The 144,179-nt window shown below is 33.1% G+C and overlaps 8 protein-coding genes across 16 annotated transcripts in view; 4 read left to right on the forward strand and 4 right to left on the reverse strand.

Annotated features, from left to right (window-relative positions):
* The first annotated feature begins 17,542 nt into the window (after positions 1-17,542).
* AP-1sigma (AP-1 complex subunit sigma-2) lies at positions 17,543-52,865 on the forward strand. 5 transcript variants are annotated; one of them, XM_072523169.1, is made up of 6 exons: positions 17,559-17,717; positions 17,768-17,946; positions 18,411-18,519; positions 25,374-25,511; positions 26,595-26,614; positions 48,934-52,865. In XM_072523169.1, the coding sequence occupies exons 1-5, from the start codon at positions 17,715-17,717 to the stop codon at positions 26,610-26,612; spliced, it is 447 nt and encodes a 148-aa protein (XP_072379270.1). In that variant the 5' UTR covers positions 17,559-17,714; the 3' UTR covers positions 26,613-26,614; positions 48,934-52,865. The 5 variants fall into 5 exon arrangements, with proteins under 5 accessions (XP_072379268.1, XP_072379270.1, XP_072379265.1 ...); XM_072523167.1 differs by lacking the exon at positions 26,595-26,614 and having other exon boundaries at positions 17,543-17,700; XM_072523164.1 differs by lacking the exon at positions 26,595-26,614.
* Positions 52,866-53,130: 265 nt separating this feature from the next.
* Positions 53,131-55,698, reverse strand: LOC140433752 (uncharacterized). Its single transcript, XM_072521729.1, has one exon. The coding sequence runs from the start codon at positions 55,696-55,698 to the stop codon at positions 53,131-53,133; it is 2,568 nt and encodes an 855-aa protein (XP_072377830.1).
* A 446-nt stretch (positions 55,699-56,144) lies between these two features.
* Positions 56,145-58,148, reverse strand: LOC140433753 (uncharacterized). Its single transcript, XM_072521730.1, has 2 exons — positions 57,414-58,148; positions 56,145-57,116 (listed from the first exon to the last, which is right to left on the reverse strand). Exons 1-2 carry the CDS (start codon positions 58,146-58,148, stop codon positions 56,145-56,147), a joined length of 1,707 nt encoding a protein of 568 aa, XP_072377831.1.
* A 1,866-nt stretch (positions 58,149-60,014) lies between these two features.
* On the reverse strand, positions 60,015-60,866 carry LOC140433754 (uncharacterized). The gene has a single exon (XM_072521731.1). It carries the CDS (start codon positions 60,864-60,866, stop codon positions 60,015-60,017), a length of 852 nt encoding a protein of 283 aa, XP_072377832.1.
* An 8,594-nt stretch (positions 60,867-69,460) lies between these two features.
* Positions 69,461-71,002, forward strand: LOC140433755 (uncharacterized). Its single transcript, XM_072521732.1, has 3 exons — positions 69,461-69,740; positions 69,823-70,347; positions 70,407-71,002. Exons 1-3 carry the CDS (start codon positions 69,461-69,463, stop codon positions 71,000-71,002), a joined length of 1,401 nt encoding a protein of 466 aa, XP_072377833.1.
* Positions 71,003-71,262: 260 nt separating this feature from the next.
* Positions 71,263-71,604, forward strand: LOC140433756 (uncharacterized). The gene has a single exon (XM_072521733.1). It carries the CDS (start codon positions 71,263-71,265, stop codon positions 71,602-71,604), a length of 342 nt encoding a protein of 113 aa, XP_072377834.1.
* Positions 71,605-90,862: 19,258 nt separating this feature from the next.
* LOC140433757 (uncharacterized) lies at positions 90,863-91,249 on the reverse strand. Its single transcript, XM_072521734.1, has one exon. The coding sequence runs from the start codon at positions 91,247-91,249 to the stop codon at positions 90,863-90,865; it is 387 nt and encodes a 128-aa protein (XP_072377835.1).
* Positions 91,250-127,288: 36,039 nt separating this feature from the next.
* LOC140434712 (diacylglycerol kinase theta) overlaps positions 127,289-144,179 on the forward strand; it is a 495,511-nt gene continuing 478,620 nt past the window's right edge. For 2 of the 5 annotated variants that reach the window (XM_072523173.1, XM_072523172.1), the window contains exon 1: positions 127,291-127,679. In XM_072523173.1, coding sequence (XP_072379274.1) covers positions 127,535-127,679 — 145 coding nt within the window. In that variant the 5' untranslated portion in view covers positions 127,291-127,534. Of the gene's footprint in view, positions 127,680-144,179 lie in introns of all 5 variants that reach the window. The other 3 variants (XM_072523170.1, XM_072523171.1, XM_072523174.1) reach the window with 3 other exon arrangements.

Consider the following 144,179-nt stretch of genomic DNA (forward strand, 5'->3'; position numbering starts at 1 on the left):
GGTGATCTAGGTTGCCATTTTATTGTTCCTCGTGTAGAAATTAATAGTCGAGGGAATGTTTGTTCCAAATAATTTGTAACTTCGATTGCATTATGTGTTGGGTAACCATCCTGTTAAAACCGGACATCATCAAAGTTGACCGCAAGGTTTCGAACTGCTGGAATAATCTGATTGCGCAATAAAGCTAGATACTTCTAAGTATAAGAAATACAATGGATGATTGATGTATTCGAGAAACAGCTGTAGTGATAATATATTATAACACTGGTAAACACATAGTTTGCTACCGGAAATTTTTTTACTGTTTTTAGGTAATTTGGATCTGCTGAATCCAAAATTGTCACCAGATTTGCTCCATCAGATCGTTTTCAGGAAATACAACAGATCACATTTCTAACATATAGGGTAATTTAACGCAGCACTAGCTACATATATGTAGTGCTGCTGCCAATTAAATAAACAAAACACTAATAAAAAGTAAGATATTTATTGTACAATAATGTACTTACAAAAATCATCACACATATCTGCCAAAAAAACTTAACTTTTCATCTAACCTAACCAGCATTGCAGCACAAATCTGCTATTCAGCGTCACCTAAAAACTTCCTTTTATATGATTTTTTTGCAAAGGCTTTAACAGGATGGTCCCTTTGAAGACTCCAGCAGTAATCCGCCATCATGTGAGTGTCCCATCTCCCTTAATACCTCTCTTCCATCGTTTTGATATCTTGGTTGAAGCGTTCCCCTTGTTCCTTACTAAGGTCATCAATATTTTCTGGGAAACGGTCTAAGTGGCTGTGGAGGTAATGCATTTTAATACTCATATGACAACCGTGTTTGTTAAAATTGTTGAGCATTTCTTCCACTATATCCCGGTAATTTTCCGATTTATTGTTTCCAAGAAAATTTTGCAAAACTTTCACAAAAGAGCACCATGCATTACATTCAATTTCAGCCATCAATTCTGTAAAATGCGAATCTTTTATAACTTGCCGTATCTGAGGCCCATCAAATATTCCGGCTTGCAAGTTTTCTTTACTAAGTGCAGGGAATTTGCAGGATAAGTATTTAAAACAAGGACGATTCTGGTCTAGGGTCTTTACAAATTGTTTCATCAGCCCTAGTTTAATATGTAACGGAGGTAATATTTTCTCTCGGTCGACCAATGCTTCATTAACTACATTAGTTTCTCCTTGAACTAAAGCATCTCTGGGATGTCATTTTCTTCTACTCCAGTGTTGAACCTTAGCCCTGCTATCCCAAAGACACAGGAAACAAGGATATTTTCTATAGCCACCTTGTTATCCCAGGAGAAAGTTCACCATCTCAAAATCAACACAGGTCGCCCACTGATGTTGGTCATACTTGATGTTTTTTAGCACCAGCGAAATTGTTTTATATTTTTTTTTTCATTTTTGTAGAATGCCCAATTGGTATACTTCCATATTTGTTGCCATTATGTAAAAGGACACACTTTAGACTTCGTTTGGAACTGTCGATAAAAAGATGCCAGTGATCTGGTGTATATTCCGATACACCCATTTTGTCTAACAGTCCTTTAATATTATTACAAAAAACCATTTCATTTTGCTGAGAAAAAAAGGCAAAAGATCGTTTTCTCTATTACGGTAGTATGTAATTTTGGTGTCTGGGTGAAAAAGATTCTTTTGCTTTAGTCTGGAGGCAAGCAACACGGAAGAATCCTTTGGAAGGTTCAAATCTCTGATAAGATCACTTAGCTCTTCCTGAGTAAAGAGTTCAGGACGTGTTGACTCCTCTTCAAAATTACTGTCGTCTTCCTTAAATCTACTAGTCTGTAGATTGTCAGATAACGTTTCGACATTATCTTCTGGTAACGTAGGTAGACAGCTAAATATTGGAATGGGTATCTGTTCAATCTGATGTGGAATTGGTCTTATTGCTGAATCCAGGTTAGGATATGTTCACGTATGTCGATTGTTACGATTAATGCCCTTTATATTCACAAGAGAGAATAGCAATCGTTAAAATGATTTTTTGGTTCCCTCCATACCATTGGTACACCAAACTTTAAACATTTTCGTTGTCCTTTAGTCCACTGTCGCAAGTTTTCCAGACAAGTTTTGCACACTACATGTGGAGCCCAGGATTTATCTTGATCTCCTAAATAAACACCAAAACAGGCTTGATATGCCCTTTTTATAAAATCACAAACTGGTTTTTTAACTTTCCTTTACAATGTACTCGTCACATATGTAGCAAAAAACGTCCGGGTTATTCACACAATTCCTGCTTGTAGAAACCATGGTTTTCAGTTGTCAAAAACAAACTCTTGCAACGAAACTCAAGTTCAAACTAAATTTTACAATGAAACGCAGTTGAGTTTATAGGAATTTATTAAGGCCGTTTCAGAGCAAATACTATTTACTTAATAAATAAGTACACTTTAATTAGAAGTCATCAGTACCTATGTATTTGTACTGGATTTTGTTAAGTTGATTTATAAACATATTGCAGTTATAGTTTTGGAATATACAGAAATATTTAAGTATTTGATGAGTATGTTATATCTCGAAAACTAGAGCTGATACAAAGAAAAGGTTTGTATTTTTGGAATAAGCACAGATAAATTAACCAAAATTAGTTGATTTTTTTTTCGGCAGCAAGACAAAATTTTAGTTGTTGGGCTGTGTAATTAATTTTGTATAATTAAAGTTTTGAAAACTAAGTTTTCAGTGTTTTATTGGTTAATACAATATACAGGGTGGTCCTTAAGTAATTGTACAAACGAAAACCGTAAATTCTACACTTTAAAATATTACGATTTAAGCCAACTTGCTTTAATAAAATGTTGATATTAAGAAAGATACAGGGTGTTAAAGTGGAAATTTAAAATTCTATTTTTCGCTATAACTTTTACGTTTGTAAATATTTTTGGACAAAAATTTATAATTGGATGCTTTAAAGTAGGATAAATTATAATTTTATACAAACTTTAATGTAACTAATAGAGGGCGCCACATATGCTACATGTGTGGCATAGATTTGCGCTTAACTTTTTTGTTCTTAAAGTTAGCTCTATTTGTGTTAAAAAATATTAAAGATAAATTATTTTTACAAGGAAAAGGTATACTTGTTGATAACCTCAAAATTTAACCGTTTTCGAGATATTCGCATTTTATAAGTCAGCTGCGTAATCATTCTTAGTTGTAATATTTGTGCGGTGAAGCACTGAATACCTGTAGATAAGCATAATTCACAGTTTATTCTTATTACAACAACTCAAAGATGATAATGTAACATTACAAAATTTTTGTTATGGCTGCTAAATGTCTTATGAAAATATTCTTGATCTTCTTCTTTAGGTGACGTGTCCGTATTCAGACGTTGGCCGTCATCATATTTACATTTTCCCTTTTATATCTCTTCTTAAGTTTCTATACCTACTGGAGTTGTATTACTTTTTCCCTATTGTAAAATACTAAAAACCCAAAATATGTGGTTTATGTAAGATGGTACACCACCACATTCTAGAGAGAAGGCAGTGAGAACATACTTAAATATAACTGTTCTGAACGTTGGATTTATCGTGGCAGTCATATTCCTTTGCAATGTGGTGAGATATTGATATAATTATTTATAATTATAACATAAAATTATTTAATTTATAAAAAATCCCAAAAAAATACTTATCATTTATTACGTAAATTATTTAACCATTTTTATTATGACAATTAGAAACTTAAGCCCAGGTATTGAATAACACATATGTGTCTTGTTTCATAATACTTTTGCTACCAATCTAACCTTAACGACTCAGCATTTTTACAAAAACATCATCGTTGGCCTAATAACCGATATTGTTATAAATATAATAAACACACAGGTAATTTAGTTCAGCATAATATTAGTTCGTTAGTTAATCATAATAGACCATTTGTTCGAGATGTAATTATAGTTACTCGTAAGCTGTAACGTAATCATATAAATAAGGAATGACATCTATAGGTTATTGTGTTTATATAAGTAACCAATGAATTAAATACATCACAGTTTAACCTCTGCCACAAATAAGATGTAGTTAAATAATATACCATAAGGTTTGGATATGTATTAAAAAGAATATATTCATCCATTATACATTATAGCCACCACGTAGCCCAGAATTTAATCCGCTTGATTTTGGTGTATGGGGCGTATTAAAACAACCTGTATATAAGAATCCCATAAACATTCACAACCAACTATGGGAAGAAATAAATACTGCAGCAGTTTCTTTAGAACCAATGATGCTATTTAACATGAGACGATCTTTAATGTAATATATTGACAAATGAATTAAAGAAAATGGTGGACATATCGAACACTTACGTTGACAAAAAGTTATGTTATTTAGTTTAACTATTTCTTAATTTGATTTGTAAACAAAATGTTTTGATTATGACTTTAATTTAACATAAAACGTAAAATGTTTGATGTAAAATCGCTATTATTCTGTTTTTGTCAAATCCTATTATTTATTATTAAATCCTTATTATCCTGCTGATATATTTATTTGATTTAATATTTCGTTAACTATTGACTTTAGGCAAAGGTATTTTATACCAAAATTTAGATTTATTAATGTTTTTGTCTATTTTTCCTTCGTTGCTTGGAGTAATTGCCTTAAATCAGAATTATGCAGCTGATTTGTAAAATGCGATTATTACGAAAACTGTTAAGTTTTGAAGTTATTAAGAAGTATACCTTTTTTTTGTTAAAATAATGTATCTTTAATATTTTTTATCAAAAATACAGGTAACTCAATAACAGATAACAAATTATAATTTCTCATATTTAAAAGTATCCAGTTGTAAATTTTTATGCATAAATCTTTACAAACATGAAAGTTATAGCGAAAAATAGAATTTTAAATTTGCACTTTAACACCCTGTATCTTTCTTAATATCAACATTTTATTAAAGCAATTTGGCTTAAATCGTAATATTTTAAAGTGTAGAATTTACGGTTTTCGTTTGTACAATTACTTAAGGACCACCCTGTATAAAATATAGATTATATACGCTATAATAACTAGACAACTTATATGATACGGACATAATAAGGAGAAAGTTTAATGAAACTATAAACTAAAGAATATTTGTTATGAGTATAAATGATGTGAATAAACAAAATGAGGAAAACCACGGTAAAAGGCAAAAATATTATTGATTAAAAAATGAGAGGGGTACTTTGTGGACAACATGTGTTTAATTAGGAACGAATGGAGACGAAGAATCAGAAGACGACAAAGAACGTTTTAAATTAATAAATCTATAGAATTTTTAACAATGTATATTTATAGGTCATTTTCAGAGCCAACGTGCTACACATTATCTCATATCTTATCATATCTCGAAATCTCTTTCAAAAGAATATTGACACCTACATATTATCTCATAATTATGGACGGTATATTGTACTTTTCATAAATATAATAAGTAAAAATATAATAAGCTTCATCTTCTTATTGTGCCGTCTTCTAATGAAGGTTGACGACTACTTCTTGAAACGCTTCGCTATCTTTTACAACGTGAAATATTTGTTCAACACTAAAGTTAGTCCAATCTCTTATATTTCTCAGCCAGATTTTTTTTTCTTCCCAAGACTTTTCTTCCCTCTACTCTTCCTTGCATGATGACGTATATAAGAGAGTATTTATCCTTTCGAAGTCTGTGGCCCAAGTACGATGTTTTTCTTATTTTATTTGTGTTCACAAGCTTTCTGTCATGTCCAATTCGTCTAAACGCTTCTTCGTTTGAGACTTTTGCAGTCCAAGGAATTTTAAGAATACACAAATATAGCCACATTTCGAATGCCTTCATTTTTTTAGGGATTTGGCTTTCAGAATCTAAGCTTCTAACCCATATAGCAGTTGCAACCATACATAAAATTCGACGATCTCAATCTGATAATCATACTCAATTTTTTATTTGTAAACATTGACTTTTTTATTTTATAAATCCATTTAGAGGTATTTTAACTCTGACCTTTATCTTCTCATCTTGATCTAACTTTAAGTTTATAATTGCTCCGAGGTATTTATACTTGTCGGCTCTCTAACGGTTTACCCTCCAATGTCAGATGTATGTTGTCAACAGGGGTTTTCAAGATCACCATGTATTTGGTAATATCTATATTCGTTGTTAGTCCTATCTTTTTGTTTTCTCTGTTAATGATTTCTATAAGAATTTGTAAATCGTCTATATTTCCTGCCATTCCTGCAAATATGTTATTATTGCTACTCCCTCCAATCCTTGCATCTTCAGTTTTTTTCCCATAGTGCCTCCTTAAATATTAGTTGGGAGTACAAATTAACTAATTGTGGCGACCAATCCCTGTCTGACTCCTCTTTGAATTTCTAGTTCACCCGTACGACCGCTGTTTGATTTTAGTATAGATTTTTTATTAAATTAATATCCTTGGTATCTAGGTGTATGTGTTTTAATGCATATATGAGTTTACCAGGTTGAACTCTGTTAAACGCTTTTGAAAATCTGTATTACGTATGAATACGTTTTTATTACAATCCCTACATTTGTGTTATAGTACCGTCATTGCGGACAATGCCTCTTTTGTTCCAATTCCACCTATAAATCGAAACTGTGTGTTGTAGAAAATTATTCTTCACATTTTTGATATAATTGCTGTTGAATAACTTTGATTAGTATTTTTAAAGTGTTCATCGCAAGATTTAGGATCATTTTTCTTGGGTAAGGATAGAAAGATATATTTGTACCATATCGGGAATTTGACCGCCGAGGTATATTTTATTAAATAATTGTTTAGACACTCTAACTTTTCGTCATTCAGGATTTTAAATATTTCTACTGGAATTTCCTAAGTACCTGGCGCTTTAGTACTTTTTGAGTTTTTAATTGGCTGTTTCACCTCTGATATTAAAATTTGAATATGTTCATTAGTTAATAATAATTAGCTAATAAGCTACTTATCTTTAATTTCAGTCTTTTAAATTTGCAGTACTCGTACCGTAAAAGATAAAAAACAGAAAAAGTGGAACAGTAGGCGGTACTGTAGACTAGCGCGTAGTTTCATACTGTTTTCTGTATTTTTAAAACTTAAATAGTATATATTAAATTAAATGTACTATTATAATAAAGCAATTTTATTATTTTTCTATATTTTAAACAAATTCAATAAATTATTATGTTTGCTCCTAATTCCACCTGTCCAATTCAGACCAAAATATTAATAATAAAATATAAATTAATATCATTTGAAAGTAAATTTAATTATCATATAAACTAAATAATATGTTTAAAAATAATAATTGTATTTTTATGAAATACAATTGACATATATTGACATATAATGTAGGGGAACGACGGGTAATTACGAACACTTAAGGAAAATAATTGTTTATTTGAAATATAAAAATGTTGAAAACTCGGAAACCACTACAGAGTGGCTAACAGTAATACAGCTATTAATTTTTGTTATTGGATAATCAAAAATAAAAATTGTAATAATAAAAAAACTCAATTAAAAATTTTCACGAAATGTTCGCTCTTACCCGAAATGTCGGGCAATAAACATGAGAAGGGTAATGGCGAACAGTATTACCTATTAACAAAAATCACATTTATAGTTGTCCGGTGTGTCCGAGCCGCTGCATAATTTATGCACCCATCCACCACATATAATGCAACGGAACCAAAGTTCGCTTTTCCCGAACTCACCACAAATTAAACAAGATTCTCCTTCATTACAATCGTCGGTATTAATATCGTCATTGTCATCAGATTCATCATCTTTATATGATGTCGAATCTTCCTCTTCGCTTGCCACTTTTCTCTTTGCAGTTTTATTTTTCTTTTTTAAAAATTTTTGTTTTTCAATTTCTTTTTCCATTTTTTGTTTCCTTCTAAGCTCCTTTTGTTCGAGTTCTAATTTCAAAGGCGGTGAGGTTAATTCGGATCTTTGTTTTTTTCTTCCACCCTTCTTCGGAACAGATATCTTTTTTTCTTTCGGTAAAGGCAAGATGTCTTTCGTGCTGAATGAAACATTTTCGGTATTTTCACACATCTGGTTTTCTTTGGAAGGGCCTGGTTGGGGTTCCAGTAAATCTTCTTGAATAGTTTGTGAAAGACCTTTTTGGCTATTATTTTGTTGAGTTTGATTATCGTTTGAACTGTAAAAGTCTTCTTCATTAAATGTATTTCGGTTGAATGGAAAAATTCCGGTCTTCTCAAAACCATTTGCAGCTTTATCTATGCTTGCAACTCTAGTATACGCCTTTGAGAATAAAGTGCTTATATGGCACATTTCAATTTTCTCATAGGGTTGAGATTTTAAAAACGAATCACATTCAACGTCATATGCTCGCTTCAATGATGAGAAAAAGCTAACATCTAGTGGTTGCAGACGATGCGAGGTATGTGGAGGTATTGACAGCATAACGATACCATTTTCTTTGCAAAAATTATAAATTGCAATAGAGCAATGACTGGAGTGATTGTCCAGCACCAGTAAAATGGGATCATCTCTTGTAGGTTTATTGGTTTTCGCAAAATGTTGAATCCAAAACAGGAACACTTCTTCGTTCATCCAACCGCTTTTTGAACAGGAGTACAAAGAACCTGGAGGCCCATCCTTTTCTAAAGCAGGATTTCTTCTCAGTCTTGGATAAATAAATAGTGGAGGTGTAAAAGATCTGCTGGCACTCATACAACAGCATACCGTCACGTTCTTGCCTCTTTCTCCACTTGTAACGGCTCCAACTTGTTTTTGGCCTCTAGGTCCAATGATCCAATTAGGCCTATTTACGTTTGTAATGCCAGTCTCATCGACATTAAATATTCGAGTAGGTGGAAACTTGTATTCATCGTACAGCTTACCCAAATTGTCATAAAACCTTGAGACTTGATCCTTATTGAAACCTTAAATGCGATTAAGACTTATTGCTTCAGGTTTACGGAAATTTAACTCAGGATGCCTTGACATGAATCCATATAACCAGTCTTTACCTGCTTCTTGTTTTTCTCTGTTGAAACTATGTTTTAAGTTTAATTTCTCTGCATAGGCGAAGGCCTCTTTTCGCAACTGAATTGGGGTTAATCCAGAAAATGTTTTAGATAACGTTAGTAAATGACGACTCATTTCTTCTTCCTGTTCATTTGAAAAGAGAGTGTTTGCACCCAGCCTGCCTTTGTAAAAGCCTCTAGAGACTCTGTTTAGTAATGTTGTAACAGGTATATTAAATTGGCGTGCAGCTTCCTTTGGCCATAACGTCTTTCTTCAATTGCCTTTAGAGCAGCTTTCATTTGATCATCAGTCCATGAATATTTGTTGGTACTTCGTTTCCGTTTAAAAGGCATCTGAAAAAGATACAAATTGTTAAATAAGCAAAAGAAAAGCAAAAATGTAAAGAATCTAAGCCAAATTATTAAAAGAGTAAACGCGAACACTTGGCGGGTAATCGCGAACATCTGTTCGTGATTACCCGATTTGGAAATGAATATGAAGAAACGAAACAATCATAATATAAATGCATTTAACTTCTCCGTGATAGAACAATTTTATAGGTTAAATAATAGTAAGTTAATTAACTCTAACAATTTAAATGAGACCATCAAGTGTTTAGGTACATACCTTATTTTCTGAATTGCTAAAATTGTAGTGCAAGCACCAAAAACAAATAAATCGCTGTAAAAAATTCCACAAATACGGGGTAACTGTGTATCTATACCACCACGTGGAGACTAGTAGGAAGCACGAAATGAAGTTTACAACGGAATGATACAGATGACGTACGCATGTATTCTGTGATGTTTGCAGTCACCCGCTGTTCGCTATTACCCGTCGTTCCCCTATATATTTTGTTAGTTATTTTTAGAATAAATATATGATGACTAGAAACGAATTCATCAAGAGTAGTGAATCGATGTCAAGAACCCCTATTCTATGAAGCTACCTCTCCTGAGCATTTTACTGCAGGGAAAAAAAGTAATATAATGCCAGTATAGAAGCTTCGCTTCAAAAATGTGTCATCGGCAAAGATATAAAAGTAAAAGATCTCAAAGGTTTACTCACAGATAATCCTTGTTTCGCAAACCATACGACACGTCTTCTTCTGACTCTACTACACTAAATTTATATTTAAAATATGTTTTCTAATTTCTTGTGATAGAATGTTTAGCAAGTGTAAAATGTAGCAAAAGTGACTAGCTGTTCTTTTGAAAAGATAAATTGTTTTTTTTTTATTTTTGTATTATTGTCTTTATATTATATTACATACTGTAATATTAACAAAAATTTTTATAATATATTTTTATATACGCTTTCTCTTGCTGCTAACGAAGAGAAGCTTTTATTAACTTTTCGTTAATATAATTATGTAGATTTTTAACTTTTTATTATGATAGTGCTAGAGCACAAAAGTAGTCATACTCTACTATATTTTTTCCATGGGGGTTCTATTTTTTAACTGTGTAATGGCTTCTCGTTTCAGTTCGTAAGATTTGCGTTAATTAATTTAATGATATTTCTGGAGTCACAAGTTTATACTCAATTTCTGTTGTTCCGCTTATTTATCTGAGATATGTTAATCATTCTTCTCTAGAGAATACTTAATCTCTATCAATTCTTTGATTTGGTTTTTGCCCATTTTCACATATGTTTCAAACCCTCCAGCCAACTTTTAGGTCTACATTTCATATAAGCATTTTGTTTTTCTTAGCATTCTTCTTTTACCTTTTTTAATAAAGTGTGTTTATTTTTCTTTCTCAAAGAGCCTCTTTTATTTTTATTTTTATATTGGTATTTTAATTTTTCAAATTAATTCGACATTGTTCCAACTTGATTCTTTTGTTTCCGTTGAAATAGGTTGAGGAGGGGAGAACTGTTTGTCTCAAGCTGGTCATTCAGAATTATATCTGTGTTTTTTAATTTGTTGATTTCCATAGATTCTAAGAAAGATAGCTTAAGGCCTTTATTTAAAATTTGAAGAATTTTAAATTCGTCATTAAAACAATGATTATGATCTAGAAGGTGAAGTGTATATGTAGAATCTGTTTTTCTATTATTGAAAGCCCTTTTATGTTCTGCTATACGTTTATTAAAATTTCTACCAGTTTGACTAATGTAACTTTTTGGGCAGTCGCCACATTTAAGTTTGTACACACCACTGTGTAAGTGTTTTTATGTTGGCTCTTGTTGTTTTTAATATATATATTTTAATAACCGTTTGAGATGTGGTGTTATAGACGGATACTGAGGATCTCCTGGGTGGACAGAATAACAAACATTGAGGTTCTACGTCGGATGGATAAAACATGTGATATTATATCCACAGTGAAGCAAGCTAGAATATCTTGGATATATAATGAGAAACGATCATAGATATAACCTGCTGCAACTTATATTACAGGGAAAGGTCTACGGAAAGAGAAGACCAGGAAGAAGAAGAATATCTTGGCTCCAGAACTTACGAAAATGGTTTTTCTTGACCCCTTCAGAAACTATAGATTCAGTTCTGCTGAGACGTCATGCGATACCTTTTTGTGCATATCCTTCCTTATACAAAATTACAATATGTGCTACTTGGGCTTCATCGCAGTGTCGAATTGGTGGCATACTTGTTTTAAACTTAGTTGAATAAAACAATATTTAATTAAACTTAATAAATGAAACTAAAAATAACCGAATTAGTATGATTTTTCCTTTACGTGAAGAAGGTCTTTTATGATAAAATGTACGAATGACACTAACCACTGAATAAACGTCAAAATAAACGTCAAAAAATTTCAAAACAGTTGATATATATATATATATATATATATATATATATATATATATATATATATATATAATATATACAGGGTGAGTCACGCTCAACGGGACGGAGCCTACCGGGGAAACGGCTAAAGATATTAAAAATTTCTTTTACAGGAATACGTAGGTTAGTACCGGCTACAAATTAAAATTTGTGAGATATATACAGGGTGTCCCAATTTGGCGTAATGATATAAACTTATACTTTTTTAAATGGAACAACATATATTTCACTTTAATTTTAAATTCTACTGAACAAAATAATGTTACTTTATTCAACATTCCCTATACCTATTTTTGACCGGTTTCGATTTATTTGGGTTTTTCTAAAAATATACTATTCGCGAAATTAATTAATTACACAATATCGCATGAATTTTAATTAACGCCTTTTTGTCAGTTAATTGTCAAGTGTCTATGCTTTACATCAGAATAATTACCATTTGAAACTAATCTACAGAGTGTTCGCAATCTGAAGTGTCAATGCTGTACCATATTTTGTATAATTACTTTCTTAACTTAAATGGGACACCCTGTATTTTACTTTAATTTTGAATTCTAATTAAAAAAATAATATTACTTTATTAAACAATCCCTATACATATCTTGTATTCTTGAAATTAATTAATTTTTATCACTTTATTACATAAAGTTCTACTCTAACTTAAACAAAAACCCTGTATTTGAATGTTGTAACAATTATTATAATCAAACTATTATAAAATTTTATATTAATATCTAGTATCTTCAAATCTATTTGCATTATGTTACCTGGAACATTAAATGTCATTAATTACATAGCACGTTATTATAAAGAATGCCATGAAAAAACAAAAGGTACCTAGCTGTCAAACTAATTGTCAAACTATTAACTGTATTGCTTTCAATTAAGTAGAAATGGCAGATTATTCAATTGAAGACCGAGTAAATATGATTTTAATACTGGGTGAATGTGATCAAAACAGTTTGTTAGCATCAAGAGTCTATGCTGAGAGATTTCTCTTAAAACGTCATCCTCGTAAAGAAGTATTTGACAGAGTCTTAACAAAGTTTCGTGAAACTGACAGTGTTGTTTATACTAAACGAAAATTAATAAATCCGATAACTGAAGATGAAAATACCGAATTAGAAGTTATTCAATCAGTTATTGAAAATCCAAATACAAGTACAAGGACGATGGCCAGGGAGATTGAAGTAAGCCAAACTAGTATATGCAGAATTCTTAAAAAATATCAATATCACCCATACCATATTCAAATGCATCAGCATTTGTATGGAACTGATTTTGAACGTAGGTTAGAATTTTGTTTATGGTTTCTAAACAAAACGGGAGCAGATCAACATTTTTTTGATAAAATTTTGTTCACTGATGAATCTACTTTCCATAATAATGGACTCGTGAACCGACATAACTTTCACTATTATAATACGGAAAATCAACATGAATATAGATGTACTGATCGACAAAACCGATGGTCCCTTAATGTATATGGTGGAATAATAGGAGAACATGTGATAGGACCGTATTTTTTTAATGGCCATTTAAATGGACAAAAGTTTTTGAGATTTCTACGAAGAGACTTTTGGATACTTTTGCAAAATATCCCTTTAAATTTTAGAAGAACAATGTTTCTGCAGCTAGACGGTGCTCCAGCACATTACACGCGTAACGTTAGAGAATATTTAGACAGAAAATTTCCCGGAAAGTGGATAGGTAGGGGTGGTGCTGTCAATTGGCCCCCTAGATCACCTGGGTTAACATCAATGGACTATTTTTTTTGGGGATATATTAAAAGTTTGGTTTATCAAACTCCACCTACAACCGCTGAAGACATGAAAACGCGTATTCGTAATGCGTTTGCAACAGTTACTCCAGAAATGCTAAGAAGAGTAAAACAAAATTTTGAACACAGAGTGAGGTTATGTATTGAAGAAAATGGACACCATTTTGAACATTTAATGTAAATTAATTTTTTTCTAGTGTGTTTTGTTTAACTTTATGTAATAAAGTGTAATTAATTAATTTCAAGAATAGTGCATTTTCAAAAAAACCCAAATTAATCGAAAATTATAAAGGATAGGTATAGGGATTGTTTAATAAAGAAATATTATTTTTTTGATTAGAATTCAAAATTAAAGTAAAATACAGGGTGTCCCATTTAAGTTAAGAAAGTAATTACACAAACTATTATACAGCATTGACACTTCGTATTGCGAACACTCTGTAGATTAATTTCAATTGGTAATTATTCTGATGTAAAGCATGGACACTTGAAAATTAATTGACAAAAAGGCGTTAATTATAATTGATGCGATATTGTGTAATTAATTAATTTCGCGAATAGTACATTTTCAGAAAAACCCAAATAAATCGATACCGGTCAAAAATAGGTATAGGGAATGTTGAATAAAGTAACATTATTTTGTTCAGTAGAATTCAAAATTAAAGTGAAATATAGGTTATTCCATTTAAAAAAGTATAAGTTTATATCATTACGCTAAATTGGGACACCCTGTATATATCTCACAAATTTTAATTTGTAGCCGGTACTGACCTACGTATTCCTACAAAAGGAATTTTTAATATCTTTAGCCATTTCCCCGGTAGGCTCCGTCCCGTTGAGCGTGACTCACCCTGTATATATATATATATATATATATATATATATATATATATATATATATATATATATATATATATATAATATAGTATATATTAATATTATTATTTATGTGATTATTAAATGTTCATAATTATTTTATTATTAGATTTCAAAATAATAATTACAATAAATCACTGTATGACCGAGAACTGTCAATTTTAAAATACGTTAGTGTCATGTCTAATTGGCAAATTTTTTACGTGTTTTGTTCATACGCTGGTATATGTAAGTTCTAATCCTAATATGAATTTCCTTTTTTATTTTTGAAATATTTAAAAACCCCATGTTAATCTTATGAAATATATGTAGTATACGCAAAAATGCTAAATTTTCAAATAAAATGAAAATTTACAACATAATCCGAGTTGTTGGTTTTTTATTTTATCTTTCACAATCATTTTTATGTATTATCATAGATTTGATAATCCACTTGATTTAATAATCCACTCCATTTGATACCACAATCATAGATTTGAAATCTGGGTGTATCGGAGAATCCTACGAATAAGTTGGGTGGATAGAGTTCGTAACGAAGTTGTTTTGCATCGGATGGGAAAAGTTACGGAAGTCGTCAAAACAGTTAAAAATCGCAAACCTAAATATTTTGGCCATGTTATGCGCGCGTTCGACGTGGGAAATTTGTACGGGAGTGAATCGGCAAAATCATTATATATGTAAGAGAGAGACAGAAGATATATTTTCTTTCTCTTTCTCTCTCGAGAATAAAAATATTCCTTTTGTAAATATATTTAATATTTATTAATATTACTAATACTTATGAATATTGCATTTTAATTTGTATTGTATTATTATGTTGAATTGTGTTGCAGTGTATTGTATTGTATTTTTATATTAATAACAAAATAAACAATGAATTTTACTGCAGAGTATGTGTAAAAAATTTTTTTTGCATTCAACTCCTTTTATACATACCTATATGAAAATAAAAATATATATTTTAAACATTTTAAAAAGTAAATGTAATAGTACCACTGTAGAAATTGTAATAGAAATAAATTAAATGTGTTAAAATATTTAACTGAATAATTAAATATTCATAGATTTATTCTTTATAGGTTATGTCCCTAAAAATAAAACAAAGATCTAGATTATAAAAGGGTCAAAAATCACGTAAGATAGCAATTCATATACAAGTAGGTACAATTAAAGTAATTATAGAAAACAACACAATTCTTGTAGAATGGAAAAAACATCATTATGGTCATACTAAAGAATTGCTTTAGTCATACTTTTGATTCACAACATATCAATTTAGAAAAAGGAGATAAAAAAATTTATTTCTGGTCGTTTTAGAATTCTAGAAACTAAAAAGACATATTGATTCACAAATCAGATTTTTTCCATAAAAAAGAAGAGATTTCAAGTAAACTCCAGTCTTATGAGACCTACTAAACAAGAACAGTGATATTAAAGAAAATTTATAACATTCCAATGAAGAATCATTTTTTATATTTAAATCTATATAGCCATCACGACATGAGTATATCAATATTAAATATATATACATTTTCTAAAATGCGGAATTTTTATTGTGTTGCAACTTGCAAATTAAAATTTCTTAAATAGAATTGTTATGTAGTTTTTATGTACGAATGTTGTAATTTAAAATACTAATTATATTTTGCAACAGTTGCTTTAAAATAATAAAAAAATGTACAATTAATTCTAGAGTCAAACAGAAACGTTAGGAAAATATTGACCTTTTCCTTATAATAACCAATAATAACATTGTAACCGTCAATATAAAAATTTACAAGTGAAGTTTTGTTTTAAATAAAGTATGTATTCCTTGCTATTAACGAATCAAATACTCAAAGTATTTATTTCTTTTAAAAAATAACTACAAAAATATTTCATTCTTTTATTAATAACATGGAAGACTTTATTCAAAACAAATCATTGTTTTGAATAAAGTCTTCATAAAAAATTTTCATTTTGATGGTTAAGATGTGTTTCCCGAAAGAGGATTACGCCTCCATTATTTAAAAATCGCGCTAAAATCTAGGTAAAGAAAATCTGGCAACGTCGGCATCGCTTGGGTTAATTAGCTTCTCGTTGGGCTGTGGCCTTTGATTTGATATACAGTCCATCTAATTTACTCATCGTTGCACGTCATTATCATTGACAGAGATCGAAGTTGACATAGTTGCCAAAGTATAAAAATTTCTGAATCTATTTTAAATGAAATGTCACATAATTGTTGCTCATAAATATCAAAGAAGCTACCATCTCTTTACAACGACTATTTAAATTCTTACGTGACATTTTTGAAATAAAACACACTAATTTTGTTCTAAAAAGAACAGATTTTAATAAATAGGTAAAAATATATAACAAGAGGTATTCACTTTAAAATTCAAAATATTAAAGTACAAATGATGTCAACACCGCAACTGTCAAATAAGTGTTACCAATTGATGCCAAAATATTACCTTCGTTCGATTATAGTTACAGTGTGTTCCGAACTGTTATAATTTAAGTTAGGCGAAGTCCTCCTTCTAGTTTAAAGAAATCAAGAAACAAGGAAATATGTACTTTAGGAAATATGCACCAATAAACGTCTGGCCATCAACAATTATACTTTATTCCTTCTTACATACATAACAATACAAAACTTGACTGACAGTAGTTTATGACCTATTTTTAACATTTCTCATTGTACTAATGTTACTTCATAAAGAACAACTATAGGACAACATCCACTTTTTATGTCGGATATTCTAACACGAACAAATTAATGTTCTTCATAAAAACGCTTTATAATGCATTTATGCAAATTAAATGAAACATATTATTGTGTATTTCTTTTTAAGTTAACATTAATAGAAATCTTTAAATATTATTTCTACGAGTATATAATAAAAAAATGTCTTGTGGCTGTAATGCCAGTGTACTCGGCAAAGTGATTCTAAAAAATAACACACCTACCGCCTAAATATTTCGTGTTGGTATCATGTGGACTCACGGTCTATGACGCGGATGACGTGCAACGGTAAGTAAATTAGATGAAGTATATGACAATATGACATGACTGAAGGCCAGCTGAAGACTGACCTGAGACTGACTGATATTTGACACCTATTGTCTAAGTTTGACACTGTTTTGCCACCATATTTGCTACTAAATGACTAAATGAGTGAACAATAATGTTTTAGATGTTAGATAAGTTGGATGAATGAAGTTATTACAAAAATAAATATACGGTATAGTTTTCACCATGGTAGGATATCCATTAAATTATTAACTGTAATTCTAATTGTTTTGTTTTAGATGCAATTCATGTTATTATTTAGTAGGCAAGGCAAACTTAGGTTACAAAAATGGTATGTGGCTCATCCAGACAAGCTCAAGAAAAAAATTACAAGAGAATTAATCACAACTATTTTAGCTAGAAAGCCTAAAATGTGTAGTTTTCTGGAGTGGAGAGACTTAAAAATTGTTTACAAAAGGTAGGTAGCATATTTGATATACTTACCTTAGATTCTAGGGAACATTATTATTGTTAAATATTAATAGCAATCAGGGTTTTAAGAATATCAAGAAGTCAAGTGGGATAGGCGCAGTTAAATACAAAAAATATCGGAAATAGGCAACATCGCAGGAAACTGTGATGTTGCCTATTTAACTTAACAAAATTTTTATATTTTCCAAATGATTTGAAACAAGTCTCCAGTGATATAAAAAGTAATGTGATCTATTTCCACCAAATATAAGTAAGACATATCATGAAGAGTTTGGATTATATAATGGCATTGAAATTAGAGAAGTTACATTTTTTTTATAAATAAATTAGTTAAGCATTGTAACCAATCTGGAAGCACTCTAAGTTTACTTCACTGCACATTAATCTGTATAGTAATTAATAATAAAACATTTGCCAAAAAGTACAGTTTTGTGATACAGTGTTTTTCAGATATGCAAGTTTGTATTTTTGCTGTGCAATTGAACAATGTGACAATGAACTCCTAACCCTGGAAATTATACACCGTTATGTAGAGCTCCTTGATAAATACTTTGGAAGTGTAAGTAATATTTTTTAAATGCCTATCAAACCATTAATAATTTTAGTTGGAATTCGTAGTAATTATTTAGTAAGCGGTATTCCTCAAAAATGCCCACTTTTTGTGATCTTAGCCGAAAAACTTTAATGTTTTTGTGATATTATTTTATTATTTTTATATGGTTGTAACGTTGGTGTTTTCGAAAAAGGTAAAAGTGGAGATATGTTATGACTTAAGAGTTTTTTATGGTCTTAGGTATATTTATTATTATTTAAATCAGATTTTAGCAATTTTACTTAGGTTCTGTGTATCTTTTTTGTCATTGATTGCATTGGTATTTCTTTTTATTTCTATTGATTCATACACAGAATACACCATCCCAACGAGAAGTGAAAGCTTTGTCGGAACCTTTGATGTTCAGAGGACAGAAATTTCGAAGTGACATTGACAGATAAACTACTTAGTACACGAAGAAAAGTAATGAGGAAGTCATTCAAAACTATAGTCAAATTAGAGTTACACTGAGAAACGAACTAATCATTTTTTAAAGAAGAATCTGTTTTGTATGAATTGTATTTTTTCTGTAAAATTTAATATAACTTATACATCAATTCTGTACTAATAATTAATTAAAAAGGTCCTAAGTCAAAAATATCGATTGTTTTTTTTTTAACAAACAAATTAACATAGATAACAAGTATTTTAGTAGGTAAGTACGTTAAAGAACAAGTTAAGTGATTGAATTTGAGAGTTAATTTCAAAATCTATATTTTTGAATCAAGACTTTTTTACTTATTAATACAAAATTATACTTTTGAAGTTTCTATTAACTATGTCTTAAGTTGCTGACTTTTTTTGTTTCCGTTTGAGGAATTTCTTTGATGAATATCTATTAACCTCCAACACCACGATATTTTCGCTGCACATAGAAACTCTGCAGCTGTGACTAGAAGAAACTCTGCTTCTTTCTGTGCATCTGGGGTCTCTGAAACTTCTGGTTGTACTGTATCAAATTCAATTCGCTAGGACATATCAAATTTATGGTAGGAAAGGGTAAAAAGTTGTAATAAAACAGAATAATAATAGAAATTTATTGTAATTAATATACACATATACCCTTTCAATTTCTCTTTCTGTGTATCTGGGGTCTCTGAAACTTCTGGTTGTACAGTACTACATTCAATTCGCCTGGATATATCACTTTTGTGGTAGGGAAGGGTAAAAAGTTGTAATAAAACACAATTATAATTAATACTAATTGTAATTAATACTAATAATGTTTATTTAGGAAGCTTACAGTACAATATAGATTTACAAGAAATAAGCATACTGAACACTAAATAAACATGAAAAATCACTGAAGTAGAACTACCATAAAAGTAGCACCCCTTGTGCATGAGACTTAAAAAATATATATATATATATATATATATATATATATATATATATATATATACAAACAAACAAATATTTAACAAATGTATAAATATAAACAGTTACTTATGCGCACTTACAACAATACATTCATTTTAATATAGCATGTGACAAATATGTCAATAAATTCAAGAAATGTTGTAGTTGGTAAACAAAGTCTATTTAGATATTTTTTATTTATTACTATTATCAATTAATCGGTTCTTCACAGAATTGTGTGTTTTTTTTTTGTTTCCAATCCATTGTTTAGTTTCATATTTATATCTATGTTTTTATAACTTAATTTGTTTTAAATTCTCTGGTAGACAATTGTATCATTTGGGCCCTATGTAGCCAACATATTTCTGGAGTATATTACATTTAGGTAAAATTGCATTATTCCTTGTATAACTAGTTTAATGCGCATGATTGCTAATGGTTAATATTATCCTTTTTTGTTTCATGTATGTATGTATAAGGGCTTTGTAACAGAACAATTTACGTACAGTTAAAAATTGATTCTCGTTGTATAACAGTTCGCGGTAATATCTTAAATTTTTTCCATAAATAATTCTATTTAACCACTTCTGAATGTTTATAAAATGCAAGTAAATATTCCTTATTCCACCCCATTCTAAAATACCATCATAGGCATGGATAAACATAACCTGGATGGGAATAGAATAGAAATAAATATGCTTTACTGTCATTGAAAATTTTACAATTTTATGGACAAAGCTTACAAAGACTCAGAGAAAAAAGACAATAACAAATTGCATAATCAACTGTAGGAACTAATAATTTTAAGCTACTTTGACCATGGAGCTGTACATAAAGATATTGTAATTTTTTAGTTATTAATTAAGAAACTCTTCCACTGAATAATATGGTCTTTCAGATAGATATGTCGTAAAGGGAGATGGTTGTATAGTTTTTTTGCAGAATATAATATAGATTTGTTTACTAACTCGGTGAACGGGATCAGTAAATAAACATGTAGGTGTTTACGAACTAAGCAAACAGTTTCTAAAATATAAAAAGAAGGAAGTGCTAAAATCCTGTGATCTTTGAAGTAGACTCTGCAATGTGTTGTTCGTCTGAGGCCAAACAGATACCTTATTACTTTTTTTTTATTGAAGAAATTACAACGGATTGGGCAGCTGTACCAGAACTCCTAAAAACAAGACCACATCGAAGATGAGACTCGAACAAAAAAAATATGCAATTTTGGAATATTCTAAATTGATTCATTTATCATTTTTCATATTTAATACATTTCATCAATACAAAATACTACAGTGCTTGTTCTGATCTAACATTGTGTTCACTTTTAACTTTAGGGCATCAAATATTTGGTCATTATTCAAACCAGGTTTACAGACCAAATTTTCAGTAATTTTTTGAAGACTTCATTTTGAGGGCAAATACAATATTCTTTCCATAAAAGCATAGGCTCTTGGGCCCAAAAAATATAGTGTTAATGCAAATTGTTTATATTCATCAGAATACCTTCTACTTTTTGGAGGTTTAGTTTTTAAAATTGCTTGAGCTTTCACTATTTGTGCTAGGCGCTTGTTTAATTTTTGCAGAAACCCTCCAGAAAACCCGATAATATGCATAGGTGACGATCGCATAAAACGCGTGAAAACTTTTAAATACCTTGGCACCACAATCAATGACCAATCGGATCCACAACAAGAGATAAAAACCCGAATACAAATGGCAAGCTTTTGTGAAATTCAGACTGCTCCTATGTAATCAAAACCTAAATTTCGAAATACGGTACAGAATGGTCAAGTGCTACATATGGTCCATCTTGCTTTATGGCATGGAAACGTGGACTTTGAAAAAAACATCTATCAACAAACTTGAAGCATTTGAAATGTGGTCATTAAGAAGAATGATGCGCATACCTTGGGTGGATAGAGTTCGAAACGATGACGTCCTTAAGAGAGCCGGCGTGGAAAGAGAACTCTTTACATTAATTAAAAAACGCAAGATTGGTTACCTTGGGCACATATTGAGAGGAGCAAAATATGAAATACCACAGGTAATCCTACAAGGGAAGATCGAAGGTAGGAGAGGAGCCGGCCGCAAACAATTATCCTGGTTAAGGAATATTAAAGAATGGACAGGAATACACAATACAGGCGAGCTGTGTCACGCCGCCAAGAACAGAATTCTAGTAATGAGATAGTCGCCTACGCACTTTGGTGTATGGCATGTTAAGAAGAAGAAGCTTGTTTAATAACTTGTCACACATTTGATAAAATGTATTTAAACAGTTTTTATCATCTTCCTTCCTTTTGATTGTGCATATGGGGTGAAACATTGTGGAGTATGGGGCCTGGTAGACACTTTCTGCCTATTAATATCAACATTTGAAATATAAAAATATATTTAATGACCAAATAACATATAAATATTTAAAGTAGATATGTTAATTCTTATTAGTGATTAGTTGAATGCATAATACAGTTGTAGAAGCAATAAATAAAATTACCTGTTACCAAAAACTCTTCCATCAAAGTATCAGGTATACTATGTTTATCATCAGTTGGATTTTTAATGGCAACTGGCTGCACATTATCTATTTCTGTTATACCTAAAACCATGATACTATGATTAAGAAGATAAGATATTGCGCATAAGTAATTGGAGAGTTGCACGTTCGTAATGTCAGTTTTTTGTATGTGTCAATAAATAATCTTTAATAAATAGTTTGGAGATATCCTTTTGTGTACGATTATTGTAATTATTAAACGTTTATTTAATATTATTATTTTGCTAATTGAATAATTTCATCACAGAATGCATAAAAATCCCATTTTACTTTAACAAGAATTCAAATTCTACTCTCCAATGACGGCATGCGCGAACAAGACCGATTTTGGGCTACGGGAAGATCCTATCTTGTTAGTCATAGTATCATGCCTAAAACCACAACATAAATATTACTCAGTATGTAACCATACGATATATGTTCTTAATAAGGCTGATAAAAGATCATTCAATTTCACAATTCCAGATCCTGTTTATATTATGAAAAACAACAAACATCTTATATAAGTAGATACTGATTTTTATATGACTTTCATAATGAGGCACTATAATTGTGAATAAATAAAAAGTATCTACCTTTACCTTCCAGCCTTATGACTTTCTTTAATGGTTTGTCTGTGTGTTGTGAATATTGGCTGTGCGAGAAAATCGTAGGATGTGCTTGTCCAAATAAGGTCTTTCTTTTGTTTCCTATGGACATGTATACCGGTTCAAAATGTTTCTCGCACATTTTATAATTATTATGTTTTTCAGCATGCTTGGAAAGCAGATCTTCCCTGTTTGCTGCTTTCAGCCATAATTCAGCTCTAAAAAAAGTGTATTTAACTAAAATATATACGTTCAGATAACATTTGTAATGCGTTTGAATTTCAAATTTAATTTGTTTACCTGCTACGATCACTTGGTATTGAAAAGACACTAATTTCCTCACCAGATTTAGATGGGCACCCACGAACAACACAATAAAATCCTCCCTTTGGTGCAGTCATCGCAATAAGTTTATTACATATATACATATGTATATATATATATATATATATATATATATATATATATATATATCTTTTTTTAACTATTAAAAAACAAACAACACTTCTCAATACGTAAACAAACTTCTTCAATTTTGAGGTTGACAACTAAACTAATTAGAACATGGCGGATTCGCACATACGCAAAGAAATTTGGATTGCGAAAAAGCCCTTCGTTTCGCTTCTTGTTGGGATGGTGTATTCTGTAATTCGTATATCTCCCTCTTCTTTTTGTTTTGTTTGGTTTTTAAAATTTTGAAGTTTTCAGAGTCAAATTTAGGCTTCTTCTCATTTTTATGTTTTGTGAGCGCAGTGACGTTGTTCTTGTCATATTTGTGAGAACTAACTCTGGATTGAAGCAGTTGACTGGTTTGCCCGATATAGACACCTTCACAGTTAATACATGGTATCTCGTAAACAACATGTGCTTTTTTGGAGTTTGTGTTTTTAGTTTAGTGAAATATTTATTTAAAAGGTTGTTGCCTTTGTGAGCCACTATTATGTTATGTTGGGCTAAAAGATTTTTTAGTTGTTCAGATTTTTTTTACTTTGTTGTTCAGATAAAACAAGATAAGAAGAAAACAATATATATATATATATATATATATATATATATATATATATATATATATATATATATATATATATTGTTTTCATCTTATCTTGTCTTCTTTTTTTCCAATTTTTTAGAAGCTATAAAGAAAAAATCGGTGGCGCCTTTCGGTAATAACATTATCATTTGTTTCGTTGTTCTGTTCATTTAATAATTTTGGTTTAGCATTAGTAGCTATCATCTTGTATTCTTTTCTTTCTCCCCAATTCTACTTTAGGTTGTGGAACAAAGAAAATATCCAAAGAACCTCGCCCATATCTCCTTTGATTCTGAACAACACTGCCTCGTTCATTTTGTGTGCCTCAAACTATCCAATGTTTGTAGTGCTACAATTCTAAACCGGCGTTTTATTTATTTATTTATTTATGCAATTATATATGTATTTCATAGAAAATAAAATGCCAAAACAACTCAATATTTTCAAAAATAGTGAGATAATGAAGGACCACTGATATGAATAACTGAAATTGTTATCTTGTATATTACAGAAGACTTAAACTTAAATATTTCTACTATTAGCACCACTTCAAAAACTAGTAAGGAGTTCGGGTCTGATAAAAAGTTTTAAACAGTACTTGTCCTCGGTCTTGATACATTTGTGTAAAATAGCGAATAGTGAAAGTAAACCAACAGTATTTAAGACTAATCTAAATATTCAAACCTAAAAATTTTATTCTGATCTGGATCTATTGATTTTTCATCTGGTTTCATGTATCATAAATAATCAAAAGTTTATCAACAATAACAATAATTATTGTGTTGTACAAGTATTCAGTTGTATATGTGACTGTTTAAAAATAATTAATTGGTATATAGTCCGATAATACTATACAGAATGTGTCTTAATGATACACTCACCGTAGATGGGTTTATGTAGAATTATGGTGCAAACATTATTCTCGCGACTGGCAACACAATGAAAAATATAGTATATCATAATGTTTTTCATTGAAAATAATTGACACAAGTGCAATCTATTTAGCTAATTGCTACTTTGTTGCCACGTGAATTAGCTCATTTTTAAATTTGTATTTTAAACTTAATTAATTTAATGTAGTATAAAAAAAGGTAATAAAACTCAGCTAATAATTTAACAAAACATTTATTAATTCTAACGGGTACGAAGTTCGTCAGGTCAGTTAGTATTTTAATAAGTTGAAATATTACATCTTATGTTGGGTCTGAATATATATCAAGTTCTATTTGGAACATTAAAAATACTATAATGAATGTTTATATATACTTTTTCCTATTTCTAGGTTTGTGAGTTGGATATAATCTTCAACTTTGAGAAAGCCTACTTTATATTGGATGAACTGATGCTGGGGGGTGAAGTTCAGGAAACAAGTAAAAAGAATGTTTTGAAAGCCATTGCTGCCCAGGATCTATTACAAGAGGTTAGTCATGGGAATATTGAATTATAATTTAACCATACTAAAACTAATATCATTAACAAACAGCTAATCTTGCAATTGGTATTACAAATAAAAAATTCCTTAATTTAATTATCAAAAATATATGTATTAACATGTATGCTGCCATATTGCAAATCCCTGACCTACACTAATTGTCACTCTCAGATACATGTGGACACCATATGGCTTACACTACAATGTTCGTAATAGTTTTTAGCTATTATGGACAGCATTTGATGCTGATTTGGCAGCGTAGGTTAATACTATCATTTTTTTCATGAGAAGAATAATTAGAAATACTCGAGAAAGTTGAAGCTTCTAAAGAATACATTTTTATAGTAATTAATTTAATGTTTTGGACAACTAAGTGTATACCAATATAAAATTATTTTTTAGCTTTTTTATTATTACCTCAGCATAGTTATATTGCCACACTGTAGTGCAGTACGGCAAAATAATTTAGGGCTCATTTGATAAACTGACCTTTAATAATACTACTATTGATACTATACACTAATTAATAATTACATTAAAAATTTATTTAAAGAACAGCATATTATCTCTGTCTAATACAACCAGATGTTAACAAAACCAAAATACAATAATTAAATTTTTAGATTAAGATTAAAAAATCACAATAAGTAAAAAAATCGTTACGTTTAAATATTTTTTAGACTCAACTGTGTAGAAAATATCACATTCAATATTTTTGTATTAGTGTTTCTAGAAAACAATATTTATGATCACTAACTTAGGATAAGTAAAACATTCGGTATGTATGAAAATATTTTACACAAATGGGAAAAAATGAATTGGATGTAAAATTATAATAAAATACGAAATTTATCATTGTAAATTATGTAATTTAAATTGAATATCCAATTCTACAAGATAAGAATATATATTTAGATAATTCACATATTTGCCTTTAATATATTTTTTGCTGGTATTAGCTGTTTGTGTTTTGATTTTATAATTGAAAAATGTTGCACATGTCAGTGTACTTCCTCATTCTATTGCTTCTTGAAATGTATGTTTTATCCTTTCCATTTTGTGCACACACAGGATCTAAACGACAGTTAAGAGTTCGTTTCTCTTATAGGTTATGTTAAGTACTACTTGCATAAATTATTCTATTAGTTACTGTAGGCAATGTTTCTTGCCATGTTTTTAAAGAGCTTGAGCTAATAATGTCACCTGCTAATAAAGAAATTTAAAACATATCAATCCAAAAAAATACAAAATTAATAGTATCAAAGAAATTAGATGAAATTTTTGTGTTATACTTTTTTTTATTAAAGTTTTCTCCTTACTTATTGGTGGTAAACCTTATGTGCTTATTGGTCGCATTTCATTCAAAAGCGCGATATAATATGATTTTACTTCGACGCACACAATCGCTCATATATCCAAATGGACATGCTCCAATGACTAGATTTTAACCGACAAGGTACGACTTCGCTTCTAACCTTAAACGAAAATGGTTAAGAATTCGGGACCTTACGTATCTGGCGGTACCGTCTCGCGTACAACAGGAATTTCATGGAAGGAATTCATTGAAGTGATTGAGCAGTGATAAATTGAGTAATCACATTTGGGTCTGCAAAATTAACCAAATCCTAAAGAACACCAATTTAAGGTAAGCGATTTTGTGCATAACTTGTAGAACCATATTATTTGAAATTCAGTCTTAAATTTACCAATTCGTCTTCATATTTCCTACAATTACTATTCACTTCATTTGTTTGATATTAAATCATTGGATTTGATACAATAAATAAATAAAATTATGGGCATTATTCAATGTTCCATTTTCTATAGCAGTGACATTATTTTCTGTTCGTTACTTGTTCTGAATGGTCGCGTTGTTATGTTTAATTTTGCAAGTAATATTTGTGAAAATTGGGAACCTGTATTTATAAAATTTGCATGTTATTTGATCTGCTTAAAATTGCTTGATATAGCATGAACATATGCATGAAGCATACTCATATAATAAAGTTTTACTTTAATGAGCTTAATATAAGAATGTTATATCTGAGATTGTTTAAATATTAAATTTATATTATTTTTTTTAATTCTTCAATGTTATAAATAGTTGTTATCTAAAAATATTCGTTGGTATACTCTCTTTTTTCGTTTTGTACTAAAATATGTCATTTACACTGTAACAATATTCTGGTGTTACAGTGTGGTGTTGTGTTAAATTCTGTAATCAGAGTTAATAAGTTAGCTGATTTCACAAATGGTATTGTTCAAACCTAAAAATAGTAGAACACCTCAAATAAGAAATACGGCTCAATACGGACGGATTCAATACAGTAGGGATACACATACAGATGTTTATCTGAAATAAATGTGCATAACTTAGATCATTTAAGGTTACGCTGTTAAAATATCGTATGCCACTAGATGAGTCTGTTTATTCTCCGCTTTTCACTGACACTTTTTCATAATACCTTAATGATCCTTTTTGACAGATAGATTGCTTTGTCACTAAAGCTACTGGGCATGTATTTGCTTCGCTCTTTACAAATGATACTGTATGTTATGCCTGACTTTCTCCTTTATGCTAAAATATACTAGATATATGTATAGGTATATTACACATTATTTTACTTTTTATGCTCCTTTTAGGAAATTAATCATTTAATAATAAAAATTTAATGAAACACGACATGCAATATAAGATTCTTTAAATAACATGCTCCACGGAATTAAATAGTTTAAAATAAAAGTAAACATCTTACTATACAAATTATTAATAATTACTCGCTCTTTATATCAACTTATATGTAAATATTAACACATATTCAAATAGTTAATTTGAGATATTTAATATACCGATACCGCTGCTGTCAGTTAGTATATCTGCCCCACCCCCCATATTCAATTTTTCCTACTCTTTCCCAAACATCTTGAATTGTACTTTTCATTGGACGGCGTATTTTAACTTCTTGAAATTTCTTCTGTTTTGTTCTGTTAAGAATAAGTTTTTGCATATTTTAATCATTAGTGACTATGTTTAGTTCGGTATTTCCCGTTCTCGTGTAGGAAAAATGGCTAGCGGAAATTTTTATTTAACTAGATTCTGTTACGGGCGTTAACTGTGAAAATAGTTCAGATGTTTTTATTTTTGCACCAGTTATTTAAGTACTAAGAGTATGCTGAATTCTAAAAGATCTATTAAATTTTATTTGCCTATTTTCTAGATTTGTATCAAGGATATTTTTTCATAGTAATATTTCCACAGTAACATACCAGCGCTATTCTTTTCTTGTTCTTGGTTTATATACTATAGAGTTATTAAAGATCGGCCTCTTTATGTCTCTAGCACATTAGTACTAGTCTCCACGCCTAGGTTCTTTTTTTCTCAGATCATATTCTAATAATGCATTGCATTGACAATTGGTTGGTTAATGTTTGTCGGGGTCTGTAGATATATTAGTTCTAGGTTTATTTTTTTTTATCTTACCTATTATAGACAATTCCTCTTCTTGCTTTGTTTCTTTATATAAGCCTACAAGTTGATTAAAAAAAAAGTATTTTCAAAGACTTCTTTCATTTTTTGGTCAAATTCTGATTCTATTTAAATTCGTTATATATTTTTTATTGGAACTCTTGGTCATACCAATTGCTTGTCATTGTACTGTATTGTATTTGTGTAATCTTATATTAGAAAAAGTTCTATATCTTTATATGTGCTATCACATACAATATTCTGTTTTAGGTATTGTTGAATTTGTACATAACCATATATTCCTCAAGTTAAAAATTTTTCTCACAAACAAAGGATATTTTTATAAAAAGTAAAATAGAGAAAAATATGAATTTAATAGTTATCGTACCAGTCTCAGATATATTGTTGAACCATTAACTTTTTATATTTAACTCGAATATAGTATTTTATATACAGTACGATGTATTAATGTAACCAATGCTTATTAATGTTGCTTTAATTTCTGCTCCGACACGAATTAATTTAGTCGTTAGTGATTGTACAGTATTTTCTGTATTTTGTTTTTATATTTTCATAATCTAGTCATTGTTACAAATGCCAAACTTGAAAAAAAATGGAGGACTAATATGAACCATTATTGAACATATGAACATATTTAATAATATTAATAGTATATTTATTTCTTTGCACATGTATTACTACGGTTATAATGGACTAATGATATTTAACACGTTTATTTCTTTAATTTATCTCTTCTGTTTTTGTTATCATGTGCAATGATTTATTTTGCTTTATATTTCCTACCTAGTCATACAATATTTTTATTTATTTGATCCTTAATTAATAAATGACGTTCCTGGTGTAAGTTATAAAGTAAGTAATATTTTAATTAAAGATATTCTTTTTCTATATACTCTGTATAGAACTAGTTATTTCTTGAATTTAGAAGTATGTGTCTAAGTGTAGATCTAAGTCGGTTTTACCCTATTCTAAGGTCTTCGCTATTACTCCATGATATTCAAAATCTATCGGAAATTTTTAGTCTTCTATGTATTGGCTTTACCTAAATTTAGTTATCGATATGATTACGAGTTGAACTACATAGGTCTGACATACCTAAACTAATTTATTCTATACACTGTGATAACCCACCACCATTCCTTCGTCCTGATATCGTTTCTGCTATAATGTTTATTCTCATATATTTTGAATGTGTATCCAAGAAATGTAAATATTTATTGAATTGTGTAGCGAAATATTTAGTATCATAATAGTCCTCCTGTATGAACTAAGCAAAATATGTATATAGTCCATTATAAAGACTGCATCATACAATTTTACCAAGAATTATTTATAGTTTTTCGTTACCGGTATTCTCTTGCAATATGCTTTAAATTATGGCATTATGTAGTTAACTAATCAATGGGTGATTTTTTTATAAAAGACCAATATCTAATTCTGATTCTTAAACTAAGGATTATGTCGCATATATACCAAATCGGAATATGATATTCATATTTTCTAATTTACCTTTTCATATAAATAAAAATTAAATATCTCATTGATTTGTATTGCAGATATCCTGACTAAGTTTTTGATACTTCCCTTCACAGATTTTTAATAACCTATATTTCCAACTTATAATCTGATTTCTTATCACAATTGAATACCTTTATATAATTTCTTGCTATTTCGAATTAGGAGTAAAATAATATTTTCAGTTGCAAGTTCAGAAGAGTCAATTGACTCCGTTGACATCCATAATTATCTTCTCTTCTTACCATAAAACATATAATCTAATATATTTGAGATATACTTTTAGTACTACAAATAGTACATAAACCCATATTATATTTTTTGGATTTGACTTGTAGTTGATGCTTATATTTTATTCTAGTCAAGATTAGAGTCGATTAATTTGATGATTGTCTTTCTGATCTTCTGTTGAATATTATTAATTTAAATATTATTTTGGTTATCTTTGCACTGACTGAATAAAAAATTATAGTCGTTAGTTCTGCCACCAGTCAATTAAACTAAAGCATCTTGCAAATGGAATGAATAAAGTTAAATTACTATTAAAATATATCATTTACTTATACAATTAGCAGATATATCTATTACCTAATCTAATTTAATAAATTATAACAAAGTTTAATATATTATCAGTATTTGCTTCCCTTAATAGAATGTACTAGTTATAGTTGTAATGTAAATTGAATATTAATAAATGCTGTTGTTTTTACACAATCTTTTACTTGAATAGCTACCTAACTGATTCTTAAATGTGTTTTATAATTATATAGTTGACGTAAAAATGACATAAAACTTTAAAATCACAAATACTAAATTAGCTATTAAAATTAACCACGAATAAATATTTCGGAAACAGAATACTGATGTTCATGTATACTTAATTTTTAAAATAAATTGTACGTGAAATTAGCTTTATATACATTATGTCGTTTAAAGTTCCTAGGATCGTCATAACATTGTCAACTTCATTTTTTAATTAAATTATACCCCAAAACCGCTTGTATATACATTATTTCCTTAAGAGAAATATCATTGATGGTATTGCATTGTCATCAATTATATTTCTACATCGCTACACTACGTCGAAACTGCTTAGAAATTCCCTAACAGTAATTTTAGAATTACTTTAACTTTATAAATTTTCAATAACATAAAATTTATAGACAAATTAGTACTCAAAAAACAATACTTTTCATTAATTACCATTGAATAAACAGTATGCCAATTCAACTTTAATTTATGGAGTGCAAATGACAAACTCTTGGTATTATTTCCAGAGTTATCTACTATTTATTAATATCACAAAGGTTTGTGTAATGCCAACAAACCTAAAATATTGTGAATAAGCAATAATATAATGTGTATTTCATAAAAAAAGTTTTTATATATAAAAAAATTACCTCTTGAAAGTGGAATTGAATAAGCTCTTTACTATAGCTTACTAATTTATTTTAAAATTTTTTAAATAAATAAATAAAATATATAAATATCACTATATAGACCGGGTCAGATCTGTGAAAAAACAACCATTTGAATGTGAGAAGGGGCATTCTGATTTTTGCAGAAAAAGTTGTGTGATAACTTCAGTAATAATAATTGATTTATTATCCGTCTCAAATAGATCAAGCATATTATTAAAAAATTACAATATTTAAAAATTACTAAAACATCGTTTTTTTTTCTACTTTCCTTGATTATAACTTCAAAACGATTCATTTTGGATCAAAGTAGTAATTAAATAAAATAGTGATAATGGAATTTTCTATACGATACGACTGGTTAAAAATGTTTTCATTTATTACCCTTTCTGCAAAATAACCATAAATACAAAAAAGGGAGGAAACAAGTCTTTTCTTATTCAATGTTTTTCAACCACCTAGATTGCACTTATGATCTTCGTAATTCGCCTAGAAAATCTTTATAATATAGTAAAACAGTTATATATAATTAAGGAAAATGGAAAAAAAAAGGTTTTTAAATATTTTAATTTTTTTAATAATATTCCCTACCTATTTGAGAGGTAGGAAAGTAAATAATTATTACTGAATTATTCACCTCAAAACAGATCCGCCCTGGTCTACTAGTATTTTGTGATACAGTACGTTAAGTTTTAAATTAGATATATACCCTATAAATGGCAACAAAGCGCGCCGTCGACTTTCCACGAACCTCCGTTGACCCGTCTTCAATAATTTGTCATTATACAGTGGTTGTTTAAAACAATAACAGCGTAGGTTTTTAATTTATTTTTGTAAACATGTCTGTTTTAACGCCCGCAGAAAAGGTTCAAATTTAATAATAAAATAGTTTTATGGTGGTAATTCTGGACTACAGTGTGTAGATTTATTTTCTGTGTGTTTTGAGGGGAGACCAATTCCTTGCGTACAGTCAATTCATAATATTGTTAAAAATTTTGAGAGTTGTTATTGCCTTAAAAATTACAGAAAATGCCACGCTCAAGAAGTGTTACCAGAAAAATTTGAGGAAAGAGAATACCGGGATACACAAATTTTTGCAACAATCGAGGTAGGTTCGACACGTTCAAGCAGAAGCGTTTCTAGAGGGTTAGATGTTAGCAATGTTACCGTAAAGAAAGTATGGAAAAAGCAAAAAGTTAAATATTCGACAAAGTAGCTGCTTTATTTACAGGACTACTTTCGAAGAATGGAGTTTTGTGAAACTAATAACGAAGGCTAATAATGAACCACGTTTTATTAAAAAATTTTATTCACTGATGAATCTTTTGTTTCGTTAGTAGGGAGACACAATCCTTCCATTACGAGGTATTGGGCGCGGGAGAACCAGCACAGAGGTGTTGTTACCGAATATCGTACTCAAAAAGTAACGTCTGGACTGACATTTTAGGAAACCGCATAATAGGACAATTTTTTATTGAGGGCAACTTGAAGTGTAGAGTATACCTCGATTTGTTACGGAATCATGTTCTTCCCGCTATTCTCAATATTCCTGAAGTAAATCTCCTGAAGTAAATCTGGAGAATGTTTGGTTTCATCAAGACGGCTGTTCAGTTCACAACACTCGAATAATTAGAGAGTACTTAAACAATACTTTCTCGAATCGAGTTATCAGTGAAACAGGCGATATTAAGTGGCCTGAGCGATCTCCAGATCTTACGCTTATGGTCTTCTGTTTTTGGAGGTATTTATAAAGCATCATCTACGATCATCCTGAGGCTAGAGCCCAAAATTTTGATGAATAAATAAAACCGAATAAGAGAAGTCTCTAATTCTGTTACAGCAGAAATTCTTTCATGTGTCCGCAGAAGTTTTTATGGCAGATTGGGATACTGTTCAGCCGTAGAAGGTCAAATATTTGAATCATTTCTGTGAGGCATAGAGAATTATTTCTTATCGTATTAGGAATTTGTTTTATCTTTTTAAAGAAATGCGCTTTTATTTTTTATTCAACCACAAAAAATTGTTCACATTATTAAAAACCGATACAAATGTACCACCTTATTAAAGGTCAGTATTTTTATCGAGTTAATGTTATAAGAAATGAACCGGGTATACGCAATGAAAACAAAAATCGACGGACGGAGTGTGTATCCCATGCGTTGTTATGTTTTACTAAATGGTTTTCTCGTTTTCTGTCTAGGTGTCGGAAGGGATCGAAGAATTCCAATTCCCTCGTACGAGGCAATGTTGCCGATTTTAGCGCTTTATGTTGTGTGCAATATCTAGTTTAAAACTTAACGTACTTTCTAGTGAAACAGTAAATATTATGAATATTGTATTTAAATTTAATCTAATATGTGCGAAAATTTTAACGTCAAACTTGACGTTATTTGTATTTGACTTGAATTAACTTTAAAGGAAATAATGTAGGTATACGATTTTTCTTATTGCTTCTTTTTCACATCATCGACCATCATTGTTGTTTACGTTGTCAAATCTGCGTTTTAATATAATAATATCTACAAAATATCTTGTAAAGAAGTATTCTGTGCACATGTCCTTTTTTTATGAAGGAAAAGTATGTTAAAAATTTAAGTTTGTAAAATATTTAATTCCTAGCTGAGCGCTTTTTTTATTACAAAGCCATCTTCAGAGCTCCGCTACAAATACATTAGAATAACTTAATATAAGTCACTAATTTAAGTGTTCTAACTTTTAACTTAAGTCAAAATTTAAAAGTACCACTACTAAAGAGAGATCCCCTTGATGAAAAAATACAAAATTTTTATTCAAAAGTTAAAACAACTATTCAAAAAGACATCACATTAAGAGAATCCACAAAAAAAAACAATAAAGTTTTTTTGTTTATTGTATGGATGCCAGCAGCCAACCATCTGGATTTGAAATAGAATAAGTTGAATCTAAAGATGGCTTTTTAAAATGTGTCACCAATAGGAAATTAAGATTATTTAAATTTTAAAAAATTTTTGAATTGAAATTTAAAATAAAATGAGAAATGTATCAAAGGCTGTCTAATATTAAATTACATAAATCTTGGAAGCATACATGTTGAAATTGACTGAAGGTCCAGAAAAGGTTCAATTGACAAGTTTTCCCCCAAAACAAGAATTCAAATCATTTATAAGTATATAAAGAAGAAACTTGATTTCGTGTTTTTTGAATGGAATTTAAATAAATGAAAAATTTATTTTGATTGTTCTTCCTCTAAAGTCTCCCAGAATAATTCAAAAGGAGGTTTATAGTTGCAATTAAGAACTTGTGTGTTTAAGCAACAATCAGCTACATCAGAATAATTCAAAAAGAGGTTTATAGTTCCAATTGAGAACTTATGTGTAAGCAACAATCAGGGTTCAAAATTTTACTATTTTTTGAATGAGAAAATGAATGAATATTAAAATTTATTTGATGTCCAAAGTTTGATTTATCTGTGTTATTAAGATGTTCTTTGATTCTCTGTGAAAGGGTTCTTATTGTTCAAGTCATGTTATAATCCTCACAAGACAGTTTGTAAATACCACTTTTATTTAATTTGTCAATTTTGGCTGTGTTTTTGCTAAAGATGGACTTAATGTGCTTGGTTTTGAAAGTGATGTTTAAGTTACTGACCTTATTACAAAGTACTCTTGATATTTTTTCTAAAATTGGTCCTGAGTAAGATAAATATCTATAAATGGATGTAGTGTTGGGAATTTTTTGTAAGTTAAGGGCTTGCTTTAGTCTCCTTTAGAGTATTGACCTTTTAATGGCTTTATCTATAGTAGAACGTGGAAAACTATTGTTGATTGCTATTTGTTTAATAATTGAAATTTCTTTATTATAATTGTCTTGGGACATAGAGATGTTAAGAAGTCTGTGGATTTAATATTAACCTCTTTAGTTGAGGTACTTTTAAAAATTTTGACATAAGTTAAACATTGTAACACTTAAATTAGTTACTTATGTTAAGTTATTCCATTGTAGCATAGCTCTGAAGATGGCTTTGTAAGCCGAAAGCGCAGCTAGCAATTAACTATTGTTTACACTTTTAAAGTATGTTTAACTGTAGAATTTTAATAAATCTAAAAACGATTGCGAAATGATACAAACCAACAAATCAAACACAACAGCCTTAGCCGAGAATTTTTTGGAAAATAACCATTTGTTAATTTGGAAAATGTAAAGATTTTGGAAAAAGAACAAACTACAACAAAAGATACGTTTTGGAGATGATTCACATAAAAAAGATCTAAATTCTATCAATAATAAGAATGACATCAAAAATTTTTCCAATATGTATCACAATTTAATGAGTTGACAGGATGGGCAGCATTCGGAAGACTCTCATACGTACTTAAAAATAAAAATGTACCTCAAAGACTGCGAACCAAAGTGTTTAATTCCTGTATCCTACCTGTACTTACATATGGAGCTCAAACCTGGAAATTCACTAAAATAAACATGGAGAAGATCAGAAAAACTCAGAGAGCTATGGAACGATAGATGTTGGGTATCTCACTCAAAGACAATAAAACCAATGAAGAATCGTTCGTAATAGAACAAAAGTAAAAGATGCTGTCGAAGAGGCAGCTAAACTGAAATGGAAATGGGCTGGACATAACGAACGTCTTAAGGATGGCCGATGGAATAAAGAAATCGGGAATTGGCGGCCATATGAAGCCAAAAGACCACGAGGAAGACCGCAAATGCGCTGGAGCGACTATATTAAAAGAACTGCAGGACCAATGTGGAAACGTCTTACAAACAACAGAGATGAATGGTGAGAATTAGGAGAGGCCTATATTCGGCATTCCGAATAGAGAGAAGGACTTCTCTCTAGAAGGAAGAAAAAAATTATATGTATATATATATATATATATATATATATACATATATATATATATATATATATATATATATATATATATATATATATATATATATATATATATTTCAAATTATTTTCGACCGTACTGTTTTAAATATTGATTTATAGTATCAGCAATCGGTCTGTAAGAAATAAAACTCTATTTGTTCTATGTGTCAATATTTCGTCACGATTTTGTGACGTCTTCAGGAGAAAACTGTAAATTTATTAGAATAATTATTATATGTAAACAAAGTGAATATTTCAATACTTACAACTATACGAGTAAAAATTTAAATTTTGTTAACATATCTAGATAAATGACATTTTTGTTTGATTTTAATTTATTTAGGAGTTATGGTAACCGCAATATTTTATAGAGTGAATTCCCATTGTACAATTTTTAGTGAATAAGTTAAAATAAACAATTGTTATGACAGTATTATCCATATTATAAAGTGGAAAGATAGAATTAATAGTAGAGAATTATAAAGTGTAATTGATGGTACGTAGTCAGTTATTGTAATACTGTTATTATTTTCTCCTGAAGAAGTCACAAAATCTTGACGAAATATTAAGACAGAACAAATAGTTTTATTTCCTACAGATACCGATTGCTGATACTATAAATCAATATATATATATATATATATATATATATATATATATATATATATATATACATACATATTTCAAGTGGAAGCATGTAATTACATAATAAAACATAATTATACAAATATTCGGTACTTTATTCTTGAACGAAATTCATCTTTTTTGACATACCTCGTATAATATTAATAAAATTGGATATCTCATTGCATCTTAGATTTTAGACTGTGCAGAGGTTGTTGCGTGGAATAAGTTTTTTTAGTAAAATTAATAAGGAGTTATCAATTTTGTAATAAATAAAAATTATGTTTGGTATCAGTAATTTGAGAAATATTTAAAAAAAAAAAATTTTAGTTAGGATTTAATTGCATATTAAAACATAGTTTTTTAATATAAAGGTACTTACTTTACTCGAGCGAATTTCATAATTTTTGACATACCTCGTATAAGATTGACAAAATTTGATATCTGATAGATCATGCAAAATTTTTTATAAAGAATAACTTTTTTTCATAAAATTAATAATAAAAAAGTTTGCCGTATGATGCCGACCTAATTGCACAATCTGTCTATATATATATATATATATATATATATATATATATATATATATATATATATATATATATATATACGTTGGTCGTGTTGCTCCTGTAGGGATACTTTCTTAAGTTAATATGCTTCTTATCTAACTTGGCTGCATGGTACTGATGAAGACCAAATAGTCAGAAATACGTATTTACGGATTTACGGTGGCCTTCCGTCGATATAACTATTTTGTTATATATATATATATATATATATATATATATATATATATATATATATATATATATATATCTGATGATAATGTCATGATAATGTATAATGTACAGAATACTTCGACTTTGGAAACTGTATACGAGGCGTGTTGTTTAAGTAAATACCATTTTGCAATTGCGGTAGCGACTTAGTACGACGTGTTTCTGTCGTGTATACTGTGTTGCAATGAGTATATCAAATTAGGCGGTAAATTTCTATGATGATGTAAACAATAGCTTCTCGTGCAATATTATCAGGCCCCATAATTGTAATTGTTTTTAGATATTAAAACGGCAATTACCTAAAAAACAGGCATCGTATATAAGTTTCTATTCGCCAAGTTCAGAGTCGAGTAGTTTTTTTTGTATATATTTTAATCATTTTGAAGCATATTACCTTGTTTATTATTTAGCGTAGTTTTTAACGTACTTTTATAATTTTGTTAAGGACGAAGCCGTAGAAGGCGCTTTAAGGGATATCGGTTTGCTGTAGAAAATTTTTTTCCGCACAACTTGCCATTTGTGATTATTGGACCAGTGATTCCTTAAAAATATTTTGATTCGTTTTTTAAATGTTATTCCTCTCTATATATTTTATACAGTAGATGATAAATGTAGTTACTTACTCTTAGTTGGTTTAAATTTGATATAATTACATTTACTCTGATGTCTAGTTTGGCCATTATATTAAAAAATTTTATGTGTTAGTTTAGTAGCAATAATACTTTATATTTAATACATATAATATTGACTCATGGTGCACTATATAGTTAATAGAGCATAGAAAATATAGTTTTGTTACCAGATAGTAACATCTTGTATTTCTTTATTTTTGGAAAGACAAATGTTACTGCTGATGCTCCTAAACATATTATCTACATCACACTTATAATTACAACTTTACATTTTTCTAATGGAAGATTGATAATTATTATCATCTAAATCTTGTCTTTCTATCGACGGTAATTTATTTTATAACAAAGTATATTTTAACTGTTTATGTCTGTGGGATCTCTTTTTCTATTGTTCGTATTAAGATATTTAAACTGGCTATCTTAACTCATTATTCTATTATCAATTTTCAATTAAATACTGTTTGTTAATTGACTGTTAATACTGTTTGCAAATTCAAAGATGTTACTGGTAGTGTAAACTTTCGATGCAAAGACTATTTGGATCGTCAAAGAATAGGAGTATTTATGATAAGGAGGGCATTTGACTAAATCGTGCGGTTTAGAAAGTAGTTGCAGTAGTAGTGGCAATAAATTTAGGTCACAGTTAAATTTTGTGTTTTGAGTTAGTAATTTGTTTACAGTTGTATTGACTTCTTCAGTTACGCATTATCATCGTATTTATGTGCATCCACTCCAGTGGCAAGTCTTTTTCAGTTGCGTTTCTTTAATTGTCCAGGTTTTAACTCCGCATAAAAGGGCAGGTAATACGTAACATATTTACTTGATAAGATAAGATAGATAATTTATTCAGATATGTACATTTCCTGATTGAAGAACCCTCATATTAGCATCAGACAATACTATGTTCTAACTTAGGAGACACGCTATTCAAATATTAATTAACAAAAATAACTTGTTCTTATAAAAGAGACATAAACAAAGAACTTGTAGAAAGTGCTTTTCCAGTGAGGATAGGGTTTCCTAACTAGATTAGTGCAATGGTAGTTGTAAATATTGTTTTGGTCATCAGAATAATTGTGGGTCAATAATTGTTAATTAAACTATTTAAAAAAAAAAAGCGTATTTATGTGGTGTAGAGTTCGTTTATAAATAAAAATCGTAAATAAATATTGACTTTTATTATATTATTGTTTGATGTTATAAATATTGATGTTTCATTAAAAATATTAAGATTTTTGTTTGCATCTACCTCTTATTCAAAATACTATATCATAAAAATTTATAATATAATACAAAGAAAATTATATTTTAATATTTGAATCGTTGTATGATTGTAATATTATATATTTTAGTGGTTATATGGTTGTGTATTTTGGACAATTTGTACTCTGATTGTATTTGTGATTATATCAATTAGCCAATCTGCCAATTATTATTATAAAATGAAATCTACATTGTAGTTTAGATTAAATGTAAAAACGTAATCCTGTCTTTCTGTAGTTAATGTTTAAACCATAACCTGTTAAGTTTAAAAATCTTCCGTTATATTACTAAAGATTAATAAATAAGGTCTTTAATGTAAAATCAAGAAATAATTTTACTAAAACAACAAAATATTAACATATTTTGAAATCTACTGGAAAAATATTTTTATACTTAACAGAGGCAGCAGGATCAGGTCTACATAGGTAGAATGAATATTTTTTGTTGGATGGGTTTTTACGTGAACTACTCAAAACAATTTTTTTGTCCAGATATACAAATTTTTAATTTAGTTAGTAATGCTACTAATAATTTTTGCCTCTACTGTATTTTCTTCGTTGTAGCACATCTCGATAATATATATATATATATATATATATATATATATATATATATATATATATATATATATATATTTATATATTGTATGATTCCGTTCGAGTTCTGGGTCTCAATCTGCCTACTTCCCTCACTCGTCACGTATCAGTGTCTTGTTCTGTAGAAATACAATAACCTTCAAACCAGGCTTAAGTCTTAATCTACCTACTATTCAATGTTGAGTCACTTGATAAACGAGACACTAAATCCTGATGAAGAAATTAAACTCGTATAAAAATTGCAAGAGGAGCATTTATGAGATCTGTACTGTGCAATTCTCAGCTGAACTTACAACTAAGAATCAAGTTCCTAAAATGTGTGTGTCCTGTATTACTATATAAATGTGAAGCCTGGATTATGAAGGATAATATGTTGAGCAAATTGGAAGCCTTCGAATTGTGGTCATATCGTAGAATGCTCAAATATCATCGGTTCAACGCATCTTAAACATAGAAGCCTTAAACAGAATAGGTCAAGGCAAAGGTAACTTGACGAAGATGATAAAAAAGAGAAAGAATTGGTAGGAAGAAATATTCATGGCTCTGAAACCTTCATCAATGGACTGGCTTATCAGCAGATGAATTGTTAAATGCCGCGCAATATCGGCAAATAGTCATGGAAGCTACCCACGCCTAATTTGTGCATAGTACTCAAAGAAGAACATGTATATATATATATATATATATATATATATATATATATATATATATATATATATATATATATATATATATGCCCCTTATTCCTAGAAATCAACAGAAAAATGAAGTTGGCTCAGACATCTATTGGTAAAAATGCTGTTATATTCAAAACCAGAATGCCACTCCACCTGAACAAAAGACCATTCGATCAATCCTGACATATGGCTGCGAAACTTTAGCACTAAAGAAAGATATAATAACGAAACTCAAAATCACTCAAAGGTCTTAAGAGGGATGCATGTTAGGCATAACAAAGAAAGATCGCAGAACAATAAAATGGATCAGACAGAAAACCTAGATCACTGATCCACAGAATCAAATATTTAAAATGGCAGTGGGCGGGACATTTAGCGAGAAGAACTGACAATAGATGGTCCACTAGAATGTGTGAGGTTAAGTCGGCCATTATCATGCATAAATGTTGCGTCGTTTCCAAGAATAATTATGAGCCGTAAAACATGGTCCTCTAAAACCTATGTCAGGTACCCATGCGCAGAAAACGTCCAATGCTCGTTACAACACTAACTCCATATAAGCATGAAAAATATGTCTCCTCATACTGTAACTGATTGTCTACCAAATGAAAGTCGCTCGGCAATACACGTGTGAAGATTTCTCTCGTCTGGTCCTCGTCAAACTCATACACGTTTATAGGAACACGTAAGACATAATCGTGTTTCATCGGAAAACAATGCAGGACTCCAGTTTTCATTCCAATATTCACGGGAAAGTGGCGATATAGTAGCTCTGGTTTGAGAATATTTCTAGAACGATTCTCTGTTCGTAACCCTATCAGTCCATAATATTCTCAATGTATGCCGTTAACATCACTTTTTAATACCTTGAGCCTGCAGAGTTCGGTCTATTTTAAAGCAGGCTTCTGCAGCAAAAAGTTCAATATCTTACATCATAGATTAATATCTTTGTTTTTATAGTTTTGCCTTATTAATACATTTGAAACTTTAAACTTCTGTAGATTCTTCTTATTTTGAAAGTGTCCTCTTCTCAGTGGAGGTTGGCTACTACAATTGCAAATTATTCTCTGTCTGCAACTGTTCTTATTCAAAATTTAGCCTTGTCAATTGTCGGATGTTTTTTAGCCACGATAGTCTTTTCCTTTCTAGCCCTTTCTTTACCTCGATCTTACTTTTCACTATTAGTTGAGCGTATTGGTACTAATTATTTCTCAGTATGTGGCCTAGATATGATGTTTTTCTAACTTTCACTGTGTTGAAAAGTTTTCCTTGCCTGTTGTATTTATCACTTTTTCGTTTGAGGTATGTGATGTGCATTAAATCTTGAGAATTCTTCGGAAGCTCCACATTTCAAAGACCTCCAATTTATTTACGGTTGGTGTTTTAAGTGTCCACGTTTCAACTGCATAGAGAAGAATTGACCAGACGTAGCATTTCTTCTATTTGCAAATAACAATAATTTGTAGGCCCCTTTTATTAGTTGCTTATGGTTGTTATTTGCATAAAGTCTTCAGATCCATGTGCTACTGATATTTATCACTGTGGTTTTATATTGTATCAGCTAATATTTATTTACATTCACATTTTACAATTTTCATACACTTGGAGCTGGACTTACACGTATATGTTCTAATAAATATTATTAAAGTTTGTAACATCTCGATTTCTGTTTTGAGTTTAAAATTATTTGGACATGTTATACTCCAGTCGTCAGAGATGAAAATAGCACCGAACCTCTAAAAATCATACGAACAAGCTGAATTTTGCTGATAATGTCAATTTTGGTACCCTAAAAATGATGCAAAAAAAGTTGACCACTTTAACACAACGTTTTTCTCCTAAAACGCCGCATTGTAGGGGAGAGTACCCCGTACCCTAAATACGTAGAAAAACGCCCCGTAGAAAGACCGTTCTCTCAGAAACAACGGGTGTAGCGACCTGTGATTTTGAATGTCAGTTACGGTAATCAATTTTAAATTAAATTTGTATCAACTCAACGGTGAAAATTCGATATCATTTGATCATCAAACAAAAACAACACTTTTTCATTACTTATTTACTTTGAAATGTTTTGTTACAACTAAATTTTCAAATGCTTTTTTTCTTCAGATTTATTTAAATTTCGGTTTTCTGATCATTAGTGATTAGATAGAGATCGATTATTTGATTTCGTTTCTATCCATCGTTTTTATCCTTTACAACGACTATTTAAATTCTTACGTGACATTTTTGAAATAAAACACATTAATTTTGTTATAAAAAGAACAGATTTTATTAAATAGGTAAAAATATAAAATAAGAGGTATTCACGTATTCAAATATTATCGTAAATACTTACGAATATTATAATGTAAAACAATATTAATAAAGATTTGCTAATTGAGAATAATACTAAAATCAGTATTCAATAAATAAAACAAAACATACATGAAATTAAATCAAATATTTATATTGTAAATAAAAGTGAAGAGTGAAGATAGCCGTCTTTTTTCTTTCTACACGTATTTTGACAAGTTGCGTCAAAATAAGGGATCTTTAAATAAAAGTTCTCTGGTCTGTACTTTGTTTAAATACAGGCAGCGTTTATTTTATTAAAGCACAGTAACAAAGGAGGCACAACTGTTTATGCATATGTATTCTTCAATAATAATAACTCTTTATTTATTTTGTTAATCAGAGCTTCCTTTGTTAGTCGTAGTATGGCGCCATCTATTAGTTATCTTGCGATTTAAAATTACAGAAAAACTGTGTTTCCGTGTAATTTTTTGGAAATTATCTTTCATATAATCATTCTCCTGATAATACAGAACACAACAAAAAATTATCTAATTTGGTGCAGTCGTTCGGAATTGATGCCCGTACAAACATTTCGGTGATTCATTTTTATTAATAGAGATGGATTTCGCGCGCGTGGCACATTTAAAATTACCGGTCACTTCAAGCGTTGTTTTTGAGAGAAAGGTTTATTCTACACAAAAAGTGCTAATACACATTTTTGTTCAGACTTATCTTAACTACATTTTTTATTTGAAACATTTTTTTCTCCGGCGTAAGTACAGGTTTCTGATAAATTGATTTTTTCCGTTTTCCCCATACGAGGAAGCGTTTTAGGGGGAAGCCGGGGGGTAAAAGTGGTAAACTTTTTTGCGTCTTTTTTGGGGTACCTAAATGGACATTTATAACAAAATTCAGTATAGCATGATTTTTAGACGACTGGACTCTTAGTTCCCAAACAGTTGCGGCGAAAACAATAGAATTTTCTATTTTAATAATACAAAATTGGCACTTTTATTGTATTATTTTGAATATAGCGTCGACGTAATTAGCAACGATTTTCCTAAAAATAATTCTGGGCCTTCTGTTTAACAAGCAGAAACGTATGTAGTTTAACACTATTTGTTATTTTTTTGGTATTTACATTTTTATATTTACATCTACATTAATATTATCTTTAGCCAGTCGGCTTATGACTTTACCATTTAGTTCGCAGCAAAACTCACGCATTTAACACATTTTTAGAACTTATTCTGTTGCACTGCATTTGCAATTAATTGTTGTTTATTTTCTAAATTTTGTATTAGTATGTACAAAACATGTAGTTGTGTTTTCTTAGTTTATGGTTTAATAGATATGCAACTTCTCAATTTTTATCTTTTATTAACACTTATTCCTGCAGCAGTTGTGGAAGTATGTTTAGACTAGAAAAAAGTTTGTAGTAAAACTTGTATAGTTAGAGATATAAATACTTAAAGAGATATTTGCAGAAAATAAAATTTAAACCTTCTAAATTAAAACTACGATTGGTAGATATTTAAAAAATATATATCAGTATTTATTTACATATTAAAATAAGTATTACATATAGGAAGTAAACACCATTAAAACCAGTCAATTCTTGGTGTGCATAAAAAATAAAACGCCGCATAAAAATACAACTAAAAAAATAGTTTGCCGATAAGATTTTATATTACAGTGTATAAAGTGTATATATATATATATATATATATATATATATATATATATATATACAGGGGTAGGCATAAGTCATCTAGCAAATTTGCAAAGAAAAGTAGGTATTTACAATAAGTGATAAAAATGTTCACAATTCATCTCAGTGCACATCAAATAACGTTTTCGAACAAATTGATAATGCGAGCAAACATCGCGAGATCTTCATTGATAATATGTAAGTCGATTGTTATCCAATTGAAAAATTTATAGGAGTAATGTCTAGCGACCTTGGAGGCCACGGTTCGTTTCCACTTCTACCGAGCCATCCAGGAAAATGCTGGTCTAACATATTCTAGCTTATTCGTCGATTTCACTCGAAACACAACGACTAAACGCACGAAAAAACCGGTATTCGTTCGTTTCAAGGTCGACTATCATACTGACTTATACCCACCCCTATATATATATATATATATATATATATATATATATATATATATATATATATATATATATATATATATATATATATATGTACATGTGGTTGATTCTTCAAATAAATATTTAAATAAATTAATGAATATAATAAATAATTAAACATTAAATACTCGTATAAATAATATTTATCCTACAGGATAAATTTCCTCGATTTCATAAATTGCTAAATTCTAGTAGGAATTGTACTTTAGAAAAGTACATTTTGTTTATATTATGTTATGAATTCTGCAATTTTTGATTTATATAAAACAACAATGAGTAAATATTTGTTTCTTTGTAGATTAATTGCAGTTACTTAATAGAAATTTTTTTAGCAATTACCCTTTGATAGATTAGAGGATAGATTTGGCAATCGTCAAATCAGCAGTTGCCAGATTACAACAGATGTTTACAATTAATCTCGAAAGAGACAAATATTTACTCGTTATTGCTTATATAAATTAAAAATTGCAGAATTCATAAAATAGTATAATCAAAATGTACTTTTTAAAAGCTTTATCTCTTTATATTTGAAGCATACAACATATGCATTATAAAAACATGCCAACACTGCCAAACCGAAATATTTTTGACATTTGCGGCTATATTCAGCTTGTACTTTCGGTAAACTCAACCAAATATTTGAATAAATGAATCTCAGAGACCTCAAAGACTTGTATTAGTATTTATTTTTTTGTCGTTAATAACTGAATAAAAAATATACAAATATAAAAAAATTGTAAGCATCTTTAGACATCACATTATATTTTTAAAATAAAATTTTAATCAAATTATCTATTTGCAAATGTTGCCCTCAAATTATTCACACAGTCCTGTTAAATCGCTGTTAAAATTAGTGTCTTAAAAATGGTGTCAAATTAAACTTAAACAATAATAATTGTTTTATCATAAAAACATTCTCAACGATGGCTACAACAGTCCCCCCTTGTCATGAGTTTGCATAAAATTGTCCATAACATAAAAACAAAGAAGAAAATATGTTGGTTTCTTTAAGATATATATTTAATTTACTGTTGCTCTTCATTTTATAAACAAACATTCCCAACATTTAATATGCTTAGGACAGTTTTGTATAGTAAATATTCAAATAGCAGAGAGACAACCATATAATAAATGTTTGCTAACTCGAATTGATAAAAACCCATGCCTAATCTTTCCAAAATTTCGGAGTAAACCATAAAAATCTTTTTTCAAAATTTATATGGAGGGTCGAATAGTACGAGAGTTTTTGTAAATAAGATTTTGATTGTTTAATTGCTTACTTTTTAAAAGTAATTACTTAAGTTTATCAATAATATAAATATAAATATATACAAGTGAATAAAAATTTAACATTCAATTTTACTTACCATCGAAAAACAAAAATGTATCTACTAGTTAGTGATATTGCGGCTACAATTTAGAAGTTAAGTAATTAATAAATTAAATAAAGTATGACTAACCTAAATTTTACAGTATAAAAATATCGGAAAATTTATTTCATTGAAAAAACAATTACGTGGCATGTATTCTACTTGTACTGACGTCTATAATTGCTTAGGCAAATTGTCCCATACTTTAATCGAAACAGCTCTCACGTTTTCAGTGTTTAACACAACGGGATTATTGATTTTTTAAGATTCTTGGCATTCCTAGAAGTTCTAGATCATGGATGTATGTCCATATAATCTGCAGACCAACTACTTAATGTTCAATATTTCCAGTTGTTTTAAACGTAAGTTGCAGAACGTTTAACTGTGTGAAAACGAAATTTACTACAGTAAGTTGGCCAACATTATCCTATAACAAATACGATTGGATTTAAAGCTCAATCAGCAAAAATCCTAGTTCTTTGCTTGATTTGTTTTCTTTAAATATATAATGACATTCCATTTATAATTAATCTCTTACGAAATTGAGTGACATTAAATTTGACTGCACATCTAGATACTCTCTCTTTTCTTACCGTCAGTTGGTTTACCGTCAATTACGATAATAAACAAGGAAAAATAAAAAATATAATTTCCAAAAGATCATATACTAACAGGCCATTTTTATTACCCTAACAATGGTTTCCAGGTACTGCTCATAATAATTATTAGTGAAAGTATATTAGTGGGTAGGTAATCATTTTCATAGAGTCTGAACTTTTCAGATCTTTATTTATATTTTGCAATATTTTCAACTAACCAATTACGCATAGCATATGCATATCATATAATTTATAGATACATATCTCAAATTGCATTAATTTAGATATTAGATATCAACCATTTACAGAACGTGAATAATCAATACCATTTTTTGATTGAAATTTTTGTTCGTTTTTTTTTTCGGCAACAGGGTGATTATAATCCTACTGTTGTATTGTTTTTAAATAGTTTTTTTTTATTTGAATATTTTTAAAAAATATTCTTGACAAATATTGTCAAAAAAATTAATGAAATAATTTCTAAAATTCAGATCTCTAAAAATTACAATTTTCTTTATGTATGAGTTATATCTATTTTTTTATTATCACATGAAATCATGGTTCGTCAACGTTATAAACTTAAAAATTAGGTATATTTTTACAAACTTAATACTTACACACAATTACTTGAGAAATGATATATCTCTCTACAAATATTACTCGTACATTTCTATTATATTGCTGTTAGCACTGATAATTTTCTACAAGTTATTATTAATGGAGAGTTTTTTATTCAAAGATGTTAATAGGCATATTGATAGTATTTCTTTAGATTCAAAAAATAGTTCCATTGAGAATATCCAAAAAACAATTTTAATATATTTTTTAAATCCCAATATCTATGTTTCTAGCTTACATGTTTTACGAAAAACGTCTTTATTAATTGACCACGTCTACAATTGCTGCGAATTTACACCTTTTAATTTTTGAATAACTAACGTTAATATTTGAAAATATATATAAATTATTAAATAATTAGGTTTAAAGTTCTGGTGGATGTGGAATTAAATTAATTCTCAATATGAAAGTGGATAAACCTGTGATATCAAAGGAGGAGCAAATATTAGGTATGTGAAACATTTTATCCACGTTCATATTGACATTACACGAATAACTTAAGATTAATTCCTATGTTCATTGTTCTAGGAGGAAACTCCGCAGGGATTTTTCGACGACCATGGTCTTGGTTAGCGAATTTAAAGATGAAAATATGGTTGTAACGGATTTAGCATGTTATGTTTTTAGGACTAGCAGATATTTTTATTAGCTTAAATATAATCTTACGCAATAAATACAGAATTGGTATCCATTGCACTTTAATATTCTTTAATTTATATCTGTGCAATAAATGGTAGTTTTTGTCCGGTCAATTGTTTCTCAGTATTATTAGACGATTTAGTGTTAAAATCATGTAAGCGCATTATGGTAGAAAGACTACAGTTTAACTTAAACCTTAGTTTACATGTCTAATTTTGGATCAAACAGCAGGCAAATGAGACAATGTTTAAGGTATTGTTTAAAGCCAGAAAATGATTATCTACAGATATTAATTTAAGGGATTGGAAAGTAATGAGATAACCTAAAGAGCCATTATTATAGTGGATGGTTAAAAAAATAATACATTTAACCCGAAGTTTGCCACCATATGAGCATTTTACTCACATTTTAAAGGATATGATTACAAAATGGTCACATGTCGTTCACTCATGACTTCTGTCTCGCTGTATGTGTGTTTTTGAATATTCGTAGTCAAGCCTTTCTGTTCAATTTATTATTCTAGTTAAAACGCCAATTTATAAACGTTATTATCCTAGTAATGTTATTCATGTAAAATGTTTCCACATCAGTCGGCAAACAACGTTGCAATGTCAACATTTTGCTTGTACTAGATTATAAGTATAAGACATTGAGAAGTTTGTTTTATTTTTAATTATCAAACAGATATATCTAACGATGAGAAAACGTTATATGCAGTTAGTATTACAGCATAGACGATATTGAAGAACTGGTGTCACTATAGACAGCTTCTGGTAGAGGGTCACTAACATTATTATTTTATTTTATGAATAGTGTAGGTATAAATTCACATATCATAAATTCTGCAAATACTAATAATAAATTAGAGAAGCGAATTTACATAAAGGAAATGCTTATGTACAACAAATCACGTTACTTCTTAGATATCTACAACTGTCGGGTTAAACCAGATGAGCAATATCAAATATTTTTTGTCTTTTATAAAAAAAAACAAAATAATCTTATATACACTATTTTTTTATTTTTGATAGATAACTTTAAATGAGAGTATTAAAATTTAAAGCATAAAAACAACAGGTCAATAACTGATAGATGTCCAATCAATTAGAAAACAATTTATACCATTTGGTATTCCAGTTGCACGATAATTTAAATACATACATGGTTCTGAAACTATCTTCTTTTGGCATTTCCATGTTACCTAATACGTTTAATGAGTATCAAAATCAGTTATTGTGAGAACTATTTCTGAAGTGGAAATCGAAACGTGACATTTGCAACACAATTTTATTTCTAATTTTAATACTAGTATTAAAAACAATAAACACACAAGTTATCCCTTTTAAATACATTGCTTTTTCCACCATAATTGCGGTAGAAATAGTAACAGGTAACTTCTATTAGTAATAAAGCTAGATTGCTGTAGTTTTCAGTTAGCTATTTAAAAAATTTAGATCCATTTGAATGAAATTACCAATTATTGACATTTGATGTTTTAAAGCTGATATATAAATATTCTCATTTAAAATATTCTAAATTGCAAATAAATGTTCGCCTAATCATATTGAATATTTTATTCCTACAACACTACCTTTCTATTTGATAGATCCATGCCGTATTTACTAGTTTTTTAAATAAATATTAATTTGCAACATCATGCAATCCGAATGATACAATTGATTATTCGTGTGAAAATAGGATCCAAAGAAGATGGTCATGTGATTCTTAAGTACCATATTTGAAAGTATTCAGTTTAATTAAACCGTGTGATAATATATGTCAGAACCTATTAATATAATGGGGCATAGCAGTACAAGTAATGGTATGTTAAACAGCAAATGGGATCGTATAAAACCATGATGTTTGGCAGTAACACGAAAAATTCAGATAGAAATGAGAATACGTAAAAGGTTGAATAAAATAACTTAAGTCTGTAAAGAACACAGAGCATAAATTAGAACATGTAGTATTTTAAAATTGTCTTTTACACAAATCTGCTAGATAATTGAACTAGAATATGAACAAAGTATTTGAAAATACGTTATATGGTACATTATTACTTGCCATATCCTAATGGACAAAAGCTGTTAGAATTTCTTATATCTATTAAGGATATGCTCAATAGTATGAACTTATATACGTTTTCCCTACTTTTAAAAAAGATTTTTGTAAATTTCATTTAATTTTAACAGTTCTTATTTTCTAGAGCATGATACTCTAGCCAAAAAAAAACAGTAATATTACAAACATACTACGTAATCATTAAGACAATTTTCACCATTTATTCGTTTAAAAGGACATCTAAAAGAGAATATATTAAAAGAAATCTTTCATCCAGGATAAAATAAATTCAGATAAATAAATATAACATTTTTAGGATAATTACTTTGGCTTTTTAGAAATCGAATTAAAAGCAATCGTTATTAGAAAGGTTTGTGTGATGAAGTAAAATGTTCAAGTTAATTGTACTTAATTGTTTCAGTATTTTTATTAGTATTCCAGTAAAGTGCAATAATATATGTAATTTTTTTTGTAAAGGATGTTTATGAATATGTATCCTGCAGCTGGATATAACCATTGAGTATTTTAATTTCTAATTGTAATTATTACTTTATATATTTAAGGTATCTCTCAGTTTATATTATATTCTCTCTATGATATACATCATCAATGGTGTTAAGCCATGGACGGCATTGGCAAAAGAAGAAAGTCTATGCATTAAAATTTAAGTAATAAGAAAACTAATTATAAATAATAATGCTGTCATTGGACATTGTCAAAAGTTGAAATTCCCATAAAAAAATCACCAGCCTTTATGAAATTGCTTTCTTTGATTAATGTATTGTTGATTAATCTATTATTGTAAGACTACTGTTGGAACTTTGATTGATCTCCAACAATTGTTCGGGAGAAAGCTTATTAAATTCCTTTCCCCGTGCGTGTACAGTACCAAATATTTTAGGACCATGGACTGTACAAGAGTTTCCTTCGATATAGATAAGCAGACTTCACGGCGATGGTTCAGTATGTGTTTGGTTTTATAGGGGTTTGTACTTAGAGAAAAATTAAGCGTAATTAATCGATACTACACATTTAATAACGAGAAAATATTTACAAAGGCACTATTACTAAATAAAGAGTTCGCTTTAATAAATTGTTCATTTTTATACCGGCGTTTTAGGGGCGCGCGACTATAGAGAAAACTAAATGCACTTTTTCACCGCACTTTTTACAGTCTGTCAAATACAGTCTGTCACATAAGATAAAATTCAACATTTGTGGAAACGAAAAATAAACTGAAATTAATATAAAATGTTGTTTTTACAACAACTACCTACTACACTAGTGTGTATTGAACGTTAGTATTTAGTTTGAATAGGGACTTTACAAAGAGGGAATATTATTAATATTTGGCAAACAATAAGTTTCTGGAAACTTGACTTTAAACTGAAGGAAAGGTCAAGCCTTAAATATCTTACAAATGTAAATTTTAGAATTTCCAGGATTTGCTTGTATTGAAGTCGCAAATGCTAACGAAAGTAGTTGTAGTTTTATTTTTTTTTTGTTTTCAGTATTTGCCTCCCTACAGTTTTATAGATTAAAAGAATGGAACGTAAAAATAAAAAAAAAAATTATATTCATAACACATATTTCATATTAACAAATTCATAGACATCCGGATAGGAGTGTACGAGTTAGAAGTTTCACCGCAGCCGTTTGTATTTTTAATTCTTTTTAGTATTGATAAGTTTATATACAATCAGTTTTTATTTTATTATCTTTAATTGTATGTATATTATTAGTAAATATTAAAATGTAAAGCTTTACGTTTTATTTTCCTTGAAATGAAGAAAAATGTAATTAGTATATACATAAATAGATATATATATATATATATTTGGGGACCAGGGATGCGCCAATCCCCACGCAAACTCTGATTCCATGTACAACCTCTTGCAGCTCTACTACAGAAAGCCAGAATTGGGAGAACTTTCTACTAGCAATAGTAACACCTTCTCCGAAGTGAAACCTATATAGAACACCTACAATTATTAAAAACTAAGACAAAACCTTCGAAGAATACATTTAAGAAACAATCCAAGTTAAGTAGTGACGATGAAAATTCCGAAGAAGTTGTTTGGACAAATGTTGCCATAAATTCAATCTGTTTTCAGGAATGTGGATCACATCTTTTTCAGGAAAGGACGTAAGAGATTGTCCAATCAAGAAGTGTCCAGGAGTAAGATACGTAAAATCGGAGGGGTCATTTGAAAGGGAGCAAAGAGGCCGGGAGTTGAGCACAGCTTCAATTTGACCGAGAACTGTAGTGAATTCTTCGAACGTAAGCTTAACATTGCCAAGGAGCCTACGCATATGATGCTTTGCGCTCTTTATAGCACTTTCCCAAATACCACCATGGTGAGGGGCTCGAGGAACTATAGTTTTCCAGCGAATATGAGATGAGGCCAAAAATTCCTTAATAGAACGAGAGCTTTCCTTTTCCTTGAAAAACTTATAGAGTTCAAACAGCTGGTTGCGAGCACCAAGAAAGTTCGTGGCGTTGTCACTGAATATTGTTTGAGGGAGGCCTCTACGGCTAATAAAGCGTTTTAGAGCGAGAAGAAACGTCTCCGTAGAGAGGCCGGAAACGACTTCAATATGAACAGCTCGAGTCGACAAGCAAACGAAAAGAGCAATATACGATTTTAATAAAGGAGCCTTACGAAGGTTGGAAGACTTTATCTGAAAGGGGCCGCCAAAATCTAATCCGACGTGAGCGAACACTCGAGAGGAGTTTAAACGTTCTTTTGGTAGATCTGCCATGATCTGGGTAGCGGGTTTGGCACGAAACTTAAAACAAACCATACATTGGTGAGTGACCTTCTTGACTTCTCGTAGTCCATTTAAAGGCCAATATTTGAGACGAATTTGTGACAAAGTATTTTGAGGACCTGAGTGACAGAGTCTGACATGTTCTCTGTGGAGGATGAGACGAACTACACGATTTTTTGAGGGGAGGAGAAGAGGGTATCTTTGATCAAAGGTAACGTCTGAGTTTCTGAGGCGACCTCCGACCCGGAGCATTTCATTCTCATCCAAAAAGAGATTTAGGGGTAAAAGACACTTATTAGATAGAGTTTTACCTTTCTTAAGCTCAGAAATCTCACTCGAGAAGTTGGAATACTGAAGCATCTTAATAATCTTAAGTTCAGCGTTTTGAAGTTCGCTGACTTCAAGGGTATTAGTTAACTTGCGAGAAAGCGGTTTAGCATTATTAGCAAATCTAAACATATAGGCTAAAGTTCTTACAAACTTTGAAAAATTGGAGAACCTATCAGAAAGTGAGGTGAAGAAATCTATTTGATCATTTCGAGCGTGGAGAATGATTTTCCTTTCTTCAGGCAACTTGGAAGTATACCCCTTTGGGTTGTATTTCAATAAATCCAACCGAAGTTGATTTAAAAATGGAGGACCATGAAACCATAAGGACGAATTTATTAGTTCAGAGGGTAGCATTCCTCGGGAGAGTATGTCGGCAGGATTCTCTTTGGATCGTACGTGCCTCCAGTGAGCATTAGGAGAATTATCTAAAATTTGTGCAACCCTATTTGCTACAAATTGGGTCCAACGAGAAGGATGTGAACGAAGCCAAGCGAGAACAATTTCTGAATCCGACCACATATTTATAGAGTCTAATTGAGATAACTTTTCTTTAACAATATTAGCAATCTTTGCTGTGAGTTTACTACACAATAGAGCACCCATGAGTTCCAATCTTGGAAGGGTCAAGGGTTTTAACGGAGCAACGCGACTCTTAGATGCTAGAAGGGAACAAGACACCTGTTCTGATTTATAGGTCACACGTAAGTAGATACAAGCTCCATAAGCCTTTAAACTTGCATCTGAGAATGAGTGAATCTCAACACCAGTGATTTCTTGACTTAAAAAGAGAAATCTAGGTATACTTAAGTCCTTAAAATGAGAGAGACTGCTAATAAAACTTAGCCATTCATGTAACGTATCTGCGTCAATGGTATCGTTCCAACTGATTTTGGAAATCCAAATCTTTTGCATTATAAGCTTAGCGACAACTGTAACGGGATTAATAAGACCTTGAGGATCAAATATTTGGGCAATCATTGACAGTACTTCTCTCTTAGTGTATGAGTTCTTTAGGGTGAAATTTGGAAGAGAGATTGAAAACGTGTCAAGAACAGGATTCCAGCATAAACCTAAAACCTTATTAGAGCAATTATCTGGAGCTATGACATAAGAAGAGTTTGAAGAGAGAGAAGAAATGTTTTTTAGAAACGAGTCCGAGTTAGAACACCATTTATGTAGAGAAATACATGCTGTTCCAAGTAAACTAGTTAATTCCTTGTGAGCTTTGAGGAGAGTTTGCTCATCATTAGCACCGTAGAGAATGTCATCAATATAACAATTATTTTGAAGAGCGTCACTGGCCAGGGGATATTCAGTTTGATGAGTATTTGCCAGTTCCATTAAACAGCGAGTACTCTGAAAACTGGCGCTTTTAGTTCCATATGTAACTGTTTGCAATTCCAGGCACTCAATATCTTTTTCCGGGGAGTCACGCCAAAGTATGTTTAACAGAAAGGTTTGATCAGGATTGATTTTAACCTGTCTGTACATCTTTTGTATATCAGTTGTGAAAACAAAGGAATATAATCGAAAGCGTAGCAAAATATCAAAAAGTTCCGGTTGAAGAGTGGGACCTTTGAGTAGGATATCATTTAACGAGTAACTACTAGAGCTTTTCATCGAACCATCGAAAACAACCCTAAGTTTTGTTGTTAAGGATTCTTCCTTTACTACACAGTGATGCGGGAGAAAATATTTATTTTCTAAATTTTCATTAGTAAGAGAGAGAGGGACTATTCTAGCATGTTCGAGAAAAAGATATTCACTAATGAACGACTTATATTGAGCGTATGTATTTTCATTTTTTAAGAGCCTATTTTCTAAATTAATAAATCTCTTTAAAGCTACTTTAAAAGATTCACCTAATTTTTTATGCGCATTTTCGCAGACAAGTGGTAGGTTTACTTGAAAACGACCCGAAGGTAAAATACGAGTGGTTATTTATCTAAATTATTCTCTTCGGATTCGGACTGAACAAAGAGAGAAACATTTGACTGAGAAATAGCCAAGTTTGAACTCCGATGAAAGACATGAGGGGGAATAGTACCAAAAATAACATAACCTAAGTGGGTATTCTGAAGAATGGGAAGATTCTTTCCTAAACGAATGAATCCATCAGTCAATAATTCGCTATAGATGTCGCCAGCTAGAAGCAAATCAATTTTACCGGGAACAGAGTACGAGGGATCTGCGAGAGTGAGATTAGGTGGAACATTTATTTTGCTTCTATCTAGGGTAGCTTTAGGAAGCCTACAGGTTATACTATCAAGTACAGCAAAAGAAGTTTTGAAACTTCTATCCTTCACATTATAGGGAAACAATTCTATGTTAATCATTTGATTTGACATTGAGGTGTTTTCGGATATGGTTGATATCTGTAACTGTTTAAAATAAGGGGTGAGGTTTAACTTCTCAATCAAATCACGAGAAATGAACGAATGTTGACTCCCATTATCTAGGAGCGCCCTGGCATGCATAGGTCTGCCATCTTTAGAATACACTGTCACTAAAGCGGTAGCCAACAATACATCAGTTTTAACTGATAAAGCAGAGAGAGAAGTGGCTGTATGAGAATCTGCAGTATTTTGTACTTCTAAAGGAGGTTTGAACGAACTGGTAGAAGCTTCGTTTTGGGCATGAGCATTATAAGAGGGCGGAGTAGATGTGTAAGCAACACGACTGGAAGAGCCTTGAGAATGTTTGGGAGCTTGAGCGTTGCGATCAATAGAGAAATATTGCCTATTCGTGTTCCTAGAGGAAGAGACATTTTCAGAGGTACTATGCAAGAGCGAGTGATGTCTTTTCTTACATATACTACATGAGCGTGAAGAGTTGCAATCTTGAGAAAAATGTTTATTACCCAAACAATTCCAACAAAGTTTCTTACCTTTTACAAAATTAAATCTTTCCTGTAAAGAGAGACATTTAAAATCATTACACTGATAAATTTTATGAGAATTACTTTTACAACATATACAATTAGTATCCGAAAACGAGTTTGTTTGTAAATTAACTGATGAAAACAAAGATGTTTTTAATTGAGGTTTATTAAATTTTTTATCATTATCAGAAACGTTTAATTTTTCTTGTATATCACATTTTTTCTCGAGAAAACTAAAAAACTGTGAGAGAGTAGGTAAAGCCTTTGAATCTATTTCATACTCAAATGACCTATGCGTCGCGAAATCTAATTTTTGTAAAAATACTTCGATCAATAGTGAATCCCAATGTTCGATAGGTACAGACATATTTTTAAGAGCAAGTAAAGTTTGTTTACAAAGAGTTAAAAATTCTCGTAATGATTTTGCGTTACTTTTAGCTAAAGATGGAGCCTTTAACAATTTTTGGATGTGTAAACTAATCACACGCGATTTATTTTCGTATCTATTCTTAAGCGTGTCCAAAGCGATCCGGAAATTTTCTTCTACAACTTCTATATTTTCTATCAAATGTAAAGGTTCATTTTTTAAGAACGATTTCAGATATATAAATTTTTGCACATTGTTTAGCTCTACATTATTGATTATTAGCGTTTCAAATAGCTGATAAAACGCGTTCCAATCGGCGAAGTTTGCTGAGAATACCTGCATCGTAATTTCCGGCAACCTAACCTTAGCAGTGGCTACAGTTGGTGGAGTATCGTTTGAGATGAGCGAGTGGGAGGGTAACTTTAAAGCTTCCATCTTATGCTGCAGTCCAGCTAGTGTAGAAAAGTATTTTTCCTCCATCAGTACCCTGTCTTCTGTTTCAGAATCGGTTTCATCGATTTCTTCAATCTGATCCATCACGTCTTCATATTTCAGATAACATGTTTTCAATTCGGTGTGTCTGAGTTGAAACTGGAGACCGTCAGTTTCTGCATCTGCGTTTTCTAGTAACCAGTTCGCTATTCTGGTAATCTTGGCCTTCAGTGGTTTTCTCTTCTTCTTGAGATCTTCCATTTTGACTTTAACAAAAGGTACTACTACAAAAACAAATGCCTAAGGCCGTGCAAACACCGAATTCTTTAGAGAAATTAATGTTTATATTATATACTAATATCTGTATCACACGGCGAAAATAGAGTCAATAATGTTTATATTATAATAACCTGTAGAGCACACAACGAGAATAGAGTCAATAATGTTTATATCATATAATAACATGTGTAGCACACGGCGAGAGAGTTTATAGTTTATTAAAACGCGATAAATGTCTTAAATTACACTGAGAGTTTACTTTTCAATTAAATTTTTCGCACACGCGGTAAATGTCTACTAATAAATTTTTTAAAGAGATAGTCTTTTTGAAAAGCGGTTCACTTTGAGCATAAGCGAAATTATAATATGGAAAAATCTCACCCAATTTGTCCAGTAGTTTACAGCAACAGGCACAAACACCAGATAAAATTCACTTCTGTCCTTTTGTTTTAGAGTTTATCGCGACACATTAGTCTTTTCAAGGGTCTTTTAATCACATTTATATAAATATGTAAACCTAAGAGTAAAGTACAAACAACGCGATCACCAACCACAAAATCCGGCTCGAAGGACCAAAAATAATGTTGGAACTTTGATTGATCTCCAACAATTGTTCGGGAGAAAGCTTATTAAATTCCTTTCCCCGTGCGTGTACAGTACCAAATATTTTAGGACCATGGACTGTACAAGAGTTTCCTTCGATATAGATAAGCAGACTTCACGGCGATGGTTCAGTATGTGTTTGGTTTTATAGGGGTTTGTACTTAGAGAAAAATTAAGCGTAATTAATCGATACTACACATTTAATAACGAGAAAATATTTACAAAGGCACTATTACTAAATAAAGAGTTCGCTTTAATAAATTGTTCATTTTTATACCGGCGTTTTAGGGGCGCGCGACTATAGAGAAAACTAAATGCACTTTTTACAGTCTGTCAAATACAGTCTGTCACATAAGATAAAATTCAACATTTGTGGAAACGAAAAATAAACTGAAATTAATATAAAATGTTGTTTTTACAACAACTACCTACTACACTAGTGTGTATTGAACGTTAGTATTTAGTTTGAATAGGGACTTTACAAAGAGGGAATATTATTAATATTTGGCAAACAATAAGTTTCTGGAAACTTGACTTTAAACTGAAGGAAAGGTCAAGCCTTAAATATCTTACAAATGTAAATTTTAGAATTTCCAGGATTTGCTTGTATTGAAGTCGCAAATGCTAACGAAAGTAGTTGTAGTTTTATTTTTTTTTTGTTTTCAGTATTTGCCTCCCTACAGTTTTATAGATTAAAAGAATGGAACGTAAAAATAAAAAAAAAATTATATTCATAACACATATTTCATATTAACAAATTCATAGACATCCGGATAGGAGTGTACGAGTTAGAAGTTTCACCGCAGCCGTTTGTATTTTTAATTCTTTTTAGTATTGATAAGTTTATATACAATCAGTTTTTATTTTATTATCTTTAATTGTATGTATATTATTAGTAAATATTAAAATGTAAAGCTTTACGTTTTATTTTCCTTGAAATGAAGAAAAATGTAATTAGTATATACATAAATAGATATATATATATATATATATATATATATATATATATATATATATATATATATATATATATATATATATATATATATATATATATTTGGGGACCAGGGATGCGCCAATCCCCACGCAAACTCTGATTCCATGTACAACCTCTTGCAGCTCTACTACAGAAAGCCAGAATTGGGAGAACTTTCTACTAGCAATAGTAACACCTTCTCCGAAGTGAAACCTATATAGAACACCTACAATTATTAAAAACTAAGACAAAACCTTCGAAGAATACATTTAAGAAACAATCCAAGTTAAGTAGTGACGATGAAAATTCCGAAGAAGTTGTTTGGACAAATGTTGCCATAAATTCAATCTGTTTTCAGGAATGTGGATCACATCTTTTTCAGGAAAGGACGTAAGAGATTGTCCAATCAAGAAGTGTCCAGGAGTAAGATACGTAAAATCGGAGGGGTCATTTGAAAGGGAGCAAAGAGGCCGGGAGTTGAGCACAGCTTCAATTTGACCGAGAACTGTAGTGAATTCTTCGAACGTAAGCTTAACATTGCCAAGGAGCCTACGCATATGATGCTTTGCGCTCTTTATAGCACTTTCCCAAATACCACCATGGTGAGGGGCTCGAGGAACTATAGTTTTCCAGCGAATATGAGATGAGGCCAAAAATTCCTTAATAGAACGAGAGCTTTCCTTTTCCTTGAAAAACTTATAGAGTTCAAACAGCTGGTTGCGAGCACCAAGAAAGTTCGTGGCGTTGTCACTGAATATTGTTTGAGGGAGGCCTCTACGGCTAATAAAGCGTTTTAGAGCGAGAAGAAACGTCTCCGTAGAGAGGCCGGAAACGACTTCAATATGAACAGCTCGAGTCGACAAGCAAACGAAAAGAGCAATATACGATTTTAATAAAGGAGCCTTACGAAGGTTGGAAGACTTTATCTGAAAGGGGCCGCCAAAATCTAATCCGACGTGAGCGAACACTCGAGAGGAGTTTAAACGTTCTTTTGGTAGATCTGCCATGATCTGGGTAGCGGGTTTGGCACGAAACTTAAAACAAACCATACATTGGTGAGTGACCTTCTTGACTTCTCGTAGTCCATTTAAAGGCCAATATTTGAGACGAATTATATTCATAACACATATTTCATATTAACAAATTCATAGACATCCGGATAGGAGGGTACGAGTTAGAAGTTTCACCGCAGCCGTTTGTATTTTTAATTCTTTTTAGTATTGATAAGTTTATATACAATCAGTTTTTATTTTATTATCTTTAATTGTGTGTATATTATTAGTAAATATTAAAATGTAAAGCTTTACGTTTTATTTTCCTTGAAATGAAGAAAAATGTAATTAGTATATACATAAATAGATAGATATATATATATATATATATATATATATATATATATATATATATATATATATATATATATATATATATATATATATATATATATATATATATATATATATATATATTTGGGGACCAGGGATGCGCCAATCCCCACGCAAACTCTGATTCCATGTACAACCTCTTGCAGCTCTACTACAGAAAGCCAGAATTGGGAGAACTTTCTACTAGCAATAGTAACACCTTCTCCGAAGTGAAACCTATATAGAACACCTACAATTATTAAAAACTAAGACAAAACCTTCGAAGAATACATTTAAGAAACAATCCAAGTTAAGTAGTGACTATGAAAATTCCGAAGAAGTTGTTTATGCACAGAGTGATAACTCATATAAAGCTCCAAATGGCAATATGGAAGAAGTTGCAGAACCTCAAGTTCGAGAACCCACTGACGATAATAATATAATACCAGGAAAATACATCGTCATACGAATAAACAAATGAGCAGTTACTCATTCGATTGGACTAATATTGCAAACTAATGCAGTGAGAAGAGTCGTGATAATCAAATGTTTGAAACGATGCATGGGAAATACCTTCAAATTTCGTGAGAAAAACGAGTCTCTCTTGTTCGCTTATGGTAAGATATTACTAATATTGGAAGACCCAAAGTCAGGAGATGAAAACATAGTTATGTTTTTTGTGAGGATTTAAGGAGACTCAAAAATATTGCCTAGGTGTTTGCTGTTTCATGATTTTTAATAAAAATTTTCGTTTTTACATTTTTAATGTTGCTTTTATTTTAAACTACAGTTACTCCTTTCATTATAATAATTACAAAGTGAAGTTCACCAAGCAGAACACATCTATCAGTAAGGACCACAGTTGCCCTAAATTAACGGATAATTGCGGACCCTTACACGTGAAAGATGAATGTTAATACTCAATTCTCATTCATTTTTCAATTATATTGAAGAGAACATACTAACAGATCACTAATACATATCTACAAGTAAAAAAATAGTTTGAAACTCAACTAACTTCATATAAGTAACTACAAAATAAAACTTTTTATATTCAGTCCACAAATACCCCACTTGGGCTGATACAAATTCAAACTCGGAAAGTCCAACGAATGTCTCCTAAAACTTGACCACAGCAGTGGTTAGCGTACAGAGGTACCACCTGCTTTGGCGGCCATGAACGAAAACGATTTAATAATATCGTTTTCGATCGTCTGGGTTATACGAAATGTTTAAAAAATTAAAACTTTTAGCAAAAGCATTATCGCTATACGCTATCTATATATATAAAAGAAAGTCGTGTTAGTTACACCACTTATAACTACTCAAGAACGGCAGAACAGATTTGGCTGAAAATTGGTAGGGAGGTAGCTTAGAGCCAGGAGACGGACATAGGATACTTTTTATCCCGTTCGACAGCGTTCCCGTGTGATTTGACATGAAACGTCAGTCACTATAAAACGTGGTATAACAAAAAAGAATCGGACTTGGAATAACAAAACGCAAATGACAGCTATGTAATGACGTATGGATGACAATTTGATATTTGTAAGAAATCAATATTAAAACTATTTCTATTAAATAAATAATTAACAAGTGGATTGAAGTGAAGTGAAGTTTAATTAATAATGCCGCGACCAAGACGATCGAATCTTTCCCGACAAAGCCGTAATTGAAGTGAAGTGAATTTTAATTAATAATGCCGCGACCAAGACGATCGAATCTCTCCCGACAAAGCCGTAATGCAAGAAGAATACAAAATACTGCAAATGAAAGGACCGAAGAAGAACAAGAAATTGCACGTGAACAGCGCCGCGATAGTATGGCTCGACTTCGTGCTTCTAATTCACGAGAGCAAAGTGAAGCAGCCCGTGAAACAGCTCGGTTGGCAATGCAGAATCGTCGAGCGAACAACATAAGACAACAAATAGATAATTTGCGACGCAGAACAAGATATTTAGCTGATTTGAATCGAGCAGCGTTTCGATACGATTGCAGCAATGATTACAGCTTGCATCCTAGCGTTTGCATTGGGCAAATGGACGTTGTTTGCGAGTATTGTGGTGCATTAAAGTTTTCCGGAGAAACGCCTGGATTATGCTGCCTTAATGGTAAAGTGAAATTGCCAGTGTTGACTCCGCCACATGAGCCATTGTATTCATTGCTTTGTGGCGAAATACAAGAATCACGCCACTTTCTTGCAAATACTCGAAAATACAATAGTTGTTTCTAAATGACGTCATTTGGGGCAGACATTATCGAAGAAGGAGGATTTAATCCGACATTTAAGGTATTGTTGTGAATTTATTAAAAGGTTCAATATTTATAACACTTACGGATTTAATTTATTTCTTTATTTATATTAACTTATCTGACAATAATTTATTATATCCGTACGTAACAAATTCGCGAGCGCGGGTCTTGAGAATTAACTGTCCCTTCCAAATAAAGTTCCGTTATTATATACCAGTGCCGTTATCTCGAAAACTCTAAAACCTTCGATGGCGAAACGGTAAAGGCAAACTGGATTTCCCTCGCATCGGTTCTGGAAGGTCGCTCAGGTAAATCGAAGTCTCTCGTAAATTCTAAAACATATTAGAATAAAAACATGTTTACAGGTTAAAACTATGACTCATATTTTTACGTAACATTGCCCCCCTCTCAAAAGATGGTTCCTCCTGGAACCTTGTCGGGACTAGAACTGGAACGGTATGCTGGTATCGGCAACTGGACTCTCTTTTACAACTTCCAGTTGTATAAAAATGACAAGGGACGGTTTTCTCTCCGCACCAGTAACTATGCGGATTGCAACAGACTAACACCTGGACTTCGGTGTCTTTAAAGATCTCCTCCACCATATTTCGGATAACCCTCCAATCTAATTGGCGGCACTCCAACTTTGACATGGCTAACTTTTGCACCTCGGACTCTAGTACGTGCTCTCTCAATTGAAGTAAGGCTTCCCATACATCTCGGTAGGTAGGTTGGTCACGGGTAGTGTCTTTTGTTACCAGGTAGAAAAGGTAACGTGATGCATCTTGGAGTTTCAAGGTTTTACCGGGAGCTGGCACCTGGCATTGAAGTTCTGCAACTCGACCAAACTTCCTTCGAAAGACGGATGCCAACCCTGGTGCGTCTTTGATACTGGCCGGGATGGTAAGGGCCAGCGAGTAGTCATCGGGGAGCGCGAGTAGATCTTGCTTTTCTTCAGTGGTAACACCATGTCTTGCTTTACCGGTACCTCCATAGGCACCCATGAATTCCTCAAACGTGAGGTCAGACACGTCTTGGACTTGGTTTACTTCCACTTCTTCATCTACGTCGTGGTCACCTTCGAAAGACGCCAGCCGGTTATGGTGTACTATCATCGGCTTTCCCCTCGGAATCTTGCTTATTCGGTAGATGACATCGTTGATCTTCTCCATGATGAGGTATGGACCTTCCCAAAACTGCTGCAATTTGGGAGAACAACCTTTTCGCTTCTTGGGATTATACAGCCAGACTTTGTCGTTCTTCTTAAAGCAACCCTTTTCGGCTTGTGTATCGTACCGTTTCTTCATTCGGTCGCTAGCGATCTGAAGGTGGGAACGGACCAACTCATGTACATCGTCCATTCTTCTTCGTAATTCGATCACATAATCTTCACCTGCTACATCTTCTCCAGGTCGACACCCAAACTCTAGATCACAAGGTAGTCGCATTTCGCGTCCGAATAGGACTTTGGCTGGTGTCTGGCCTGTTGATTCGTTAACAGCAGATCTGTAGGCCATTGTGAAGAACGGAAGGTATTGGTCCCAGTCTCGCTGATGATCGGACACCATCTTTGTCAAATACTTGCCAACTGTCCTATTCATTCGTTCTACCATACCATCCGATTGCGGATGATACGCGGTAGTTCTTGTTTTCTTCATGCCTAGTCAATCACATATTCCTTGGAATAGATCACTTTCGAAGTTCCTGCCTTGGTCACTATGGATCTCCAAAGTCACTCCAAATCGGCTGATATATTCTTGGATCAACTTATCTGCAACGGTGGCGGCCTTCTGGTCTGGAAGTGCGTAAATCTCGACCCACTTAGTGAAGTAATCCATTACTACCAGCATGTACTTGCCTCCATTTTCACTTTCTGGAAATGGCCCAGCGATGTCCAAAGCTATTCTTTCAAACGGGCTTCCAACATTATATTGTCTCATAGGAGCTCTCCTTTTTCGGTAAGGCCCGTTACTCGTGGCACAAATAGTACATTTCTTACACCAGTCTTTTACATCGTCAAGACTGTTCATCCAATAAAACCGTTCCCGAATTCGCTGAAGGGTTTTCCTTACACCAAAATGCCCTCCCGATGGACTGTCGTGTAACTGACGAAGTACTTCGGCTATTCTGCTCTTTGGGATCACCAACTGTCTTCTCTTCTCTGAACCGTCATCATTTTCCAGGACTCGTTTTTGTCCTCCTTGAATCTGAGACAGCACTCCTCCAATTCCCACATTACTTGCATCCGTATCTAAGATGAACTCTCCTTCTGGCAGTGGATACCCCAAAATTGGTGCTGTTATTAAATGCTTTTTCAACGTTTCAAAGGCATTTTGGCAGTCTATATCCCAGCGGTATTCTCTTGCTTCCTCTGTAAGTCGCGTTAATGGCTTAGCGATATCTGCAAACTTCTTAATAAACCTCCGGTAGTAAGTACATAGTCCAAGAAAACTTCTTACTTGATGTTTGTCAGTTGGTTTTGGCCATTCCTTAATGGAATCGATTTTTCCCTTATCCACGGCCACTCCTCCTTTACTGACTATATGACCCAGATAATTGACTTTACCTTGAAATAGCTGGCACTTCTTGGGGTTTAGCATCAATTGGGCAGCTTTAAGTCGATTAAAAACGTTTTCTAAATTCCTCAAATGATCTTCGAATGTCTCCCCCAAGACGATTATGTCATCTAAATAAACCAGGCAAGTTTTCCAAGATAACCCTCTCAACACATTTTTCATAAGCCTCGCAAATGTCGCAGGAGCATTACAAAGTCCAAATGGCATAACGTTGAATTGCCACAATCCAGATCCTGTGGTGAAGGCTGTCTTTTCTTTATCGACTGGGTCCATTTCTACCTGCCAGTATCCAGACTTCAAATCTAAAGTAGAAAATAATTTACTTCCAGCCAATGTGTTCAATGATGTGTCACCGATCCGAGGCAGAGGATAACTATCTTTCTTGGTAACGTTGTTCAGCAAACGGTAATCCACACAGAACCTCGTCGTTCCGTCTTTCTTCTTAACCAGGACCACCGGAGAGACCCATGGGCTCGTAGAAGGTTCTATCACCCCGTCTTTCTTCATTTCCTGAACAATTATTTCAGCTTCCTCTCTCTTCGCCTGTGGTAATCGTCGAGCTGTTTGACGAATTGGCTTAGCATTACCAGTATCAATTTTATGCTTAACAACGGTAGTTCTTCCCGTCTTTCCTCCTTTCGGTACGAAAATATCACGATACTGCCGAAGAAATTCCCTTAATTTCCTTTTCTCCATCTGATTTAGAGACTGTCCTGCAACTGCAACCATTTGGTCGAATTTGTCGTTGGAATTATCAGATGTTGTCGCCTGACGGATTATGGATGTCACAGGTACACAAGTTCCTACCTTTGTCTCTTTCTTGATGGTCACTGGGTAGTCGTTGACATTGATAAGTCTCACAGGAATTTCTTTAGCCGAAGTCACCAATTCCTTTCCAATTATGATTCCACGGCCAACCTCATCGTCGTGGTTCCAAGGCTCCATCATAACAGGTCTCCCTTCGTCTACAATTCCCTGTAGTCGCGCTACTATGATCGTTTCGCTTCTCGCAGGCACGACTGTATCTTCTGTAATGGCTGCTTGCACGGTGTTGTCATTATGTGGATGAAGAAATACCTCCTCGTTGCCAACTTTGATTACCTTATTCTTAAAATCCAATTGGAATCCATGCATATTCATTACGTCCATTCCTAATATAACATCCTCTTCGATGTCAGCAACTATAACAGTATGGACGAACTTTTCTGCTCCAACTCCCAATTGTACCTGGATTTCTCCATGAATGTTGGCATTTTCACCTGTAGCGGTCCGAAGTCGCAACCTCGTTGGTAATAGTTTCTTACGGCTGTTTATAACTGTTGGGCGTATAATGGTTCTGGTCGCTCCGGTATCCACCAACAACGTATGTCTTTTACCATTTATTTCTCCATCTACATATACACTATCTTCACGACATTTCAAAGAAGCTATTAGTATAAGAGGGTCTTTGGAAAAGTTCCGGGTCGAAGCTGCTCCCCTAAAGCCAACTCGTTCTGGTTTTCCTGATGGTGAGTTTCTTGATTTTATGGTCTTCGTTTTCTTGCATGTAATAATTTTCATCATATTAACGAGCTGGTCAAGTTTATCTTCATTTCCTTCCTCTTTTACAGTCCTAACTTTACTGTATCCTCCAGAGGCCTGCGTAGCTGACTCGTATTCGAGGGCGGCGGATAAGACATCAACCAGCGTCTTGTGACGAGCTAATCGCAGTGTTCTCTGCATTTCATGATCACGAAGACCATCAATAAACGTTTGAACGGCCAATTTTTCCATCATGTCTTCGGGAGCTGTTGGATAAGCATATCGTACTAATCTGGCAATATCTACCTCATATTCTTGAAGAGCCTCATCTTTCTTCTGTCTACGATTTTTAAGCTGTGACTGATATACATGCTCCAAATGTTCGTGGCCATATCGCATATTTAACCTCTTCTTCAGTTGTTCGAAATCATCGGTCTCCTCTACGGCTATGGTCTGAAGCACATCTAAGGCATCTCCTCGAAGAGCGATAGTCAGGTTTACAGCCTTTTCTTTTTCAGACCATCCATTCGCTCTTGCGGCTGATTCGAACTGTTTCATGTAGTTGTTCCATGATGATTTTCCGTCGAAAGTTGGGACTTTAACATGAATAGAACCTCCACTTCCTTCAAATTTCGGCCGTGTCTCCAACTTAAATTTCGTCTGGTCTTCTTTTATCTCCACTGTAATTGGATTGTTTCCTCTCTCTGCTGTCCCTGTTTCCTCCATCTTCCTTTCCATCTCTTTAATCTTTTCTTCGAAGGCCGACATATCGGCAGCAACTTGGTTTTTTAACGAAGATATTCTATCGTCGAGGGCAGACATCTCAGAAGTTACTTTAGAGATTTCCAAAGAGATATTAGCAGAGACTTTGCTTTCCAGCGAAGAAATCTCGTTAGAAACTTTGTTTTCTAATGAGGCGATGTCGCCGGAAACTTTGTTCTCCAATGATGCGATGTCGCCGGAAACTTTCGAAATATCGCCAGAAACTTTGTTCTCTAATGATGCGATGTCACCAGAAACTTTCGAAATCGACGAGAGGACAGCATCTTCAAATATATAAGTCTCTGGATCTAGTCCTTCTTCTAGCAAAGCGTTCTTTAGTCGTTGGACTAACTCAGCCTTTTTTCCGGTGGAAGCTAATTCTCTGTCTTCAAGATGTCTTCTTAAATTAGTCACTGTCAGCTCATAAATCGTAGCCATTTTCACAATTTATTTTATATTCACTTGTATTATTATTATAAGTCTAATTTATGTTCGATCTCACTCTGACACCATTTGTTGTGAATTTATTAAAAGGTTCAATATTTATAACACTTACGGATTTAATTTATTTCTTTATTTATATTAACTTATCTGACAATAATTTATTATATCCGTACGTAACAAATTCGCTAGCGCGGGTCTTGAGAATTAACTGTCCCTTCCAAATAAAGTTCCGTTATTATATACCAGTGCCGTTATCTCGAAAACTCTAAAACCTTCGATGGCGAAACGGTAAAGGCAAACTGGATTTCCCTCGCATCGGTTCTGGAAGGTCGCTCAGGTAAATCGAAGTCTCTCGTAAATTCTAAAACATATTAGAATAAAAACATGTTTACAGGTTAAAACTATGACTCATATTTTTACGTAACAGTATTTATTTTTGTACTTACATAGAATGTAGTTAAAGAATAACTTACTTTATCTATTGGTATGTATTATATTTGCTAATACTGAACTCTACTCTCCCACAGAAAAAGTGTTTATAACCCAGTTAATACTGTCTGGTTTTTATTTTGTAGATACAAGGACAGATTCACCATCGAATTGGATCATTACTACCTTTCGAAGATACACAGAATAAATTTTTACAAATATATTTCATGGGCAACATGGAAGAACAACTTGATCGACGCCTAGGGATCAATGCAGGAATGAAGCGAGCAAATTATTCAAGACTTGCAGTGTCTGCTTCATGAACATCATGCGTTGGTCAGGTTGTTTAAGAGTGCTTTAGAGCGCATGCCAAATGATGACTATAAAGTTGTCATCAAAGCAGATAAACGACCATCTGGAACACACGAATGCACATTTAATGCTCCAACAGTAGACGAAGTTGCCATCCTGATTGTTGGTGAACAATTGGAAAAACGCGATATTGTGCTTACACGTCGCGATACTGGGCAACTGCAACAAATATCTGAAACTCATCGATCATATGACGCATTGCAATACCCACTGATGTTTTGGCAAGGAGAAGATGGATATTATTTTAATATTAAAATGATAAATCCATTGAATGGTAAAGTATCAGTATCTTAATAATGGTTAATGTCTGTATTATTTGTCTTTGAAATGGTTAATTATCAAATTTTTAATTTCAGGTGAAGAAACTACAAAGAAATTTAGCTCAATGAATTATTATGCATATCGTTTGATGATTCGTCAAAATGCTGACAACTATTTGCTGGGGTTTCGTCGATTGTTTCAGCAGTATTGCGTTGACATGTATGTAAAAATAGAAACTGAACGTTTAACATTTATTAGGTTGAACCAAGCCAAACTGCGTTCTGAGGAGTACATCCATTTACGTGATGCAATTAGTACTGAAGGAAATGCAGCTAATATTGGTCGATTAACTATTCTGCCGGCGACGTACATTGGTAGCCCACATCATATGCATGAATATGCACAAAATGCAATGACATATGTTCGTCATTACGGCCGGCCAGATCTCTTTATTACTTTTACCTGTAATCCAAAATGGATAGAAATTACTCAATTGCTGCTTCCCGGACAAACATCAAATGATAGACACGACATCAGAGCACGTATATTCAGGCAAAAAATTCGGTCCCTGATGAACTTTATTGTTAACAACGCGTCTTTGGAGATACTCGATGCTGGATGTATTCAATCGAATGGCAAAAGCGAGGCCTGCCGCACGCACACATTCTTATTTGGTTAGTGGAAAGAATTCAGCCTGACCAAATAGATGATATCATATGTGCCGAGATTCCTGATCATGAAGTCGATCCAGACCTACATGATGTTGTTACTACTAATATGATTCATGGACCGTGTGGTGCCATCAATCCCCAATCACCTTGCATGGTCGATGGAAAGTGCTCTAAACGATATCCACGGAAATTAATGGCGGAGACTGTCACTGGCAACGATGGGTATCCGCTGTATCGGCGTAGATCACCAGATGACAACGGTCGAACTGTCACAACGAAAGTGAAAAGAATGGATTTCGTTGTCGACAACAGTTGGATTGTTCCATATTCGCCACTTATTTCTAAAACGTTCAAGACACATTGCAACGTTGAATACTGCAATTCAGTTAAGTCCATAAAATATATTTGCAAATATGTCACGAAAGGCAGTGATATGGCGGTTTTTGGATTGCAATCCTCAAATACCAACGATGAAATTTCACGCTATCAAGTTGGTCGTTATGTGAACTGTAATGAAGCGATTTGGCGTATATTCGCATTTCTAATTCACGAACGTCATCCTACTGTTATACATTTGGCGGTGCATCTGGAGAATGGTCAATGAGTATATTTCACGGCTTCGAATGCTACGCAACGTGCTGAAACACCTCCAGCAACTACATTGGCCAGTTTTTTTGCAATCTGCCAAAGCGATCAGTTTGCACGAACTTTGCTTTACTCGGAGATGCCACGTTATTATACTTGGAATGCTTCATCCAAGAATTTTCAAAGACGGAAGCAAGGTGATGCGGTTCCTGGGTATCCAGATGTGCGTTCTACTGATGCTCTTGGTCGTATGTATACAGTTCATCCAAAGAATGATGAATGTTTCTACAATCACTACGAACTGTTAATGGTGTAATATTCCCAACATATCGTGCTGCATGTGAAGAATTGAACTTATTAGAAAACGATACCCATTGGGATACGACAATCGCTGAAGCCATTATCTCTGCATCTCCAAGTCAGATACGCACATTATTCGCTATCATAATTTCGACATGTTTTCCATCAAACCTATGTAACCTGTGGCACAAATACAATCATAGTATGTCAGAAGATATTTTACATCAAAGTAGTGTCAGTTCCAGAAATCACGATATTGAGATGAATGAGGAGATACATAATCGTGCTTTACTCTTGATCGAAGATATGACTCGTGTATGAATCGTGAAATGAATGACGCATTTAATCGAGAATTGGAACGGGAACGTGAATATGATCACCAGGAATTAGATTTAGTAGTTCAAAGGAATGTACCCCTGTTGAATTACCAACAAAAGGAAGTTTATGATACTTTAATGAAGGCAATCGCTGATGAAAATGGTGGTTTATATTTCCTAGATGCCCCTGGTGGAACTGGCAAGACATTCCTTATGTCATTAGTTTTAGCAACTGTTCGGGCGAGATCCAACATAGCGGTTGCAGTTGCTTCTTCTGGAATAGCAGCCACATTGTTAGAAGGATGCCGTACGGCTCATTCAGCATTCAAATTACCGTTAAATCTTCAAACTATTGAAGAACCAACGTGTAATATTGCAAAACACTCAGCAATGGTCAAAGTTTTAGCGGCATCGAAAATCATCATCTGGGACGAATGCACAATGGCGCATAAACGTGCATTAGAAGCACTTAACCGAACATTAAAAGATTTACGCAATGACTCGAGAGGTTTTGGAGGAGCAATGATTTTACTGTCTGGCGATTTCCGCCAAATACTGCCAGTAATTCCAAGATCTACGGCTGCCGATGAAATAAACGCTTGCCTCAAATCGTCTAATCTATGGCGCTATGTGAAGAAACTGCAGCTGGCAACAAACATGAGAGTTACATTGCTTAATGATACATCTGCTGAAGATTTCTCGGAGCAATTGCTGACTATCGGTAATGGTCAGGTACCTGTCGATGAATCGAGCGAATTAATATCATTTCCAAATAATTTCTGTAATTTTGTCTCATCAAAACACGAACTTATCAACAATGTATTTCCAAATATTATTTCTAACTACAAAAATAATGAATGGTTGAGTGAGCGAGCAATTTTAGCGGCTAAGAATAAAGATGTAGATGATCTGAACTACATAATTCAAAATAAGATCATTGGAACAATGCATTCATTCAAATCTATTGACTGCGTCACAAATGAAGATGAAGCCACCAACTATCCAATTGAATTTTTAAACTCTTTGGACGTGCCTGGCTTACCACCGCACAATTTACGCCTAAAGGTTGGCTCCATAGTAATCATGCTTCGAAACATAAACCAACCAAAACTGTGCAACGGAACGCGTTTGGTGGTTAGTAAATTGATGAACAATGTAATTTACGCTACGATAATGATAGGAAAATGTTCGGATAAGTTTCCGCGGTCAGATAAATGAAAATTACTGAGTTCTCGGGAAGAACCGCGTTGAGAATTTAAAACTCGACGTTTCGGCACCCATTTTGGAGCCAATATCAAGAGTGATACGGTTCGGTTCGAGTTCGGGGTCTCAATCTGCCTACTCCCCTCACTCGAGACGTACCAGTATCGTGTTCTATATTGCAAGAACTGTCTCTCGGCACTGAGGTCTCAATCTGCCTACTCCTCAGTGTCGAGTGACAAGTGAGGAGGACTCGTAGTCACTCGACACTGAGGAGTAGGCAGATTGAGACCTCAGTGCCGAGAGACAGTTCTTGCAATATAGAACACGATACTGGTACGTCTCGAGTGAGGGGAGTAGGCAGATTGAGACCCCGAACTCGAACCGAACCGTATCACTCTTGATAATGGCTTCAAAATGGGTGCCGAAACGTCGAGTTTTAAATTATCAACGCGGTTCTTCCCGAGAACTATATATATATATATATATATATATATATATATATATATATATATATATATATATATATATATATATATATATATATTGGGTGAAAGTATGTCTATGCTACTATGCTAAACAGGCCGGTCGGAAGAAGAAGGGGGGGGGGCGACCTAAACTCAGATATCTGGACGATGTACAGGGAGATATTGGAGTGAGGGGCTGGAGAAGACAGACACTCGATAGGGAAGGATGGAAGAAGTCTATATATTTTTTGTCTTTATGGCTATAACCTTCGTGATACCCTGTACTGTTCTAATGTCTTTCCCATATTGTGATATTTTTGTAACAATATTTTTGATTAATGTAGTTTGTAGCACATTATGTGCCGTTTTGTAGGTTCTTTAAGGGCAATAAGACCATTTAAATTCTTTTTTTAAACCCTTATTTTTGAAAGGGTTGTAGTTAGGGTTGAACGAGTCACTAATCACGAGTGTATGTGAACTTTAAACAGTCATGTCTTACAGAAGAGCAAAAAAAAACCAAAATGTTCAGAAAAACAAAACATTTTTTTCTGTTCGAAATTTTTTGTATCACTAATACTTTTTAAGTTATTTTCAAATATCTCAAAAATCTGCAAAGACTTCAAAAAATTTGTTTAATATAAAACCAATTTTTTTTAAATAAGCACTTTAAATCGATCAAACTTACAGATCATATAAAGAATATCTAAAGATGTAAAGCGGTAACAATTAATTTCATTTGGGGTGCTAATTAATGAGTGATGTTCATGCTTTTTTTACCAAAAAAACGGACCAACTTTATTTTGATCGTAACTCACTTAGTTTTGATAAAATACTTTTTCAGTTACTAGTACAGAACCGTTTGAAAACGTGTTTTTGTTTTAATGAACATTTCCACTCGCAAATAATGCAAAAAATATTGACGTAGTAAAAAACTCTGTAGAACAAAAGTTGCTTAGAATTAGTCAGTTTATCTATTTCCTGAATTATTTTGAACATGTTTTTTTAACTCCCGAGAAGGGGTGGTTTTCAGCTTTTACCTCCCAAGTTAAGGCAACCTTGCGCTTGGGTCCAAAAGTAAAATAGAGGGTAAGAGGAACCTAAATCCAAATTTTCAAGCAAATCCGTCGTGACGAAGAAAATTTCACTCCAAAACCATAGATTACCAGGTGGATCCACACCAACAACGTGGATCGACTATGGCGGGAAATGCGGTCCACTATTTCTATGAATCGTAGATGATTATCTGGCCAAATTTTATTTCAAGAAAATATTTTGCAAGTTGTGAAAACTCTAGCTATTTTACAATATTATATATTATTAACCCACACGTGACCCACATCCCGATGCAAAGCTTCAATTAAACGGAGTACAAGTTGAGAAAGTTCACAAAATGACATATTTGGGAACTGTGATAACGGACCAATTAGATACAGAGATAGAAATAAAACGTAGAATAGCAATGACAAACTACTTTTATGAAAATGAAGTCCTTTCAATAATCATCTCAGTTTAGAACTAAGACAAAGAATGGTTGAGTGCTTTGTTTGGTCCGTAGTTTTGGATAGTGCAGAAGTGTGGACGCTAAAAGTATCGATCATGGACAAAATTGAAGCATTGGAAATGTGGGTTCATAGACGATTGCTGAAGATACCTTGGACAGCAAGGAAAATTAATGAAGAAGTACTAAGGAGCGTCAACAAAGACACAGAACTGCTAAAGACTGTTAAACATCGAAAAATGTCTTATCTGGGACATATAGTAAGGGTAAGTCGTTATAAAATATTACAACTGATCCTTAAAGGCAAAATAGAGTGCCGTAGAGGTGTAGGAAGGAAACGGGTTTCTTGGTTGAGGAACATTCGTGAATGGATTCGGATATCAAATGCGAGTTAATTATTCCATATTGCAGAAGATCGAGAAGCCTTCGCAATGGTGATGGCCAACGTCGGATAATTCTGATATGGGACGCGAAGAAGAAGATATATTATTAAATGATTTAATAGCTATTACACATTTATATTTAATACAATGGCGTAACTATAATGCGACAGGCCTGGCAAAATCTCACGGGCACCGACCTGACGGAACCGCCGGCACGAGAAGCGGCGAGCTTAGAAGTGATTTAAACGCATTCGTAAGAAAATGATCAATTTTAGGACGTATCCATTGGTTGCTTTATTTTTTGTCTCGGTACTTAGATGCAGCGGACGATCTCGTAATGCTCGTGGAATTTCCGGATTTTGTTATTGTGGTTGGACTATTTTCGTGGTGCTGGCGTGTTGTTATCACAGATTTGTTTTTTAAGCATGGTGTGCTGTATTAAGCATTCCTCGTTTGATTGTTGCGACGATGGGTCATTTGTGTCTCTCATTTTTCGTAGTTTTATTCATTATTCAACCTTCAAATAAAGGCAAAGTAAAGTTAATTGTGAAAGTTAGATAGCAACATGTCTACTTCTAAAAAATATTTGAGTGGAAGCGAAAAACGAAAGAGAAAAAGATAGTCTGAAGAAAAAAATTAAAAGTTACCTACCTAAAATTAATCAATACTTTAAGAATAACCAGTTAATTGATGAAAAACAAATGTATTAAAGTAATCTGTTAAAATACCACAATTCCCGCTTGATTTTAAAAGTGACATATGTCATGTCAGATTGTAACCATAGAATAAGTCAGTAGAGTTCACTTGATAATGTTCGTTATTGTATTGTAATGGCCGTTGGCTATCAAGATTCTTATTATTAAAAGTATATAGTAAATAGTGAAATATTGTTTGTTTTACTGCTTCGAATCCAGTAATCAATTTAGGTTATGGGCCCAGCTATGTGCCAGTAATGGAATAGTTTGTGATTCGAAGGGTAAACAGGAATTTGGATCTTGGAATTTTGGAACTCTGGAAACGTGAACGTGATCAAAAGAAAGGGAGCAATGGCGGTCAATCTACAGGTAAGTTGGAAAATCGTGTTTTTCAAGTAGTGAAAGTTGGTCTTGTCACATTTGTCATTCTAATTTCTAGGTCAACGTTGCCAGTTCAACAAAAATATTGTATCAAATCAACTAAAAGGAGGGCTGTGCGACAGACACATTATAAAATTACAGTAGATGCATTTCAATGTTCCCTGTGCCAATACCCTTTTTTATTTAGATTTAGTGCAATTCCGTTATCTGTGATGGCAACAACGAATTGATTCAAAAACCATTGTGTCAAGCCTGAACAGGTTTACATTAGGAAAAAAAAGTGTACCAGTTTTATATGCCGGGAACTGTACCTGCAGGTTTTTCAAATTGGAAGTTTCGCATGGAATTAATGTTGGAATAAAATTATTTGCTGGAAATTTTACAAAAAGACATAATTGATGACATCTTACAAAAGAATGATGCTAAAGCAAGGAATCTTATCGTGCAATGCTTAGCGGATAATATGATACAGATCGTAAAAGCTAAAAAGACAGCCAGAGATATGTTCAACAATTTAAAAGACACATATTTGCAAAAACGTTTGTCCGTTCAAGTTGAAATTCAACGTAAATTAAGAAATATGAGGTATGCTAGTGGAAAATTAACAGATTTCATAATGGTTTTTGAAAACACAGTGGCAGATCGGAAGAATAGTGGTGGAAAAATTGAAGAACCCGAAATTGTTTCACAAGTATTAGCTGCTATGCCGGAGTCATATCAAGCAATTGACATTATTTTCAGTCAAGATCCAACCAGAATTGATTTTAATATAGTGAAAACTAAACTCTTACAGGAAGAATCTCGTCAAGGAAATTCTCATAAAAATAATGAAGAATAGTTACACAGCAGTTTTCTTTGCTAATAAGAATCGATATCACTATTGATATGTAAAACATCGATATCACTATTGATATGTATAAATGTAAAACATGTTTACATTATTACATTACGTTATTACAATAATAATGAGGTGATTAATTACACTTACGTCTTTTAAATACGAAATGCACAACAACTATGGACGTCAACAAAATAGGCAGATAGATCTTTATTTAAATAGAAAAACCTAATATACATACAATATAAATAAAGTACACTATAAATTTTTGATATACTGTTTAAGTAACATTTTGAAATTATTGAGACTATACATCGTCTCAAAGTGACTAGTCTGTACAGGGTAAGATATGCAATGCTAACCTTATGGGAATTTCGCCAAGACGTTGCCAGTTTTATGCAGTGAGCGATGGCGTTCTCTATTGTCATATCTTTCAAAATAAACGGAATAAACCAGGAGTTCTCAACAAGTCTTCACGTAGAATTTTATGTAATTTACAAATATCGTTTGCTAATAATTTTATATAATACTAGGTATACATTATTTGTTTCTAATAGTAACTTATCAACTTTTATCTTTTATTGGTAGCAGTAGTATAATAAAATGTGCATTAAATAAACATTTGTTTCAAAGTTTAAAATAATGTCCCTGCGGTGCTAATTACTGCCATAATGTGTAAGGAATTTGCAATTTTGGTTGATATCAACTGCAAATAGTTTCTTCGAAGTTATTCAGTAATTAAGAAGCAATTAGAGTAATTCTTGTACAGAATATGTTTAAAAGCTTGATACATCCAGGGCCTTAGTTATTCTTTATTTGTTCTTCGGAGCGCGTAAACATATTCGAGTTACGATTATTTGTACCATCTTGGATGTACTGCTACTGTTTTTTGTTATTGTTATTATTTGTTGGTGGCTGTTGTTGTGATTTGCTGTTGGCAATTATTGTTATTTTCTGTTGTTGGCTATTGTTATATTTGACGTCGAATTTTTACCGCAAAATGGAGAAAATTGTTCAATGGAAACGTGGAAAAGCTCTCAAACTTTCAGAGAAGCAGATACTAATGAATATAAATTATCATCTTAATCAGGATAACAACGATTCTGTATCAAGTGTAATTAGGAAAGTGTCAGAAATAAGTGGTTTTTGCGAAAAGACTCTGTTTCGCATACAACAGTAATATTCATCACTTGGATTACAATCTCCAAAGAGGAGGTCCAAGAAGCGAAAGGTTATTAATTCTCGTGACAACAAGTACGATGAAGGTGTCAGGGGCCTAATTCGTAGAATAGTTCATAAATTTTTTCGTGACAACATACCACCAACAATAAACACCATAGTAGCTGTTGTAAATGTCGAAGAAACTTTGCCCAACTTCTCACGGGCCACGCTACATCGCTTGCTGAGTGATATGGATTTTGTGTTTATAAAACATGGCAGAAATTCAATTTTGATTGAAAAACCAGAAGTCATCTCGTGGCGTCATCGTTATTTACGCTCAATTCGTAAATACCGTGCAGAAAGATACAACAGAATGTATTTGGATGAATCATGGGTCAATATCGGGCACAGTATGAAAAAAAAATGGGTTGATAAAACAATTACATCTCATCGCGATGCTTTTGTTCGTGTCTGACAACAGGATTAAAAGCTCCGACAGCTCGTGGTGCACGGTTCGTTTTATTGGACGCGGGATCTACCAGTGGATTTGTTTATGGAGTACAGACGAAGTGGATGGACCGAACTTCGAAGATTGGTTCGAAAATAACTTAATGCTAAATTTGCCAGAAAAAACTGTTGGGGTAATGGACAATGCCTTCTATCACAGCAGAAAGTCAGAACAAATTCCCAACAGTTCAACACTAAAAAAGATATTCAAGAATGGCTTCTGTCACCCTATCACTGTGAACTCAATCCCATCGAAATGGTTTGTAGTGAAGTGAAACGGTATATATATACGTACATAAGACAAACTAAGTACGTACTGATGGGACATAAAGTATGTTCAATGTACGTACTTTGCTGTACGAAGTACGTACTTAATACGTACATAAGACGTACATTTTCCAATTGATGGTACGTACTGGAGGTACGTACCTAGTACATATTGAAGGTATGTAGCTAGTACATACTATATATACATATTATGTACATACTATACACACTTATGATGATTTATGTAAATAAAAGTAAATATAGGTGAATATATCTTTATTATTCATATTTAAAGTACAAAAACAAGCAAAACTTATGAATCTTAAAGTTTACCAAATGGTTTTGTTCTAAATATACTTATTTTTTATTTAATAATTTATTTATATAACTTCCTCACCCACAAAATACATTTTTCAGTATGACTATATAAGTTAAAAAACACTCGACTGAATAAGATAACAGGAAACCACACTATAAGCACCAACACCAAAAATAAGTAAAAAAAATCTAAATGAAACTGTCTTGCAATGAATTATCACATCAAAACTGTACTCAAAGTGGAAAATTCCTAACCAAATAAAATAGGTTAGGTTAACATAACCTATCATAATAAATATGCTTTAGCTCTTCTTTCTTATGGTACATACTTAAGACGTAATAGTACGTACTCTTCTGTACGGACCTACTGGTATGTACCCCAGTGTACGTACTTAAAACATACAGTTTACATCATGTACGTACAGTACCAAAATTGTACGTACTTAAAACGTACTGTGCTGTTTGGGACCAGGTCATTACGCCAGAGAAATGGAAAAGCTACGTAAACCACGTAATAGCAACAGAAAAAAAAATGTGGGAAATTGAAAATTTGTTGGATGATATCGAACCAATTATTCTAAATGTAAATAACGGAGATAGTGATGACAGTGACGATAATAATGATGATGATGATAGTGAAGCAGAAACTAAATGTGACAGCGATTGACAGAAAAAGGAACTAAATATAATGGTGTACAATTACGATTACTTACACACGAAATTAAATACAATGACTTCTTTTATTTTTAACTTATTTATTAATTTTATTTTCAGATATGTCTACGTTTTGTTACTGCCATCATATACAGTGCGGTTTTTAAAAGTCCTTCCCACTTAACTTTTGAACGTAACAATACATAAATAAAATGTTTCTTTATATTTTAGTTTTATTTTATTCGATTTTATTTAAATCTATAAACAAATGGTTTGTATCGCTAGCACATACTGTAGAATTAAAAACAAACTGCTTGTGTGACATAAATAAAAGGCATTTCTTAATTTCTATTTTATTTTAATTTAACCTAAGTATGTTTAGCAAATATTATTTATGTTTGAGAACCACTGAGAGAAGGAAGTCTTTTTTTTTTGGACTGAGGTGGAAAGGTTCTAAACCGACTAGGGAAGATGTCCCTAGTACTGTTGGATTCGATCCGGAAAGGAGCACGTGCTAGGACATAGCATCCAAAGTATGGATTATATTCGCCACATGCACCCCTGACCAGTCGCCTACCAACTAAAAACCACCCCTTCTTCGGACAAGGCACCCCCGGACGAGTTCTATCGGTGAACGAAACATTGAGATGCCTTGTGCAGTCTGAAAATTTGGGAGAAAATTGTAAAGGGGTTCTTACCTAAAAACGATAAGAACCACTTAAAATGATATACAGAGACGGTATTGTGGGGAAACAAAATATGGGTTCATAAAAAGTGCAGGTGTGTTCAGCCTGACAAGGAAGGAATGTGAATTAAAAGAGGCATGAGGTCGTGAAAACTACGTACGTAATATAATTACAGATCTGGCTGTAAAGGTGCCGTCTATTCCGTCGTGCAGCCGAGCTGTAAAGAACTCATGACAGCGTATTATGTAATTTGTTACCTCAACCACCCCGTTCCTGTCTCGCTCTTTCTAGCGTCTTCTTTTTCTTTATAATTTGCGTAATTATGTCGACAGTAACATCGTAGGATTCTTTGTTTTGCGTCGCTTTCTGTATCAGATTGTTGGGCGTTATCGCTCCTAGCCTTGATATTAGATTATTCCGTTCTCTTTGGAAAGTAGTGCAAGCAAAAATGCAGTGTTCTGCGTCGTCTATGACACCACAATCTATACACAAATCATTTGTTGTCTTCTTTATTCTATACGTGTACGACCTAAAGGAGCCATGGCCGGTGAGAAATTGTGTAAAAAAATAATTTAACCTTCTGAACCTACATTTAGACCAAGTTACCACATCAGGGATTAGCATTTTGGTCCATTGTGCCTTCTCCGTTTGTGCCTCCCATTCATTTTGCCATATTTGGAGCATATGTGATCTTACTTCGGATTTTATTTCCGGTAAATGACCGTTTTCTCTGTTATATAAAGTGTCTCTTTCTTTAGCTAGGAGGTGAATGGGGAGCGTACCTGTTATGACCTGTAGGACAATCGTAGAAGTAGTCCGGTATGCGCTTGCTACCTTTAGTAAAGGCTTCCTTTGTGCCTTTGCAAGCAGTTCTTTATACTTAGCCATTCTCAAGGCTTCGTACCATACGGGAGCGCCGTATAAGAGGGTAGAATTCACAATCTGAAGGTACATTCTTCTTTTGAGGGCACTTGGACCGCCGATATTTGGCATAATTTTTATTAATGCCGCGGTTCTCTCTTCTGCTCTTTGGACTACTTTCATCAGGTGCTTTGTAAATCCTAGACCTGTGTCTAGTTGGATGCCCAAATATTTAGCACAGTACGTAGGCTCTATACTTGTACTACCTACTACAAAAGCCAGGTTTGGGCGGGCTCTAGGGCCTTTCAAGATCAGAATTTCTGTTTTTTCTGTTGCCGACTCTAGATCTTGTTTCACCATCCATCTTTTGACTTTTCTACAGCTTCTGTTGACTAACGTTTCTAACTCCAAGTTATTGTTACACTGAATGAGTAGAGCTAAATCGTCTGCGTATGCAATAGCTTTGGTCTCTGCTCCATAGTCGATTTCTAGGATTTCATTATATAAAATGTTCCAAAGCATTGGTCCTAGTACGGATCCTTGCGGTACACCTGCTGATGTTTTCAAGTCTTTAGGTTTTGCCACTTGGACATACCTTTCATTGAGGTAGTCCTAAATTATATTGATCAAATATTCTGACACATTTGCTTTTTCCAGTGAGGTGATAATGTGACCCCAGTTGGCTGAGTTGAAAGCGTTTCTCACATCAAACATCACGAGGGCGGCCCATTTCTTGCTCGTCCTTTTTACCGTGTCAACTATTTCTTTTACCGCATCGATGGATGATCTAGATTTCCTGAATCCGTACTGTTTGTCAGATATACTTCCATTTATCTGTAATTCGTCTTCTAGGCGATTTTTAATAAGATTTTCATAAAATTTCCCCAGGCTGTCTAGAAGGCAGATCGGCCTGTATGAGTTGGCAATCTCGGGATCCCTGCCCGGTTTAAGTATTAACGTCAGTCTTGCCTGTTTAATCATTATGGGAAACATTTGCTTCTGGAGGAGTTCATTGAAGACCCTCCGAACCATCTCAGGATTTTTCTCTATGATGATCTTTATCGCCTCAGGAGGCACACCATCAGGACCAGCTGCTTTTCCTAATTTGATACTTTTTGTCGCTATTGCTATTTCTTCAGCCGAAAAATCAACAGGTCGAACGTTGACATTATTTTGAGTGAACTGCTGTGGGGGCTTAGCAGGAAATAGGGTATTAGCTATTTCCTTCCTTTTTTTGCACAAAGGCTGTATGGGGTCTCTGTTCTTAATGTTTTTGTGACAATTCTATAGGCTTCGCCCCATACATCATCTTCTAGTGCTGTGCATAGGTTATGCCAGCAAGAGTGCTTCGCCCGTTTAATTTCTCTACCCAATTCTTTTTTAGCTCGCTTGTAATTTTCAGTGTGTTGTGGAGTCCTATACCTTTGTGCCGTACGCCTGAGTCTAAAACATTCGGCTCTCTTGCTCTGGATCTCATCATTCCACCAGTATGGCACTGTATATGTGACGTTCTCGGTGGAACTACTTAAAGTGTATGCATTAATAATTTTCTGTCTGAAATCTTGGAATTCGGTAGTGTCGTCTTCTTGTAGGTTACTTATCTGCCTCGTATAAGCTTCTTTATTAAAGGTTACTTTTTCCGGCCGATCTTCGAGACCTTGATGCCAGTTTCAAAGACTATGTATCTGTGTGAAAAGTGTAGAGATTATCCTCCAACACCTCCCAGCCCGCAATCTTTCTGGCATAACTTTCATTCACAAGGGTAATATCTATGTGACTTCGACTCTCTCCTCTCACAAATGTGGGTTTTCCATTGTTTAGCACTACTAGGTCATTTGCGAATATCCAATCATTCCACATCTCCCCTCTATGGTCATTTCTAGGAGATCCCCATATGATTGATTTGGCGTTCACGTCGCCAGCAAGTATAAAATCCCGATATGTTTGTGATGTCATTATGATATTCTCGACCTGTTCTTTGTAGCGCATCAGGCTGATATTCGGAGAGATATAGCAGGCAATAATAGCCATTTGTTGGGCTCAGGGACAACAAGTAGGTCTGCTCCAATCTCGAGGGCTTTTGCATATATCAGTTGGTGTGCCATTTTGGCCCTCCCGATGTTTACTTGGAGTATCTTTAGTCTTTTTGTCCCTTGTGCAGCCATTTCAAAATCCTACCCCTGTCTTATTTTTTTTAGGTCTTAGGAACCGCTCGTGGTGCTTGGACTTGATTCTTCTCAGAATTCCGAACTGTTTGAAGTGCAGTCCTGAACTTAGGGCAGTTCGTGGTGCCACATCTGTGAGGTGCATCACAAAGGACGCAACTAGCCGTCGACTGACATGATTTAGATTCATGTCCCGTTTTACCGTAGTTAAAACAGGACCCACTCCTGTCCGGCCCGTTACAGTTATTTTGGGTGTGATCGAAGGACCAACACCTGGGACATCTAGGCACCCTCAGACGTTTTTCTAATTTGCAGCGTACCATGCCAACTCGCAGGTACTGTCCCTGGAGGAGAGTCTCCGCGGCTGTCTTAGACAAAATTACTGAAGCTGCCTGCGTATCGCCTCTGAAAGGTCTCATTTCTGAGACCTTCCAGGATTCATCCCATGAACCAGACTGCGCCATAATAGCTTCTTTTAGCTGATCTTCTGTGGTGTCTAGCTCCATTCCTTTGACATGGATAGTCACCAGCCTCTCCACACCCAGCTGCAGGGTGGTCATGCCCTTATTTTTGTCCGTTAGAGCAGCTTTAATTTGCTTCAGAGCACCCTGGTCCTTATTCATGGTGATGAGCAGTTTTCCATCCTTTGTGCTCCTAAGGGTACGGATGACGTCTGTGGCACCCGCCACTTTCACAGCAGTCTTGACTGTGGTAAGATCTTTATATGTTGTGTCCTTTTTAGATACAATCATGCCGTATGTAGCCCGACTAATAGATGTAGCAGTGGTATAAATGTACGCTGTTGTGTTTGTATGTTGGAAGATGCACTCACACATCTTCCTCAGGTCTTGGACCGAAAGAAAGCTCACATGATGGAGCGCCACTTTGTCTGCATTACCTATCTCGTCCTTAATTTGGACCATCCTGTCCCAGAGTGTCTGTTCATCTGCCGCGTTCTTAACCTTGATTACCTTCCTGACCAAGTCCGCTGAGACCTTAGACCGGAAGGAAGTCCTAATTTCGAGGACGTCAAAATCTTCGTCCAGTTGCTCTATTTCAGGGTACCGATCTCTATATAAACGTTGAACACTCCTCTCCATCTTTGGATCGGAGGGCTCAACCAGGACCACCTTAGTGAGGGTATCTGGGGCATTAACAGGGTTTTCGACTACGACAGTTTATCTCTTGAAAAGGCTCTCTGGCCATTCCCAGTCTTTATATTTATTCCACGTTTCGGGAGAATCTATATGATCTATTGATTTCAAAACAAACTTGACCCCCGGTCCATGCCAAGGGTCAGTCTGCGTTGAAATCTCAGCGGTTAGGGGTTTACTTGTAGTGATCCCCTCAGCCAGGCTTGGGTCTGTCTGTATTATTTTGCTAGTCATTTGACACGTCGTGTGGACCGCGCATGGTTCAGTCTGTACGTCCGCATCAATGAGCATCTTTTTTGTCGCTTCGAATCTGTAATTTTCCAACCACTTTCTAATAGATTCCCTTTTAAAGGTTGCTACATTCTTCTTTAGTCTTTGGGCAACATCTTTTATTTTATTAGTAGTATTAGGAACCTCCCCAATTAATTTGTAGAGGTCTTCGGTCAGTTTTTCTTGCATCTCTATGCTTTTGATTAAGGATAAGTATTCCGAACTCTCCTTTTTTTTATATAGTTTATAATCTAGGTTCGGCGAGCTAAGTTTCCGCTTAGTCTTAGGTAAAACAAGGCTATCAGGAAGAGAGTACGTCCTCTCCCTGCCACGTTTTTCCCTATTGAATCTTCCCGTTATACCGGACGGGTCGCCACCGGTTTTTTGCAGTAAGGAAATTTTTTTCATACTGTTCCTACGAGTAGCTATGGAAGGGACCTGTCCGCTGTCGCAGAGCCCCGCTTGCGGCAGTAAGGCTATTTACAATGGGGTGTCGCCAGATGCCCCAAGGGAACCGTTCTCGACCACGTGTCGTGTGGCCATTCATCCTTCAGCACGGTGTCTCACACCTTGGAATCCGGGTTTTTTCCGCTGATTTTCTCCATCGGTTTTTTTTGCGACAGGTTGTCTCCTGAGGTTGGATTAAAGATTTGGGAGCAAGGAAGAGGGAGGGAATCCCTCGCTTTGTAAATGTTGTTAGATGAGAGGGAAAAGGATATGGCGGAGCAGCTGGGATTGACTGCTCCCCCCTAGGGAGCTTTGCAGACTACCTGGAAGTTTCGCGCAGTTGCTGCCTCCCCTGCTGTGCGGGAAAATAAGGAATCGGTAGGGGTGGTAAAAAGAGGTGTGGAAGGCGTCGCAATTTGGGAGTAGTTGCGGCGCCTTTTAGCGTCCGGTGGCGAAGTCCGGCGACCACCCGGTGCGACGACACCGGACGCTGGACTGTTCTTGGTTTCACCGGTCGTGCTCCCCTCACAATATTAGGGACCAAAACCAGTTACTCGGCCCTCCCACCGGAGTCGAGGTAAAATCACAGTCCAGAGAGGGCAGAGAAGGAAGTCAGGCAGGGCCGTTAGTGGGCATTAGTACTTAAGCTACCCTCAACACAAAAGATGAATTAGGCTAAGTAGTAAGAAGTGACGTTTATTTTAATACAAGTTTACAAAGAAGTATGGCATCGATGTTGTGCATTTACCCTGTACAGACTAGTCACATTGAGACAATCTATACCTAGTACATGTTTTTACAGATGTAGGTAACTGATTAAATTTAAGGAAGCTTTTAAAAAAGAGCGAATTCATCGTACTTTTATACATAGTTCTAGGTACATATATGTCATCTTAACCTCGGGTATTATAAGAATGAATACTTTTGTTGAAAGAAATGAATTCTTGGAAGTATTCAGGTGATAAGCCATTTACTATTTTGAAGACCAAACAGGTGAATTCCCAACAGGTCACACATGGTCCTGGAAATCATAGTAGAGAAGGACGATGGAATGATGGGCGACAGTCAAATAGACAATATCCAGTAGTGGGACAAGGACAGGGCAATTTTCGATTTAAATGCTACAAGTGCGGTAAAATTGGACATAAAAGAAATGAGTGCATGTAACGACGGTCTATTAATAGTGCAAGTGTCGGTCCAAATCAGGTTGAAGTAGAAATTTCATTCCTTACTGAACTAAATGAATTTGAATCACCACATCCTAATACAGTTTTGTGTGACAAAAGAAAGGAGCTTTGAGGTGGATGGGGAATGTGCATCAAATGTCACAATTTTCAATCTGAATTTTGACAAAGATAAAACAATATAATAATTGAATTGTATAGATGCAAAATTCACATTCTCCACGTTTCTCAACTTTCGGAAAAATGAGAAAAACTGTTTACTAATGAAGGCCATGGTATAATGTTAAATTTTTTTTGTGTAACAACTTTGTTGTACCTAATAGAAACTGTTTGCCTAAACTTTATGTGTGTATTTAATGAAGATTATAATATAGTTTAATACGGACTGTTGTACATCTTTATTATTATTACTTTCGGTAATACAGTGTGGCCTGTTTGCGGAAAGCAAAGTAGTCGGGGCACACTTTAAACTGTTTTATTGATTTATTAACAATAAACTACATACTAAAAACAATTAAGAAAAATGTAAGAGTTCTTTTTGTTGTCACCTCGTCGTCTGATCGTATTCTGACAGCCATCAGCTGCTCTGATCTCTTCTTCTTTGCTTCGTCGACGTTCCCTCACTTCGGTAGCATAGTCAACCCATGTGTGGCTGGAGGTTAACTGTCAATCTGCCACAGGGCTCCCCTCCAGTGAGGAACCTGCTGGTTTCTAACGGCTATGTTGACTTGTGTTGCTCATCAGACGGTTGGCATATGCATGTTCTTCCTACACCTGTTTGTTCCGCTGGAATATAGGCTGGTTTGAGTCAGTCCATGGAAATTCGCTGAGGAACATTTTGGACATCCACAGTTAACTGTGGATCCACATCCACAGTTATCACTTCGTTCTAACACTCTAAACGGGCCGCCACAGGGAAGTGTAAGAGGAGGCTTCACTTTATCGGTCCGCACAAACACATGACTCGTAGTCTGTAGATCCGGATGGACAAAGGCAGTGCGGGCTGAGTGGTTGCTCGTCGGTACAGGACGCAATGCTCCCATGGTCTCACGTAGTCGTCGGACAAAACTATGCTCGTCGGGTGTAACAGCACTAGGGACAAGCAGCTGTCTAGGGAGACTCACTGGGGTACCATACACTAACTCGGAGGCTGTACATGCAATGTCTTGTTTGAAAGTGTTTCGAAGGCTTAGCATGACCAGAGGGAGGGCTTCAACCCACGATAGTGTGTCCGCGGCGATGAGAGCAGCCTTAAGCGTTCGGTGGAAACGTTCAATACATCCGTTTGACTGTGGGTGGTAGGCAGTGGTTTTAATATGTTGTACACCTAGTAATCCATTGAGCTAGCGAAACAACTGGCTCTCAAATTGCCTACCTTGGTCCGTTGTTATGGTTGCTGGCGCGCCAAACCGGGATATCCATCCCTCAAGGAGCTTCTGCGCGACAACTTCGGTTGTAATCTCCGAGATAGGTATGGCCTCTGGCGATCTTGTGAAACGGTCGATGATTGTGAGCAGGTATTGAAAGTTCTGATTTGCTGGAAGTGGGCCAACGATGTCGATATGTATGTGTGCGAATCGATCGTCTGGCATTCCTAAAGGTGTCACAGGTGCAACAGTGTGACGTCCAATTTTGGCACGTTGACATTGGATGCACTCTCGTGACCACTGCTTGACTTGGCGATTCATGTTATGCCACACAAAACGTTCAGCAATCATTCGTAATGTAGCAGCATGCCCTGGGTGGGACTGCGTGTGGAACTTCAGGAAAACATCTCTTTGGAACACAGCTGGCACATAAACTCGTATACGACCATCTTGGACTGAACAATAAATAGGCCGCTGGCTATCTGGTAGAACTATGCGTTGAAGTTGTAAGTGACTGGCAGGATCGTTCAGGGTCTGTTGAAGACCCTCATCTGTAGTTTGAGCTTCGGATAGCCGGTCATAGTCAATGGTAATGGGTGTTGTGATAGCGTCTACTTCAGGTCGTGAGAGACAATCGGCAACGATATTAGCTGCGCCCTGTATATGTCGAATATCGGTCGAGAATTAGGCAATAAATTCTAGTTCACGTATGTGTCGCGGAGACTGCCGCTCATTTCGCTGTTGGAAGGCAAACGTTCAAGGCTTGGGATCAGTATAAATGGTAAACGGCATGCCCTCAAGAAAATGGCGGAAGTGATGTATGCCACTGAATATGGCAAGCAACTCTCGGTCATAAGTGCTGTAGTTTCGCTCCGTCCTAGAAAGCTTTCGAGAGAAAAAAGCGATGGGCTGTAGGTGTTCACCTACAAGCTGTTGCAAAACACCGCCGATGGCAGCATCTGAGGCATCAACTGACATGTTCAATTGGGCATTTGGTGCTGGAAAGACCAATTCAGTCGACGCGGTCAAGAATTCTTTTACCTTGGTGAAAGCTGCTGCGGCTGCTGGTGTTAATGTTAGTTCTTGCTGCTTTTTCTTTTGCTGGGACAATAACTCCGTTAGTGGCATTAGCTCATTGGCAGCATTAGGTAACCAACGTCTGTAGAAATTGAGCATACCCATAAATCGTCGTAGCTGTCGATAGGTCGTAGGTTGTAGAAACTTACGAATCGCGCTAACTTTAGCCTGTAATGGACGAACGCCAGTTGGAGATACCGTGGCACCCAGGAACTTTACTTCACGTTTACGGAATTTTGATTTATCCTTGTTGATTTGGAGTCCATTTGCTTCCAGAATCCGAAGTACTGATGCCAGGTGTTGCTCATGCTCAGTCTCAGTCTCCGATGCAACCAAAATATCGTCAATGTATACATACAAATTTGAGCATTCTCGAAAAAGGTGATCGAGGTATCTCTGGAACGTCTGGGCAGCATTTCGCAAACCGAACGGCATTCGGAGAAACTCGTACAGCCCAAAGGGGGTTATTACAGCCGTGTTTTGGACATCCTTCGGATGGACTAGAATTTGGTAAAAAGCATGTACCAAGTCGATGCAAGAGAAAATTTTCTTACCATGTAGCTGGTTAGCAAAATCCTGGATGTGCGGTATAGGGTAGCGATCTGGTTTCGTCATGGCATTTAAATGGCGGAAGTCTCCACAGGCACGCCATCGTCCATTGGACTTCTGAACTAAGTGAAGCGGACTGGTCCAAGATGACTTTGATGGTCGGATAATGCCTGCCTGCATCAGCTCGTTGAATTCTGCTCGTGCAGCTTGAAGACGGTCTGGTGGAAGTCTTCGTGGTTTAGAGAAAACTGGTGTACCTCGAGTCTCAATATAGTGCTGGACTCTTTCAGTATCCTATCGTATAGCAACAGTTGGACGATCATAAGGATGGGCAGTGGATAAGCCTACTTCTGGCAACCTAACACGACGAGACACACAGGTAATACTACTTGACATACTTGGACTTACTAGTCGTTTGTTTCTCATGTCTACACTAATGCCATGGTACGTCATAAAATCGGCTCCTAGTATGGGTATGGTGACATCTGCGACTACAAATGTCCATGTTACAGGTTGGCCTAGACCAAGGTTTAGTGTGAGCTGTTTCTGACCATATGTTTGGATGCACGATCCGGTGGCAGAATACAGGCATACAGTGCTGGGCTGAGTCGCAGTGCAGATTTTACATGGAAGCACACTTAGGTCTGCCCCTGTATCAATAAGAAACTGAAGTTTGAGAGCACTATCGGTTATGAAGAGGCGTCGTGGTATGTGAGGGGCTGCGGTTGCCGCCATTACTGCGCCCTTTGATCGTTTTTTGTAAAATTGCAGGGTGTTCTACATTTCTTTGCTTGTGCACCAAATCTTCGATGGTAGTAACACTGTTCGTCAGATGATGACTTGGTGCTCTTGACCATTTGAATCTGTTGCCCTTCTTCAGCTACAGTTAATCTGTTGGATAAAGCATTCACTTGGTCACTCAATGCAGCCACTGTTTTGTCTAAGGTAGAGCTTTCGGTAACAACCATGACTGGAAAACTGGAACACCGGAGGTACATATCGGCTTTCTTAGCAAGTTCTTCTAGGTTTCCATCAAGAATAGATATAACGCTTCGAACTGAAGGTGGTAGGCGGTCCAACCAAAAATGTTTGAGAACTTGCTTACTAATGCTATTTATGGCCAAAGCTTGCATTCAATGGAGTAAGTGAGTGGGTTTTAGGTCACCCAGAGTGAGTTCCATCAACTTGTGGATCTTTTCATCTGAGCTGGTGCCATACCTGTCGAGAAGTCGAGTTTTTAGTTGTATATAGGCATTGCCAGCTGTGGGATTCTTTACTATGTCTGCTACTTCTATAAGTACTTTACTGTTTAAACTAGCAACAGTATGGTCTAATTTACAGTTATCAGCTGTGATTTTGGCTTGTCGAAACTGAGCTTCCAGCTGGAGATACCATAGTTCTGGTTCAGTGCGCCAAAACTCTGGCGCTTTAATGCCTACCCGTGCAATTAATGAGTGATCATCGCCTTCGCTCGGTGTAATATTCATATTATTTGGCATTGTTTGGTCGGTGTTTGTCATAGTTGTGTAGAAAACGTTGTACTGTCAATCTGCCACAACAGTATCATCATAACCTAATCTAAAGTGCTTAACCTCTATCTATGCCATGATACTTTGTGCCGCCTGTCCCATGTCATAATCCTGTCAGGACTTTACATTCATGAGCTATTCAGTCTCATGACATCTTTTCCTTCCAATAAAACATAGAAATTACAACAATGAACTAAGAATAAAAACATTCTAAAATAAAAACTAATAACAAATTCTATTTGAAATATCTTCCCTTTAAATAAACATTTTAGTGTAATAATACCCACAGGTTTTATTTTAAATCCTCCATAAGCTTCTAACCTTATTTTGCACTGATTTATCTCATGATTTTTATTGATTTTATTCAAAAAGTAGATTGATATAATGTTAACCTGTGAACCTGTATCTATTTTAAAGTCTATTCCATATTGCACAATTACTAACCTTTCAAACCATTCCTTATTTTCTTTTATTTCATTAACCTCAATTGATGTTACCATAAATTCTTCCTGTTTACTGTCCATATCTACTTCTTGAATCTCCTGAACTTCTCTTATGATCCTGTTGTTACACATTTTCGCGAAATGGTTGTAATACGAACACTTATTGCACATTTTACCAAATGCTGGATACCTTCGGAACTCATGATCACGACCACATTTTCTGTACTGACCATTTTTCCTTGAGTTTTCCTTCTGTTCCCATCTTTTGCTTCTTCCAGTATTAAAGTTGTTATTCGAAGCTTTTCCCCTTGCTGTTTGATTACCATTTGCCCCTTTTACCGAATGAATATTAAGTGTTTGACTTGACTGAACTTCTTTAAACTGTATTTTTAAAATTTCATATGCTCTACATATGTCTATTGCCTTTTGTAAGGTTAACTCATTATTCTGCAACATTTTTCCTGTAGATCTTTATTTATTGTCCCTAAAACTAGTCTATTCCTGATTGAGTCTAGAACATCTCTAAATTCACAATTTTTTGTCAATTTACGCAAGTCAGTTAGGTAAGTATCAAATAGCTCGCCTTCCTCTTGTTTTCTATTGTAGAATAAAAATCTTTCCTAGATCACATTCTTTTTAGGGGTGAAATAATTCTTTAATTCGCCCAATACTGTATCATACGATTTTCTCTGTGGATCCGTTAACTGTAAGTTGTTAAACACATCAAGTCCTTCATTTCCCAAAAAATTTAACAGTAGAGCAATTTTTACTGTGTCTTCCTTTCCGGCCTTGTCGCTGGCCACGAGGTAAATTTCAAATGACTGTTTGGATCTCCGAAAGTTTTCAGCCACGTTATCTTCAAATGATAATGGTTGGGGTATTCTAAACTCCATATTGTTCTAATTCTCACAACTTCTTGTTTTCTTTTATTTTGGAAGCAACAGGCTTTATTAACCACAAGACTGCGCCATGTAATAGGGTTTAATACTGACTGTTGTACATCTTTATTATTATTACTTTCAGTAATACAGTATCATCATATCCTAATCTAAAGTGTTTAACCTCTATTTATTGTCATGAGACCTTGTGCCGCCTGTCCCTGTCAGGACTAGGATGAGCTATTCAGTCTCATGACAAAGATTGTTTTGTAAATTTAATTTAAAATTCAGAGAATGTGAGTTTTGTACCAAAATGTGGTTAACTGTGAGTTTTGCACCAAAATCTCATGGATAATGTTATGAATCCAAATATGTGAACTTTGCTGTATTTATATTTTAATCTTAAATTAAAAACTAGAACCAAGAAAAATGAGGTGATTTATATTGTTATGATTTTTGTGGGTTTGAAATAAAAACATTAAATAAATTATTTTATTTCAATGTTAATTTTAACAAATCATTAAATTTATTTTACAGGGCTATGATGTTTTCCTCTTTAAAACTAATTGGTATTTGTTTTGTAAATCAGACTTGCTTTGATTGTTTTAGATACACTGTTTAGAATAACGTATTTTTAAATATTAAGAATGTTGACTTCTTCTATATGTTCACAAACTGATTCGGGTTCTGCATTGTCATCAGCCCCATCGATGACATTTTTATAGAAGAGTAAATCCTCATTCTCCCTCCACTGGTCCCCATAATGCTTCGTCAACAAGTTGTTGACGTCAACTTTCTTCACTGGTTTCGTCGAGTTTGACTAAGGAATCACGTTTGTGACTTGTACGTGTACTCACCTCTAATGAGAACATTTTTATATTTAGTTCTCGTTAGAATAATCCTTTTGCAGGTCCCCAGTTGAAAATGAAATTGTGCCGGTTTTTTCATGCATACTATCTTTTCTTTCTTTTGGTCAAAGACGTCACAGTCTTGGCCAACCTTTACTACTTTCGAATGTTCATCAATGTACTCTGATGGTTTGTAAATCACCTATTTTTTCTCAAAAACTTTTCTGAGACTCCAAATACTCGATCTCGTGGAAGATATCTATGACCTGTTATGAGAAAAAAGAACTCTATCATTTTTACATTTTTTGGTGCATGTTTAGAAAGCCAGGCACAAGCCATGGCCACGACTATTGAATTTTTGTTCTGGTCCCCACATTCATCACTCACTAATCTCACAGTAGTAATAGGGCTTTCTATTTCTGTTGTTTTGAGTATATCAAAAACAAACGAAGCAATTTCATTATATCCGTTTTTAAAGTCGTTTTCTGTCCAAATGTAGGATGTCACATTATCTGGAGTCAGTTTACTTTTAGAATTCCCTTTGATCACAGTGAAGTTTTAAAGGTAGATTTGCCTACTATAGTAAGTGGCTTGATCTGGTTATTTGGGCAAGGGTAGATTTTTTTGACAATCAAAATTTTTGGATCAGTGCATTTTAGTAATTTAAAAAAAGCCTTAGCACGTAACCAGCACGTTCCTTGCTGTGCGTATTTTAATCGTTCATCTGATTGTAGACAAGTAGAGCAAACGTCTACCCTAGGGGATTTGAAGCCATGATTGTAGTTCGTGTTGAAAATTTACCTAAAGTACCAGTGTGTTACTTTCAAATCACTCTTATCTTCTGTGAATGAACTGATATAAATTTTCCACATTTTTCTAATATTCAACTCAGCAGAAAGATATTTTCTGCCCGTGTGTTTGTCACAGTAATGAGGGTCTGATGAACATTTGAATTTATTTATAAAATTAATTACATGCGTTTTCTTACGAAAATTTTTAGTAGAAACCCTGTCACCTCCCCTGTTTTCTTTACTAAGCTCGGTTTCTACCGGTTTCTCTGAAACACTTCAAAATACCATTTACACGAAATCGTGAAACATGGAGTACACCAATGAACGTGTTAAGGCATACAGGCATCATGGATTTATCTTTCAAGTCTATAAAATATTTGGTCCTCATAGGTTGTCTTTTGTACTGTCCAGAAGTTGGTCTTCTTCTTTTAACTTCTACTGATGAGGAAAACTTCAGAATAAAATTATGTATTAACTCTAAAAAAAACTCTTTTTTAGAGTTAAAGTTTTGATGGAAACGTTTAATGTATTGGAAAAGAACGGTAGCGCATTGAAATTGTCTTCCATCGTGGTTACAAGAAGGAAAATTCGGCATACCTTTCGCTGAGTACCTACACAAGACAAGCATTAAACTTTTATTTTTCTATTCATTTTTATTATATTAACTTTTATTCTTCCACAGCTAATAAGCTAACACTATTTTTCTTAGTTCTAGATGTGAAAATTACTTAAAAACGACTTTGGTAAGACTAACCTACTAATATTTTAGACTACCAACAACTAACTTTGCTAATTTAGATTTGTTTAGTTTCCACTTCTCGGTAATTATTGTCTTTTTCCTTGTTTGGCCAGTCGAGGGCTCTTTTAGTTCATCCATTAGTCATCCATAATTATTTAGTCTATTAACTATGTAGTCATAAAACTCGTATTATTTAAGTCACAATCATAATAGTGTTAATCAACCTTAACAAGCATATGTAAATGCAACAAGTGAGGTGAAGTTAAAAAAGCCGTTGACAAAACATCACTAGAGTGACGAAAATCACGTGATGCGCCCTACGCACTCTGATTGGTCGAATTGGAGAATGTTAATTTTGCTGCAAATCATGTGTTGGATAATGTGACTTATGTTTTACAACCTCATGGTGACTGTGACTTCATTTTCAGTATGGTTTTTCGATATTAAAATGTGAGTTTTGGTTCAAAATATTATCACTGTTCGATTCGCCTTTAAAAGATGAATTCAGATGAATTCATTGATATACATAACTGAAAATATGAAAATTTGGAGAATGTGAATTTTGCATCTACGTGAAAAAACCCAAATTTTTACTGAAGAAAAGGAAAGAGGTGTAGAGAAAGATGATGTCAAAAATGAAAATGAAGAAAAAAAGGATGAGACTATAGAAAAAGTAATAGAGAACGAAAGATGCCAATTTAATATAATGACTATTATATGGATATGAATGGCTTCATGACAGCACTCTCAGCAGAAATTTTACCATCTGAAGTTCCAAAAATTACGAAGAAACAACCAAAGATAAAAAGTGGTTGGAAGCTGTTAATGAAGAGTTATCAGTTCTAGAGAAAAAAAAAATAAAACTTGGGAGTTGGTGTTTCCTCTAAATGGGGTGAATATAATAGACTCCAGGTGGGTATTTACACAGAAAGAAATAAATGGAAAGATTTTCAAAAAAGCTCGACTAGTTGTAAGAGGTTATAAACAAGAACTTGATCCAGATGAAGATATTTACACTCCAGTGGCCAGAATTATAACATTAAGAGCATTATTGGCATTAGCTCTTGAAACAGATTCAGAAATTCATCAAATTGATGTGAAGTCTGCTTTTCTAAATGGATAATTGAAGGATCCTGTTTATATGCAACCACTTCCTGGACTTTTACAAGTTAAGCAAGGTTATGTGTGTCAACTCAAGAAAGTTTTTTATGGATTAAAACAAAGCCCTAAATGTTGGTATGATCGGTTACATTGATTTTTACTTGATACGAATTTCAGAAGATCTACTATAGATCCCTGTTTATATATAATATGTGTTGTGTACTGTGTATGTAGTGTAGAATGAAATATATATTATTTGAAAACTACTTTATTTTGATATGTAAGTACAATACTAAAAACTATGAATCTTAACCTTAACCTTCTGCCATGCTGCCTCTTTTTTTTTTCTCTTACCATATATAATACAAAATTTAAATATATGCAACAAATATAACATTTCCTCCCTTGACAAAGAATTTCTTTAAAAATTCATTTTTACAATGTGTTTACGTATTCTTGAAGATCTACGCAAGGTAGATGTAACTTTGGTATCAGAAATCACATCAGTTGTTATAGATGAAGAACTTGAAGCCTCATGGTTAGATGATTCTGCACTATTATTTGTTACAGGCAATGTATTTGTATTGGAAAGTGGATTTATTTTATTTTCAATTATTTTGTCAGGTAAATTTGAATGAATATTTGTCTCTACTAACAGTACTAAAGGTGTGGACAAAAATGGTTCAATTGGTGTATTTTCCCCTATTACCCTTAATTGATTAACGTGCCTTCTCCAAATCCGTATATCATCTAATTCAACTAAATAATGTAAAAGACCCCATCTTTTTATAACTCTACCAAACTTCCATTTTTCATTAAAATAATCTCTTGCAGAAACTCTGGTAGTTACCTAATTCAATATCTCTGGTGCATTCATCATTGTAATTCTTATTTACAGTACTTATCTGATTTTATTAAGTCCAATCTTGACCTCACCTCTCTCCCAAACATTAAAAATGAAAGAACTTTTTCCTGTTCTTTTCCTTTATCCTGAAAGAATGTGGGACCTTCCTATATTGTAGCATTTATTTGTAAAGTTCATGTTCTCTATCCCTTCCCTCTAAACTCAGCTCTTAAACCTTGTTTTAAAATCTGTGTGTAACGTTCTCCCTGGCCATTTATAGCTGAATGAAAAGGAGCTGTATTCCATTATCACTAACAAACACTTTAGGAATTCCATATGTACTGAAAATTTTCCAGCAAATTTTAATAGTAGTTGCAGTAGTGATATTTTTAGTGTGAAATATCTCTGGCCACTTACAGAAGGAATCAACTAATATAAAATAATAGCCTCCATTAAATGGTCCAGCTTAATCTGCATGTACTCTTTCAAAACAATAATTTGGTTTTTCCCATTAATGAGTATCTTCAGGAGTTTGATTACCTTTGGATTTATTACAATTATAACAGTTCTTATAAAGTGACTCTATATCTTTATCTATATTAGGCTACCAATAGTAACTGCGAGCTAGGCCTTTCATCTTAATGATGCCAAAGTGTGCTGTGTATAATTCCTTTAATATTTTAGCTCTAAGTGTACTTGGAATTAAAACTCTCTGACCCCTCATGATGATACCTGACTGTAAGGTAAACTCATTCTTGAAGCATGTTTAATATTTCCTAAAATATTCCTCAGAAAATTACTTTCATACCGCCTATGTCCACGAACTTTACTAGACCCATTAGAAATAACCCTTAAGCAAGGAGCGATTTGTCACGCCTGCTCGCAACAACGAAACGTATCACAGTATGTGTTCCTTTCTCTTATTGTCTTTCGTTAGCTAAATAGAAACTGTTCCTCTTAACAAAGAAGTTCGTTCCTATTGTAGTATTTTTATTAAATCTAATTTATTATCTTTATTTATTATCAAAGGTTCTACACTTACAACACTTACAAGTTTATTTAAAGTCTTTATTTGTACAATATAACTAATTTATTTCACACTAATAATTATATAATTTATTTACATTTATTACAATACGTGCGTTACATTTTAAAAACTCGACGCGATGTTCAAAACTCACTGTTCGTTAAATAATAGGTTTCTCTATATTTATATTAAACAACCGTTAGACTAGAATCGTAGGTGACCCGTCAGAATTTACCTGGGGTTTCTGCCGGCTGGTGTATGATCTAGAAAAGACTTGAATGAGAAAGGATGTTTACAGTTTACATATTATGCGTCATTATTTATCGTAACACTATTATAGAACAACACAGCATATTTTCTAAGAAAAGCTGAGATGTGACTCTTCTATGAAATAACTTTCTCAGTCAGCACTCACAACTCAGCACCGGAGTTGTCAATTAAGTACCATTTTTGCTTGGCACTCTCCGGCAAATACTCCCCCTCTTTTTTATTCATAGTTGGTCTAAATATCGAAAATCGAATTCATTTTCGTTGTGGTTCCTGTTGCAAGCGGTTGCGTTCATCAAATGACAGTAAGTGTAATTTCAATTCACCATTATCCATCTATCTTCATACAGTGCTTCCTACAGGAAGAACTAAATCGATCATAGATGTATATTCTATGACATCTGTGCTACACTTCATTGTAGTCCCTTCCCACTGTCTGTTAATCAGCTTCTCTAACGTAGTGGGAATATTGTTTTTTGTCTGTAATCGAAATTTATAAAAGAAGGTAATATGGAATAAGGCTCATTTTATCGTCTGCAGAAATCTCTTGGGGTGAGTACTTTCATTGTAATCTATATTCTATAATTCTGACAGCATTTTCAATATTCATGAAATTACTTCTTCTAAAGCCACGTTTTCAATTTTATGCATGTAGGAATCTTACAAAATTTAACTAATTTTAATAATAATTTTTATTTTATTTTATCCTTGCCATCTGTTATTTGTTTAATTGTAATTTTGGTAAAATAATTGGCAAGGAAGTCCCTTTGATGTTTCGCTAATGCTGTTGTTATATTCTAGTTTATTGGGTTTATTGGATAATTTATTGAAATTCTATGGAATAATATGGAATTTATGGGACTAATCAACTGCAACTGTATGTAAGACCTGCCCACATGCTCTGGAGGCGGCAAGAGGACCTCATCACATAATCTAGAGGTAACATATAATTAGAAGAAAGCAGCCTATCTATGCATAAGTATCAGTTCCAAATTTATTGATTGTAAAGCTCTAGGCAGGGTTGTTTTTGTTGTTTTGTAGTTGTTTTTTAGCGGTAGCGGGTAAATACTCTTGTACGATCACGGTATGAGATAGATCTACTTCAGATATGCAACCCTGCCCACGCGAGCCATGGCTATCCCCCAACCCGTGCCGGGAGAAGTCATGTCCCCACCCCAAGATCCCTACCAAATACAAATCAATCCTCTCAGATATCTATTCCCAAGAAGTAAACCTCACACAAAAGAAAAATCATTGGGAAGGCAACGAGAAACCACCCCAATTTACTTTCCCCAGTATAATCACAATGGATCAAGTCAATATAGAAACGGCCCTTAGTCCTGCGCATCCCTTAAGTGGGGAGAGGGTGCTAAAAATCCCCCGGTTGCCACAAATATTTAGATTTAAGCATGATAAGAAGATTGGTACATGGAATGTATCAAGTTTATTCCAGGCCGGAAAAGTGAATAACGTAATTAAAGAAATGCGAAGACTCAACATTCACATACTTGGATGCAGTGAAGTTAGATGGCCCAATTTAGGCCAGTGCGAAATATAAAACCACACAATATACTACTGTGGAGATACTACGACAAGAAACAAAAACGGAGTACCTATAATAGTAAATTAAGAAGTTAACAAATGTGTACTTAGTTTTATAGCAATATCAGGTAGAGTTGCAGTACTCAAAATTAATGCTAAACCAGTTAACGTGAACATTATTCAAGCATATGCTCCAACTTCGGAAAGCTCAGTACAGGAAATAGAAATATTCTATGAACAATTGAAAGAATCCCTAAAACATACCAAAAAACAAGAAGTGAATATCCTGCTAGATTTCAACGCCAAGTATACAAAGGAGGTGTTGGCAATACTATGGGACACTTTGGACTAGGAACGCGAAATGATAGAGGACAACGCCTTGTTCAGTTCTGCCAGGAAACGATAGTGCAATAATGGACACCTTTTTCCAATTACCACCTCGAAGACTCTACACCTGGAAATCTCCAGCTGACTGTCAAAAAAAAAAAATAATTAGAAACCAGATTGACTACATCATCATCAACAAACGATTTCAGAATTCCGTAAAATCCGCAAAAACATATCCGGGAGCAGATGTTCCATCAGACCATAATCTTTTACTAGGACGTGTCAAACTCCACATGAAAAAAGTCCATAAAAGAAAAGCACAAAAACGTCATGACATCCAGAAGTTGAAAGATAAAACCACAAGAGAAGTCAAAGAGGAGATCAACAACAAAATAAACAGCATTTTAGTCTCAGATATTAATCAAGAAAACATAAGTGTGGATGATATGTGGAATAAAATCAAAAATATCTGTAATTCAGTGGTAGATAATAAACTTAAACCAGAAAACAATATAAAGAAACAGCCATGGATGAGACAAGAAATATTAGAGCTAATGGAAGAACGAAGAAAACACAGAAATAATAATGAGGAAAGGTACAAAGAAATAAACAAAATCATTAAGAAACAGATTAAAGAAGCAAAAGAATCATGGCTACAAGATCAATGCATAGAAATAGAATCCTTAGAACAGAAGCATGACACCTTTAACCTACATAAAAAGATCAAAAACTTAACGGGAGGAAACGGATCACGAAGTAATAACTTAATACTAGACGAGCACAATAATCTGCTCTACAAAAATGAGAGAATACTTAAGAGATATAGGCAATACACGGAAGAATTATTCAAGGAAGAGCAAGAGACAGAAGTCAGTATTTCTGGTTGATCAGGACCAGAAATAACGTTCAGTGAAGTAACATATGCAATAAAAAGACTAAAAACCAACAAAGCACCTGGACCTGATAACATACAAGCTCAAATATTGAAACTATTTGAAAACAACCAACTCAAACTCCTAACGACTCTACTGAACAAAATCTATGAAACTGCAGAATTTCCTACAGATTGGCTAGTTTCCACCTTCATTCCTCTCCCCAAAAAGGCAAATGCCACCTGATGCTCTGATTACAGCTTGATTGACTTATACTGTAGTGGATTTCATATTTTGGAAATGTATTAATAAAATTTCGAGCAAATGAGATATGTGCTTTTGATCTCTTGTTACCTGAGGGCTGCATACCTCTTAAATCGGACTTAAGTATGATAGAAGTAGGAGCTGCTTTTTTTTTTAACAACATCATCTAAGAAACCTCTGGTTTCGCCAAATACTTTCAAAAAGCAACATTTACAGATATTACCAACCATATTCTCCAACTTATAAAGAACTGTAAATCGCCTACTTTTGACTGAGTTACTACCACCAAAAAAAAAAATAATAAAAAAAAATAAAACAAAAACCGCATGCAGGAGAGAGCCCGAGGCACGCTGCACGACGCTCTTGAATGCAAGCACCAAAAAAATTAGATTAGCAAGTAAGGTAGATTAAGGACATGACTGGACGAATGACTGGGTATTAGACGACGGATGAAAGGATTCGATGCTTGCTCGCTCTCGACTGCACTTGGTTCAGAAAAGGGAAAGCAAGTATCAGCACACACAACCATCATTAGATCGCCGAACAATTGCTTTGACCGGTAGTGATAAAGCCAAATGGGCTAACCTACCACTTAAATGTAAATACACGGAAATCTCCCATTGCCTGACGGGGGATACCGCGAAATAGTCGAGACCTGGCTCCAAAGACCAGGGGTCGGAGGAAAGCCGGGGCTGGTTGTACCGCAGGAGGACAACCTACCTCGGTGGGTTTGGGAAGGTGTGTGTGGGAAGTAGGAATAAGTCTTTGTTTTATATAGATATATATTTTTATAGATATATTTATAAAATATATAAAAATAAAAATATAATACAAAATTTTGAACACCCAGTATTAACATTGGCAAATTTTTTTATGCTTAAATAAAAATAGAGTTTAGTACACGCTGAAAAAGAATTTTTGTTTTTTCAGCATAAATATTAACCACAATATTAATTTTTGAAGTTGCATGTGTAATATAAAAAATTTTTCAAAAACTTTAAATATCTCAAGAACGGCTATTTTTTCGAGAATGGTATCTCAATAAAAATCGATCCAGAATTTTACGTAGATTCTAAAAAAAAATAACAAAAAGCACAGTTTCTATTTAAAATAAGAAACTTAATGGCGACTTCCGTGTGGTATTATCCCTAAAATATTACAATTCATAAAAAGATAAAGTTTAAAAGGAACGTGTAATATATTTCCCATTCGTTTATATAAAATATGTTTAATAATTCGAATCGAGGACATCCATAAAATAGCCTCGATTAGAATGTGTAAAGTCAGCAGAATTATGAATCGCCGAAGCAAATTTGTCGTAGGTTATGTAAAACAAACTTGACCCACTAATGAACGACTGCTGACTGTTGCAAGGTCTATTATAAAAGAGACAACGACTTTTATCTTACAGATCAGAACTAAATTAACGTCAAGATAGCAAGTTGATGTAACGCGTATCAGTAATTATGAAGTAGTCTCATAGCAACGTCAACTAAGTACTGAATATAATTAAAATAAGTAATGTTAAGAAAATAATGTACAGTTGTGTTCTAAATAAATGGTCACCAAATATAACAACCCCAACATTTACCATATGGCGATCCTGAAGTGGTAGAAACCAGGAGTCTTCATCCAAAGAGGCCTAGAATGGGAGGAAAATCATCCAATAATGAGCTACAAGAGAATGGAGTCGTCAACAGCAACTTCATAGTCAAAACCGAAGATATCAGGCCAAACGAAGAAATAAAGGTACTATTATACGTTATTACCACAGTCCTGATACTGAAGTTAATATGGTCATTATGGAAGGCGCATAGGAGAAATATGAAGCGGAGAATACACCGGGACATAGCAGCGAGGTCGACAACAAATTTAGACGTTTAAGTGGTGAATCTGCATATTATCTATTTTTATTGCACTCCCTTACACGCATAATAATATGCCAGTTGATTTTTTTTTATTATTTCATTATTGAATCTATTATTATTATATTATTATTATTATTTATAACATTTATTGATTATTAATTATTATTTTTATGACTTTTGATGATCATTTTGCTTATATTTGGGTATGGATAATTTTTAATTTATTAACTTATTGAATTTTAATGGATAATTGACGATCTTATTTTTCTGAATGAATATATTTTTTGGCTAAGTAACTACTTATTGAATTTTATCGTACTACATAAGACTTTTGGATTTGTGTTTTCGTTTTAAATGCCTAGCAGTTGGGAAGATTTTGTTAAAATACTTGAGACCATTACGCAGGATATAACCAAACAGAGCAAAAGAGTGTTGAAAAAGGAGATACCTAAAAGCAAGGAAGTAAAGATTGAGATAACGACACAATTAATTGAAGCATATAACAGATTTGTACACCTCATAACAAAAAATTGGGAAGCCTTAACTGACATTCAGAGAGAGACTTGTAAGAGATACTTTAGTAAAAATCGAGACAAGGTCATACGATCGTTCCAAGCCATAAATTCCAGAATATTAGTTCCTAATCTGATAACTCAACAGATTGACAAAGATATAGAGGAAGAACAAAGCGACACAGAACAAGAAGAAACCATGGCTCTTAGTATCAACGAATTTTTAAATATTGCAAGCAAAATTTTACCGAGTGAGTTCGACGGAACCACAGGAAAACTACAAACCTGCTTAGACGCGCTTGAACTTTTGCAGAAAATAGCAGTAGGACATGAGGAAACAGCGGTAAGCCTCATAAAAACAAGATTAACAAATAAAGCCAGAAATTTGATAACCGCAGAAGATACAATTTTAGATATACAAGCAACATTGAAGAGAGAACTAAAAGGTGACATGCCGAAAATGGTGATAGCTAAACTCGAAAAAAGGAAACAAGGACATAGGGATGCAGCTGTGTACGCATCTGAGGTTGAGGCACTAGCCGAACAATTAAAAGTGGCATGCATAACAGAGGAAATGCCAGGTGAGTTGGCTAAGAAGTATACAACGGAGGCAGTAGTGGCTACGATGAAACGTAATGCCAGCACAGATAAAGCCAAGCTGATATTGGAGGCAGGCAACTTCACAACCCCACAAGAGGTAATGTCAAAATTTTTATCAATAGACACAACAGAAGACAACGCACATGGAAGAGTGTTTAACTATGGAACGCACTTTAACAAAAGAGGAAAATTCCAGCACAAAAGAGGATATTACAATGGATATGACCAGTGGAGGAGACCAAATTTCTCGCAACAAAACGATTTAAAAAGAGATCACCGTCCACATGAACAGAAAGGGTTCAGAAAATTCAATAATCAAGCACATAGGGGAAATTCAAGAGGATTCAATGGGAATATACGATTATTAGAAATAAAAGATAGTCAGCGGGAATCAGAAAACCCACAGTTGGGGTTTTGAACAACCAATTCTTATATAAGACGGATGAACAGATGACAGAATTAGAATACTATATCTAAAACTTCGACTTAAAGACTTAAACCTAACAAATTTCGTAAGGATAAAAACAGGAATCTTAGGACGAGTAAATACATTTATTATAGACACAGGAGCGGATATTTTAATACTTAAATGCACACAAGTCTCTATGCGAGAACATGTAAGACCAAATACAAAAGCGAGAATAAAAGGAGTAACCCAAGGAGAACTGCAAACAATGGGAGAAATCGAAACTACGCTAGACGTAAGTGGCAATCTTTTTGGGCATACCTTTTACTTGCTAGAAAACAACTTTCCTATTCCAACAGACGGAATAATTGGAAGAGATTTTATCACAAATTATCAATGCATATTAGACTACGCGAATTTAAAAATACACATCATGAATAATAGAAACTATTACATCAGTACGAATATTTTGGATACTGTAGACGATAACACAATTTTAATACCACCCAGATGTGAAGTTTACAGAACAGTTCAATATTTTTAAACGTTAAAGGCGGATAGACTAGTAGAACAACAGGAGATACTACCAGGAATATTCATAGCGAGAGCGATAATATCAGGAAATAACCCATATATCAAAATTTTAAATACAACTTACGAAACTGTTACGATAGAGACAGGTACAATCAAAACACTAGACATGACATTGTTCAAAGTATACAGATTAATCAACGACAGCAAGGACAGGAAGAAAGAACTAAGGGAAACATTAAAGCTAGATATTCCAGAATACACACGAGATAAATTAGTATCGTTATGCGAAGATTTTGCAGATATATTTGCATTAAGACATGACATGCTAACATGCAACAACTTTTATCAACAAAAATTGAGAGTAAAGGAACACACACCAGTTTACATAAAGAATTATAGGACACCACATTTACAAACAGAAGAACTGGATAGACAAGTACAACAATTAATAGACCAGGGAATTGTCGAGCCATCGACATCAGAATACAACAGTCCGGTCGTACTAGTACCGAAAAAAGCTATAGATGGAAACAAAGCATGGAGATTATGTATAGATTTCAGACAGCTAAACAAGAAACTAGTCACAGATAAATTTCCGTTACCAAGAATAGACTCAATATTAGACCAACTAGGAAGAGCAAAATGGTTCTCAGTAATAGACTTAATGTCAGGGTTTCACCAGATACCATTAGAATAATCATCAAGGAAATACACATCTTTTAGTACGGAAAAAGGAGCATTCCAATTCACCAGACTACCTTTTGGACTAAATATAAGCCCAAATAGCTTTTCAAGAATGATGTCAATAGCATTCACAGATTTAATACCGGAGAAAGCATTTCTGTATATGGATGACATAGTGGTGATAGGAATAACAGAAAAAGATCATTTAGACAACTCAAAAAAGACATTTGAGATATGTCGGAAATTTAATTTGAAGCTAAACCCAGCAAAATGTCAATTTTTCAGAAAAGAAGTTACATATTTGGGACACGATCTTTCGCAACAAGGAGTGTCACCGGATAAAGTGAAATATTCAACAATAGAGAAATACCCGACACCGAAGACAGCGGACGAAGCTAAAAGATTCGTAGCATTTTGTAACTACTACAGACGTTTTATTCCGAACTTTGCAGAGATATGCATACCTATAAACAGATTGTCGAGAAAAGGAGTAGAATTTTTTTGGTCGCAAGATTGTGAAGAATCATTTAAGAAACTTAAATCATCTTTGATAAAACCACCAATTCTCAAATACCCAGACTTCAACAAACAATTCATACTAACAACAGACGCATCAAATGCGAGCTGCTCAGCAATTTTAAGTCAGAACTACGACGGAACAGATTTACCAATAGCTTACGCATTGCGCAGCTTCAACAAAGGAGAGCTTAACAAATCTATAATAATTAAGGAATTACTTGCAATCCATTGGGGAATCAACCATTTCAAATGTTATTTATATGGAGCACCAACATTCTTGATAAAAACGGATCATAAACCGCTAAAACACCTGTTTTCGATGACAGAACCTACCTCGAAACTCACGAGAATCAGGTTAGATTTAGAAGAATACGATTTTGAGATAGAGTATATAACAGGGAAAAATAATTACGCGGACAGCCCTACGAGAATATCAACGAACCAGCTAAAAGACTTATACATAGACAACAACCATATATTAGCTATAACCAGAGCTCAATCAAAGAAGAAAGCGGAAAGAGCAGAGCACAGGGAGATAGAAGAGGAAATTATATTACAGCATAAAACCCACAAGCAAACAGTAAGAAAGGTACTAAATAATATGGAGGGGCATATGTCTTTTGGAGCAAACCGGGTCTCACCAAGACTAAGCATTCGGGTCAAAAAACAAAATCAAATGCAGCAAGAGCATGACCACAGGATTTAATCACTTTGATTTAGGTCAGTTGTTGGTACAGCTTGATCAGCTAGCGGTAGAGAATGCAATAAGTAAAGCAAAAATATATGTAAATGATATTATTTTTAAATTGTGCACAATTGATGAATTTATAAACGAAGGAAATAAGATATTAAAAAATGTAGAAATATACATATGCGAAGTACCAGAAATCATAGAAGATGGCCAAGAAAAACTGAGAATAATAGAAGAATACCATAATCACCCGATGTTTGGAGGTCACGTGGGAAATAATAGACTTGTAAAGAAACTAAAAGCGAGATTCACATGGAAAAACATAGAAAAGGACATACGTAAATATATTAAACATTGCCATAAATGCCAAATTAATAAACCAAAAAGATTACATGTCGAAGAATTTGTGATATCGGACACTTCGTCAAAACCATGGGACATAGAGTATATAGACACGATAGGTCCATTCCCTAAAAGTAATGAAGGCAATCGATACTGTATTACAATGCTTTGCGAACTGACGAAATACGCAGTAAGTATTCCAGTACGTAATAAAGAAGCCAAAACGATAGCTCATGGAATTTTTGATAATTTCATACCAACATACGGACTCATGAAACAGATTAGAACGGATCAAGGCACGGAATACAAAAATGAAATAATGAATGAATTAACTAAAATGCTAAAGATCACACACAATTTTTCAACCGCATATCACCCTCAGTCAATAGGGAGTTGTGAGAAGCTACATAGGACACTAAATGAATACGTAAGATCATTCATAGATGAAAACAAGGAAAATTGGGAAGAGTGTTGCAGAATGTTCACATACTGCAACAACACTACCCCTAATGCATATCACGGCTACACACCTTTTGAATTGTTGTATGGTCGGAAGGTAAATTTACCAGAAGATCTCACAAAGGAAGTTCAACCATGCTATAACATCGATGCCTATTATAATGAGCTCCGATATAAACTACAAATTGCATACGACAGAGCTGAAACATTCTTAATAAAGCACAAAAAGGGAAGACAAGACGCAAGCAAGCAAATCGCAGCACCTTAACATTTTAAAATAGGAGATCTAGTCCTGCTTAAAAGAGAAGAAAATAATAAGTTTGATAGTCTTTATGTAGGTCCTTTTGTCATAACAAAAGTAAATAATTTTAACTGTAAAATTAGGCTAGATACCGGAAAGATTAGGGAGGTGCATAAAAACAGATTATACGCTTACAATCAGTAGACATAAGTGAACAATATTAGTGATATCGCGGGAAAGGTGACAGAGCAAATGAACAATCGCGGCGTAAACAAATAATCGAATTGTATCATCTACATACCGCAGGTTATTGAGCTTGACTCCATTTATTGAGATGCCTTCATCAATATCTTTTAAAACCTCTTCAAAAATGTGATCCGAGTACAGATTGAATATCAGTGGTGAAATGATGCATCCCTGTCTCACTCTCCTTAAGAATTTTACCTGATCTGTATATTCTCCATATATTAGGAGTACCGCTGATTGATTTCAATACAGGTTAGCTTTTATTAAGTCTTTTCCGCCAATTCCTGTCTTCTTCAGCACTTCCATCATTTGTTCATGCCTGACTCTATCGAAAGCCTTTTTCTAGTCAATTAGGCATGCAAAAACATTACAGCTGACATCTCTACATTTCCGAAACAATACCTGCACGCTAAATAAAGCTTCCCTCGTACCAACGGCGTTCACAAATCCAAACTGATTGGGCGCAATTTGTTCCTCGCATTTCCGGTAAATTCTTTTTTGGATGACTTTTAAAAACAGCTTCAGAAGATGGCTCATTAGGCTTATGGTCCTATAATCTTCACAAACTTTTGCTCCTGTTTTTTTTGGGCAATGGTACGAACTCCGATTTAAGCCACTCTGCTGGTATTTTTCCTGCCTTGTATATTTCATTAAATATTTCAGTTATTATTTTTATTTGTTCTGCATCTAATAGCTTCAACAGTTCTGCAGGAATTTCATCAAGTCCCGGTGCCTTTCCATCTTTCGTTTATCTGACGGCTGCCGTTATTTCTTCTGGTAGGATTTCGGGACATGAATTTTGTTCAATAGTGGGTTCTTGTATTGTTCTAAGGTCATTGAAAAGCTTCTCCAAGTATTCTTTCCATACTTTCTTTTTATCTTCTTTGGTTATGGCAAGATTGCTTTTATCATCTGTTATTTTTTCGCTGTTGCGTTTTCGAAACTTTCCAGCTATTTCCTTCACCTTTTATTGAGATTCAACATTGAAGTTATCATATCGACTCTGATACTCCTCTATTTCTTGGCCTTGTTTTGTTTTTTGTTTCTCTTTGGGTTCTCCTATTTTACTTCTGACGATGGTATGTATTCTCTTATATTCTTGGAGATTTTCTTTGTTTTTTTTCTCTGATCCATAAGTTCAAGTATTTCATCGGTCATCCACGATTTCCGTTTCTCTGTATCTATTTTCAGGTGTTGTTCTTTAATTTCTCTCAGTGTTTCTTGTATGATGGTCAGACTTTCCTCTATAGTTCCTGCATTTTTGCATTTTAGCACCTTTGTATTGAGGTTTTCACTCATCTTTAGTCGAACATTGGGATCTTTCAGTTTTCTAACATCATACTTCTTTATCGACTTACTTGTCTTATTTCTTCTTACCTCTTCATTCTGACTTTAATATTACCTACAACTGGTACATGATCAGAATTTATGTCTGCCCCGGGTATGTTTTGACAGATGTACAGCTGTTCCTATACCTCTTATTTACTAGCATGTAATCAATCTGATTTCTTAAAATCCTTCCCACAGAATCCTGTGGATATTTCCAGGTGTACAGTTTCCTTGGGTGTAGCTTAAACCAGGTATTCATTATTACTAATTGATTTGCTTCCGCAAAAATCTCCAACGTATCTCCTCGATTGTTCCGGTTTCCTAGACCAAATGGTCCAACTGCAGATGATGTTTTTGATTTGGCTCTTGCGTTTGGGTTCCTCCGTTTAGGATATCGCTCGTGACATATTCTGGATGCAAGTAAGCAATTTCTCGAACTTTCTTCTAATACCCAGATCATATCTGTTAACTTTTCTACAAAAAAATTCATTTTTAATAATAAAGACAAGCCACACAGACCGATTAAAAAAGTAATAATATGAAAAATATCCTTTTGTCATTTTCAGAGCCTACTATTTACGGTTTAATAATATAAAAACAGTTATTTTCTCAAAGCATACCATTTTACCTTTGTAACTGACGCAAATGGCCTTTCACTTATTAATAACTGCACATCAAAATCACAGTTAGGAATGTTTTATAAAAATTCCTAACTTAGAATACTGTTGATATGAAATATAAAAATTGTTAAATCAATTGGACGGGGTTATGAAGAAAGCTACTAACCCTCAATAGTGACAAACTGAGATAATCAAGATTAACCCTAGAACACCCTTGTACGTAAAAATTACGTATTATTGCGAAAACTCGCTAATCACTGTCAAACGCATCAACTCTCCCACTCTAAGTACTAGCAGTGCCTCGAGTAGGCTATTGGTAATATTTTTCGAAATTTGTAATATAAATCTCGACTAAGTAGGTGCTAGTGTGTCGCGATCCCTGAGGGTCAACACGTAAATTTTAAAAAAATTTATTAAAAATCCTTTGTAAAAGGTATATATTTTTTAAAAACCCAAACGGGCTGTTTTAGACAAAACGTTTTCGGAATCCATTATTCCATCATCAGTGTCCTATAAAATATATAACCACTTAATTAAAAAGAACGTGAAGTTAAAATTTTGACCAAGGTTAATGTAAAGTGTGGTTAATACTTACTAGGTGTACATGAATATAGCCACTAAATACATGGGTAAAAACCCGTTAACAATAATTTAGTTACATTTGTTTTACATTATATTATATAAATTGCTAGGATGCTAAAGTTACCGTTGGATTAGGTAACATGGTGACATATGACTCCACGTTGAAGTTGCAAGTCCTGAGACGGTGTGTCTACGAGGACTTAATGGAAGCAACTGATTGAAATGACAAAATTTCTATTTAATAAATTTTTTTAATATATGGTATACAGCCAAATACAGGAACGTAGATTCCTTGTGAACGTAAATTTTACGTGTGAAGAGCATTAATAGATAAATAAACGTACGTTAATTTGACTTGTCAAGAGTTTTATCGGACATTTTTTTATTATAAAATAAGTAGAAAGGCGCTAACATATGCCGAACTTGAACGGTTGATTTACGAGAGTAGTGAAAGTGAGGAAGAAGATCATATTGAAGTGGATAGTGCTGGAATTAATAGTGATTCTGATGACAGCATTGTTGATCCAGATTTTGTTCCCGATGAAGAAAATGTGAAGGAGAACGTGGAAAAAAGTCTAAGATGTATATGGAAAAATACAAAGAGTACTACAATGCCCACAAAAAGCGAAGACTAATTTCCAATGCACCTAGGGCATAAGAAAAAGTGTCACCTAGTATGAGTTTTGAAGGGGTAGGTTGATTTTATAATTCATTGGCTAGACTGCACTTAATTTTATTTTTCTAATTAATAACTAGAGGAGAGCCCTCCAGTACCAATTTTCTGGAGGTATTTATTTAATTTGGTTTGTGCCAATTGTTAAACTTATCTCAATAATTTTTAGGGCGCCGCTATTGATCTCGAACACATTATAGTTCCAGATGGAGATACTCTTATGTGTAAAAATGGATATCTTTGGGAAACCACGCCACAATTAATCGGTAAAACACCTGCAATCAACGTTATCCATGTAAGGCCTGGTCCTAAGGCTGAAGTCAGGGGTATTTTAGAACCTTTGCGTGCATTCGAAATATTTTTCACCGATTCGATGCTAACTAAAATAGTGACATATACAAATCAAGAAATAAACCGAAAAACAAAAATTATTATGACGCTGCCCAAAGAACATCTGAAACCAATCTAGAAGAACTGAAGGCGCTCTTGGGACTTTATATACTCGCTGCAGTACTAAAGGACAATCACTTGTCATCGAATATTATGTTTGATACATCGTTTGTTAGTGCCAGATACAAGGCGACTATGAGCAAATTTAGATTTGAATTTCTGACTGCTTGTCTTAGGTTTGATGATAAGACAACTAGAGCTGAAAGGAGATAAATTACTGCTTTTGCCCCCATATCAGAAATATGGAAGGAATTTATTAACCATTGTAAAACAAATTACAAGTCCAGTTCATATTTGACAATCGATGAGCAGCTGGTGGGTGTTAGGGGAAAATGCAATTTTCGCATGTACATACCAAATAAACCTGCTAAGTACGGGTTAAAATTGGTTTTGTTATACGATGATGGATACATCAAGTGTACGGCCCTCAGTCCCCGGCGGTTCCAATTTCCCTGACCAAGGTGACGGTCAGAATAGTGTTGGAGCAGAGGGTGCTAAGAATCACCGGAAGAGATCAGGCCACCAAAACAAACGACAAATGCATATATGTGCCTACAATGTACAAACTTTATCAACAGAAGCATCAATGATAGAACTGGAGAATGAACTACAACACATAAAATGGGATATAATCGGTATAAGTGAAGTTCGACGTCGAAAAGAATCAAATAATACTTAAGTCTGGAAATATGTTCCATTTCAGAGGTAACGAAGATTCATCTGTTGGAGGAGTGGGTTTTTTAATCCATAAAAAATGGGTACCAAACATAATCACAATAAAAACTATATGTACCAGAGTCATTTATCTTATTTTTAAATTAAACCCAAGATACAAACTTAAAATTATACAGGCTTACGCACCAACTACGAGTCACCCGGATGAGGAAGTTGACCAATTTTATGAAGATATCAGAGCAGCTATACAAACTTCAAAAACACATTACACATTGATAATTGGAGATTTTAACGCCAAATTGGGATTCAAACAAGATGATGCAGAATCTGCTATGGGAAACTTTGGATTTGGTGAGAGAAATGAGAGAGGTAACAGGCTTCTTGACTTCTTACATCAGGAAAATCTCTTTGTGATGAACTCATTCTTCGGAAAGAAACCCCAACGTAAGTGGACATGGAAGAGTCCGAACCAAAGAACAAAAAATGAGATTGATTTTATAATATCAAATCGGAAAGATATTGTTCAGGATGTAACAGTATTGAATAAATTTTCAACAGGGAGCGACCATAGACTGGTTAGAGCAAAAACCACTTTTAACACTGAAGTTGAAAGAACAAAAATGATCCTCAAAAATAAAAGTGGAAGGTGGCTGTTCCCAGAAGATATAACACTTTACGAAGAAAATATTAAGACTAGTTAGAGAATATCAGCATCAATGAAATGAACAATAATATTACTCAAATATTGAAAGAAGCTGAAAAGAAATACTGTCCTCGTCCTGAAAATAATAACAAAAAATTAAGCCACAACACAAAACATCTTCTAGAGGAAAGAAGAAAACTTAGGGAAAATCAGGATCATAACCAAAATGAACTAAGAATTTTGAATAAGACAATTAAAAAGAAAGTTAGAAAAGATCTGAGACGATACAATACGATGGAAATAACTAGAGTAATAGAAGAAAACAAAAGCTTGAAAGTACTCAGACAGAGCATGTCCATTGGAAGAAAAAACGTCCACAAATTAAGAAATGAACAGGGGCAAATCATTGAGGATAGAATTCAAATTATGAATACGATAGAGAGTTTTTATAGACAACTATACAAAGAACAGCAATGTAACCGGAGTGGATCATTACCAAAGATAATCAATCAGGGATCTGAAATTTTACCGGACGTAACTCCCAATGAAGTTCGAAGGTCAGTGCAAGAAATGAAAAACAATAAGTCCCCCGGAGGCGATGAAATAGTGGCAGATGCCTTGAAGGTGACTGGAAAAAGATTATGGCAGGTCCTTGCCAAACTATTCACTAGATGTTTGCAGGAAGCAATAACACCAACCCAGTGGTATAACGCAGAAATTATCATACTTCATAAAAAATACGACGCTTCATACTGCGTCGGTAGCAGGGATGCTACCGACCTCAGGAATTACAGGCCCATAAGTCTACTTTCACATATTTATAAACTATTTACAAAAATAATTACGAAACGACTAGAAAATAAATTGGAATTTTATCAGCCCATAGAACAGGCGGGTTTTAGAAAAGGCTATGGAACAAACGATCACCTACTGGTAATAAAAAATCTTATAGAAAAATGCACTGAATATAATAAACCACTAGCTTTAATATTTGTCAACTATGAAAAGGCATTCGACACCGTAAATCAACAAAAAATGTTGGAAGCCTTGACAGAATGCCGAATTGACTATCGGTATATAAATATAATTAAACATATATACCAAAACGCAACAGCCAGTGTTAGAGTGGGTGATCGTCAAACCCAGAAATTCCCGATACAACGTGGAGTACGCCAGGGGGACACCATATCGCCGAAACTGTTCACTACGCTTTTGGAATATATATGTAAAAGGGCAAAACTGACCGACAAGGGCATAAACATAAACGGAGAAAAGCTTAGCCATCTAAGGTTTGCAGATGATATTGTACTAATAGCTGATAGGATAGATGAGGCCAAAGAACTTTTAAATCAGCTCTACCTTTCCTCGCTAGAAGGGGGATTGAAAATAAATATATCTAAAACCCAGATGATGACAAATCTTGTAGTCAGCGAAGATATATGCGTAGGAACAAGATCCATAGACCAGGTAATGGCCTATAAATACCTAGGTCATGAGATTCGCATAGGAAAAGATAACCAAACCGTTGAGCTTCTCCGTCGTATAAGACTGACTTGGGCAGCCTTCGGCAAGCTGAACCATATTTTCAAATCGTCTGATATACCAATATGCCTTAAAAGAAAAACGTTTAATCAGTGTGTTTTGCCAGTGTTAACTTACGGTGCCGAAACGTTGACCATGACAAGGAGAACAGTTCAAAAGATCCGTGTGTGTCAAAGGGCGATGGAGCGTGCTATGTTGGGCGTTTCACTACGAGACAAGATCCCAAATCGCCAGCTACGACAAAGAACAGGAGTGGCTGATGCAGTAGAGAGAGTAGCAACACTGAAATGGAACTGGGCAGGTCACGTGGCTCGAATGACAGATAATAGATGGACAAAGCGGATACTGGAATGGAGACCAAGAGATGATGCCTACCGAAGCAGAGGTCGTCCACCAACACGTTGGACTGACGATCTAAAACGTTGTCATAGGAATTGGATGCAAGAGGCACAAGATCGAAATAGATGGAAAATTATGAGGGAGATCTATGTCCAGCAGTGGATAAGCGAAGATTGAATGATGATGATGATGATGATGCGATGTAGTACTTGGTCAAGTACTTGGTCAATGCTGAACCGTATTTAGATAAATCTACCCAAACAAATGGCCTTCCTCTAGCCGATCACTTTGTCATTATTTTAACAGCTCCAATTCACGGCACTAACCGAAACCTGACCATGGACAACTGGTTCACGAATATTCCTTTGGCAGAGAAATTACTAAAAAGGCCCTATAATTTGACAATACTTGGGTCGATCCGGAAGAATAAATCACACATTCCACCAGAATTATTGAAAAATAATAAGCAACGTTAGATCAACACGTCTATGTACTCATAGAGTAAAACTTGCTTCTTGGTGTACTATAAACCTAAAAGTAATAAAATAGTAACTCTAATATCAACAATGCATAAAAAGGGAACAGTTAACACAAATACAAAAAAAAACCGAAATGATAATGTCGTATAATTACAGGAAAGGAGCAGTCGATACGTTTGACCAAATGTGTCAAAATATGTGTGCGAACCGCAAGACCAAAAGATGGCCGATGTGCATATTTTATAATATGATCAATATGGCTTGCATCAATGTCTACGTTATTTATTCATATAACGTTTTAACTCAAGGTGGAAAACCCTTACAAAGGCAGCAGTTTATGATGGAGCTTCATAAAAAACTTACAGAACCTCACCAGACAAGTCGCTTAGAAAATAAAAAATTGAACCGTGAATTAAAAAAAATTATTTCTGAGGTCTTGGAAAAAGAAGATACTCCCGAAGTCGTAACAGAAAACCAAAAAGGTCCAAGGAAGTATGGCTCAATCTGTCCCACAACAATTAAAGGAATGACGACTATTTAATTTCGGACAATTAACGATTGCCCGAAATGCAAAAAAACCTATTTGCGGAGAACACCAAATTAAGCAGTGTCAAAACTGTTATTGAATATGTTATTATTTTTTTTTATTGAATATGTTCTTAGTAAGAGTTTTTTTGTGTATTTCTGTTTGGAACAAATATTTTGTTAATTTACCACTCTTCTTAGATTTGTTAATTCAATATACGTAAATTTTACCTGTTAAGAGTATTAAGCGTTTTCTTACGTACGAGAGTGTTCTAGGGTTAAAGTTTTTATTGATTTAAAAAATCTGTAGGATATGTTGCTACTCCTTTTTTACGTTTTTTATTGTGGATAGTTATTTTTGTATTTTCTACATGTTTAACTATTTTAATTGTAAATTAAAAAGAGAAACGGGAAGTTTTTGTGGATTGGTAGGTTTTTGCATTTGGCAAAGTGGGAAATTAACCCTTTGTGGTCGACTAAATATTGTGGCTGACTGTCCCAACGGTCGTAGGCATGTATATCATGCAACGACGTTGCAGTCGTCACGTGTTTCCGGCTCCGAGTGCGCCACAGTCGTCATGATTTTTAGCGCCTTTCAATATGAAAGAAATGATCTCTTTGAAAATTCATATTTCTATATCTATTGATTATGAGTAATTGAAATTTTCACATAGTACTCTTGAAACTAAAGGAAATTCAATAATGACAGTCTGAAATAAATATTTCTTCTATTTTGTTATTAAATTTTTATTCAAAAAGTAGTCAGTTTTTTAACAAAATAATGTTGATTTTTTAAAATCTTTGAAAACAGAAATTAATCTTAAAACAAAAATGTATTCTCGCTAAATGTTTTTAACATTATATATTTATCGCTATGTTGACCTAAAAAAACTCATCATTATTTAAAATTTTGTATAGTGTGAAATTTTTCAAAGCAAGTTCCGGGATGCAGGCCAGGACCACTTGGACACGTTTTACAGTAGTATGTTGTTGTTCTACGTCCTCCGGGTTTGGTTCTGTCACTGCAAACTTTGCAATCCGAATTACTTGTCCTTGAATATATTGCATGAAATAAACCATTTAAGCGGATTGCATCTTCCGGGGTTTTCCCAAATCGTTGTCGAGCAGGATTTTTGAAAGTGGCTGTCAATTGTGCAACCAACGCTTTTCTAAAATTTTTTGAACGATAAGTTCGAGGTACGTTATTATGCATCTTGTATAGAAGAAAGGCATTATTAAGTGTTACTTCTAGCATCCAGAAGAATAATTTTCGCCACCATTTGCTTGATTTTCTCATAAAAGCATAAGAAGTAGCATAATGATCTGCTACGTCGACACCACCCATATATTTATTGTATTCACTGACAACTTTTGGTTTACTTCCTGTTACCTCGACCCGCCCCCCATCATTAAGTTTTCTGCGTTTCTTAACCTCCTCAGTTGAATTATCATATAACGTAGACAGCATTACAACCACTCGTTTATCTTTCCAGGCTACTGCGGATAATTTATTAGTACGTCGACTAACTACGTCTCCTGGTTTCAATGTTTTGGTGAAAGCAGGTTTGATTTCCATTGGCAGTCCTATTCTATTAGTCATCACAGTTCCTGTCAGGTGAACTCTCATTTTATATAGCTCCTTAGCTAATAGTGGGCTTGTGTAATATCTGTCTGTAAATACATGATATCCTGCGGTGCCATTTCCTGCGTCTATCAGCTTGGTCATTAAATGTACCACAATACGTGCTGTTATAGGAAGATCAGGACGTATTAATGATTGTGTTGTTTGAGTGCCAAAGTAGGGTTCTATGCCACAAACATGTCCATTACTCGAATCAGCTAGAGCAAAAACTTTTATTCCCCACTTTGTTGGTTTATCTTTGTTGTACACTTTAAATGACACTCTTCCTTTGAATCCCACGGTACTTTCATCCAGTGATACATATTTGTTTGGTGTATACAACTTTCTAAATTTCGAATCTAGATATTTGAGAACCAATTTCACTTTAGAACTTCGAGATCTTGTACCATTTGCGGGATTATTTTCTTCGGGAGGGGAAACATGTAAATTCCAAAAAATTTGGAAAAATCGTCTTTTTGATATTACATCTTTGAAAAATGGTTGGTAATCTATCCACGCACTGGAAAAATAATCCGACAGTTCAGGCTTAGGGTTTAATGCCATATTAATTATGACACCAAGAAAACATTTAAATTCTTCTAACGTTACAGGCTTCCAAGTACTCCAAATTGATCTTTTTGTAAACGGCGTATTCATCATTTTTTTTTCAGTAGCATATCTAAAATAATAAAAGTAATCAGTATCTCGAATAACAATTAAAAATTCTAAAATATACCTGTTTGTATCAGTTACAATGGCCGTTAACAGATCATCTGTAAAAAACAATTGAAAAAAATCCAACTCTTTAGTGCCTTCAAAGTTTCGCGGACAATGAAATCCAATGTCCTGCGAAAAAGAAAATTCTTTGAATTTTGTATTGACTGATTCCCATGTTTGCCATATTTCTTCATCTTCTTCAGTACTTTCATCACTCTCCTCCGGTTCCTCATTTTCGAACATTAAATTGTCTTCAATTTCCGATATGTCGGATTCTGAAGTACTTTTCCAACCCCGGTTATCGATTTCAACATTATTATCCTCATCACTGTTATGTAAATAGTACTCTAGTTCGTCATTACTTAAAAATCCTCCTCTAAACATATTTTCAAATTCAAAATAACAGAAATATTAAAAAACGTAAACAGAACGACTTCAGCAACAACGTGTAGTACAGCACTGTATTCAACCACAAATAACAACGTACTGAATAAAAGTAAACAACCGTTTTACTTCTAAATGGCGCGATTTTAGCATAAAGAACAAGAATCGATTACTATTTTTATCGATATATCGATATTCCAGTAATTGAACACAGAAAAACTTTTGTCATGCTGGAGATGCCTACGACTGAATCTAAAAATTTAGCGTGGCATGCCTCACGTGCCAGACGACCTATAGGACTAGATTATGGCAAAATTAAGCGACCATGGTGAATGATCAGGTCTGGCATTATATACATGCCTACGACCTCAAAGGGTTAATACCAACACTAATAAATAAAAGCAAAAGTAAAGTTAGAAAAATTATTTTTATTTACCAAAAAGTTAAGGAAATGATTATTCAACGTATTAATTTAATGAATTTTAATGTTAATCTACGTCATCCACTTAAAAATCTAAATATTTAGTATTGGCATTGTAACCTTCAACATCTTCAGTTATATTGGCACCCTGCAAATTTTGATAAAATGGCAGCGCATCGGCAGGAATAAGGTGCATCATTCCCTTTAAATTTTGTAATTTCGGCTCAGCGATAGGCTTTCCGTTAGGCCACAGTGGTATTAAATTGCTATAGATTCGGTCTTGCTTTTCTATTTTGATTGACCTAATCTTTAACCAATAATTTTTTTCTTTATCTTCTGTCACTTTGCGATTAGTAATTTTTTTTCAATGTTCATTACGCCTAAAAAATCTTCGACGTGTATTTGGGTAACAAACAATGGTCTCTGCTTTCTGCAAGAACGCATTACCTCGATGTAGTCATTTGGGGTGTAAAATCTGTGCTGTCGTTTAAGAGCTGACTCAATATCACTGAAATCAGTGCCGTTGCTCAGAAAACTATGACCAGAACAGATATATTTTACGGTAATGCGGTAATATTTCGATTTTGGCCGCCGTAAGAATCACACCAAAGGGTAAGATGGTTGACTTCTGGAGTTAATTTACTTGTTACATGTTTTATAAGGCAACTTCTACCCTTCTACCCAAACGTAGCAGTATCTTCCATTGTCTTTAGCACTGTGTATTCCTGCATTATACACCCACAACTGACGCTTATAAAATACTATGCCTGTAGGTATTCTGGGAAGTGGTAGGGTTTTTTCTAAGTCAAAACTTAAACACTCCTGATCTATTTGTTCAGTTGCTATCTTGAAATCATCTCTTCTCATTTTCTGTGCTTCCTCTGCAACTTGCAAATGCTTATTATGTACCTGCTTAAACTCTTCTTTTTTCCTACATCCTTTTCATTATCTATTTTCATTTTAAAAGTATTACAAATATTGCAGATGTCTTTTTTTAATGGCTTTATTTTCAAATTAAATTCTGTCTTGAATATGTTCTTGTATTAAGCTTACGAAATTGGATTCTTCCTGCTTGTACGTGTCATACATTTGTTGTAAAGTGGTACCAGGTGGTAAATATTTCGCCTCAGTTTGTTCCCGATGGTAGTGTGAAATGTATTTAGATATTTTATTAATTTGGCTAACAACTGCTTGAATTCTTTCATCTGATAATTTGTTTTTGCCTCCCTGCTTTAAACCTCTTTGATCACCAATAGAAGCCCGACCATGAAATTTCCTTAAAGCAGTATGTCCTCGAAATGTAGTTACCCTTAGAGTATTTATAAACATTTCTCTACACACTTTCGTGTCCTTTATTTTATAAATTCGAGAGTATTTCCTTTTTTCGATATTTCTACCATAAGTCCTTTTTTTCAATCTCGGACACATTAGCAGCAATAAAATTAGTTTTAACATCATATAAATTTAGCGACCAACACCCCTCAAATTCAGATTTTTGACTTTCAACAGAAATATTTTCTGCACATTTTGATATACAGTTACAATGAAAACTAGCGAACTCCTTAGGTTGGACTTGAACACTTTTATAGTTAAAATATAGTTTATTGGTGTATGTCCTTATCTTTTTTCTTTTCTAGTTTGATTGTGAATTTTTAGCTTTCCCCCTTTTTTTGGCCTTTCATTCAAAGCTGGATTAATTTCTTGAATAGCATCGACTTGGGGATTGTTATCTGCAACAACATGGACGGGAATATTTTTGTCACTGATATTTCAGGTTGGTCTATTTCTATTTCTGATAAAGAATCTTCCTGTACAACTTCATAATGAGGATCTGCCAATGAGTCATCACTATTTTCTATAAAATTTTCCTCAGAAATATTGTCGAATATATCAAATATAGAAACACCAACAGATGCAATAGATGTAAGAGTTACTAGAACATTATTTTCAGAGACTGTGCCTTCAGTTGTGGCAATTTGAACAGCAACCATTGGAATCTGTTGCTTCCTGATCCGATCCATAAATAATATAGTCTAAAAAGATAAAAGGTATTACTAAGTTATACTAATTAATAATTGTATTTAGAGTAAATTGATAATGTATCATATTTATCTACTGAAGTTAAACTTAATCAACAATAATAAAAGATACTTGCCTGGATTTGCTTTTTTTGCAAGAGTAGCCTTACTCTTTTCTACAATTGTTTCCTCTGAAAATTTGTCGCATTTAATAAGCGTAGCAACTAAAAAAGGAGTGAGAGTTTTTGAATCATCATGATAACTTAAAGGTAGTGTGTTCTCAGATGTGTTGATTTGAACGGCAACATTTGGCGGATTTGGTCCTACTACTGTTTCTTCATCACATTCATAAAATATTTTATCTAAAAAAATAAATTTTATCAATGCAAAAATTCTGACGCGTGTTATAACAAATAATACCAATCGTATTGGACCCAGGACCCAAAAACAAAACCACAAATATTTACAGACTTATTTTAAGTAAGTAAACAATTTGACTACCTAATTTATTTAGTCTGGTTTGTTTAGTTACAATCGGTCAGTAAGCTTTTATACCAAAATTTAGAGGAAAAACTAAAAATTATAGTAATACATGATACTTGCCTGAATTTTTCTGTATTGCAAGAGTAGCCTTTAAAACACTTCGATTACTGTACATTATGCTAAATAAAAAGTGTACGTTCAACCACTTTTTCACTGTATTGAAAGTTCTTTTTAAACTATCTAGACCACGACTACTAAAACTAAACACGTTAAACACACCGGCGGTTAAACGTACTAAATAAAAACTAAACAACACATACAATTATTAGTTTTTATAACTCTAGAGCCCAATATTTGCAGAAAGCTACCAACCCACATGGATACAAGTGGCGGTTTATTAAAATACTAAAAAGTGGGTTGGAAGGTTTCTCTAAATTAAAAGTATAATACCAAGTGGGTTGGTAGGTTTCTGCAAATTAGATTATCAGATAAATTTAATATGTGGCTTAGCATTTTTATAGTTTTATAGTTTATATATTAATCTAGGAGTGGTAGGTTTTTACAGAATATAGAACGCGTATTTTGTTGTCCAAATATGCATCTAACCCAATATCTGATATATTGAGGGTTGGTAGCTTTCTGCTTAACGCCGTCCAATTGTATATCGTTTTGCTTTCTGTTTTGTCTGAGTTATTTATGGAATAAAAATAATCTTGTTATATTATTATACAAAACATATTATCTTGTAGGAATTTTGGGAATCTTGTATTTTATTAAGGAAATATGATATTTCCATACATATTTATTGATATATTCATCGCATATTTTTATGGTTTATATTTTTTGTTAATTACTTATTAAATAGAAGTCATTTTAATATATTACTACTCAATACTCAATACTTATTTCTACTTATAAAAATTGAATGTATTTCCTTGAAGAAAAAGTATCATAAATAAAATATTTCTAAAAAATAAAATATAGAGTGATTCATTTCAAATATTGAGAAAATTGTAATTTTGTTTTGTAGTTCACCATGTATACAAAATTTGTAAATGATTTCAATTAAATCTAATTTAAAAACTACAATATATTGTTTTCTTTATTATATAAAATAAATAATTCTTTAAGGTAAATGCACCAGTACCTGACACTTTAGTATCTTTTTGTTTGATTATTTACAATATTTAACGAAAAAATATAAAATGTGTTTTGAAGTACTGCTTCATAGGTTCTGAGGATATTATTGGTTACTAAGGAATGCAAACATTATTAAAATTATATAATTAGGCGAAATTATATCAAGTTTTCTGAATACATGAAATTGGTCCACTGCCTTACCTCAAAATTTGGAAATGTACTTAAGTGTGACCCCCGTTGTACTTATATCTAACCCACTTGTACTAACTGTTGAAGTTGCAGAAAAGATAACAATTTAAAAGTAAAATTAGTATATTATGAATAATGTGTCGAAGTTTTAAAAAATATATTTTATTACAAACATTATATAACAAATTGAAGAAATTATTGTAGACAATAACTGAAATTTAAATGTTAATCAGAGAAAATTAATTTTCGGTGAATTTTATAAACGTATTCATTTCTTCTATACCTCTTCATGGAATATACCTCTGGAAATTTTAACCTTCGTTGAATCTATAATTCTAACGACATCGTTTTCGTCATACCATATGTGGTCTTTTGTATCTGGTCAGCGCCATCCTGTTCTGCCACTTTGAGTCATTGCGGAAACCAAATACTCCTGTTTTCTGGCAGCTGTAACTTTACCCGGAAAATATTTACCACCGTTGGCTTCCCTGTTTTTTTTTTTGGTTTCTTTCTAATTTGAACTTTTTTTCTGTTTTTTTTTCTGATTATGCTCCTGCCACATTTGACTTGTCACTACACTTGGTATTTTTTCTTTACTTTTTCTTAATTCTTAATTCTGGTTTGGGCTCTGACCAGAAGAGTGCTTGCTTGAATGGACTAGGAACGTTTGGATCAGTTTTTGTACTGGGTACATTTAGATATATGATAATTATTTAATAAAGCTTTGTCTTCTGAGATCTCTAGATTCGACTTCAAAAGATTTTGAGAAATCTCAGTATTTTTAGAAGGCGTTACATGTTGTGGCAAATCCAGATTCTCTTTTGGTGGACTGATGATCCCTATATTTGGGTTTTCTGACAATTCTAGATTGCTATTTTGAGGTGTTACATATTTTACAGTCTCTTTGATGGGTGTTATTTTGTTGTGGCAAATCCAGATTTAATTTTAATAGATCCTTTATCTCTATATCTGGGGCTTCTGACAATTTTAGATTGATATTTTGATTCGTTACACTTAGTATATTAATTTTCTTGATAAGAGAAATTGTTAAATTTGAAACAAGACCTGAATCATTATCAAAGAATTCAATAACATTCGTTGAATTCCCTACAGAATCGACAAGAACAAAGTTAAATTCTGTATCTTCAAAAACAATTTCATCCTCTTCAATTAAGTTTTCAAGATTTTGTGCAGTTAAGTTAATTTCGCTCTGTTTAATTTTTTTCCAAACTTCCAATAATGACGTATCTTCTATTGACCCACACCACTTAGTCTTATGTAGTGCATTTTCAAATTGATTAAGTTTATTTGTCTCTATGAAAGATTCAATAAAAGCAAGATTTTTTACTTTATTCGAAGTTTTCAGACTTTTTTGACTTTGCTGTTCATGTGAATAAGTGTTGTTGGAGAAAAATCATTAACAACTTTGGGATTCCACGGAAAAATACCGCATTTTTTAAATCCATTTTGTAGAATTTTCGAAGTTATGCGATCTTTTATTGCCGCATCTAATCGTGGAGCGAAATCCCTTCTTCTTAATAACTCGTGTTGATTTTTTAACTTCCAAGAACTTACTTGCTCCTTCCAAACAGATTTTAACGTGCGAAATACGGCTACGTCCATAGGCTGTAGTAAATGGGTAGCGTTCGGATACAAAGCAATCAGAATTGTATTTTTTTCTGAGCAGAATTTACTGAGATGAAAGGATAAATGGGAAGCATGCCCATCGACAAAAAATATAATAGGAAATGAAACATGTTGTATTGACCACGGATAAAACACATTGGCCATGTAAGAATAAAAAGTATCTGATGTCATCCACCCGTTTTCGGACACACCAATTCCCCAATGCTTTGGAATGCTTTCAGAAAGATCTGAAGGTATTCTTTGGTACCGAAAAATTATCATTGGTGGGGCTAAACTTCCTGCGGCATTTCTTTTGAGTAGCACAGTGGGATACTCCTGTTCATTGCTATTTACTGTTGAGTAAACAGTTTTACTACCCTTCAGGGCCAACACTTTATTGCCCTTTGGGTTTAAAAAAAATGCCGACTCGTCAGCATTAAATATACGAGTTGAATCTTGCAATACATTTGTTAAGTCGTTTGTTTGTAAGAAATCGTATACTTCGTTGTACCATCTCCCTAGTTGTATTTTTTTAATAGAAGATCTACTCATTGTTAAGTTTTGGGGAGTCCTAAGGCTTCTTTCAGGATGTCTCCGTAAAAAACTTTCATACCATTTTCTTCATGGTACATCATTCTTAAATGATTTGTTGAGTTTCTTCCCTAATTTCGAAGCACTCGATAAAAAATTTCTTTGGAAATCGGAAAACCACATTTAGACATGTTAGTTATCCACTTAATCAGCTAAATTTTCTTCACTTTTCGAAAATAACGTGGCAGGTCCCATTTTTCTTGCTTCCGGGTTAACACCTTTAAATTTATAAAGCAAGGTGGTTTTTGGCACATTGAATTGTTTTGCCGCTGTTTTAACTGGCATACCATTTCTTACCGCTTAAGGGCGTTTGTCATTGAAATTTCAGGAAATTGCAAAATTTTTGTTGTAGCCATATTTGCAAAAAATATATTAGTAAGTAGGTAGGTAGTTATGCATTCATTTCGATAAAGAAATGGATTTCTTGACTTTTAAGATTTGAAACTAACAGTAAAATATGATAACATATGGTTACATAATAAAAAAGCAATATCTATTATTATTTCTTATTTCTTTATTTTATCCGTTATTTAAACTTTTTAGGTCCTTAATAGATTTGAGTAAACAAAAATTTTTCCACGGGTCATGCATACATACATACATATTGCACCTAAAGGTGACACCCTGGGTCAGCTATAGGAAATTGTATCTTTAGAACAATATCATGGTAAATAAGTTGAAATGAAACAAGAATAGGTATAAAAATTTTGCTTTGTTCCAGTAGATGACAGTCAACTAATGGAGCACGGCTATTTATTTTGTTGCAGTAGTTGACCCCTTACATATTTTAGACTTTGTAGGTCAAAATTCCATTTAAGATTCAAAATATTGATTTACATACACTTTATATCACAGGGAATTAATAAGTATGAATTACCGTAAAAACAAAAAGTATTAAACCTTATTGTGTAAACTTACGTCCTAAGCACATTTACTAAGATTCTATTAAAAGTTTAATACGATGTAGTGGCGGTAAATATTTTAGCGTGTATAACCTAGACGTACACTGAAAGGTATCATCAATTGGTAGGTACAGGGTCAGGTATTGGTGCATTTACCTTATACATTACTGCTTTACATACATGTTGATTTCATAGGGATTTCGAAATAAAAATGGTCATAACTTGTTAAATACTCTGTATAGTAATACAAAACATAATACTATAAGAACAAGAATTATAAGGAGAATACAAATTTGAAAAAATATAAAGGGTGTCCCATTAAAAAAATTGTATGTTTCCTATACCACTTAGTTATTAATCACCCTGTATTTCACATATGTATAGAGAATATTACTGCCTACATTTTTCTAAATTAGTTATATATATAGTTATGTATATATATATATATATATATATATATATATATATATATTATTAATAATATCATAATATATTATTTAAGACATGCCATAAAAAAACAGTTTCAGAACCTTTTCCGACAATCAACATAAGCGTTAGAAACAAAAACTTAAACCTCTTCAATTATATTAATTACCAGACGCAATATAACCTTAACAAATATGGAAAGTTCTTCATCTTTATTTGATCCCTTATAGTTCTTTTTTTACTCCAAAAAATAACCAGAAATTTATATTTAGAAAAAATTAAGAAATAATTTTTGCATTTGGCTAATACTTTTTATCCTGTACGTAATATATTTTATCGAGTTTTTAATGTTTTAATATAATGTACGATTATCGCACACTTTTAATCATTTATTCACGCTACCACAGATATTATATAGCGCTACAAACTAGTGACACATTTTTTTTACTTTTAAGCAATGCGAAATCATTTTCAGTATTCAGAGTATAGATTTCAGTTTCAGCTAGTTAGGATATTACGGATCTTTATCTATAGATAGCGCCCCGTATCAAACTCGGCATTGGGCGGGGAGAAAGACGTTCCCGTGACACGACGACGCAGTCACCGACAGCGTCGTCTCGCTTGCGTCGCGACCGAAACGTCTTGCGGATGCGCAATTGTTGTTCGTCAGTAATGGTCAGCTGTGTACGGGAGTTGATGTCGAGAAATGCGCTTTAGGCATGTAAGTGTGGCTGTCGGAGACACTCAAAGACAGCAACATGTACGTATACGGTTTCGACATTACATAGACGTGTAATATGCGTGCGAGTGCTTGATCACGGTGAAGTTCTGGCGTGAACGGTGGCTCGGAGGAATCATGGCGTCGGTGGCGGGCTCGCAAGAACAGCCGCCCGCCGCGCACGGCCATAGCTTCTGCAAGAAGACCTTCCACAAGCCCACCTACTGCCACCACTGCAGCGACATGTTATGGGGCCTCATCCAGCAGGGCTTCATCTGCGAAGGTAATTTGCAGTTATTTTTTCACATTCCCATCCTCTCTTTGCCCCTCCTCCTCTCGAGCTCTTGCTGCCTACCTTGCTGACTCCCTCGCTACTTCCAAATAGGTCACTACTCTCCAGAGACTCTTGTGCTTTCGTTTATTCTTTAAGGCAGGTTCGAATACACCTTCAGTCTATTTTTGTCATAAAAACCTTATACATGTAATAAACAGCTCATATATGCTATAGAAACTATGAATAAAATACACCACAAATATCAATATTACATTTTGTTAGGTCATTCTACAAAAAAAAAATTTCAATGACTTTTAATTTTCGTATCTTCACTATATTTAACGCACATCTATGTATGCTTATATACATTATTTTTTAATTTTTAAAGAAAGGCATGATCTTATTATTCTCTCATTTTTTTAAATAATGTTACTTGTAAATCAACACATTATAGGTTCAATTTAAAAAAGAAAAATGGAAATATATATAAATATAATATATTTAAGCCAATAATTATTATAATATTAATGTAGGCACATATGTTGAAACCTCTTAAATAGAAATATCGGATATAAATTGCTTTACAAGAGTAAGACTTTAACTTTCAATAAATATTTAAAACATTTATTACTAAATCTATATAATATAGTTATTGCTCATAATAATAATATATAATCTATATATTATTACAATTATATATATATATATATATATATATATATATATATATATATATATATGTATATATATATATATATGTATATATATATATATATATATATATATATATATATATAAATATATATGTATATATATTTGATATATTTGATATTCTTCAACGTCAAACAATATATGCTGGTGTTTTAGACAGTACTAACTACTATTGGTTGTAATATAATATTGCAATCATTAATTGATCTATTCCGCATCCCAGGCCAATGTCTCATATATAGACTTAGGCAAATATGCAAATAAAAAAGTATGAAATATGCGCATAAATATGCAGTACAGTATTTTATGCAAATTATGCATATTTATCTAGAAAATATGCATGTAATAAAAAATATTTACAATATTTTTTTTGTTATGTTACATATAAATATTATTTTGAATTGTGGTAACAATAGATTATCAAATAATGTTGAAAATTTTCTAATAAAAACTTATGGCTTCTATCTGAATACATATATTTGTAAATAGAAAAACTTCTTTCGACATCAACTGATGTAACTGGGGCATTTTTCAAATTTACTATAATAGATGGTTCTAAATTAAGTGGTTCGGAAAATGTCTCAGCTAGTACTTGAACCACTTTAGAAAGAACCTGGTAACCACTATTTTTTTCCATGCTTACAAAAATTTTCTTTCCAATAGTACCTTTAACGTTTTGACACAATGACTCAAATTCTTTTATTAAAACTGTACTCTCTAACAATGATAATTGGGAGGATTCTAATTGAGTTATAGTTTTCTGGACAACACTATAATTTGATTTTATGAATGACAGTTGCTGTTGGATGATAATGGTGGACATATCGAACACTTACTTTGACAAAAAGTTATGTTATTTAGTTTAACTATTTCTTAATTTGGTTTGTAAACAAAATGTTTTGATTATGACTTTAATTTAACATAAAACGTAAAATGTTTGATGTAAAATCCTATTATTCTGTTATTTTGTCAAATCCTATTATTAATTATCCTGCTGATATATTTATTTTATTTAATATTTCGTTAACTATTAACTTTAGTTAAAGGTATTTTGTACCAAAATTAAGAAGTATTAATGTTTTTGTCTATTTTTTCTTCGTTTCCTGGAGTAATTGCCTTAAATCAGAATTATGCAACTGATTTGTAAAATGCGATTATCTCGAAAACTGTTGACTTTTGAAGTTATTAACAGGTATACCTTTTTTTTGTTAAAATAATGTATCTTTAATATTTTTTGTCCCAAATACAGGTAACTTAAAGAGCAAAAAAGTTAAGTGCAAATTTATACTACATATGTGGCATATGTGGCACCCTCTATCATTATCATCAAAGTGTGCATAAAACTATAATTTCTCATATTTAAAAGTACCCAGTTGTAAATTTTTATACATAAATGTTTACAAACATGCAAGTTATAGCGAAAAATAAAATTTTAAATTTGCACTTTAACACCCTGTATCTTTCTTAATATCAACATTTTATTAAAGCAATTTGGCTTAAATCGTAATATTTTAAAGTGTAGAATCTACTGTGTCGTTTTGTACAATTACTTAAGAACCACCCTATATATATATATATATATATATATATATATATATATATATATATATATATATATATATATATATATATATATAATATATATATATATATATATATACATATATATATATACATATATATATATAATATACATATACATATACATATATATATATATATATATATATATATATATATATATATATCTACGGCATAAAGTGGACTCCGCCCATGTTAAAATTCAGGTTCAATCGAGCTCCGTGGTCAAGTGGGTACCGATATACGGAGCTCACTTGACCATTCCATAATATTGGTTCTGTCGATTCATCAACATGTAGAGTTTAATAATTTATAAAAATTTTTTGGAGCCCGTAAATACCCCTGTATCATAAATGTATATCGTTTAGTTCACGTGTATATGTTATAGGGGTCGTTGAGATCTTCTTCAATGTATAATTGAACCATAGGTTTATCGGTTTAAGTAAGCTCTGAGAGTTTGGCAACTGTGCGATTATACCGTATATTTTCAACATATATCCCGAGCGGTTCATATGGGCTCCTTATTTTTATCTACTGTTCGTAGACAGTGTAATGTCATACGCATTACACTGAATAACAAAGGATATCTTATTACCTGGTATAACTACTACGTACTAAGAGGTAACTGGTTCTTTAAAAACAGGTATATAGATACAAAAGGATTTGGGCTTATTATTTAATGGAATGTTCGCTTGCATAGGAAATTTTATTTTTTCTGCATTTTTAAAAATGTTGTTTTTTTATTTAATATAATTTAATTAGTTAAATGCCGAACTCAATGTTTTTTTTTAATTACAGAAATTTCGTAATATATTTTGTTAACGTGAGTATGTCTTTGTAGGTTTTATGTAAGCATCCGATTAATAAAAACTACTTTTATTTCATCCAGTCTTCTGCGATATCTTGTATAAAGCTTTTTTATTATTTTAGTTCTGGTCTTATTTGTGTACTATATATGATATCTCGATAAAAGGTTATTTCAAAATAAATATGGTTAAGAGCTACAATAGATATTTTTGTGTTAAAATGGGTAGTAGTGTGCACAAAAAGAAAGAATTTGTCTAACAAGGTATATTCGGCAGCAGATGCATATAGTGCAAGCGTCTATGTTTTAAGGGCGGAAGGACGCGCACCTCATTTTTAGCTGAGAAGCATGCGAAAAATATTATTTCTGGTCCTCAATTTACCTTTTAGTTTTAAACAATGATCTGTGACTGACCCCGTGCGATACAAATTATTTTCAAGGAATTTATATGAAGACTACGTTCAACAATTTCATGACATTATTGGATGTTCAGTTTTGTGAAAGCGTCTATGTTAGGGAGATTAAAGGAGCACACACTAGTTTTTCAGGGATTTTGGCTGAAAATTGACACATAGTTTATTTTTATTGTGTAATAATAGGTGTATCGTCTATATAATAGAAGTTCTAGTATCTACCGGTATGGATCGTTCGTTTGTGTAAATGTTATACAGTGTAGGGGCCTTTATGCTACCCCAAGCGAGGACCGTTCTTCATCTGCTATTCTTATCATTGAGTGATACAAAAAATATTCTATTGTGTAGGCATACGCAGACAATATAAGTGGGTTTGTTATCTAAAGGGATATCATATAGTTTTTGGAGAAATATTCTGTAATTTAAGGTGTCGTAAGCGTCATTTAGATTGAAAAATACCACCCCTGATACCCGATATTTTTCGTACCCGTCTTTGATTTAGTATTTGTGATGTACGTGATCTTCCCTGTCTACAGCCACTTTTGTCTTTTAATTTAAGTTTTTCTTCTAATATCGGTGATATCATATTAACGATATTGTGCAAAAGTATTTTGAATAGCTGACAAAATTAAGATATTAGCCGACAGTTTTTGTGGTCGTTGGAGTGATTGCCAGGCTTAAGTAAGGTAACAACTTTGTCTTGTCTCTATTTTTTGGGTATCTCCTAATTTGAATACAGTTGTTCATCATCTGGATAAGTCATTGTAGTGTTTTTTGGTCCAGATTGCGTAATAAGCTTTGGGCTCAGATCCTCAAGGTCGGTAGTTGTGTTATTTTTCATTAAATATGTAGATTGTGGATCCAAGCTCCACATCGTTAAAAGGTTCTCTCAGCTGACTGGTTTTGTCCTTTCTTACTTTCCGACAGAAATAGTATGTCTATATCTATAATGTAGTTTTTAGCGATCAGCTATATACCAAATACCCTAGGTTAGTCCCTATATGTGTTTCCTGTACTAGAAATTAGTCAGATTCGTGTTAACTCATATGTCTGATAAATTTAAGTAAAGTAAAGTTTCTTGATTTTTAGATATACCCTTAACAGTTATAGACATATGTTATTAGAATAGTTGGTCCTAAAAATGACCAATTTGACAAAATCATATTAAAGGGGTGACTGAAGAATTAGCCGATTAATTAATTAATCATTACCCGGGGTATGACCGATTGCGGTGGTCTTATTAGTACTCCAATCTTCCTAAAGGCTCGTTCTTTAAACCCCATAAGTAATGCGTAATCAGATTTGTATAGTAATAATTTTTGGTTCTAAAGAGCCTCTTTGTGGGAAATAAATAAGTTTGTTGGCGCCACTGTTCAGATAATGGGTTTATCACAGATATCAAAGTTTACATTTTAATTCAATGTTTTATTTACGTATCTTCAATATTAAAAAAGTAGGAAAAGACATGTTCATGCTTTTATTTTTTTAAATCTATTCTGTTTTCTTTCTAGAGTTCCGTCTTTTTTGAACGACCTGTGTTCTTTTTTCAATTGGGCACTTGTCCAAAGCTATGACAAATACTCTGTCCTCTGCTATTCTACATTAATATGACATTCATTATTTTCTCTAAACACTCTGTCCTCTGCTGTTCTACATTAATATGACTGATTTATTTTATCTTTCTTGCAGCTATTTTAATGTTTATCCTGTGTATCTTCTTCTTCTTCTTCTTTTTCTTTTTATATAGACATAACTCTGTCTGTTTTTCATTGTGCTTCCAGTAAGTTGCCTTTCCATCGTTTTCGTGGTCTTCCTACTGATCGTCTTCCTATGGGTTAACCGTCGTTTACCGTCGTTATTGTTTTATTTGTTGTCATTCGGCTTATATGATCGTTCCGTTCTACTCTTCTATTTCTTAACCAGTTGTTGATGTTCTTCACCTTACGTCTACGTCGTATATCTGTACTTCTAGCTCTGTCCCATAGTGTCTTACCATCAATTTTTCTAAGTGTTTTCATCTCTGATGACTGATGACTGTTTTGTAAATTATGCCTTTCGTTTCATTTCCGATATTTTTATTTCTTCATAATGTTTCATTTAGGCAGCCTGTGGCTCTGTTTGCTTTATTCACTGGATTTTTCACTTCAGTTTCGAGCTTTCCCTAGCTAGATAATGTGATGCCTAGATATTTAAGCTCCAACCCTTGTTCTATTATCTGACCTTTTAGCTCCAATTAACATCTTAGTAAATTTGCGGTAGTAACCATGCATTTTGTCTCTTTTGGGGAAATTAACATGTTAAATTTTCTGGCGGTTGTATGAAATTGGAGCAGCGTACGTTGTAAATCATCTTCACTTTGAAAGAGTAGTATTGCGTCGTCTGCACAGCAGATTAATATTATATTATATATTATTTGTTTTTCTTCCATTTGGTATCCTTTTTTAGTTCTTACTTTTTTATTATTTTATCCATAATCAGGTTGAATAATAGGGGACTCAGGGAATATTCCTATCTCAACCCATTGTCAGCTTCAATAGGGTCGGTTAGTTCTTCTTCTACTTTTACTTTGATTGTGTTGTTTTGGTATATATTCTCGATCGTTTTGATTTTTCCTAGAGGTATCTCTCTTGCGTACAATAAGTGGATAACGTTTTTTAATTTGCGTATCTTCTGTATATTAGTATTTCTTCTGCGTATTAAAAGTTAAATTTTGGTTATTATTTCTTAAGATTCTCTTAACGTGTTTATTAATTGTCTTGTTTCATGTGTATCAAGATATGTGTATCATGATAGATTGTAATGCATATTTCATTTAATGTAATTAAAGTGCTCTTTGCGTTTGCCAATTACTATCTCACTTCCTCAGTGATAGGTCTTTTTTTCCTCATCAATAACCTTATCCTCGCGCGATACAGCTATTTTAACCCTCTATAGCCCCGTGTGTACTCAAGGCAACAAAGGAGTTTTTGATGCAGAAAACTTTTTTAAAACAATTTCTGACTCTAAGGTGCCCTCTGTTAATTTCAGGCAACATTTGGTTATACATTTTTATACACTCTATGAACCTATGACGAAACCTATATGGAAATGTTTAACAGTATGTCAAATGGACATGGCTGCCTTATTAGTTTGTATTTTCGATAGTGATTTATTATTATAAAATGTGTACAATTTATATAAAAATATATACCGAGGCATTATATCAGCATTTATATATTGATTACCGTTGAAATTTGTTTATTTTATTGTGTTGTTTCAGTACTGTGATAAAAAACAGGTATGTTACTTTGAATCCACACTGGACCATAATATTTTAAATTATTTTTTTAGGATGGATACAAAAACGTTCTACGGGATAAGCAGTAAATATCCGAGGAATCCAAAGACTCTGACTTTGACAGTGATAATAAGAGAGATAATGAATTTTTCATAGGTACTCAGATATCAATCGATCCAGGATCAAATAAAATGGAAAATGAAGATGATTTGTACGAAGCAAATTTAGACCAGCTCAAATAGTTGACACTATATCTAGGAATCGCTGGGAAGAAATAGAAACTTAAATTTATTTCAATAATAACGAAAATATGCTCAACAATAATAATAAGCTATACAAAATTAGACCATTCATCAACGGTCCATTTCAAAATTTTCAGAGTATTCCAATGAGTGAAAAATTGTGTATTGATGAACAAATGATACCATTCAAAGGGGCACATTCTTTAAAACAATATATGAAGAATAAACCCAAAAAATGGGGATACAAGGCATTTGTTTTGCGTGATAGCAATGGTGTTGTTTATAACTGGGAATTATATACAGGAACTGTTGAACATTCTCTTCATTTACCTAATGTAGACACCAGCGGTAATGTAGTAATAAGATTGTGTGAGATAGTCGAACCAAACAAATACTATAAAGTATATTTTGACAACTGGTTTAATAGCATTCAGTTGCAGAATGAAATGGAAAAACGTGGATTGCAATGTTTGGGAACTGTTCGTCCAAACAGACTGCCTAATTGCCATTTTTCTGATGACAAGAATATAAAGAAACAGGGTAGAGGTACTGTAGAAGAAAAGCACGCTACAGCAGATGGCATAAGACTAACAGCATTAAAGTGGTAAACCGGTTCATTTGCTTAGTACATTTGTTGGTTCTGAGCCTACTTCGTTAGTCAAGAGGTGGGATAAGAAACAAAAATCAAGAATTATTGTATGCTGTCCAAATTTAGTGCAATTTTATATTAAATTTATGAGAGGTGTCGATCTTATGGATTCACTAATTGTTCTTTACCGAACAGACATAAAATCTAAAAAGTGGTATCTAAAAATATTTTTTCACCTTCTGGATCCAGCTGTTGTTAACAGCTGGTTGTTGTATCGTCGTGATTGCGATTACTTTGAAAGAAAAATCAGTTGCCTTTGTTAGTAGCGCTTCCACTGTTAGCAAGAACTGACCAGATCAAAAACAAAGGACGTCCCAGGCTCAGTGAAATTGAGAACGAAATTGTAAAAAAACGGAAGAGAGGACCTACTGCTATTGTACCACCGAAGGAAGTTAGGCTTGACCAAACCTTCGACTGGCCTGTATTTTCAAAAAAAGGGAAGATGCAAAAAACCGGGATGCTGTAATACTTCTAAAGTAATGTGCGATAAATGTAAAGTTGCTTTATCTTTTACAACTACAAATATTTGTTTTTTTGATTGGCATAATAAATAAGTACATAACTTAATTCGTTAGTTTTTGCTGCCCACAGTTGCCTGAGGGCAATACTCCCAAAACTCTCCCCAAACAAAATTTAAAAAATCTAAAAAAAATACTAGTTGTAAATGGATGGATATTTGAGCACATATACAAATTAAAACATTTTCCCTTAAGTTTACAAAAAAAGTCGGGCAATAGAGGGCTGAGATATTTATATTTCACTATATGCTCTATCATTTGGTTTTTATTTCAAATTAGCACCTATGACGAAATTTATAATATCTAAGATCTAGTGCTTTCATATGAAACTGGAATAAAACACTTGGTAGATAATATTTATTCGTTTTGAGTACACTTTTTTTAGAACCTAGTATATAAAAGAATAAATATTTGTCTGTTCAGTGTTTTTCAAGTCTGTAAAACATAAACAGGCTTAAATATTAGATTATACATTTATTAAGAATGTTCAATTTCTAAATTGAAGATTTTATATTTAAAAATATGAATAGGTTTTTACATTTTATTTGACGTTTTAATCTTTTAATCGGAGTTCATTTTTCAAAAAACTATAAAATTGTGAGAACAAATTGCTATGTAAAAGTATAAGGCACTATTCTCATGCTGTGAGCTTTGCTGCTCTGTTACTTTTATAACGCTTAAACTATTTTTAATTTATTGTCAATGTTTTTGAGGCGGGTTTCCTTAAATGAGCATTTTTAAGGTTAGTATGTTTGATTAAATGAAATTGACATTAATTTGATAGTTTCCATTTTATTAGTACTGATGGTATATGACTAGCATCTGTTGGTTCTATATATCAATTTGAACGTGGAAGTAAGAGCACTCTCTTGTTAGTAATTTCAGTGTAAATTGTGACGAAACCAGAAATAACCCATAATATTCTTCCCGTGTGATCTTAGTATTTCCGTTGATTGAATAGTATAGGGTATCCAATATTTTAATTAGCGGTATGTCAGAGTTTTATTAATTTTTATATATATTTGCAAAATAAGGAAGAAAGTTCAGTACAGGCAGTTAAACAGCTGATCTGTCAATTTAGAAGTAAGAACAAGTACCAACTTGCTGAAAAGCATACCATAAACAAAAAGGGTAATAAAATGTACTGCACAAAATATAGCGATATAAGCTATATATAAGCTATATATCTATTAATTATTAGGATATACAGTATATTTTCTGATACACCTGGAACGATTGAGTGAATAGGTGAACTATCAAATAGGAGACTATTAGTGTGGAATTGGAAAAACTAATAAATCGTTGATCAATTATTCACTATTAGGCAGTTAATGAGAAATGTTGGGAATACAAAAAAAAACATACTAGTAATTTATAGATTTTAAACAAGCACTGATATAACCATAAGAATAAAACTATGAAATACCATGGCAGAACTAGGCTTACCTAATAAACTGATTCATTTAACAAGGAATAATATACAAGTAAAGACTTCAAGGAAAACTGTCGACTTATTTTCAAATGTACTGCAAAGTTATTTAAAAAGTGTGACCGAATTAGCGTAACACCTGTTTTGAAAACTAAATATTATGAGACGAATTGGGGATATTATATTACACAAACTAAACCGCTTGCCTACAAAAAATATTATAAAAATACGATACGGTGAGAAAGACTAATGACTTTACAGCTAATTGCCACAATAGTATCAATGTAACTATAGCTCACAAAATGGGTTCAATTACATTGCAATTTTTAAATTTTTCGTGATAAAATGAAGTGATTGATTGTTGTTTTGAAAAGGTAAGTTGTTTTTTATTTTTGTATTCCTATCATCTGATATTATTGTAATATCAACAACATTTTTCATAATATATTCTAAAATAACGAAATTACTAATAACGAACAAATGTTTTTCATACAGTTTTCGGATCAGATTTTTCAAAACATCAAATTACATCTTCTTTTTGCCTTTCTTTATTTAGGTTAACCGCTACTGTTTTTTTCTTCAGCGTTTCTTCTTAATCTACATTAATGTTGTATTACAATTCTTTCTGGAACGAGCTATAATTTTTCTCAAATAACCATTTTGTGTGGTTTAGTCGCCTTAAGGTTTAGCATGCTTTGTCAGATGCTCTTTAAAGTCCCTTTTAATATTAATATCGTTTGAGAAATTTTTCCCAGATACTTATATTTCGTTTTAATTTTCAATCTTCTTTTAATGTTAGTTTAAATTGTCTAGTAGTGTGTTCGTACAGTTCAGTTATAAGCAAAATTAAGTGTTGTTGTACACCTAATTCTTTTAGTATCAGTCATAAGTGTATCCATTTGACTCTGTGGAACGCTTTACGATAGTCTATAAAACAAATCCATAGTGGGATATTGAATTCCCTAGACTTTATACTTTTCTTGGACTTTTATTATAATAGTTTTAAAATTAAATGTTTAGTGAAAATCTCTACGCGACTTTAATGCATTAAATATTTTAATTAAAAATCGACATATCTATTGAAATTAGACAGTAAAAAAGTATGTTATTAAAGATTGATTTATAAATTATTGTAGTTTAAATTCAACTACGCTATGAAACAAATATTGCATGTCATAAACTGCAGTAATCCAAAAATTATAAAGATCTCCCTGTTGTTTGAGTTTTCTTTAATTAGTAGGGTAACAAACATTATAATCCTACCGAAGGGGCCTCTAATTTCATAAACTGTTACACGATTACTCTATCCGATCTACGTACATTTATGAACTAAATGTTTTAGTGACGCCTTTGAATAAAAAATACTAATTAATAAAAATGGAAACTTAAGTTTATAATAGACACTTTCTTATGTTTAAAAATATATAAAATTAGTAATATAAATTACTGCCTTGTTTATTAAAACTAAAAAGTAAAATAAAGTTATGTGTCGGTTAACAATTTATATTTAACTACATTAGCGAAATAATCCTGAAATTTCTTCATGACTAAATTGATGGATATTTAAATAAATTTCAAGTGTTAAAATGTACCTGCTGTAAAATTTGAAAATCTACTACTAATACAATTATTGGCAACATCTCAGGAGTTTGGAAATGTACGCAACATGCTAAATACGGATCCCAAAAATGGTTTATCCTATTGTGGAGTCCACTTAATGCTACATGTTGGTCGGAGTCTACATAAAGCGCTACTTAGATAATAATATACACGGTGTATATTCTACTGGAGTTAGTATAATACCGTTTTAGAACGGAGCTTACATTAACCGCTAGATGTATATATATATATACTATATATATATATATATATATATATATATATATATATATATATATATATATATATTGAAAAAGTTGTATTTTATTAATTTTATTTTTTTTTTATAATAAATGTTGTAATTTTTAAAATCTGTGGTTCGTTGTTTAATTTAATATATACCTCAGCTAGCTCAATTATGTGTTCTAAGCAATCTGTCACTGTGTGACGTCGACTCTGTAGTCTCCTGGTAGAGTTCAAAAAGAAATTAAACCAAAATTTACTTTAGACCTTTGATAAATTAACCCAAATGAAGCACGTTATTTATTAATATTGAACAAATTTAATATAAACAATAAAATTCGTCTGCAACTTGGGTTGCCTTTAAAAATTTACAAAAATAGGAATCGTATAAATCTTAATGTGGTTTAGAGTCGTGACAATAAAAATTTATTACAAAATGTGGAGACTCTATACAAGTACCTAAAAACTAAATAAATATTGCAACTTTATAAAGTGTTTAAATGAACTATAAAGAAAAGAAAATGAACACTTTATTCCGCTGACTTTTAACTTGCATTCAAATATAATCAAAATTTCAAATGATCCCCAAAATTATTATTCAACCTTACTTTAAAACAGTTCTGATTTATTTAAAGAAAACTAACTACTCGCAAAATAATTGGTGAAACTGGAATATCAATCCTCTCTTCGGAAGTTAAGGTACGTACTATTCTATTTTTAATTTAATGATCATTAATATTTTCAATTTTTTTAAGGCCTATCGCAATTATGTTAATTCATGAATTTTAATTTTCTCAATTTAAATGACATTTCTGTACTCCAATAATAATTTATAAGTTAAATTGTTTCTCTTACTCTCTGGAACAAATTCTGGATATCTCTGCTGTGGAAACTGTGGAAAAACTAAAATTCTCTTTAGACGAGTCAAAAAAACACTCCCGACCTATTCCACAATTTCAGGACTCTCCTTTCAAAATTTCTTGTCGGCCTCCCCCAAAATCTATCATTCGTTGCTAACAGCAACCCACGTTCTTTTTTCTTTTCGTCTTCTATTTTTTTTTAAACCATAAAACTGTCCTGTTCTGACACATTTGTCAATCCACATTAATTTCTCATAATCACTTTAATCACATCTAATTTGGGAATTTATAAAAAAAAATGTTCAGATATAAAACTTATTCTATTACAATGCTAATACAATTTATTCTTTTCATCTCCACATCATTGTAATTTCTTATTTAACAAAACCCCTATTAATTTAGCTCCTATAGACTTGCTTGACAGTTTATTTTCTGACGTTTTCAAAATTTCTATGTTTAAATATTTTTTAAGAATTCTTCTTTTTTTGTTCTTTTTAAGGTTTAGACGATTCACCTATACACTAGGCAACTATACTATTCAGAAATTATTAACACTATACCAGGTAAGTCAAAATTAATTTATTTAACAATTTACTAATCTTTTTCTCTCTTTTATTTCAGAGTCGAACCCACATTGTGATGGCTTCATGAAATTCATGAACAACAAACTCATATAAAAATCCATTTAAGTTGTATCCTTTTTAACATATTGAAATCATTTCAATATATATATATATATATATATATATATATATATATATATATATATATATATATATTATAATATATATATATATATATATATATATATATATATATATATATATATATATATATATATATATATATACAGTGTTTTTACAAATGTGCCCGTAGATAACTTTAAATATAATCTCAGAACAAAATTAGAGAATGATAATAGTTTCAGAACAATAATAAGAAAATTTGTACCCCCTAAAACTCGGCAAATTAAATATCTTAACAATGATCGATTTTTATATTGAAAGGGACCAATTTATATGCAAAATAATTTTTGCCACTTTAACTTTGTGCTGAGGGTTGTAATACCTAACCAGTTTTTAAAAGGGATGTAGGGTCAAATTGCCCATAATTTGGAAGGGGTTTCAATTATTTATACAACTGTTTAGTTACTGACAAATCGCATTTTAAAATTTTAAAATTTGTACCCCCAATGAAACTTTGTACCCAATAAAACTCGGCAAAATAAATGTTTTGGTAAACATCAAAAACCGATCGATTTTTATATCGAAGGGATCAATTTTCATGCAAAAATAATTCTTATAACTTAACCCTGTGCTGAGAGTTGTAAGAACCAATCAGTTTTTAAGTGGGGTGAAACTTTAAAACGAAATTTATCGGTACGCAAGTAACGAATACCCCTTTTAAATCATACTCCTTGTTCCATTTAAAACTTTATGGAGGGTTGCAAACCCCTAAATTTATCGTTAGTTTTAGATTCTAAATTGTTGTATTCGTATAAGTTGTTTCTCTTTCTTGAATCATAGACTTGGTTGAAATTAACGAACCCATCTTGAAGGATAATATTATGTTTCTAAGATTTATTTAAAATTTGTTTTACAGTGTAGAGCTGATCTATTGTCAGCCTCCGTTGCCGAACACAGTTTGATATCCCCGATAATAAAATTTTTAGATTCAAGTTTGTCTTCTTTTGTAGATTGGCAAATAATAATCCCCGTTTTCCAATCGCTAGTAATTTTTTCTTCGTTTCATATCTTAGTCTTGCGTGCATCTGTTTTGACATGTGATTGCCACATTATTAGAACATATTTGGGGGCAAATCGTGGAGTATGGGCATCTTGTTATTTCTTTCCCTGTTTTTTTCACCGGTATTGTTTGTCTGAAATCTTCAAGAGTCGAGGCTCTTATCTCTTCATCCCCTTCATCGTTCTACCATAAATACGCGAATGATGTGTGTTTCTACAATTTTCTACTGAGTTTGGAAATAATTTTCAAAACAGTTGACTTCTATTGATTTGCCAATTATCTCTCCTTGGTTTGTACACAAACGTTGTATCGTTCTCTTCGATTTCGAAGATATTTATATTCTTCTTTTAGACTTTGCTGTAATAGCCCAGGGAAATAAGCTTTTTTTCGTGATACTTTCGGACAGGCAGATGACAGTTGTTTTAAGTAGTATGGACCTCTGTAATAAAAATCTATATGTTTCCTGCAGTCGATTTTTTGGATTTAATTATTAATTAACAAATTAAGGTCAAAAAACGGTAAATTTGTGCTTTTTTCGTCTATCAGTAAAAAGTGAAGCATTTGACAAATTTGAGATTAAGAAACTTAAAAAAATTATATAAAGTTATATAAAAACTTTTAAAATGGCGTTTTTAAAATGTTCCTATCCTTATTTGTTGTTTAGAAAATTACAAAATGAGTTAAAAATTTTGGTTTTTTACAAATATTATTAACTTTTTAAAAAATAAACTTACAACCATTATATTACATACACTGTTGGATCTTGTAGTGCTTACAATATGATCAAAATTTCAAGTCAATCGGTCAAATAGTTTAAAAGTTATTTAATTTGTTTCTCTCAAATTACTTTTTTTTTGCAACAATATAAGTCAGAAAATTATGTAGTTATTATATGGGTAGCTTCTGAAAAAAAGATTTATTTCATAACTATTAATTAAAAAAAAATAATTTTAAACTAGCGGACCAACTTCTCATCGAGTTTTTTAAATGAAATTTTTGATATATATATATATATATATATATATATATATATATATATATATATATTTATATATATATATATATATATATATATATATATATATATATATATATCATCATCATCATCATCATCATGTGCAGCTTTATCAACCGTTTCCAATTACGGTGCAGCCTCCCTTATTTCAATGATATTCTATGTTCTTATTATTATTCGACGATGTCTTAGTTATACGTTGTTCTAATAATTTGCGCTCATTTGCGCCCATATTTTTCTATCTTGTGCTATTCGAGACCACGTTGTTCCTGTTAATTTTCTAATATCATAATCCCATCTGAGATTTGGGCGCCCCTTTGGTCTCTTAGCGTTCCTGGGGTACCACATAGTTGTTCTAGTGGTCCATCTGTTATCTGTTCTTCTTGCCATATGTCCTGCCCATTGCCATTTCAGGGATTTTATTCTTTGGATTACATCAGTCACCTGGGTTTGCCTCCGTATCCATTCAATTCTTTTACGATCCCTCTTTGTTATCCCTAGCATACATCTTTCCATTGCTCTTTGAGTTACTTGGAGTTTCGACGTTATTTCTCTCTTTAATATCCAAGTTTCACATATACAGTGTGACCCATTTAGATTGGAAACACCTCTATAAAAGTTGAAGTTGTTAACCGATTTTAACCAAATTTTTTTTTAAAGTCATGTAATAAAAGGTCTATTGTGGGACAAAATATGAAAGATTTAGTTAAATTTTCACGGCAGTCTACGATACTTTTTCTTCGTCGAAAATGGAGAATTTGTATTAGCGATTTTTTTAGTAAAAAAATTTCTACGCCACTGGATTTAGAGTGGCTTCAAATAGCTATAACAAAAATTTCATTAAAATATATTTATTAATAACGAAGTTATGACAACTTAAAATTTTAAAACTCACTAAGAAAAAAACTCTGTATTAACGTTAAAAAAAAAAACACTCTGTATTAACAGAAACATAAAAACATAATTTTAGTTTAAATCCCTGTTGCCTTTACCAATCCACCATCTAATTGGATACGTTTGTCGTAGTGTTTATGAATATTTCTAATTACATTTCTTAGTTGTAGGGGAGTAATTTCTGCACATGCCTGTCGAATTCTTGTACGAAGTTCGTTTACGTCTCTTGCCCGGTTTGGTAAACTTTTTGTTTGATAACACTCCAGAGAAAGAAGTCTAAAATTGTGAGATCTGGGTGGCCAATCTATCAACGGACTACCCCGGCCTATCCAACGGTTCGGATAATTTTCATTTAGCCATTGCTTCACGGTTCTGGCGTAATGAACAGGACACCCATCCAACTGGACATACAAATTTAATCGTCCATTAATTGGGAGCTCATGAAGAGTATTCCACAAGTAGGTGTTTAAAAATTCTAAAAAGTTCTGTGAGTTCAAGTTTTCTTCAAAAAAGAAAGGACCAATAAC

This window comes from Diabrotica undecimpunctata, chromosome 2 (assembly GCF_040954645.1).
Source record: "Diabrotica undecimpunctata isolate CICGRU chromosome 2, icDiaUnde3, whole genome shotgun sequence".
Classification (NCBI taxonomy): domain Eukaryota; kingdom Metazoa; phylum Arthropoda; class Insecta; order Coleoptera; family Chrysomelidae; genus Diabrotica; species Diabrotica undecimpunctata.

Coding starts and splice junctions, on each gene's coding strand:
- AP-1sigma (XM_072523164.1), top strand. Junction 17,947..18,410: donor TTAAAAATTGTTTACAAAAG/GTAGGTAGCATA, acceptor AGTGTTTTTCAG/ATATGCAAGTTTGTATTTTT. Junction 25,512..48,933: donor CCCAGGATCTATTACAAGAG/GTTAGTCATGGG, acceptor TCATTGTTCTAG/GAGGAAACTCCGCAGGGATT.
- LOC140433756 (XM_072521733.1), top strand. CDS start 71,263: ATGTTTCTACAATCACTACGAACTGTTAATGGTGTAATATTCCCAACA.
- LOC140433753 (XM_072521730.1), bottom strand. CDS start 58,148: ATGGAAGATCTCAAGAAGAAGAGAAAACCACTGAAGGCCAAGATTACC. Junction 57,117..57,413: donor GGGATTCACTATTGATCGAA/GTATTTTTACAA, acceptor CTCTCTTTACAG/GAAAGATTTAATTTTGTAAA.
- LOC140433755 (XM_072521732.1), top strand. CDS start 69,461: ATGCCAAATGATGACTATAAAGTTGTCATCAAAGCAGATAAACGACCA. Junction 69,741..69,822: donor AATGATAAATCCATTGAATG/GTAAAGTATCAG, acceptor TTTTAATTTCAG/GTGAAGAAACTACAAAGAAA. Junction 70,348..70,406: donor GGAGATACTCGATGCTGGAT/GTATTCAATCGA, acceptor TTATTTGGTTAG/TGGAAAGAATTCAGCCTGAC.
- LOC140433752 (XM_072521729.1), bottom strand. CDS start 55,698: ATGTACAGACAGGTTAAAATCAATCCTGATCAAACCTTTCTGTTAAAC.
- LOC140433757 (XM_072521734.1), bottom strand. CDS start 91,249: ATGACAAACACCGACCAAACAATGCCAAATAATATGAATATTACACCG.
- LOC140433754 (XM_072521731.1), bottom strand. CDS start 60,866: ATGAATATAATTCGTCTCAAATATTGGCCTTTAAATGGACTACGAGAA.